General features: G+C 40.4%; 1 protein-coding gene and 2 pseudogenes across 10 annotated transcripts; 2 read left to right on the top strand and 1 right to left on the bottom strand.

The window, feature by feature from the left end:
* Positions 1-10,147: 10,147 nt before the first annotated feature.
* On the top strand, positions 10,148-103,920 carry PIKFYVE (phosphoinositide kinase, FYVE-type zinc finger containing; the record flags this gene model as incomplete). Of its 8 annotated transcripts, none has more annotated exons than XM_084778075.1 (44): positions 10,148-10,206; positions 13,752-13,932; positions 16,210-16,359; positions 16,598-16,633; positions 20,010-20,128; positions 20,925-21,096; positions 26,348-26,555; positions 29,265-29,354; positions 35,299-35,437; positions 40,647-40,804; positions 44,442-44,553; positions 45,577-45,724; positions 46,234-46,401; positions 55,046-55,105; positions 57,232-57,361; positions 57,721-57,901; positions 58,481-58,555; positions 62,403-62,510; positions 65,710-65,850; positions 66,835-66,961; positions 67,197-68,350; positions 71,385-71,485; positions 72,988-73,059; positions 73,811-73,982; positions 76,687-76,865; positions 78,566-78,679; positions 79,067-79,175; positions 79,280-79,434; positions 79,880-79,970; positions 82,955-83,015; positions 83,910-84,047; positions 85,150-85,270; positions 87,772-87,867; positions 89,480-89,563; positions 90,381-90,478; positions 92,946-93,110; positions 94,961-95,020; positions 95,643-95,819; positions 96,855-96,958; positions 97,528-97,656; positions 98,923-99,184; positions 99,712-99,786; positions 100,514-101,551; positions 101,721-103,920. In XM_084778075.1, exons 2-43 carry the CDS (start codon positions 13,761-13,763, stop codon positions 100,627-100,629), a joined length of 6,327 nt encoding a protein of 2,108 aa, XP_084634201.1. In that variant the 5' UTR covers positions 10,148-10,206; positions 13,752-13,760. The 8 variants fall into 8 exon arrangements, with proteins under 8 accessions (XP_084634201.1, XP_084634202.1, XP_084634200.1 ...); XM_084778076.1 differs by having other exon boundaries at positions 10,202-10,341; positions 16,601-16,633; XM_084778074.1 differs by having other exon boundaries at positions 10,202-10,341.
* On the bottom strand, positions 59,098-62,389 carry LOC311595426 (ubiquitin-conjugating enzyme E2 variant 2-like; annotated as a pseudogene). Its single transcript has one exon. The product of its transcript is annotated as a ubiquitin-conjugating enzyme E2 variant 2-like (transcript).
* On the top strand, positions 64,327-65,198 carry LOC311595424 (small ribosomal subunit protein uS5-like; annotated as a pseudogene). The gene is made up of 2 exons (XR_014783622.1): positions 64,327-64,880; positions 64,922-65,198. The product of XR_014783622.1 is annotated as a small ribosomal subunit protein uS5-like (transcript).
* Positions 103,921-127,430: the final 23,510 nt, after the last annotated feature.

Genomic DNA, 127,430 nt, shown 5'->3' with positions numbered 1-127,430 from the left:
TGCGAGGCATGGGCTGAACATGTCTCTAAGACACGGAGGAAATGTGGCACTTAGGGGCATGTCACATCTGAAACCATGTGTCTGAGGGCTGCAGTGCATGAATGGGCATGTCAGCGAAAGACAATATGTGTAGATGCTCCGAGCTGAATTATATTATAATATTACAAAATAAAACCGGGTGCAGCAGGGTATTTGTATTCCCTACACTCAGAGGGCAGAAGCATGAGAGGCGCCACAAGATCCAGGCTAGCCTCATCTACACCATGAGCTCCAGGTCGGTCAGGCCCCATTTCAAAATCAAGAACAAATAATACCCTATACACAAATAAATGTATGGGTAAATCCACACATACTCTCCTGCTAAAGTGCTTATAGAATCATAAAATAATAAACTTATAGACAAAATGACCAGAAAAAAAAATTACAGAACATTTTAAGGATCATTATTTGTGTCTAATATGTGAGTGTGGGAATGTGCGTGCCACAGCAGGCTGTGGAAGCCAGAGTTTTTAAGAGGTGTATGTTCTGGAGATCGAACAGGTCAGAAGGGTAACAAAGCAAGTGCTTCAACCCTACTGAGGCAGCCCTCCAGCCTCACAAACCAGTACATCACCATTATTAATAACAGATTTGGCAACTGATGTCCTGCTGAAATCACATTACCACTAAAACTGTGAATACGAAGGCCATTGCTCGTGTTCTATCAGCTCGCTGCATTTCCATTCTTGTGACTTGCTATCATTTGCTCTCATTTACTCAATAAAACAACCTAAGTGTTGGGCTGGAGAGATGGCTCAGAGGCTCAGAGCACTTGTTGCTCTTCCGGAGGTTGTGAGTTCAATTCCCAGCAACCATGTGATGGTCCACAACAACCATCTATAGTGAGATCTGGTGCCCTCTTCTGGCATGCAGGTGTAATGCAGGCAGAGCACTGTACACATAATAAATACATCTCAAAAAAAAAAAAAGACTCTAAATATTTTAATAAGGTCTGGTGCCACACACTGCAGTAATCACCAATGGAAACCTGGATCAGAAAATGCCTCTCAGCATCTGTTGGGCTATAGGACACTCATCTGAATGGTGGTATTCCCGTAAGATTCAAACGCTACTTACTGCATTTTCATTTTGGGAATCTGAAAAATAAAAACAGACAGACAAAAAGGAAAATGAGGTAGTGCGCTGGCAAGATGGTTCCGTAGGTCAATGAATCTTCCTCCAAAGTGGATATTCTGAGTTCAACCGCCAGTACCCACATAGTAGGAGAGAACTGACTCCTGGGAGTTGTCCTCTGACCTCCACACATGTGCTGTGGCATTCATATGTACATAGGTGCATGCATGCATACACACACAGACAAAAATAAGTACAAATAGTGCTCGGGAGGCAGAGGCAGGTGGATGGCTGTGATGGCCAGCCTGGTTGTACAAAGCAAGCCCAGGACAGCCAAGGCAACACACACACACACACACACACACACACACACACACACACACACACACACACACATACACACAAAGAAGAAGAAGAAGAAGAAGAAGAAGAAGAAGAAGAAGAAGAAGAAGAAGAAGAAGAAAAAGAAGAAGAAGAAGAAGGAGAAGGAGAAGAAGAAGGTACAAATCAACAAAATGAAGGGAAATAAAAGGACTTGATCATTACTTATCCATGAAGGTTATGGGAAAGAGAACCACCAAGATACTTGCTGCATTTGGGGGTCAAGGTGCCAGACACCATTTGACAAGGAAGAGTTATGGTTATGGGTTGGATGACCAAGATAATTAATTAATTGAGCTCCAGGATGGTTTAATGTGAATGCTTGTGAGACAGGACAGTGGGGATGTCCAGGAGGCAGCTAGCCAGGTGCAGACTGGGCAGGGGATACAGACACGGTTTCTTTACTGTGTGTTGATAGACTTGAAGACAGTGTATGAGCATATGCGGATGTAGTCAGAACAGCCTACCAGCAAGAACCTTGGGGCACATTTAAACCTGTAAGGTCAGGTGGGAGCTAAGAGCCTCCCACCCCCCAGATAGAATGAAGGCTAGGGTAGGAGGTTTGCAGAGTCTGATATGAGAAGCCAACAGCTCAGGAAAGTTTCTTTTGTTGTTGTTTTTTGTTTTGTTTCTTCAAGACAGGGTTTCTCTGTGTAGCCTTGGCTGTCTTGGATTAACTTTGTAGACCAGGCTGGCCTCGAACTCAGAACTCACAGAGATCCACCTGCCTCTGCCTCCTGAGTGCTGGGATGAAAGGCGTGCGCCACCGCCACCACCACCTGGCCAGAAAAGTTTTTAAAAAGGAAGAGGTACTACAGAAAGAAAAATACAAGGCATGGAAATAAGAATAAGAAGACCTCAGGGCTGCACTCTTAGTAGAATGCAAAATTGATTCTGCTACGAGCCGTGCTGCAAAACACCGAAGTGTGAGCGAGGGATATTGGAAGGGAGGCAAGAAAGCTGTGAGGAAAACACCTTTTTAATAAAGATTGTCTCATGTAGTCCAGGCTAACCTTGAACTTGCTATGTAATGGAGGCTGGTCTAGAACCTGCTGGTCTTCTTGCCGTCACATCGCAACTAGACATTAGGTTAGAGACATGAACTGCTAGACCTAACTAGAAAACATAATCTTGATGCCTCCACACTTTAGCCACCGTTTGGCATACTTGCTGGCCATTTGTCCGGAGTAGAGTTGGATCCGACTGTTACTTTGGAGTCAGTTGTTGTTGTTGTTGTTGTTGTTACTGTTTTACTTATTGTGTCAATAGCAATATAAACCACCTCTTATCTTGCTTGTTAAAACTTTTTATCAATTGTTTACGCCAGATTAATGGAATAGTGGAACTGGAAGTATTGGATCAGGAACATAAACATTTTAAAAGTGCTTGTTAGAACTACCCAATCATTTTGCTGAAATAATATACCCATTTATATGTTCGCATGAAGTGTGAAAGAGTGATAATTCCATTATTTTCTAGTGAGGAGTTTTACAAAAAAAGAAAGAGTCTTTTGTTGTTGTGGTTTTGGTTTTGGTTTTGGTTTTGGTTTTTTGAGCAGGGTTTCTCTGTGTTACAGCCCTGGCTGTCCTGGAACTCTCTTTGTAGACCAGGCTGGCCTCAAACTCACAGAGATCTGCCTGCCTCTGCATCCAGAGTGCTGGGATTAAATGCATGTGCCACCACTGCATGACCAAAACAGTCTTTTGCATTATATACCAAAGGAATCCAGAACTTTACAGACAATCAATTGATTATATGAACCAAATAGGTCATGTTGAAAATGAGTTCACTGGGCCAGAAAATAAATATGTTCCTTCAATATGTTAGGTCAAGAAGGAATGTACCCTATAGGTCAGTTGCTAACATCACAATTAATTATGAAAATAGAAAGCCTGTTGTGTATGATCAGGCGAAGAAGCCCACTCTTGCTGTTATACCCAGATCATGAGATCCCCAAAGACCACTCAGGAGCCACTTCTGATGCAAACATACAAAGGTCCTTATTACAAACTCTGAGCTAGGGCCCACACATGATGCAGCAGGTCTTCTATGTGAGGCCCTGAGCCCAGGGAGAAAGTGGTTTTTATAGATTGCAGCAAGCAAGTAAGGAGGTTTTCAGCCTGGCAAGCATCTCATTGGTTGACATTTATCGGGGAATATTGTCCTTTAAACTGATTGGTTAGAGTCTGGTGCAAAACCACAAACGACTAACTTTTTAGAAGATCTGAGGAAGCATCTGGACTTTTGGTCCTTTCCTGTTTTCCAGCTGATTGGTTATTCTACGTTTGTGCCCAGTGTGCATTCTGTGGGTTTTTTTTCCTGGATCCGGAGATCAGGACTAGGTCACCCTAGTACAGACTGTGTTAGGATTCTGCTTCAATCTGTCTTCCTGTGATGTCATTGCCTACCTGCCACAGGGGGCGCGGCCCTGCCCAGGGCTATATAAAGGACAGTCCTACCTTGCCTCTCCTTCTCTTCTCTTACTCTTCTTCTTCTTCCCCTCTTTCTCTCTTCCTCTGTCTCTCTGTCTCTCTCTCTGTCTCTCTGTCTCTCTGTCTCTGTCTCTGTCTCTCTCTCCCCCCACCCCGCCGCCTCCCCCCCCCAGGGCAACCCCTCCCCCTTTTCTTCTCTCCCCATGCTCACTTGATAAACCTCATATACTCTAATATCTGGTATATTCTTATCATTCTCGTATTATTAACCATAAAACTTCGGGCTGCCATTGCCACTTCTCAACACACTACATCACAACAATCAGGCAGGACAGAGCCATGATAAGGTATTCAGATTAGAGAAGAAGTTAAAATGCCCTGTGCATGGGTGCTACGGGCTTAGATCTGGAAAATCCCAAAGATGTGACCCCCAAACCTGTTAGAGGCAGTGAAATTAGTAGCATTTGTATTCACTAGCAACAGACTCCTCAAAAGAGATCAAGAAAAACTATCCTACTTGTAATACTACAAGATTAAAAATGCCTAGAAAGAAATTAAACTTTACAAAGGTGGCAAAGCAATGATTGGCCCAACTTGAGACCCAGCCCACGGGAGAGAGCCAGCTCCTGACACTATTAATAATACTCTGCTATGCTTGCAGAGAGGAGCCCACCGTAACTATCCTCTGAGAGGCTTCACCCAGAGCCTGATTGGAAACATGCAGAGATCCACAGCCAAACAATTAGGTGGAGCTCAGAGTTAGGGAAAGCTCAGGGAGTTAGGGGAAGAATGGGAGGAAGGATTGAAGGAGCGGGAGGGGTCGGGGAGAGCATAAGATGAGCTACAGAGCGAGCAGGGCCCGGGCGCATGATGCCTCACAGAGCCTGAACCACCAGCCAAAGAGCGTGCATGGGCTGGACCTAGGCCCCCTACACATGTGTAGCAGATGAGCAGCTTTGTCATCATGTAGGGTCCCCTAAAAATGGGAGTAGGGCCTGTCTCTGACTCTGTTGCCGGCCTCTGGACCCCTATCCCCTAGCTGGGCTGCCTTGTCTGGCCTCAGTGGGAGAGGATGTGTGTAGCCCTTCTGCAGCTTGGTGTGCCAGGGTGGGTTGGTACCCATGAGAGTTTCCCCTTCTCTGATAAGAGGGGGGAGGGCGGAAGCAGGGGCAGGGGTGGGAGGGTGGGACTGGGAGGAGACGAGGGAGGGGCTTCAATTAGGCTGTAAAGTGATTAAACAAACAAACAAATAAATGGGGACGGGGGTGGGGGTGGGTGGGGAGCAGGCAGGGAAGCATTTTGCTAGAATTCCAGTGTTGGGAGGCAGAAACACGGAGATCTTACAAGCTTGCTAAGCAGTCTAGCAAGCTTTGCTAGCTTAGCTGACTCAGTGAAAGACCCTGCCTCAGAATATAACCGTGAAGAATGTGATAGGTGTTTCTCAACTTGACACCAACCTGGACACACTTGGGAAGAGGAAGGTTGAGTGGGGGAATTGCTCTCACCTGCTTTAACCTGTGGGCGTGGCTGTGGGGAGTTTTCTTGATTGCTAATTGACGTGAGAGTGCCCAATCCACTTCGAGTGCTACCATAGTCCCCAGGCAGGTGCTCCTGGGTTGCATCCTAAAGCTAGCTGAGCCATTCATGAAGAGCGAGCCAGCATGCAGCGTTTCCTGTGGCTTCTGCTTCCATTCTTGCCTTGAGTGTTCATGATGGCAGACGGTTCCCTGTGAGCCAAACAAATCCTTTCCTCTCCAAGATGCTTTGGGTCAGGGTTTTATTATTATTAATTTTTTGCTTGCTGGTTTATTTGTTTTTCTGAGACAAGGTTCTCAGAACCTTGGTGGTGAGGCCAGCCTGATCTACAAAGCCAGTTCCAGGATAGCCAACACTACACAAAGTAATCTTGTCTTGAGAAACTAAAAATTGAGCTGAGTGCGGCATTTCAGTGCTACAAACCCAGCACTCAAGAGATGAGGCAGGGGAATCTTGAAGGTCACCTTCGGCTGCATAGGCACTGTCTCAACTTACCCAACCCCCTAATGCTTCTCACTTAAAAAAAAAAAGTTTTTTGAGACAAGGTTTCTCTGTCCTGGCTGTCCTAGACTTGATTTGTAGACCAGGATGGCCTTGAACTCACAGAGATCCACCTGCCTCTGCCTCCCAACTGTGTCACTTTTAAAAATCAGAAATCTTAAAAAAAAAAAAAAAGTTTACTAAAAAAATAGGCCTAAAAACAAAAGATCCAAAATAGTACAAAGCTATGATAATCAAAAAGCATGATTTTTGGCATAAAAACAGACTTATAGACCTTTAAAAGGTATATGGACCAGAACGAGAGCAGAAATAAATCCACTTATGATAAACTTATTATTCAGAAAAACCCCAGAGGAAAGAGTAGTCTGTTCAATGAATGTTACAGGAAAACTGAATAACCACTTATACAAGAATTAAATTAGATCCATGTCTCAATACTGTATTAAAATCAACTGAAAATGGATTAAATATCGTGTGTGTGTGTGTGTGTGTGTGTGTGTGTGTGTGTGTGTGTGTCTGTTTTGACACAGGGTTCCTCTGTGTAATCTTGGCTGTACTGGACTTACTTTGTAGACCAGGCTGGCCTCAAACTCACAGAGATCCACCTGCCTCTGCCTCCCTAGTCCTGGAATTACAGGTGTGTGCCATCACACCCTGCTTAGATGAAATATGTAAATGTAAGACCTGAAAATACAAATTATTGGAAGGAAACAATAGCAAAAACCGCCATGGCATTGGCCTGGGCAGTGCCTTTTATTTTTATTTTGCGTAATTCTAAAGCTTAGGTGAGAAAAGCAAAACAGGCGAATAGGATTGCATCAAAATATAATGCTCTGGAAAGCTAGAAAAACAACACTGCAGAGACAATTTACGGAGTGGCAGAGAATATTTTCAAACCATACATCTGATAAGGTGCCGTTATCCAATGTATACGAGGAACTCAGTAGTGCAAAACAATAGCCAAGTTGTAAAGTGGAAACACACACACACACACACACACACACACACACACACACAGACACACAGATGAGTGTTGACAAGGGAATAGAGAAAAGGGCCTAATGCATACTGTTGGTGGGAAAATACATTGCTGAATCCATTATGGAGAACAATATTCAAGGTGAGAGAGAGAGAGAGAGAGAGAGAGAGAGAGAGAGAGAGAGAGAGAGAGAAAAGAAAAGAAAAAAATTCCACATGTTTCACCGATTCTACTTTTAGTGCAAATATACAAAAGAAATGAGTGTGTTGAAAAGACCAATACATTCACTGTAGAATGACCCAGGACAGTCAAGATGTGCAATTAACCTGAGTACCCATCTCTGAAGGGATGGGTAAAGAAAAATGTGGTCTATCTGCATAGCAGAATACCATTCATCTTCAAAAAGAAAATAGCAGGTTGGAGTGACCGTCCAGCCCCCAGCCCCCTCTCTGGTTTTTGAGACAGGGTTTCTCTGTATAACCTTGGCTATCCTGGACTCTCTTTGTAGACTAGGCTGGCCCCCAAATCACAGAGATCTGCCTGCCTCAGCTTCCCCGAGTGCTGGGATTAATGGCCACTTCTGAAACTCTCTAGGCAGCTAGTATAGTCTATCTGGTGAGCTCCAGGCCAATGGGAGACCATGTCTCAAAAACAAGGCCTATGACAAATTGAGGAACAACATGGAAGGCTGACCTGTGGCGTTCATGAGTACTAGGACACATATGTGCGCCCTCCACACATGACTTTGAACATATAATAAATACAAATTAAAAAAAGAAGGAGCCAGGCAGCGGCGGCGCATGCCTTTAATCCCAGCACTCAGGAGGCAGAAGCAGGTGGATCTCATGAGTTTGAGGCCAGCCTGGTTTCCAGGACAGCCAGGATTACACAGAGAAACCCTGTCTCAAAAAACAAGAGGGGGGGAGGGAATGTTGTTTGAGGCAATGTGCTGAACCTGGAGGACACTATATTAAGAACACTATATTGAAACATGCTTGAAAGAAATCCTGCAAGGTCTCATGTGTTGAGTTTTTAAAAGGTTAATCTTAGAAAGAAAAAGAAAAAGAGAGCAGAGATAAGAGGAAAACAAAACAAAACAAAATGGAAACTGAATACTCAAAATTTCATGGAGGACTAGCAAACACACCCAGGAGTTTTGATGAGGGGCTCCCATTGGTCAAATTAGGGGCAATTTCATTAAACTGAATAGTGCTAATTAGGGCACTACTGTGAGAAAAAAAAGAAAAGTGGATATTGATAGTAACCAATATAAAGAGAGGGGAAGGCTATGGATTTTTAGCCAAGTACAGAAGCGTGTGGGTATAGTGCCATGTGACAGTCCAGCCCAACAAGAGTCATGTAAGTGCTTGGATGGAAGTTCTGGGAGAGACTAGTCACAGACATGCACAAAATGTCTCTGTAGGTAAAACCCACCTGGCATTATTATTTATTTTCAGAGACAGGGGTTCTCTGTTTCTCTGTGTTACAAAGCCCTGGCTGGTCTGGACTTGCTTTGTAGACCAGCTTGGCCTCGCCAGCACGCCCGACATGGAATTGATTTTTGATGTCTAGCATGAGGTAAGAACCCAAACTGTGCAGGCATGGTGGCATACGCCTGGGAGGCAGCACTCAGGAGTCAGAGGCAGGTGGATCTCTGTGAGTTCGAGGTCAGCCTGGTCTGCAAAGGGAGTCCAGGACAGCCAGGACTACACAGAGAAACCCTGTCTTGAAAAACAAAACAACAAACAAACAAAGTCCAAACTGCCTTCTTTCCCAAAAGAGAAATCAAATTTTCCACATAAATTAAACTGCATGCTAATGTAGATATGAAAGTCCAAATTTCTTGGGAACACGGACTGTGGTTGCAGCTTTATCCTTCGCAGAGTACCTACTCAACACATGAATTGGATTAGCTGTTGTGTTCTCTTGGATTATTTTATAATTTATTGTACATTTATGGAATACTGGTGTCTGTTGGACTAATTTAAGAAAGTTTATTTTATTTTATTTTTATTTTTATTTTTTACATTTTTTTTTGTTTTTGTTTTTTTGAGACGAGGTTTCTCTACGTTATCTTGGCAGTCCTAGACTCGCGTTGTAGTCCAGGCTGGCCTCGAACTCACAGCGATCCGCCTGCCTCGGCCTCCCAAGTGCTGGGATTAAAGGCATGCTCCACAACGCTCAGTTTTGTTTTGTTTTGAATTTTTAATTTTAAAAGGAAGATGCTTGTGCATGTTTATGGGCCAAGGAAGAAGTTATTGGGAAAGGTTTGGTTTAAGAGGCATGCAAGCCCTCAGCGGTATGAGTGAATGAAGCCGGCCCATGTGGTTTCAGGTAGATGTGTGGTGAAGGTGGTTAGATTAAGGATTGCACCCACGGTGTCCCGGCTGCTTTTTGACAAGGTACTGGGAGTGGAGGGAGGCACAGCAGTAATGAAGACCAAAGACGGCCAAAGGAGCTGAGGGTGAGGCCCAAAGGTCATTTAAGGATGGTGACCAGGAGTTGCAGCGTCCCCTCGCTTCGGGCTTGGGTGGTGCTTTCCAGGGTTGAAAGACCAAAGCTGGGTTGGAAAATGCCAAAATTCTTGAGGAAAAGGATCCATAGAATTGATGTCAAGTAACACCACCCTTCAGATTCTGTTCAGTGCTCCCCCGCAAAGCTCTACGGCTTCAGCGAGCAGGTTTTAGCTTGTTTCCCACTTTCAATTGCACAGGCCTTTTAGCAGGACAAAAATAACGGGCCGTGTTAATACCAAGCTGAGCAAATCGGGGCTTGATAAGTTTTAGCTACAACATAAAACTCGTCACATGGCCCGTTTTGGCGGAGTCCTGAAAATACCCTGAAAGCTATCCGCCTATTCGCTCTGGGTTACACAGGTGAACGCCGGTCCAAGAGAACTCCGAGGACAGCCTCATATTGTTGAGTGCTCACACTGTTGAACACTTACGGTAACGGCAGTCCGGCTGGTGTCCGGTGCCCAGCTCATCACCCAGTGACCCGGCCGCGTGATGCTCACGCGCACGGTGGATCCTCCACTCCCCCCGCCCCGTCACCCTCCGCCCCCTTCCTTCGGGAAGGCAGAGGCTGTCTTAGGACGATACTCTCTGGGTTGGATTCTTTTCGCCTGAACATCTGATCGGAAGGGCGGGAGGGCGGGGAGTAGTGGGCGGAGCCGTACCTAGGCTCCGCTTGATGATTGGTTGGGAGGGGGGATTGGGCGGAGCCTCGGCGTGGTGGGCGGAAGTGAGAAGCCGCAGCTACCGCGTAAGCTTGTCGGCGCAACCGCGGGCCGCCTGAGCTAGCCGGCGCTGCTGCGTTCGGTGTCGGCCTCTGGGCCGAGTCGGGGGAAGCGGAGGCCAGGGAAGCGGGAGGCCTGCGGGGCCGGGGCGGGAGGCGAAGGTAATGGAGGCGGCGTGGCGTGGGCAGGCGGGGCGCTCAGTGGGAGGAAGGCTGGCATGGGTCGCGGAGCGCGGCGGGAGGGATGGCGAGGGCCTGAGGCTTTGCGGGCGAGGCTTGGCCGAGGGAGCGGGGAAGACCTGCAGGGGAACCGGCTGGCTTTTGAGTTCCCCACGGTCCTGTGTGGCCGGACGGGACGGGAGCCGGCTGGGCCACCCCCTGCAGAGGCTTCCTCGACGCCCTGCAAGTTCTCTCGCCCCTCTGTTTTCCTAATGCCTAACTTGTTTCGGAAGTGGACCATGCCCTCTCTGAGGGGGTGGGCTCAGTCTTAGGTGCAGCCCTCGGTTGGAAAAGAAAGTTCCGACCCACAGAGACCATTCCAAGCTTGTGTGTGTCCATCCGCTTAAACGCTTGTTTCTGCCATTTGAGGCTTTTTCACATCAATTTAGTCTTTTTTTTTTTTTTTAATCCTGTGGAGGAGGCGGAGGAGGAGGAGACTTGATTTCCCCTTACCCAAGAAGTTCCCAAGAAAGGATGGAAACGAAACGTGATGGATGCATTTAGGAATTTAGGGTCTTCTTCCCCATTTAGGCTCTTAAGGCATTCAGGAAGGGTGCAGATTCCCTATAAAGCAGGTTATGGCTGTGTATATATCGTACGTGTGTGATGTGTTAAATGGTCAAGGGTCGGTTCATTCGGGGAATCTTGTGTTGGGAGTGGTGTTGACAGCTCTGAAGAGGTAGGCACCCAGCAGGTTGCACCATCTTGTTTCCCATATATTTGGATCTCTGTCTCTCTAGGACTCTTAACTCTGAGAGATATTGTTAGTTTCTTTTTCTTAGGTTCAGGCATGTAACAAAGGTCAGCCTTCTCTGAGAAGCAAGACTATTTTTATTTCCTGAGTCCACTGCTGCGCCCCCTCCCCCCCTTTCTGGAAAAGTTACAGGGATAATCACACAGTTCTCCTTTAGTGTTTCTGTTGTGCATGGGTTAAAAGACAAAACAAAGCAAAACAAAAAAACAAAACAAAACAAAAAAAACCCAAAACCCCTTTCTTGATGGAAGCTAACATTACTTGTATTCAGGTGCCCTGCATTAATAGATAAAAGTTCGCAAGTTGTATTTAAGAAAAAAACTGACCCTAGAAAATGACTAGGCTTACATTTGGATTTTCATCTGAATTTTTCATATGAGCTGATAAATCACGTTATTTTCTACATTTTAATATTGGATTCGTTTTCTGATTTGCTTCACCAAGATACTTATTGCAAGTCTGCATATACCATGCCATGCAGCCTTTGGATAAAAAGAGACAAACAGTTGGTGACACTAGAAGTCTTTGCATAAGCAGGTGGATATTTCTAATTATGTATGCAGAAAGAGCCATGCTTTACAGCATAAAGTTATTATGCTGCTGAAAATCAGAGTTGTAATTTTTTTTGCATGCTGGTGGCATGTAATTATTAAGTTTAATTCTATATAGTTATAGTTTGTTTTGGAGACTGCACTTGCTGTATGTTTTCATGGTAATTTTTTTTTTAACCTTCACATGTCCAAAGCTTAATGAATGTTCTGGATATAGAAGACCTTTAGAAGTAATTCTAAGATTCCTTAGGCAGCTTGATTGCTGTGCTTTTGTTGTCACTTGATGAGTCACTGTCTTAATCCTTTATGCTGGGGCATCAGTTTGGATAGTTGTATGCCAACTTGACACAAGCTAGAATCTTCAGAGAGGAGAGAGGCTCAACTGAGAAAATGCCTTCATAAGATGGCTATAAGCAAGCCTGGAGGGCATTTTCTTAATTAGTGATTGATGGGGAAGGCCCAGCCCATTGAGGGCGGTGCCATTCCTGGGCTGGTGGTCCTGGGTTCTATAAGAAAGCAGGCTGAGCAAGCCATGAGGAGCAAGCCAGTAAGCAGCACCCCTCCATGGCCTCTGCATCAGCTCCTGCCTCCAGATTCCTGTCCAGTTTAAGTTCTTGTCCTGACCATCTTTGATGATAAACAATGATTTGTAAGTGTAAACCAAATAAACCCTTTGTTCCTGAAGTTACTTTGGTTGTGGCGTTTCATCCCAGCAGTAGTGACCCTGAGACAGTACTTCATGTGGTCCTGGAGGCCCTCCTTCCCTGTCCTTCCTCTTTTCCCTTCATCTTTCCCCCTACTCCACTGCCTTTCTCTTCTCCTTCCTCATCCCTTCCAGTAAGCACTTGTTGCCAAAGTCCCACCCAAGGCAGTGGTTTCATTTCTGTTTCAATGTTCTCTTCAGTGACGTCACTAATCTGAGAATACAGTTGGCTAGAGTTGGAAGTCTGTGAAGAGCTAGCTTTTGTTTGTTGGTTTGTTTGTTTGTTTCTTTCTTTTTTCTTTTTTTTCCATAGAAGACTGTCAGAGAATTTTGGGGCAAGACTTGGAGAACACTCACAAAGTCTATTACTGTCTCTGTGATCCACCCAAGGAGTATTGTTTTAGGTTCAGTGTACCTTAGTTGACTAACCCCTAAACATAGTGATAAAGCTTACTTATGTGACTTCCAGGAGTATTGGGAAAGTAAACTGAATGGATAGGTGTGATTTTGAAGGAGAAAACCTTTATAGAAGATGTAATTCCTTTCTTTGTCAAGTATATATAGATTACAAGCCGTAGCAACAGAATGACCGACTCAGCTAAGGACACGTCTCTTTAAGCTTTCAGTATAAGGGGGAAGAGCCTCAGTACCTTTCTGTAGCTTTGATTGGGTGACTAGACTTATTGCTTTGACCAGTTATGCTTTCTTGGTTACTTGTAAACAAAAATACCTTTTAAGAAGGTCATTACCTTAATGTCTTATGAGTTTAGGCTTAAAGGGCGGTTGTGGAAATCCCAAATTCATATGCGTAAGAGGAAAGAGTGGACAGTTTATTGATTTGAATACTTGTCGCAGCATTACCAAAGCTACTTGCTCAGATTACATAGACATGCCATAAAATGTGACTGATTTTCTTTTCTTGAGATACATAAGTAAAATAAGGGTGAATAGTTTGTATTATATAAAGTCAGTTTCCTCTATAGCTTTAAAATGTTATAATTTTTTTCCAAAGAGACCTTGGGCACACATATAAATAATGGGAAAGTTTTTTTGTCTGTTCATGTTTATGCCTTACATGCAAGTTTTTAATTAACTATAATTGTAAGGGTAATAAGAACTGTAATATTTAAAATTAGCTTGGCCATGTAACCATGGATTTAAGTGTTGAGGCTCTTTTCATCTAGACAGCAGTGTTTTTTTTTTTAAGCCTGAATTAGATTATTTGAAGGTAGGTTTCCTTACTCTTTATTGATAAGGATTGTCACACAGTGTGGCTGTCAGGATATTTGTCTGTTTTTCAGATGTTTCCGGACCCTCTCTTATCCCAGTCCCCCTTTCCTTGCAGACTCATGAGATGGCCACAGATGATAAGAGCTCCCCGCCGCTGCACGCCGCTGACGGTCCTCCGCGCTCGCCTGCGAGCCCTTCTCATCTCACTCACTTTAAGCCACTGACTCCTGACCAGGATGAGCCCCCCTTCAAGTCAGCATATAGTTCTTTTGTAAACCTTTTTCGTTTTAACAAAGGTAAGATTTAGTTCTAAAAATCAGAAAGTGCAGTTTTGATTCTCTGTTCCTTTCTGTGGTGTCATGCTGTGTGATTGCAAGGAAGTGAAACATTAACAAGGTGCTAGCTTTAATCTTAGGTCACCAAGTCTTTCTGTCTAAGATGGAAAAGATAACATAGCATTTCACTATATTCTGATTAATTATTTGTGTGAATTGAATTTAAAGTAGTCAAGGAGGTCTTTTAAAAGAGAAAGCATACACTGAGTGTAGTGGCGCACACCTTTAATCCCAGCACTCAGGAGGCAGAGGCAGGCAGATCTCTGTGAGTTCAAGGTCAGCCTGGTCTACATAGTTGAGTCCAGGACAGCCAAGGTTACACAGAGAAACCCTGACTCAAAAAACCAGAGTTGGGGAGGGGGAAGGCATTTTTTTCCTCACATATTTTCTGTTAATGTGCTTCAAGTTAGTCAAGCTTACAGAATGAATTCATTTTGAGGAGGGTGTTAGTAACAAAAAGATTTTAATTAAAGCAATAAAGTAAACAGAACAATACCTGGTTTATATATTTCAAAACGTAGAAGGTTTCAGCAGGCATATTGAGGCTTACAATCATTAGATTGAGTTGTAAATGATATCAAATAAATGATCAGATAATTTAAAAATAAGTTATTGAATATTATGTTGTTTGTTTTTTTTTAAACCAGATTTTAAAAAGCCAGGATCCCTTAATTTGCTGCCCCCTCTGCCTTCCCCTCCCATCCCCCCACCCCCACTTTTCTTTTGAGACATGGCTCAAAAATACGGCTTATTTTTTAGCCTAGGCTGACTTGCAAAATACTGTGGTAGCCTTGGACATGAGGCCATCTTTATGCATTAGTCTCCCGAGAGCTAGGATTGCAGGAATGAGTTACCATGCCTCAATCATTTGTCTTTATTGTTTGAAATGTGTTAGAAGATATTCTTGTTTTTAGGACCTTGATGGGATTTGGCAGTTTCACTCAGTAGACCTTTCTTTCTTTCTTTTGAGACAGGGTTTCTCTGTGTAGCCTTGACTGTCCTAGACTCACTTTATAGACCAGGCTAGCCTTGAACTCACAGGGATCTGCCTGCCTCTGCCTCCCAAGTGCTGGGATTAAAGGTGTGCCTGGCTTTCTTTCTTTTTCTTTTTTCTTTTCTTTCTTTCTTTCTTTTCTTTTTTTGGAAATAGGGTCTTAACTGGAACTTCCTATGTAAACTTCCTATGTAAGCTGGCCTCAAACTCAAAAAGACCTGCCTGCCTCTACCTTTTAGTCCTGGGATTAATGGTATATGCCACCACATGTGGCCTTAAGTAGAAATTTTAATAGAACTAGCTCAATTTTACTAACAGTTTTGTTATCCAAGATAATATTTTACATTTAGTGTCATAATATAGTAAATAATCTTTATATACTTAGGAAGGCTTTTAGCACCTGCTGTGCTGGGCACTGTTTGAATAACAAAGAGAAAACTCTCCCATTAAACTGATTAAAAAGGTCAAGATTTTGTGTAAGGTTGGCAATTGTATTTCCTTTAGTGTGCTTAAAAAATTTCAAATGAAAAGTAAACCATAGGTTGAAGAGATGGCTCAGTGGTTAAGAGCACTCACTGCTCTTCCAAAGGTCCTGGGTTCAATTCTCAGCACCCACATGGCAGCTAGCACCTGTCTGATACTGTCTTCTCGTGTGCGTATGTACATGTAGACAGAATACCTATATACATAAAAAAGTATAAATAAATAAATATTAAAATAACTTAAAAAAAAAAAGAAAACCAAACAATATATGTATATCATTGGAATGTAATTTCATCTTGGTTTTTTACTTCTTCTTTTTTTTCTGAGACATGGTTTTACTGTGTAGCCTGGGCTGTCCTGGACTCACTTTATAGATCAGGCTGGCCTCGAACTCACAGCGATCCACCTGCCTCTGCCTTCCGAGTGCTGGGATTAAAGGCATGCGCCACCACGCCCAGCTACTTTTTCTTTAAAATATTTTAAAATTAAAAAGGGTTTCTTTTCACTTTCAGTTATGTGTATGCATATGTTTTATGTGTGAGCACCTGAGGAGGTGAGAAGAGGATCAGAGCTCCAGGTGGTTAGGAGCTGCCTGGCATGGGTGAACTAGGCTCCTTTGCAGGAGCAGTACATACTCAGTCATGAATATAATACATGAACATAGTGTCTGAAGTGTCTTATCTGTCACCTTCTCCTCATGGAACTCCAAGCCTTAGGTTTTCAAGTAATACCAAGTTTCCTTTGTGACACCCTTATGACAGAGAGAGGAGACGGAAGCCAAGGAGAGCAGCAGTCTCCGAGTGCAGGTTGGTCCAGCCCACAGCTCCCTTCAAGGACACAGTCTGTGAGGTCTCCCGTACCTTATAAAAAGCAGCTCAATGAGGAACTCCAGCGGCGCTCTTCAGTGTTAGGTAAAACAGCATTTATTCCTCTTTGTGTGTGAATTTTCATCATTATGTGTTCTAGGTTATATGCTGACTGTTCCTGTTACTTGGAGCAGTCAAGTACTCTGTAGAATAAATAAAACTTACTTAGGTGATAAAAGTATTTTTCAACACCTGGAACATTCTTCATCATGTCATTAAACTTCTATTATGTAAGCACTGATGCCTTGACTGAATTTTGATTAATTGCTTGCTTGGGTTTCAGCAGAGAACACTTTGCCACATCCCCAGGAGAGCACAGGTTAGTCCCAGCTTTACAGATGGGATTTTGCACCTATTCTTGGAATGCTAATGGAGGGTGATGTGCATGCCGCTGGCTGCAGGACACTGTCAGACTCCATTGCTCATTGCTCTTGGCCTCTGTCTTCGTTGGGGTGCACACTGTCCGTGTGGCTGGGTGCCCGGTTCCAGCTTGTTTTTCATCTTGTTCTACATGGTCACCTCATTCGTTTTCATGCTCTTCTGATGGCTGTAGCCTGGGGATCTGAGGGACCAGCTGGAGGCGGCTTGTTTTACTGCTGTTAGCCCGCTAAGCTCAGGGAAGTGGTTTGCTCAGCTCCAGGTGATGGAAGGGCCGTGGTAGTGATTCCATGGGGAAGAGAGGTTGTAGCGTTGGGACTCAAGCGTCCCTAAAGCCCATATCTGTCCTGCCTGTTCACTCCCTTCCGTGAGATACTTGAGTGGCCAGTAGTTGTGGTGGTTGGCAGAAGGAAATTCTATTGATTGTTGAGGCATTTCTTACTAGAAGGAGGTGGAAGAAGAATAAAAGAGGAGGTTTTGCTGAAGGCCCAGAACAGCTGGCTGTGTCACCCCCACATCTTAGCCACCTTAGCAGCCGCCTCAGCCCAGGTTGTATCATTTTGAAAGGAAGAGCTGGGAGATGGGGCAGAGAACTTTCTTCAGCCCAGATGATCCAAGTTCATCCTTAACCTTATTAAACTTCCCTTAGTTCTTAAACCTGACCCCTGGCTTAGGGGGATGAGGCAGGAGGATTGCAGGCTTAGTCAGCCAGGAAACATTAGCAGGTTCCAGACCAGTGCAGGCTACACAGTGAGACCCTATCTTAGAGAAAGTAGCAAAAACACATTAGAGCAGCGAAACCTGCCCCCATGGCAACACTGTTAATGTTTGAGGGTGATAATCTGACTAAATCCTATGCTGAATTAAAACGTTTTTATGTGGAAGCTTTTATTTATTTCCTTTCCCTTGTTGAACTCAGCAATTAGTTTTTCGCCTAATGCTAAGCTATCCTTTGCTGCAGAGGGTGGATGGAGAAATGGGTCAAAGAGCAGCCTGAATTTCCTCACTTGTAAAATTGAGGGCTTGGACTGGACTCCAGTCTGCCAGGGGTTGCAGAGATGTAGGTAGCCAAAGTTTGCTTTTGTTGTTATGATAAATTTGAACTACTTCTTCGTTCACTGTGATTCCTGCTTTCCTTTCTGTCTACCGGGCCCACTCCTTGGGTTTTACCTGGGAGGCCTTTGAACCTCAGAAGTTTGGGACTGTTTAGTCAGATACGTTTTTTTTTCCTCACTAAGCATCTAATTCTACAGTTTGGCAGTTCTCCTATCTTAGGGAAGTTGTTTGATTTCTAGCATCCATTTTGCATAAGCAGTAGCTAACGTTATATGTGTAGGGGCAGTCATCTCTTTCACCGAGGTCAAGCAGGGTCTCACTGCTCATACTTTCCCAATGGAGGAAGATATTAATACTCTTCTTTTCCAAGCAGCTGAGTACAAAAGACTTCACAGGTTTTTCGAGACAGGGTTTCTCTGTGTAGCCCTGGCTGTCCTGGACTTACTTTGTAAACCAGACTGGCCTCAAACTCACAGAGATCCAGCCTCCCAGAGTGCTGAGATTACCAGGCATGGACCACTCCCTACTGTGGAGTCTATTTTTTAATAATTTTTGAGACTCCCCCACAAAATTTAGTTGTTGTAATATGTGTTAGTAACAGTATATCTGAGGTATTTGCTGCAATTAAGATAATTGTAGTTTAGATGAGGCGTTATTTTAGTGGTTAAACTGCCTTAAGAACTTTTGAGCAGCCGGATGTGGTGGCACACGCCTTTAATCCCAGCACTGGGGAGGCAGAGGCAGGTGGATCTCTTGTGAGTTCGAGGCCAGCCTGGTCTACAAAGCAAGGCCAGGACTACAAGAGAAATCCTACCTTGAAAAACCAAAAAGAAAAAAAAAAAAAAAAAAAAAAAAAGAAAGAAAGAAAGAAAGAAAGAAATTTTGATGCATTTATCAATTGTTCATTCTTTGCAAGCCCTATTTTCTCCCCACCCAACCAAAACAAAGTACCTATTAGAAAACCAGCAAATAGTGAGAGAGATGCAAAGTGGGATATTTTCCATTTTATAGTAATTTACCTTCTCTATAGGACATATCTTCTAGATCTCCAAGTAGATGACTAATACGCTAGGCAGTTTCAAAGTGTACATTGAAACCTATAATAAAGTTTACTTTATAAATTATACCAAGAGATTAATAACAGCAATACTAAACTAGCCCAGTTGCAACAGTATAATTAAGTCATGTGAATGTAGTCTGCTTCCCTTGAGCTAAGACAGATGTTAATATTTTCAGACTAAGTGACTGAGGGTAACTGAAACCTTGGAATGTAAAAATGAGATGGAGAGGAATTATGTAAATTAGGGGGACCCCATAGGTTGTTAGTATAAATGGTTAATGTGCTTAAACTAATAAGGATGCTCATCCTTTTCTGTCAAGCCACCTTCATTTTCCCCAAAGATTTTTGAAACTGCTGTATCCAAGAATAACTAGATACTTCATTTGTGATTTTGGTCTTCAATAAGAAAAGAATAGGTGGTAACTATGGTAGTCCTACTCCATTCTGATTACAAAGCTAGAATTTGGGCTTGTTTTATTATTAGTGGATGTGGCTTATATTGTTACTGCAAATGTAAGTGATCTCTTCCAGTGTGCAATTGCAGGCTTGAGGAGGTGGTGAGTGTGGGTGTGGGTGCAAGGGAGAGTTAGAACTTTGATAGTTTAATCTGCTTGGATATTGGTCATTTTTTTTGCCATCCTGGATCTCCTGCAACGCTTGCTGGCATCTTTGGAGGGCTGGTTTATCCAGTGTCGTTCTGTAGACATGAACAGTTTGGTCCTATTGCTTACCTATTTGACTTTTGAATCCATCTTAAACTAACCCTCTGGGATTGCCTTTCTTCTGTTCAGTGTCTGTCAGGTGTCTATTATTTATTTGGCTGGAATAAAGTGTGCAAGAAATCATTAATGAATTCTGGGCATGCAAGTGATGCTTCCATTTCAACCCTCAAAACCACCAGCTATTTCAGAGAGTTTTTTTGTAGCACTTAAGTGCATGTAAAATAGTGGTTCATATGTAATAAGATGTTTTTCAACTTCTTACTCTTGATAAAGATCAGTTTTAATTCTCAATCAGAATTAATGGCTTGGAGAACATATGCATGCTGACAATAGGGATGATTTGTATTATATATAGCGCGCACACACACACGCACGCACATACACACACACACCTCACACCACACCACACAGAATGCTTGATTTGATATGGTTACTAGAAACTATTAAAATTCAGTTCTTTTTTTTTAAATCTGACTCAGACTCCAGAAGGAAAGCAGAACCAGCCTTTGGAGGTCATGACCCACGAACAGCTGTTCAGCTTCGGAGCCTCAGCACAGTATTGAAACGGCTCAAGGAAATCATGGAAGGGAAAAGCCAGGTACTGTTGAGGGCCTGTGGGAGATGTTTTATTAAGCACTCAAGGAAGTCATGCCATCCCCATTGACAATGGCATGTGTCACTTGAATGGAAGTTTACTACTTCCTCTGATTCTGGACAGAGTTTCACATACAAATTCTTAATTTTTTTTCCTTTCTATTCAGTGTTGGTTTATTAGGCCAAGGTTAGTACATATTCTCATCTGTCGTTGCTTCAACAAACTTTATTGTTTTTGTTCATAAGTAGGGCTCAGGTTTTGAGTTTTTTTTTTTTTTTTCAAGACAGGGTTTCTCTGTGTAGCCTTGGCTGTCCTGAACTTGTTTTGTAGATTGGGCTGACCTCAAACTCACAGCGTTCCACCTGCCTCTGCCTCCCCGAGTGTTTGGTTTGCAGGCGTGCAGCACTCCGCCCAGCCTCAGGCTTCCTTTTGTCCCCTAGATGTCAGGGTTGTATTATAACTCATCCTAAGTCCGTATAGTTTTGTGAGCATACACTATAGTCCCTGTAGAGTGTTGTGAGTGTGCCACTCTCTCTTACACCACAGTCCCATGTTCTGTGTGTCCTTGTACTTAATACTCTGTCTGAAGTTATTATAGGTTTAGCATAAGTGCTGTTATCAAGTGATTATAAGTCCAGTTTTTTTTCTTCAATATTATCTTGGTCATTTTAACCTGTTGCATTCCATCTGAGTTTTAGAACTAGCTGGCCATCTGCAAAAGACAGCATCTAAGATTTCATTTACCATTGCAACTTACTACTCATTTTTAAGACCCCATCACTTATTTTTGTTGTTGTAGGACAGTGACCTGAAGCAATATTGGATGCCAGATAGCCAATGTAAGGAGTGCTATGACTGCAGTGAAAAATTTACAACCTTTAGGCGCAGACACCACTGCAGGCTGTGTGGGCAGATTTTCTGCAGTCGTTGTTGTAATCAAGAAATCCCTGGAAAATTTATGGGTTATACAGGTAAATGCATTTCCTTGATAGCATATTTAAAAGTCAAATTATGAAATAGTTAAATAGAAGGCCATTAATTAATTAATTAAGCCATTTAAAAAAATTGGACTTTATTTCTAAGGTAGTGGGGTATAATAGCAAGAAAGAGTGAGACACAGCTCTGATTTTAAGAACTTCTGTTTGAATAGTAGAAGAGGTGAGAATATTCATAAATAACTAGAGTAAAAATCTAGATTTAAAAATCTATAGCAACATAGTTTTAAATTTATGCTTCCATAAAGTTTTTATTCCCAAAGTAAAGGTTGCCCTGACTTACATGATAGTTGGCAAATTGTGTTTTATTCATATTCTTTCAATGGGAATGTAGTGAAATTGTATTAATGGGGAAAGTTCAAGGATGTTGAACAATGGCAAGTGGATTTATGCAGTGATTTGGGAGTGGAAGGTAGGGACTGTTTTTGTTTTTCTTCAACTAGTCTTGACCTTATACTCTTCCTGTCTTAGTTGTACAAGTGCTGGTATCCAGAGATGCATCACCACCCTGGCAGCTTAAAATTTTATTTATGTATTTGTTTGTTTGTTTATGATACTGGGTATCAAACCCGGAACCTTTTGCATTTAGGCAATGTTACATCCTCAGCTCAAGAGAAGGTGCTTAACATGTTTCTCATGTTATTTTAATTACTATAAGATGATCTTTTTTTTTTTTTTTCCTTCTGTGGTAGCCTTGGCTGTTCTGGACTTGCTTTGTAGACCAGGCTGGCCTTCAACTCACAGCGATCCACCTGCCTCTGCCTCCTGAATGCTTGGGTTAAAGGTGTGCTATCACGCTTGGCTGTATTCTATTTTATGTGTTTTGCTTGCAAGTATGTCTGTGCACCAACTATGTGTTGAGTGTTCACAGAAGTCAGAAGACGGGATTGGATCCCCTGGGGCTGGAGTCATGGATGGTTCTGGGAATTGAACCCGTGTCCTGTTCAAGAGCAACAAGTGCTCTTAACCACTGAGACATCTCTCTAGCCCTTTCATTAATGTGTTTAAATGGAATCTAATTAGAGAACCAGTTTCAGAGCCAATTCAGGAAACTTATCCCTAAGATATTGTGTCTATAAAAGTGTTCTTGCCCTGGATCTGGATCTGTTCGGGGTCTCTGGAGGAATGGAACCAATGGGTGGGGCGACAGGTTTACCTGTAGTCAAGGAACCGACTCAAATGCTTGTGCAGCCGGGAAGTCTGAAGTTAGCAGGGCTGGTCAGCAGGGCAGAAACTAGGGTTTCCATCTGACAGTGCTGAGACAGAAGTTTTTTGATTTTGGAGACTAATCTTTGTGCTTGAATCCTCAGCTGATTGGCTGAGAGTCATACTGTGGATGGTAATCTGCTGTACTTAAAGTTAGCCATAAGTGCTAGTAACACTGGAAAAACAGGGAAGCCAAGTGAGCTTCAACCCTAGTGTTTGACCAAAACTTTGTTTAGGGCTTAACTTAAGAGTAGCCCTTGCAAGTGGAAAATATGTGTTTGACAGTTACACACTTATACCCTGAATACATATAAAATACCTGACTATTTATACATATGTGTGGTGGCACACTCCTTTAAGCCCAGACTCAAGAGGCAGAGATAGGTAGATCTCTCTGAGCTTGAGGCCACCGTGGTCTATGTAGTGAGACATAGTCTCAAAAAATAGAAAAGAAAAATCAATGAATTTTATGCAGAAAATTAAGCTGCTATTATTGGTGGTAATTGCAGTAATACTTGCATTTATCATATGGTTTTTACTTACATATGTGTCGGTTGCCTCCAGTGAACTATACATTCTGTGATGGTGAGGACATGTCTCACAATTCTAGCATGTGTTCATCAGTCCTTGGCCGGTGAATGAACATTCTTCATGTACTGAAAGCTTCTGTGGTGAGGCTGCCTCTGCTTTAGTTTTAACGGTTGACTGGTTAAAGGAATTTATTCTTTATAGTCTAGCTTAGCCTTTGCTGTGGTAAAATTGATGGTCTTTCTGCAGATAGAAGTTTCACTTCCTTACTGTAGTCCATTTTGGTCAGTGGTAGTGATTATCATAGTGCTTTTATTTAACCTAAACTGAAGTTCACTTTGTCTTGTTACTGTTTCCTGAGTTCTGATTGAAATGGGTGCATTTTTCTTTTTTCTTTTTGGTTTTTGCAGACAGTGTTTCTCTGTGTAGCCTTGGCTATCCGGGACTCACTCTGTAGACCAGGCTGGCCTCGAACTCACAGCGATCCACCTGCTTCTGCTTCCCAAATGCTGAGATTAAAGGCGTGTGCCACCACTGCCTAGCTGGATGTATTTTTCTTTATTGAGTTTGAATAGATGTCATCTACTAAGTTGTAATGTTAGGAATTAGTGATGTTTTACTTATATATATATGTATATACATATATATCTTGATAAAACAGACATATAATAATAATAACAATAGTTATTATTTTTTGGTTTTTTGAGACAGGGTTTCTCTGTGTATCCTTGACTGTCTTGGACTCACGTTGTAGACCAGGCTGGCCTGGAACTCACAGAGATTTGCTTGCTTCTGCCTCCCCAAGCACTGCAATTATAAAAGGAGGCAATAAAAGTTAGTTTAGTATACTTGTTAGTAATTTATGGCAAAATATAGTACATTGAACTTTTAGAAATATTTTGTATCACTTCAGATTTTTTAATATTAATGAGAAAGTATAATTGACATAGAATTAGTAAATAACAAGTTATTTAGTGATCAGTTAAAGTTATATATAATCTTGATACTTGGTTGGCTAAATTCTGAGAACTGCATCCCTAGGAACTTTTGTCCTTGTGTGAGTCATAGTGTATCCTTGGGAGTAACTAGGTAGTAAGTTGCTGCCAGTGAACTGTAAAATCTGTAATGGCAGGAAATGGTCTCCTCTTTAGCAAAACTGACATTATCAAGTCATGAAACAGCCGGCCTGACCACAAAGCTTTCATTCATTGAAGAACGTCCATCAGACACACCTTTTCCTCCTGGTACTTGAGCCCCAGTGTCATGCCTCCCAGCCGATTCCTGAAGGCCTCATCCTGTTGCCCCCACCTACCAGAAGGCCTTATTTTCCACCTCCATGTACCAGGTGTATGCTACCATGTGCAACTTGTCTCGTGTTTAAGATTGTGGTACTTACTCTGTTGCCCAGGCTGTGCTTCTGTAGTCTTCCAAGTACCAACATGGGCCCTCAAAACAGTAAGCTCTTTTTTTAGTAAGTAGAAAAAAATTGATTAAAAATATAGCATAGTAAAGATAGAAACTAGTGACATAGTTATTCATCATCAAGTGCTATTTATATTCATAAATCAATTTTTATGATTATGTGCCTTATGGTTTTGTGACTTACAGATCAGTAGATTTATTTAAATGAACCTCAGCAAAAATGGGAATAATATGCTACCTATAACATTATGATGGCTATTGCAGCAGGCAATAAGAAATTTTTAGGCCCACTATAATCTTACAAAACCACTGGTGTATAGTGTGGCCTGTTGTTAACTAAAATGTCAGGTGGCACATGGTGTATTTTGCCTTTTAGCACACCAAATTATTATGGAGTCACACAAAACTGTTTTATAAAAATGAGGTAGAAATGGAACTTATTTTGGGACAGGACTGTGTCCTAAAAAACAGGTTTAGAGTATTAAGGAACCCTGTTTGTCCTCCAAGGAACTATCTCTGTGGTGTTACAGGTTGAAGTCAGGGCTTCATGCACTCTAGGCAAGCACTCTGTCACTTAGCCACACTCTTTGTTAGAACATTTCATGTCCATTTCACTATGAATGTTTCTTTTAGTTTTATTCCTATATGTCATATTATATGTAAGTCCATTAGTTTTAAACTGTACACTAGTAGATGGAGTAAATCTTTTTTTTTTTGTTTGTTTGTTTTTGTTTTGTTTTTCGAAACAGGGTTTCTCTATGTTATCTTGGCTGTCCTAGACTCACTTTGGAGACCAGGCTGGCCTCGAACTCAGAGCGATCTGCCTGCCTCTGCCTCCGGAATCTTATATATATTCCCTATGCCTAGATGAAGAGCTGCATGGCGGCTGAGAGAGGGGGAATTAGTCTTCCTCAGGCCAGGCCAGGCCCCCTCATAGGTTATCTAATTGGTCAGTCCTGAACACATGCAAACAACACTGAATACATCAGGCTGGGTTTGTGTGTGTGTGTGTGTGTGTGTAAGAGTAATTAAAGAAGAGTCATTGTTCTGAGAGGGAGTTGAGGGACATGGGATGTGGGGAGGGAGGAGCGGAAATGATGAAAATACAGTACTCCTCTATGAGGTTCTCAAGGGTTTTTTAAATTTAAAAAATGTACACTATTCTGAGCTGGGCGGGGCAGCGCACGCCTGTAATCCCAGCACTTGGGAGGCAGAGGCAGGCAGATGTCTGTGAGTTTGAGGCCAGCCTGGTCTTCAAAGAGAGTCCAGGACAGCCAAGACTACACAGAGAAACCCTGCCTCGAAAAACCAACCAACCAAAACAAACAACAACACCCCCCCCCCCCAAAACCCCAAAACAGAAAACAGTGCGCTGTTGTGGAGACCATTCTCCAGGGCTTCACGAGGGAAGACCTTAGTGTCTTTCCCTCCCTACTTGTTGCCTCTGGAAAACAGGTTGTTTTTGGTGTGTTAGTTATTTACTATATTGAAATCTTTTTTTTCACTGAAAGAAGGAATGTTATAGAAACATCAGGTCTACCTTATTTTTCTACCTTATTTTTTATCTGCCTCTGTTAGATCCCTCTTTGCATGAATACATTTTTAAAAAAATGATTTTGTTTGTTTTTCGAGACAGGATTCTCTCTGTGTAGCTCTGACTGTCCAGGACTCGCCTTGTAGACCAGGCTGGCCTTGAACTCACAGCGATCCGCCTGCTAATGCCTCTTGAGGGCTAGGATTAAAGGCGTACGCCACCACTCCTGGCGGGGGGGGGGGGGGGGGGGAGAATATTCTTACAGCCATGATTTTCTGTTACTATTATTGGGTTAAATTTTCCTACCTGTTATAGATATTTGAAGTAATTGGGATGCTTGGATGAATTATTGTAGTAATAAATCTACCATGACAGCAGAGCCAGCCCTTGTCTCATTTATTTAAAAAGTCTTTTTGTAGATCTTCACTTGAAGGCACTTCTTTTCTATTAAAGTGTGCATTAACACAAAGATTTGAAATATTTTATTAAGTGATATTTCTTATTATTTCTTATAATTCTTATTATTTCTCCTTCTAGGAGACCTCCGAGCATGCACGTACTGTAGAAAAATAGCCTTAAGTTACGCTCATTCCACAGACAGTAATTCCATTGGCGAGGACCTGAATGCTCTTTCCGACTCAGCGTGCTCTGTGTCTATACTTGATCCAAGTGAACCTCGGACACCTGTTGGGAGTAGAAAAGCCAGTCGTAACATATTCTTAGAGGAGGATTTAGCCTGGCAAAGGTACTGTCACTTGAACATGATTTGATTTAAACTCGAGAAATGCTTAGTCCTGTGGCCTGTTTTTCATTTTCATTTCTTTTTAAAAAATATTTATTTACTTTATGTATGAGTGCCCAATCTTCATGTACACCTGCATGCCAGAAGAGGGCATCAGATCCCAGTATAGATGGTAGTGAGCCACCATGTCATTGCTGGGAATTGAACTCAGGACCTTTAGAAGAGTAGGCAGTGCTCTTAACTGCTGAGCCATCTCTCCAGCCCCTGTTTATTTCTTTTTGTTACCTGCAAATTTACTATCTTTTCCAGATAATGTACAGAAGGATAATAGATGTTTATGGATAGTGATTATATTAACATTCAAATATAAGTACACGAGGGGAGAGTTTTTATATCTTTCTTAAATTTGCTATTCTACTGGAACCGAGAACAAATATGTGGCACGTGCATGCAGTTGGTTGAATAGGCAACAGAAGCCATTGATGTTAGTAATTCCTAAGATCTGTATTTGTTTCCAAATACGTTCAGATTTTTTTTTCCTTCTAAAGGAGTATTTGATGTGTTTATGTCTGCATATGCTTTGCTGGCAGATTGTAGATATATACACTTCTTTGGAAGTTACCTAGAATTCTTTACATTGGAATCCTAGGTTCATCAGTTTCTGATATTTTCTTTAGTGGAATAATCTTTTTACACATAATCCCTATTTTTCCCATGTCAATGAACTTAGAGTTTTAACTAACTTTTCCTTTGTTGTTGTTGTTGTGTTTGTTTGTTTTGAGGCTGAGGCAGGGTGTCTGTGTGTAGTTATGGCTGTCCTGAAACTCACTATGTAGACCAACCTATCCTCTAACTCACAGAGATCCACCTGCTTCTGCCTCCCAAATGCTGGAATTAAAGACTTGTGCCACCACCACACTCAGTTTAACTAACATTTTCTGGTGAGTAATTTTCTTAGTTACTTCTTAACAAAGAGAAGAATTAGTATATTGTATATCTAAAAAGAAAGAAATGAATACAACTACATTCAGCATATGTTAACGCAGGCATAGAGTAAAAAAGAAAGTCACAAACCATATATGCACTAAGATTCTATTTATATAATGTTCAGAAATATATAAATGATGGCAAATGCCCAGGGATATAAATGCTGTGGTTATTAGTTATTTGTCTTGTTGCTCTAACAAAATGCCCAACAGAAGCAACTTACAGAAGAGAGGGCTCGTTTCAGTTTACAGTTGAGGGGTGCAGTCCCTCGTGGCAGGGAAGGTATGGGTGACAGCAAGAAGAGGAGGTGCTAGTCCACAGGCAAGAAACAAGAGAGCGCTGAGTGCTGTGCTCAGCTCCATTGCCCCCTTCATTGAGTGTGGGGCCCAGTGTATGAGGTGATACTACCCACATGGTCTTTCCACTTCAGTTACTCTAATCTAGATAATCCTGCACAGATGTGCCTGGAGATTGTGCCAGTGCTGATGGACAGCCAAGATTAATCATAATAGTGATTAGCTGGGTGCAGTGGTCCATGCCTGTGATCCTAGTTCTCAGGGAGGCAGAGGCAGGAGGATCTCTGTGAGTTCAAGGCCAGCCTGGTCTACAAAGTGAGTCCAGGACACCCAAGGCTACACAGAGAAACACTGTTTCAAAAAACAAATAAAACAAAAAAAGGTGATAAACATAAAATTTATAATACTGGTTACCTTTGGTTTAGGGAAACGCATGGTACTGGGTAGGAGAACACAGGCACTTCAAAGTAGTCATAGTTGAGTTTTTTCTTAAGTTGCTTGATGGGTCTTTTGATGTTTGTAGCGTCACAGTTATATTTTGCTTTATATTTTATGAACGTAATTGATTCTGTATTTACCAAAATATTATGGAGATTAGATTTTCACCTTTTTAATTATTTTAATTAGCAATGCCTTGTATTTGTGTATTGTCCAGCTCTGAATTGACAAGTGTGACTTAATAAAACAAATGAGAGACATAAGATGGACCTCAGAGATCGAGTACTAGTTCAGTTTTAGGCTCTATGTTAACAGTCTCATATTCCATTAAGTCATCACATCCTTTTGGTAGGAAATACTTTTTCTTTTTTGACAGATGTAAGTGCTAAAGTTCAGAAAGCTTAAGTAATGAACCCAGTAGTAAGGGATGTAGAGCTGTGCTTGGACCTCTGCTGTCTGATTATTTGGTGCTCTTCTTGCAGGTTGTGTGACTGAGAATTTTGGAGCTCAGTTTTTTTTTTTTTAAAATCCAAATCACTTCCATTTTGTATATGTGAAATGGAAATGAGTTTTTCAACCCACCTATTCAACTAAATTTGGTGTTTTATTGACATTTAGTACACTTAAAACATTATCATTTTTTGATATTTATACTAGAGATAAAACTGTACTTTCTTTTTTTTTTTTTTTTTTTTTTTTTTTTGAGACAAGGTTTCTCTGTGTAGCCTTAGCTGTCCTGGACTCACTTTGTAGACCAGGCTGGCCTTGAACTCACAGAGATCCACCTGCCTCTGCCTTTCAAGTGCTAGGATTTAAGGTGTGCTCCACCACTGCCCAGTGAAACTGCACTTTTTGCCTCAAATAAAGTAAGGAATGAAATGAATTGTATATAATCTTATTGTTGTAGGGAAAGATACTTAATTTGATTTTAAATGTTAAAGCATTTATTGTAGCCCCAAATGATCCCAGTATTTTAATTTCCTTTATATAGTTTGATTCATCCGGACTCCTCAAATAGTGCTCTTTCAACAAGACTTGTGTCTGTTCAAGAGGATGCTGGGAAGTCTCCTGCTCGAAACAGGTAAACTGCCATTAAAAACAAAACAAAACAAAACAAAACTACTCTGTTTGACTTTTAATTATGTCCGTAGTAATGAGAACAGGCAGACAAATAGTGAGATTGCTTCAAAGCTCTGTTAGGCTACTTTTTCTTCTTTTTTTTTGGTAGTTCTTTCATTCTTCGGTAGCTCTTTCAGATATTCTCTGATGATGTCAGATGTTGGAACCTAACTTCTGTCTTCTAGTTTAGTATAATGGCCTGAGGGATGTGAGAAAGTAAGCCATGTAGGCAGTCTGTGAAAACGTGTACCAAGAAACAGAGCAGCAGGTTCTTGGAGCACACCTGGCTAGGAATATAAGAAGTCCTATGTGCTGCAGTAGAGTGTCTCAGAGTGAGTGAGTGGTCTTAATTTTGTTTTGTTTTTTGAGACAGGGTCTCTGTGTAGCCTTGGCTGTCCTGGACTCACTTTAGACCAAGCTGGCCTCGAACTCACAGTGATCCACCTGCCTCTGCCTCCCAAATGCTGGGATTAAAGGCATATGCCACCACACCTGGCATGGTCAGGATGTTTTAATCTAGTCTAAGATGAGGAGCTTTTGTAATAAAAGAGTGTTTCAATTGATTTATAAAACTTGAAAATTGTAAAAACCAAAAATTTAAAAATAGGGAAATAAGTGCCAATATATTTTCCATTAAGACATACTTACTTACATTTTGCCTTTTTATTTTGACACATTTTATATAATAACATATTTAACAAACTATCCAAAAGTAATGCCATCATTTTCTTACTTTTTTCGGTTAATAGATGAAACTCACTCTGCAGTCCAGGCTGGCTTCTAATTCATATTCCTCCTGTGTCCACTTCCCACGTGCTGGGGCTGTAGGCATGAGCTACTGTACCTGGCTGAGGATTCCTGTTTGTTATTATTTTTTTAATAGCAGTTTTGGCTTCAGAGTATAATTGAGCAGAAACTTGTAATCATATAACTTGTATGTAGAAACAGTCGATTTCTTTCAGTTAGTAAAATGTGCTTCTGTATTCATAGTGTCTGTTCATAGCTTACTACTTATATCTCTTTTTTGCTCTGGCATATTCCATTTTCTAGATGTGCCATAGTTTATATGACTTCACCTCCTGAAAGACATCTTGGTTGATTTCCATGTTTTGGCAATTATATAGAATGTTGCGAACATCTGTGTGCATTTTTTTTGTTTCTATTTTTCTGAGGGGACAGAGTCTCACTGTGTTGCTCTGTCTGCCCTGGAGCTCATAGAGATCTGCCTGTTCCAGCCTCCTGAGTGCTAAGATTAGGTTCAGGTCCCTGTACTCAGCTCTCTGTAATTATGTTGTATATGGATGTAGTTTTAAGTTCACTTGCATAAGGACCAAGAAGCATGATTGCAGGATCATCTTTAAAGAGCGCGTTTAATTTTGTAAGGGATTACCAAATGTCTTCCAAACTGGCAATGGCGTATTACGTTTCCACAGGCTGTGGAGTTCCTTTGTTTTCCCATCATTGCCAGCATTGGTGCTACCAGGGTTTTGTAATAGGCGTGTAGTGGTGTTTCATCATTGTTCAATGCTGCCATTTCCTGATATGAATTGAACTTTTCGTTTGCTTACTTACCATATATCTTCTTTGCTTTGCCCGTTGTCTGATCATGTTGTTCATTTTCTTCATTGTTGAGTTGTAAGAGTTTGTTTTGTTTTTTGTCTTTGTTTTTTGAGACTGGTGTTTCTCTATGTAGCCCTGGCTCTCCTGGACTCGCTTTGTAGACTAGGCTGGCCTGGAATGCAGTAATCTTCCTGCCCCTGCCTCTTCCCAGTGCTGGGATTAAAGGCCTGCTGACTAGAACTTTTTTCTCCCCTTTAATGTATTTTGAATAAGAATTCTTTATCAAATGTATCATTTGCAAATATTGTTTTGTGGTGGCTTGTCTTTTCATTTTTTTTACATTGTTGTTTGCAGAACTTAAGTACTTAATTTTACTTGGATTGTGCCTTTGGTGTTCTGTCTAAAGAGATCGCACTATATCCAAGGCTGACTAGGTTTTCTCCTGTGTTAATCTTCTTGGTGTTTTTCAGTCTTGTGTTTTACATTTTGTTTTTTGGCTCATTTTAAGTATGTGTCCATCCATTTGGTCTAGTATCATTTATTGAACAAATCATCCTTGCTCGTCTTTTGCCCTTGTTCCTTTGTCAGCGATCATGTGACTGTCTTTTAAGGTCTGTTCTTGAACTCTGTTGTGGTTTATTGGCATGTCTGTCTGTTCTTTCACCAGCGCTTTATGATCTTGATGAATGCAGTTTGATAGTAAGTCTTGATCTTAGGTAGTGCCAATTCCTTAACTTTTTTTTCTTCTTTAATAGGACAGTGTGTTCACTGTTTTTTTTTCTATCCTAATAATCTTTAGAATCAACGTCTGTAATATAACTTGTTTTGATTTTGATTAAGATTGCACTGAAAATGTTTTACAGATGGAGATGTTTTAAACAACTCTTTAAAGAGATTTAATTAATTTTTATTTTATGTGTATAATATTTTCCCTTAAATGTCCATGGAGACCGGAAGAGGGTGTCAGATCCTCTGGAACTGGAGTTACAAATGGTTGTTAGCTATCATATAAGTGGGAGTTGGCTGCCAGAAACATCTTAGATTCATTATATGTTTGATTTTAAATTAAATTTTGGTTGTTGTACATTCATAAATCTATCATCTTTGCCAGATTTTCCAGGACCTCAGCATTAAGTTATGTGATCCTGTGTGAGATCATGACATAACTAAAGAAGACGGGAGCTAGTTTAGGTTCATTCATTACAGTTAATTGTCGTGCCTTTTTGTCTGCTTTGCTATGGAATAATTCCTTTATTTTCCTAATAGTAGATTTGTAAAGAGATAGTCAATTATTTAGTAGAATGTCCATTGGCCTGTGCTTGTCAAATGCTTCAGGATACAACCTTCCTTCCTTCCTTTCTTCCTTCCTTTCTTCCTTTCTTCCTTCCTTCCTTCCTTCCTTCCTTCCTTCCTTCCTTCCCTCCCTCCTTCCTGGTATGAATACGTTTTGTGTACTTTTTATTCTTCCCTACTAGAATAGGTATGCTTTCATTTATCTCATTGGTCATAACTTATCTTTTTGCTAACGTTATGTCTAGTTTTTTTAAACTATGAAGTTAAGTCACCAGTTTCCCCTTTGACATTTGTAAGAGATATGTGACGGTTACTTAAGAGGTTGCATTGTTTCAGTCAGCTTAAGCCTTTTCTGACTATTCTGGGGTTTTAAAATGGTCATGTGTTTTCCTATTCAGGCAGTCCTTATATAACTGCTAGGTGACATTCTAGTCTGTAAATTAGGCAAGAGAATTTGGAGGGTGAAATGCTCTGTTTATTACTTTTTAAAAGAGTCTGACCTCTCTGTAAATCCTGTCTGAGAAGCATTTGACAAGCACAGGCCAGAGGACACTCTACTAAATAATTGACCATCTCTTTACAAATTGAAGGACATAAGAGTAGGAGCTGGTACAGCAGTCAGCAGTCCATGCTGGAGGACAGACCTACATTAGCACTGAAGTAGGATGAGGGCACGTGGACACAGGAGAAAAGAGATGGGGAGCCGAGGCAGGGTTAAAAGGTGAGGTGCATCACAGTAGTCTCATCAGCATGTGCACAGTTACATCACATCAGCTTTGCTAGTTTGTGTGTCTCCCTGTGATTTGAGTTGGTGTGAGGGTTGATGAAGGTCTTCAGGACATAAAATTGAGTCAGAAAATGCTATCTTAGTAAAGTTTAGTCAGCATCCTTGCCATAGCATATTTATTAGAGCTGTTGACAGCAAAGTTAACTAATTTTCTCTTATTCTCGAATACCGCTTTATTAGAGTGTATTCGGGAATTATTGTAATGTTAGAGAATCAGGCGGCATGGAAGAATGCACTTACTGTGGAGTAGACTTAAATTAGCTGAATAAGATACAGTGACGGGCTTTGACTGAAAGAAAAATGTCTAATAGTGAGTAACTGAATACTAAACCTTTGAATGATTTTTTAAATTTTAAAATGTTTTTTCTTTGTATTCCATAAAGGTTGAACTTTCATTTGAGACCTACGGTTTTGAATGGTACTCCTCCTACTATTAGTGGACTGGTTTTAGATACGTTTTCTTTTTCTTTTGAGATGGTTTCTGTGTGCAGCCCTGGCTATCCTGGACTCTTGTAGACCAGGCTAGCCTCCAACTCACAGAGAGATCCACCTGCCTCTGCCTCCAGAGTGCTTGGATTAAAGGTGTGTGCCACCATCACACCCAGTTTAGATATATTTCTTTATCCCTTCTGTTTTGTTTAGCCTGAGCTTTCTAAAACTAGCTCTGTAGCCAGGCTGGACTTGAACTCATAGAGTTCACCTGTCTCCGATGCCCCTCTCCCCTTGCTCCCGCCCTGACACCCAGTGATGGGCTTAAAATTTGTGTGCCACCCTGTCCACCTTTATCCCTGATTCTTCTTTACTTTTTTTTTTTCCCCGAGACAGGGTTTCTCTGTTACACAGAGCCCTCGTTGCCCTGGACTGTCTTAGTAGACCAGGCTGGCCTTGAACTCACAGAGATCCACCTGCCTCTGCTTCCCAAGTGCTGGGAATAAAGACATGCGCTACCATGCCTGGCTTCCTGATTCTTGACTTAAAAATTGTTTTACATCTAGTTGGATGGTGGTAGCACACACCCAAGCACCCAGGAAGCAGAGGCTGGCAGATCTTTGAGTCTGAAGCCAGCCTGGTCTACAAAGTGAGTCCATGACAGCCAAGGCTACACAGGGAAACCCTGTCTCAAAAAAAAAAAAAAAAAAAAAAAAAGGAAACAAAGGCACCTCTTTGACCTCTGGCTTCCACATGCACAAATACCCATACATACACACACCACATGCACATACAAACCAAAACAAAACCAATAAACCTAAACCAAAACCAAAACCAGAAGTTTTACATTTATATATTTACCTTTATATTTTATTTATGTGTGTATATACACGTGCCATAGCACACATGGAGATGAGGGGATATCTCTCATTCTGTCACGCAGGTTCCAAGGTTTGATTTTGGGTCACCAGGTTTGATGGTAAATACCCCTACCCACTGAGCCTCCCTGCTGGGTTTTCCCCAGGATTAAGTGAAAAAATGTATAGATTATTCTAGAAATGACTTCTATAGTGTTCTGTGACGTTTCTTTTTATCCTTTCTATTGAAGCTGAATTTTGATTTCATTTTTGTTTTTGTTGTAGATGCTAACTGAATTTCCAATTAACTTAAGAATAAATAAATCTTGTTAATGATATTCTACTTATAAGTCATTTGATACCTTTGCAAGGAGGCATAGTTAATGATACATGTGAATACTTACATGATGAGAGGAAATATATTCCCTATAACTTTTTTTACTGATGAAATAATATTTAAACATAATATATTCAATACAAGTCTGCTAATGAGAAGGCAAAAGATTCTTTTTTGTGGCATACCATTCTGCTTAGTTGGGGTTCGCAGCTAGTGTTCCTATCATCAGAATAATTGCAGGTTGTTCCTGGGCAGGCTAGATTTACCATTCACAACATACTTCTTTTAGCCCAGATATGTAAGGTTATTTTTGCTTATAGTTGTCATTCCTTATTTTTCTCACCTAGAAAACTGAATATCCAAGATTTTTTTACAAGCAGAGTTTCTGTGTGTTTCCTTTGCAATACTACTAATATGTAAACTGTATAATTGTTTTTCTGTATTATTTAAAACTGCTCAAATGTTTTTTAGTCAAATTGTTTCTCCTGTCCTTCCCTATGTTTCTCCAGTGATAGTCTGTATAGCTGTCGTAACTGCTTTTAAAGTTTCTTTAGCAGTGGCACCTAAACATGTATGTATGAATCTTCACTTTGTTTGCAGATGAACTTAAAATTGTGATTTGATATTTTGTTTATATTTCTAGATCAGCCAGCGTTACTAATCTATCACTGGATCGTTCTGGTTCTCCCATGGTTCCTTCGTATGAGACATCTGTCAGTCCCCAGGCCAACCGAACCTATGTTAGGACGGAGACCACTGAGGATGAACGCAAAATTCTTCTGGTACCAGTCCAGCTTTTAACCTGTTGTTAGTTTTGAGCATAAAGAGTGCTGACTCTTTATTCCCTTAAAGAAACACATATATAAGAGAGTCAGCGAGGCTTGGCAGGCATGCCTGTAAGATATATTGGGACACCTGAGGCAGGAGGATTTGTGTTTGAGGCTAACTTGAGCTAAGTGAGATGTTTTCCTAATATATATATATATGTTGAACAGGGAAACAATTAGCTTAACTTTTTATTTACTAGCATCACTTGAAAATTTATGTAAATATTCTTTGCATACTAACTGTATTACTATTTTCTTTTGCTCTTTCATTTGGCAAATCAGAATTTATCTAACACAAGAATTGAATTTGAAGTTAGATTGTAGCTTGCTTAAATTTTCAAAGCATGATTTTTGTTTTTGTTTTTTTGAGACATGGTTTCTCTGTGTAGCCTTGGCTGTCTTGGATTCCCTTTGTAGACCAGGCTGGTTTTGAACTCACAGAGATCCATCCCCCTGTCTTTACCTCCTGAGTGCTGGGATTACAGGTGTGTGCCACAACACCCGGCATCAATACATGATTCTTATATACATGGAAAACTCTCAGAAAAAAATTCTAACTTTGTTATATGACATAATAATTGGCTTTTTCCTCAGTGTATGTATATGGAAAACACTTGCCTAATCCTAAGAGCAAGGAAATGAAAAAAATAGTCTTTTGTTCTAAAGGTTATAACTGAAAAGGCAGAAATAATATCAATGGGAAATCCTTACTAGTGAAAGAATTAATATTTTATTTTATAATTTTATTTTGTTGTTTTTGAGACATGACCTCTCTACCTAGCCCTGGCTCTCTCTATGTAGATCAGGCTGGCCTTGAACTCACAGAGATCCACTTGCCTCTCCCTCCCAAATACTGGGATTAAAAGGCATGTATTGCTATGCCTGGCTTTGAAATATTTTTAGTAATAAAAATGTGTCAAATGTATACCATAGCTATTGTTACAGAGAAATAAAGTAGGAAGATTGATAACAATGAAGGAGTCAGGAAATTCCAAAGTGCTTGAATTGGATTTCAATCGCTGAGATTGGTTTCGTTTAGGCAGAATGTGACTCTTATTTAAAGATATGACAAAGGTACAGATTTAGGATCAAAGCACTTTCTATAGTCAGATGTAGAATTTATTAGTTGAGACAGTTTAAATTGCAATCTATGGTCAGAGGTAGCGGGACCTGGTAGAATGCAGCCAATAAGTGACCATGTTCTGACATCTCCCCCTTTTTATTTTTCAGTGGTAGGATATCCAGAGTGGTTTTGATTTGAGATGTTGTAGATACATCTAGTTGTCATTAAGCATTGTGTGTAATACTCTGCCACCAAGAACAGGGATCCAAAACTGTTCATTACTATTGGTTGTATTATATTGATAAGAAAAATCTAGAGAATAGCTTGAAAAGAGACCCATATTATTTGTAATTTTGGTCTCTTGTAGAACATAAGTCTATATTATTTGCCCTTCACTAGGAACACAAATGTTACGATGTCCTAAGCAAATAGGAAGTGATTTAAATTCCAAGGAAAAATTAAATGCAGTCCTATTTTCAGATGAATGACGGAGTCTCTTATAGCCCCAAGGTCCAAGCATAAACACAGTAAAGATAGCAAGAAGCAGCTGGGCTTGGTGTCATAGGCCTTTAATCCCAGTACTTGGAGGGCCGAGGCAGGCAGATGGCTGTGAGTTCGAAGCTAGCCTGGTCTACAAAGCAAGTCCAGGACAGCCAGGGCTACATAGAAACCCTATCTTGAAAAAACCAGAAAAGAAAAGATAAGAAGGAGCTGGATCCATCCAATCTATTAGTTGAAGCCAAGGAGGTTGAGAAACATATTTTGAGGCACTCGCTGCTGATGCACAGGTCAAAGAAGATAGCATCGTCAAAAAGAGACTCTCAGATGACACAGGGCCTTACTGCTTGTAGGTGGGCAGAATTGACTTATGATGATCCAGCCAATATCTCCTTTTGCCCTTTAGCTAGAAGTTTGCTTTCTGGTGACTTCTATTGCCCCTCTGCCTTCTAGCCTAGGGCTAGGAGGAATTGTAGAGAAATCCATAATGCTTCAGTGGATCCATCTGCAGTGACAGATGCATACTCCTTCCTAATATTCTTCTGGAGAAGTAAAAACAGGGCAGGCTAATGCATCTGCTTGCTTATTTCCTTCTGTAATAAGACCAGGGAGGTTAGAGTATGCATGCATGTGAGTAATAAGCAAAGGGTGCATATATGGATTTTAAGCTGATGTTGTAGTTCTTGTAGTGAAGACAAAATTAAAGCAGTTTTTATTGCTGGAAATCATCCTATAACATAAGCAGACTCTGAAACAATATTTAAAGGTCTATAAATTAACTGAAATAGATGAACCAAAGCAGTCAGTTCTACCTGTTGGGCTGAAGAAAAAGAAGTAGCAATAGATTGATGAGTGTCTAGACCACGAATCTCTCCTATACCTTTAGATGAGCCATCAACAGAGTCTGCTCGTGGAATGGGAGAAGGTTGGACAGTTTTTATAACTACAAATTCAGTCTGTATGAGAAAAGTCTCATGGTTTACCAGTTGGATAATGATTTCCTACCCTTCCATAGTAATCTGCAAATGAAATTTGAAAATCCAGAGAGCTCTGTAACACTCTTAAAAACCGATTGTTAGTTAAGGGTAATATAATACAACAGAGGTTCAAGTCCATATAACTGTTGACATTGGGCCCTCCCTTGATTTACTTATTGATCAAGAGGAGTAAGGTTAAAAGTTAGTGTTTTAAGGGCTGGAGAGACGGCTCAGAAGTTAAGAGCACTGGCTGCTCTTCCAGAGGTCCTGAGTTCAATTCCCAGTAACTGCATGGTGGTTCAGCAACCATCTATAATGTGATCTGGTGCTCTCTTGTGGTGTGCAAGCATACATGTGGACAGAACACTGCATACCCAATAAATAAATAAACAAACAAACAAATAAATAAATTTACACCCCCCCCCCAAAAAAAAAGGAAAGAAAAAAGTTAATGTTTTATGGCTCATATGGTATAAATAAACCTATTCCAAATGTTTATCCTCTTGTGCTGTAAAACCTGTAGGAGACAGTTTAGTGGGGAACATAAGTTTAAAGGCTGTGAAGGATTCACATGATACACAAATGCCTCTTTTAGTTGGGATTCAAACAGCTATAGTTCCTTTCTTGGCTCTCGAGATAAAACGCAAGGACTGTCCAATGCCATCTTTCTTTCTAGAGTTTTAAATATATTGGTAAGTACATATCAACCTTTTGATTTTGTTGAAATTACAGTGGAAATACCAAATGCAGTCCATGAGGCTGGGAAGAATTGAGAAGCTGATTTCTTTTCACTGACATGCCTAGCTTGCTTAGGTTGTAAAGTTAGCATTTTCTTAGGCTTTCCTAAATCTTTACCATGAAATGAGGGAAATATAAGATGGATTATCAAATTTCTCACCTCATGGAGGATATGTATCTAAAGGAGGCTTGTCATCAGCATAGTGATACATGGTGCTGTTTTTACTTTCAGTTTTGCTTGAACTGGGGTTGGGGTTGGGGTGTCTTCTTTTTTGCCTGTTTTACCAATTTGAAGGTTTGAATCCTCCTGTTTATATTCATTCAAGGAGTTAGCCATCTCTTTTTCATGATTAATATTTCTCCTTATCTTCACCATTTTCACAACAGTCTTAATTATCTTTCCCTTTGTTTGTATGCTGTCAGTGTTCTTTTGGACTCTGTCCCATATTTTTTCATCTAAAGTTACTTCTGGAAACTAGGGACTCTAGTCATAATTTGCTAGCAGTCTAATAGTTGGGATTTTAGGCAGTAGTGGTGCACATCTTTAATTCCAGTACTCAGGAGGCAGAGACAGGTGTATCACTGTGAGTTCAAGGCCAGCCTGGTCTACAGATATAGTCCAGGACAGCCAAGGCTACACAGAGAAACGCTGTCTCGAAAAACAAAACATGAAAGACAGAGCTTTTCCTGGTTTCTGTCTGTTCTTACTCACTCCCTTCTGTGAGGGTCCCTACTCTCTTACTTGGTAGCTGACTTCAGGTTCCTGTAGTAGGTGCCATGTCTGTACCACTCCAGCTGGCAGTGGGACCTGGGGTAATGGAGCTGGTAAATGAGGCGAACTCAAGGCTCATGCCATAGCTAACTGTATTCAGAGCATCAGACAGTTTATACTCTGAGGGTTAAGAGGAGTCACATGAATAAAATGTAGTCACAAGGGCAAACCACACATTGACAACAAGCCATGTGTGGCAAAATCATGTTTTTCTATAGAGAAATATAAATAAATAACAATAGCCAGTTGTAATGAGTAATCAGAAGTAAGCTTACTCCTCTCCGCTACACCTGGGAGGACATAAAAACATTTTCCAAGAACAATTTCGTGTTTTGAGGAAGCTGCTGTCACAAGACTTGTGTCTTGTTTTCTTGGAGTTTTCTCACAAGCACTCAGAATTCTTACATGAGTCCTTTTTGTACTGGGTTCCAACCTTTATACTTACAAGTTTGGTTTAGTTTATTATTATTATTTTTTGTTGTTTGTTTTTCGAGACAGGATTTCTCTGTGTAGATTTGGCTGTCCTGGACTCCCTTTGTAGACCAGGCTGGCCTTGAACTCACAGAGATCCGCCTGCTCTGCCTCCCGAGTGCTGGGATTAAAGGCGTGCGTCACCACGCCCGACCTACAAGTTCAGTTTAAATTCATAACTGAGGAACAGTGTTGAGAGTTTTCTGGAGTAGGACGTTACTCAACAAAGACTTTCCTTTAGAAACGTTTGCTGGGCACTTAAGAATAGTGGAGGGTGCCTAGAATCTGTGGCCCCTAGGCTACTATAGGTTAGGTAACATAATTGATTATTATCTTTGTCTGCCTTGACTTGTCTTCAAGGAAGATAGCACTTAACTAAGAGACAAGTAATATGTGCCATTGGCAAAAACAAACAAAGAAAGGAACACTTGGGATATTTGGTTTTGAAGAGAAAAAACTATGCTTGGAATTAATGAGTAAAATTCAAGCTGTTCCATGTATGTGCCATTTATATTTAATTTATCACAGTTAGCTACTGTGAAGAGATCCAAACTGAGATTCTTTTAAGATCTCAGAACCATAGGAAATCATCTAAGCAGTACACAGCATCCCTCTGGGGGTAACTAGTTGTTTTTGTGATTGCAGGATAGTGTTCAGTTAAAGGATCTGTGGAAGAAAATATGCCATCACACCAGTGGGATGGAATTTCAGGATCACCGGTACTGGTTGAGAACGCATCCCAACTGCATTGTAGGAAAGGAATTAGTCAACTGGCTAATCAGAAATGGACACATTGCTACAAGGTATTTTGGTTTTAAAATGTTTGGAATTATTCATTAGTTTATATTTATTGATGAGTAGGATGTATATTTAAAGATGTAAGGATAGCATCTTTTGTGAGTTGGGTGCCCAGGAACCACACAGCTCTAGGGTGGGACAGTGTCCCAATGGAAGGGTATCCTGGGACTTGGAAGCCCAGGGCCACACAGCTCTGAGAGGGGATCTCCTTCAGCAGGGAGACTGTAGCTCCCAAGGGAGGGCACCCCAGCTGAGCTCAGAGGCTCAGGAGCCTCAGCCTCACTCCACTTTCTTGCTTCTTTTCCTCTTCATTGCTTCTTGACTTCTTCTGATGACAGAGTCACACCAGGCAGCAAATTTGTAAAAAAGACTTATTGGAGGAACGAATCCGGGAGTGGCTGCCTCTGCTCCCAGGAGAAGACAGCAGGGAACTGAGCAGACTTATCCTTTAGATACGATTTCATAGGGGGCTGAGCTTTCTAGGGCAGAGATTTTCAAAGTGAGGATTGGTGGGGTTTCAAGTCTTGAGTTTGGGGAGTGAGGATTGGTAAATTTTCCTGTTTAGGCTGGATTTGTTCCTCCTCTTCGTGGATTCTTCCCTCTAATAAATCTTTTTAAAGAGATTTGCTGCCTGGTGTGACTCTCTCATTGGAAGAAGACAAGGAACAGTGAAGAGAAGAAGCAAAAAGGTAGACTGAGGCTGAGGCTCCTGAGCTCCTCAGCTCAGTTGGGATACGGCAGCTCCCAGGGGCAGCGCCTCTGCTGAGGAGGTTACTTCTCAGAACTGTGTTGTTCCTGGGCTCCTGTGTCTAAGGATGCCTTTTATTTGGGATGCCTTGTTCTCTGAGCTGCGTGGTTCCTGGGATTCTGACTCCCTGGCTACCCTTCCCTCTGAGCAGGAAGGATAACACCATGGATAGCTCCCGCTGAGCCGGTGTTATCACTCTGACAAGAGCTGCCATTTTGACTGCTCCTGTGGTGCAGGCTGGGGTCAGGGAAAAGGGGGCTCGGACAGCTCTGGGTGTGCCTCTTAAAGCTTTTGCTCAGGGCCTACAACCTCTGTATTCCATCTACTCCTTCTGCCATGTGAGCACCCATGTGCACACAAACACAATAACCAAACATGCTGAAACATGCAGTAATTCCTGAAATGGATTCCTAGAGAAGCCGGATGGGAGAATGTAGCTAGAGTCTAAGGTCAAAAAGATTTTCTTGCCACTATTCTGTATCTAGACATTGCAACCTGTACTGAGAATTGAGCTCATAACCTGTGTCTGGAGAGACCTAGTCCATCTCACAGATCACATATGTATAAAACAAATCAGAGACCGAATCTGTTGATTATTGTGCTAGCGACTTTTCTGTTGCTGTGATAATGATACCATGTCCAAGGCAACTTATAGGAGAAAGAATTCGTTTTGGCATAAGCTTACAGAGGGCTAGAGTACATGTGATCGCTATCTTATTTAGGGTTTCTATTGCTACGATAAAACACCGTACATATATATTACAGCAATTAATTAGAAAAAAAAGAGGCCATGAATTTGAAAGAGAACAAGGAAGGATAGTTATATGGGAGGGCTTAGAGGAGGAAAGAGAAGGGAGAAATGATGTAAGTATATTATAATCTCAAGAAAATGAGCAGGGTTGTAGTGACACACGCTTTCAATCCCAGCACTCGGGAGGCAGAGGCAGGTGGATCGCTGTAAGTTCGAGGACAGCCTGGTGTACAAAGCGAGTTCAGGACAGCCAAGGCTAACACAGAGAAACCCTGTTTTGAAACCCCCACCCCCCCCAATAAATAAATTAAAAAAAAAACAAACCAAACAAACAGACCATGACCAAAATCAACTAGGGGAAGAAAGAGTTTCTTGGCTTACAACTCTCAGGTCACACTCCATCTGAGGAAAAGTCTGTTTAGGAACTCAAGCGAGAATGTGGAGGCAGCCAGGCATGGTGGTTTACACCCTTAATCCCAGCCCTTGGGAGGCAGAGGCAGGGATAGCCAGGGCTATACAGAGAAACCTTGTCTTGAGAAACAGAGCAAAACAAAAAGGTGAGGAATGCTAAATCCCCTAAGACTTTCTCAGCCAGCTTTATTGCACACCTACTACCACTGGGGTAGGGGTAGGACCACCTGCAGTGTTCTGGGCCTTCCCTTCCTCAACTAATAATCAAGAAAATGACTAGCCAATGGACAGGACATTCTCCACTGTTGAGTAGAGAAGGAGATCTGACTTTCACACAAACTCTGGTGCCCCATATTTGAACATGTCCCTTGGATGGAGATGCCTGGTGGCACTCAGAGGAAGGACAGTAGGTCACCAAGGAGAGGCTTGATACCCTATGAGCATATACAGGGGGAGGAAGTCCCCCTCAGTCACAGACATCGGGTAGGGGAGTAGGGGGGAAGTGGGAGGAAGGGAGGAATGGGAGGATACAAGGGATGGGCTAACAACTGAGATGTAATATGAATTAAAAAAAAAAATGCTCTAGAGGCTTGCCCACAGGCTACTCCAGTGGGAGCCTTTTCTCAATTACGGTTCTCTCTTCTCAAATGTCTGGCTTGTGTCATGTTGACAAAACAACAGACTAAATGGGGCTGCAGTAATAGCATAACAACAGGTAGCAGGCGTGGTGACACAAACTGGATTCTCAGAACCACATCTTGTTTTCTTTTTCTGTATGTATTCTTGACTGTCCTGGACTCAGTTTATAGACCAGGCTAGCCTCAAACTCACATTGATCTGCCTCCCTGAGTGCTCCTGAGTGCTAGGATTAAAGGTGTGTGCCACCACGCCCGGCCATACAATTTTTATTATTTATTTTATAAATATATAAATATATAAAATTTATTTTATAAATAAATAAAATAAGTATCTGTAAACAGGGAACCTCTGGGTCCTAATTTGGCTGTATCTCTTTTTAGTTTTGTTTCTTTGAGGCTTGAACTCTTTATTTCCAATGTAGGGGAACAATTTAGTATTGTACAATTAAAATAGTTTAGCTGTGGATATTGAACAAAGCAATGTTGGCTAAGTGCTTTATTAATTTGTGAAATGTCAAATACTCTAATGTCTTTCATTTATATATTTTTTATCCCTATTATATTTGTGTTGTCATTTTTTTTTTTTGTTTCTTGAGACAGGGTTTTTCTGTGTATCCTTGGCTGTCCTAGACTCACTTTGTAGACCAGGCTGGCCTTGAACTCACAGCAATCTGCCTGCCTCTGCCTCCTGAATGCTAGGATTGAAGGTGTGTGTTACCACACGCGGCTTTGTGTTGTCTTTTTATTGATAATTTAATCTGTTTGAGTATAGGAACCATGTCTTTTTACTTTGTTAAGAATGGTGTGAATGCATTGTGTACTCAGTGCATGCTTACTGAAATTACAATTAGCTTGGTTAAAAACAAAAGCTACCTAAAGGGCTGCCTTACCAGTAGATTTTCCTTTGCTCGGGTACTTAGAAGAGTTTAATTTGTTTCAAGGATTTCTTTTTCTTTTTATCCCTTACCTAAAGACCATTTGACAGTTCCTCTGATTAGAAATGGAAAAAAAAATTGAAGAGGTGTTTTATCATATGCCCACACAATTACTCTGCATGATCTTTTAAAATTTAAAATTTCCTGGTCTTGATTTAGGGCACAAGCCATAGCAATTGGACAAGCAATGGTTGATGGACGTTGGCTGGATTGTGTCAGTCATCATGACCAGCTTTTCAGGGATGAGTATGCACTGTATAGACCACTGCAGGTAATCTTGGAGTGATGCTGTTGATGAGAACTGTAGTAGCTAATTTTGAAGTTGTGTGGGAATGAAAAGTAGTTGAATCATCTAAAGATGCTGTTTCTAAATACTTCCAGATTCAATGCTAGGGAAGTCCCCTGCCACCGAGTTACCAACTTTTAGGCTCTAATAATGTTACTAGATGTGGCTTTTCTTAGACTTAGCTTTCTGATACTTAGCTATTTGTCATTTAATGTTAATGTTTTTCAGTTTTACTCTCTGTATTTTTAGAACTAAGAGGGAATGAATTATAATAAAATGATTGGAAAATTTGACATTAGTTATTGAGATAAATTTTGACTCTTGATATACACACTATACACTAATGACCAAATGCTTAAATTTCTTTTTTTGTCATTTTATGAGAATGAAAGTTATTTATAGGTAAATTTAAAAAATACATAATTCCTTAATTTTTTGTTTTTATAAAAAATACATATATACACATATGAACACACACACATACACACACACACGCCTATATGATGAGCCTCTAAGAAGCTGTGGGTTAAGAGTTGTACACAGAAACTAGAAGCTGCATAGTTAGAAATGAGAAAGAACCCCACGACGTGGTGTGGTGTAGTTAGAAATGAGAAAGAACCCCATGGCGTGGTGCGGTGTAGTTAGAAATGAGAAAGAACCCCATGGCGTGGTGCGGTGTAGTTTGTTAAGGTTGGGTTATTTTCTAGGTGGTTCTAGAGTTGCCAGGGTTAGGCTGTGTTTTATGCTTTCTCACTCAGAACTGAAAGACAAAGTGAAGTCCTACTAAACACAGAGAAATACTCACTGGTAAAATGCCACATAAGCTTTGTAGTTAGTGAAAAGTGGTTATCAACATGGTACTGCTCTGCACTTCTGTTTTGTTATTTGGCTGTTTCCATGTACATTTATTGAGTTGTTAAAGTTACAGAAACATAGACCACAACCTCTTTATTGTGTGCTAGTGATGTCACCGAGAGCCAGTTGCATGTTTTGTTTTGGTCCTTTCAGAGTACGGAATTTTCTGAGACACCTTCTCCAGACAGCGACTCGGTCAACTCTGTGGAAGGACACTCTGAGCCGTCTTGGTTTAAGGACATAAAATTTGATGACAGTGACACAGAACAGATTGCTGAAGAAGGTGACGATAATTTGGCTAGTAAGTTTGGCTGTCTAATGTTTTTAGTTATGGCATATTGCTGTGTTGCTGTGATAAAATGCTTGTTTTGTTTAGGATTTATGCCTCCTACCTGATGTAAACATCTGATAGTAGTGACCCTTGTCTTAGATACAGTATTTTCTTAAGAAGCCGGCTTGTTAGTCAGCTGACATTTCTAGATGTAGTATTAGTCTCTAGTTTTCAGCAGCTTAAAAATAACTCTTGAGCTAATATCTTGGCAGGCAGCTTTCTTATCTCTTCACTGTGGTATCAGACTTCCTCTGTGCAGAACCTCCAATATATTTCTTCATTTAAAACTTCATTTTAAATTTAACCTGCTTAAATTTTATTAAGTCTACCCAGAAAGAAGTACATGAAAATACTGTATCCATTTTGGTATTGCACATTGGGCTTGTGTATTAAATTTTTTTTCCTTTCCTCCAATGCCCTGATAAAACCCACTTTTACTCCCCTCTCCCTATATTTCTTTCCCCTTCCCAAACTAAAAGATTCTGCCAGTCCTAGCAAGCGCACCTCAGTCAGCAGTTTCCAGTCCACAGTGGACAGTGACTCAGCCGCTTCTATCAGCCTGAACGTGGAGCTGGACAACGTGAACTTCCATATCAAGAAGCCCTCCAAGTACCCACATGTGCCCCCTCACCCTGCTGACCAAAAAGGTAGGAGGTAGTCACCACCTGGACTTCAAACAGGCTGAAGAGCTGGGCCCTAGTGTCCCATTAAAGCCTGGCTTCTGGCTTCCTCTGTCCCATAAGGCTGAGGGATTTTGAGTAGGTTTTTTTTCCCACCCTTTCTCAACCCGCCCCCAGTCTCCTCTCCACACCTTTTTTGGTTGATTCTTTTTATTTCTTATTTTCTCCCTTTGCACTGCCATGCCCAGTTTAAAGTATATAGTCTTTAAAAGGAACTTTATCTGACTGCTCTTCCCATAATGTGCAACTTCCAAGGTGGCAATTCTTCGCATATGTAACATGGACGTTCTGCTCTATTCTTCTGTCATTTTTTCATTTAACATCACAAAGCCTCTTTGCCTGTGCTATTCTGCAGCAATAGTTTCTTAAGGCTGTCCAGATGCTTTAACTTAGATTGGGGGAAATTTCATTCATGTCCATTACTTTTTTTAAAAAAAAAATTCTTTTCTAGTGAAAAATGAATTCCTTTGTAATTTTAGTTGCTTTATTTAATGCCTTGAGTTAGTTTGCTAACTTGAAAGTACTAATGACCACATTGAAAAAAACTTCCCAAAAAATAATGTAAAAGGAAAGATAGAGCAAACTATTTCTAATAGGTAATATGGCAGCATGCATGTGTTGCTCCTTTTTACAAGTGGAGGATGAAGCTGGGCATGGTGGCACACGCCTTTAATCCCAGCACTCGGGAGGCAGAGGCAGATGGATCTCTGTGAGTTCAAGGCCAGCCTGGTCTACAAAGTGAGTTCAGGACAGCCAAGACTACACAGAGAAACCTTATCTTGAAAAACAAAAAGTAAAGTAAAGTAAAGGAGGATGAGCTGTATAACTAGGTGCAATTAGAAACTAATTTAAAGTATAACCCCAATGTACCATTCTTTTAAGGAAAATAAATAATTAGTTATGGGAGTTCATTATAATAATAACTGAAACATTTATTATAGATAAAGTTCTTAATTTCATGGTTTTTTACGTAGAGTTTGCTTTTAATACTCTAAAACTGAATGGCTTCTGAAGTGCTTGCCTAATTCTTTGCTACTCTTTACTTTAAACCTAAAAATAATATAAAGAATATTTAGAGTTTAAAGGTTTATTTTATAACTTGAAAACATTTGTGTTCCCTCAATAAATTTCTCGTAATTGTCAATAGAAATTATTATCAAGATGTGATAAAATGTCAATCAAGGTAATCATGATAATAAAAAGTGCTTCTTATTTAAAAAATAAGGCATTGAGAGAAAGTGAGAGAAAGGAGATTTGACCATAATGAATATAAAATCCACATGGTGATGGGGATCCTAAGTGTAGAAGTTTGAAACATGATGGAGGCCATCTGGGTGAGTGTGGCGGGCAGTGAGGCAGGTGTGGGAGAACTGCTGTAACTGCAGTTACATGAGGAGATTCGGCTCTGAATAGAGATACAGTCAGCAGTAGCGTGTGTAATGACAGGACTGCTGTCCTCCCAGTATGAATGGCAGCAGTTCCATTGTGCTGAACGCAGAGTATGAAGTACGCTTGCTCTTAGCTGATGAGTTTGCATCTTGGGATGGTAAGGATGTTGTAAAAATTTTGAAAAAGGTAACATCTCATCGTAGACTTCATACTCCTAAAGGAGGGACTGCTGAGCTGGCCACATTTAGTGTAGGAAACCTAATTCAGAATTGAAGATAAGAACTGAAGTTTTCAAATGTGACATTTTTTACAGCCAACCTGAGTGTAACTCCCTGGAAAATAAAAGGAGAAGCACTTGCAGTTGAAAAGCCTATCATTTGTCATGGAAACTCTTGTTTGTTTGTTTATTTATTTAAGATTTATTTATTTACTTTTTATGTATATGAGTGCGCTATTTGCAGGTACACCTGCAGGCCAGAAGAGGGCACCATATCTCCTTATAGATGGTTGTGAGCCACCATGTAGTTGCTGGGAATTGAACTCAGGACCCCTGGAAGAGCAGACAGTGCTTTTAACCACTGAGCCATCTCTCCGAGCCAACTCTCTCATTCTAAATCTTTAAAAAAAAGCTGTAAAGGTGTGAGCATCAACTGTCATGGGGTGTGCCTTTCAGAAGAAGGGCTCATGCTTGACAGGACCATAGCCATCTACATGGTGCTGAAGGTTGGAGGAGAGGTCAGGGATATCTGAAACTAGAGTCCAGTTGTCATAGGAAGAAAAAATCAGCCAAGTTATTAGAGAAGCAGATGTATTTCTCTGTCAAAATTAATCTTATCAGGAAAGATACATAGATAAGGAGAGATAAAGTATAGAAGAATAAAGAAACAGAGTTCATGGTTAATCTAAATAACTAGGCAAATATGGGCAGACTGCATGTCAGCTTGTTAAAGTATCTGTGATCATGAAGCAAGAATCTACTGTCTTTAAAAAGTCCTGCAGTCTATAAATTACTGTATTGCTACATGGTATGACATTTTTTCTTTTCTTTATTTATTATATGCATTGCTGTTTTGCCTGAATGTCTGTTTATGTGTGTAGGGGTGTCAGAGCCCCTGGAACTTGAGCTATATAGACAGCTATGAGCTGCCATATGGATGCTGGGCAATGAATTATGGGTCCTTTGGAAGAGCAGCCCGAGTTCTTAACCCTTGAGCTGTCTCTCCACCTCCACCCCCCAACCCCCACTCTCCACCCCCCACCCCCCAACCTCCACCCCCCACCCCCACACATACTTTTTTGAATCAGGGTTTCTCGGTTTAGCCTTGCCTGTTCTGGGACTCAGTCTCTAGAGCAGGCTGGCCTCGAACTCACAGAGATCCGCCAGCCTTTGCCTCCTAAGTGCTGAGATTAAAGGCATTAAACCACCACCCTGAGACATTTTTTAAAAAATGGCTTCTTGATAGGCTTTGGAAGGTAACAAAATTGTAAGAAATTTGGTGAGTAAAGTATACTATGAAATTTAGCAAAGGCTTTGTGGTGGCTGGGTATCGTGCTGGTTAGCTAAAGTAAGTCATTTTGAAATGAACCTATCTCCACTTCAATGGTGAGAAGAAGTTGGTAGGTTAGTGTTACATGTTGTCTTTGTTGTTAATAAAGCATTTGATTATCCTCAGTAACTTTGTTCATACAACAATGAAATGTGTGCAAGATGTAGTTGAAGTCAGTGGTTATATGTATTTATTAAAAGCATAGGCTGTGCTGTGCTGGCCTGGGACATGGCTCAGCAAGGTAAAGGTGCCTGTTACCAAGCCTGAGGACCTGAGTTCTGTCCCTGGGTCCCACATGGTAGGAAACAGGAACCAACTCATGAAAGTGGCCTTCTGACTTCCACATGTTTGCTATGGCTTAGGCATGCCCCTCCCCACATAAGTAAGTAAGTAAATAAATCAATGTAGAAAAACTTAAGACAGCTCAGGCTATGGAGTCTAGATTAGCTTTACTCTTTTAGTAATTTTGAAATATTTGCTAGACTTTATTAATTGCAGTTGGTTATCATGCTGTAAAGTACATCTCAGTTCCCTTTCCTGACAGAAACTTCCTAACCTAGACTAATAAATAGTTCCCTATTCTCTCAGCTCCCCATGGCCTCAGACACGCACTGTGCTACTCACTGTGAGCACGCACAGTGTAGGAGTTCAGCAGTGCTGTTATGGATGTGGACGTACGGTTGTGTATTTGCTTGAATGACTGTGTACAATATTGACATGAAACTGGCTGGAAGAGGATGCTTTTAGGTTACAGGGCTTGTTATGTCTGTGTCAGTTTATTCAGCACTTGGTAGGGTTGTGGGACATACAGTATGTGAGGTCGTGTGTGTGTGTGTGTGTGTGTGTGTGTGTAGATGCATGTATACATGCACTTACGGAGGTGGACAAAGGTCAACACTGGATGTTTTCCTATTGTTCATCACTTATTTTTAAGTGAACCTGTAGCTTACTTAACTTGCTTAGACCTGTGTGCTGTGGTAATAGGCATGTGCTGCTGAACTCAGCCTTTCACATGAGTATAGGCTTTGATGTTTTTAAAACCTATTTATTTTGGTTCCTTATATACCTTTCTCTCTTCTCCACCCCAGTTCCTTCCAACACCCCAACACCAAGTAGAGAAAGACGTTAGTGGGGGGAAGGGGCATAGTTCTCTTCGGCTATTTCCTGCTGTCTAGGGTCATTGGGTTCTTTGGGGCAATACCTATCTCCACCATCAGGTCATCCAGCCAGCAACCGCAAACGCAGCAGCAGCCTTCTCTTCCTCCTTCTTCCATTTCCCCTACACGTTCTTCTCATAGCCCTCCTTCCTCTCTCTGGGCTTTCATATTTATTTCAGCTGGCAAAGACCATGCCCCTGCATGAGACAGTTCCCAGCTGACAAAGATTATGTGCCCTCTCACGAGGCAGTTATCAGCTGTGGACAAACTGGACCAGCCTCCATATCCCACACTTGGGATTAAAACAAAAGCACGTTCACATAACATAACTGAGTTTTCAAAGCAACAAAACTTCCAAAACACAAACGTGCTTGGCATCTGGACTCAGGTTCTTAGGCTTTTGTGGCAAGGACTTGTGGGCTAAGTTTTCTCGAACAGAACAAACTTCTGCTCAGTACTCTATAAACATTGTTTATGTATGTTGGTGTTCTGCCAGCATGTATTTATGTGCACCATGTGTATGCCTGGTGCCTGAGGAGGCCAGAAGAGGCCACTAGTCCTCTGGAACGAGAATTAGAGGTGGTTGTGAGCCACCTTATGGGTGCTGAGGATTTGAAGCCAGGTTCTTTGGAAGAGCAGCCAGTGCTCTTAACTGCTGAGCCAACTCTTCAGCCCCTGTCCAGTATGTTTTATAAATGGGCAGTCTATAGCTGCACTATAACAGTCTACAATAATGAGTTTCATTGTGATATTTTCATATATGCATATAACACACTTTGATTATAGTTCTAAAAGTAGTTCTAAGAAAGTATTGGTCATGGACCAGTGAGCTATCTCAATGCTGCCAAGCCTGAGAACCCAAGTTCAATTCCTGGGCCCCACATAGTGGAAGGGCATAATCAGTTTCCTCAAACTGTCCTCTGATATCTAGATATGCACTGTGGCAAGTGCGCGCGCGAGCTCTCTCTCTCTCTCTCTCTCTCTCTCTCTCTCTCTCTCTCTCTCTCTCTCTCTCTCTCTCTCTCTCTCGCGCTCTCTCTCGCGCTCTCTCTCGCTCTCTCTCTCTCTCTCTCTCTCTGTAACTTTTATTCTCCTGGCTCTATTGCTGTCTAGGAGGCTTAGTGACTCATTCTGCTAACCAAGGCTTAATCCTGGATGCTTCTAGCGTCTGTACTATCTAACCTAGGCCTAGAATGTTTTCAGCCTCTAAGACTTCCTGCTTAACAACCCTTACTTGTTCTTCCTGAGCTCTGGGCTGGCTGGTTCAACTCAGCTGTTGTGGCTCAAACTCTTCTCCCAGCTGACTTATTCTGCTTCTCTCTAGGCCTGAAATTGGTCTGCTTAGTCTCAGACTAACTCAGCAATCTTCTCTCATCTTCTGGCTTCTCATTTTCTGGCTCGTTCCGTCTTTACCTGAGTTCTCTCTCTGCAACCCATCTCCCGAACTGTCCTGGTGAAATTGCCTCTTAAGTAGTTTCCCTTTCTTCTTTCTTTTGGTGAGAGTTGGGTGTATCTATCCTCTTCGGTCAGATCTTCTCAATTTGTCACCTTTTTTGCCATTCCATTATGTGTACAAGATGTAGTTGAAGTCAGTGGTTATATGTATTTGTTAAAAGCATAGGCTGTGCTGTGCTGGCCTGGGACATGGCTCAGCAAGGTAAAGGTGCCTGTTACCAAGCCTGAGGACCTGAGTTCTGTCCCTGGGTCCCACATGGTAGAAAACAGGAACCGACTCATGAAAGTGGCCTTCTGACTTCCACATGTTTGCTATGGCTTAGGCATGCCCCTCCCCACATAAGTAAGTAAGTAAATAAATCAATGTAGAAAAACTTAAGACAGCTCAGGCTATAGAGTCTAGATTAGCTTTACTCTTTTAGTAATTTTGAAGTATTTGCTAGACTTTATTAATTGCAGTTGGTCATCATGCTGTAAAGTACAACCTTGGCAGTCTTAGTTTGTAGAGTAAGTACTAGATGAGTCTGATTGGTTGGTGCAACCTTGGGAGTCTTAGTTTGTAGCTTGAGGACTTAAGAGCCTCCAATACCTGTACTTCTCCTCACAGGTTCCTCTTCATAGCCTTTAGCACTGCTGAGAAGTAGTTTGTCTTATGAAGTTACAATATGATGAAATATTTGGCTGACTGCTAATAAGTAAAGATTGTCAGAATAACTCAGTTATGTGAAAGAGTACAATTCTTCTGCCTGTGTAAACAGGAATGTCTGGCTTTATCGTTCCATTGAGATGAAGGCCAGTCCTTATTAGTTTTTTTTATTGTGCCCTTTGTTATAGCTGAAGAAATCTGGATTCTGCACCCCTCTTATCCCCCCATCCCCTGCGCCCTGAGACAGGGTTTCTCTGCGTAGCCTTGGCTCTTCTGCACTTGATTTGTAGACCAGGCTGGCCTTGACCCACCTGCCCCTGCCTCCCTGAATGCTGGGGTTAAAGGCGTGTGCTAACACACATACCTCAGAAATTTGGATTTTAAAAACTGTTGAAATATCTATGTTTAAGAAAAATTGTTACTGCTTTTTATATTATGCAGCGAAGTTTCAAAGCTTATAAAACTTCACTATGCTTTCTGGTTTAGTAATTTTTCACTTTTTTGAAGGTTTGTATTATTGGACTTTATTTTGTGTTGTGAGCAGGAGTCTGAACCATTTGTGGAAAGTTACTAGACTTGGACCTAGGTGGAAGGCATGCTCTTTGATTGGATCCCCCATTCTTAGAAAACATGGGATTGAGGAGCAAGCTAAATACCCCATGAGGAAACACTGGATCAGTCCTGGGGTGAGGGACATTGCATAGGACATTTGCCTGGTTATTGCAAAATCCATTATCATGAAAAGAAAGTAGGAGATCTGTTCTAGGTGAAAAGAGATTGAGGAGGCATGGCAAGGAAATTCCATGTATGACTTGGTGGGATTCAATTTTCAGGAATATGTCTATAAAAGATAGTGTGCAAATAAATAAATTTGAATATAGATCAGTTCTATGATTGTTATAGTTTGTCTGTTTTCATAATTCTGTAAATGATAGGACGCTATAGAGAAGAGTGCTCTTGTTTTAAAGTGATGCCTACTGATGTGCTACTTGCAAAGTGTTGTATGTAACTTGAAATAATTGGGATAGCTTACATTTAAATTTTATTTATTTACATGTATGTGTGTATGTTTGTGAGTATAGGCATCTAATTACAGACAGTTGTGAGCCATCATGTGAGTGTTGGGATCGAACCCAGGTCCTGTGGAAGAGCAGTAGATGGTCTTAACCCCTGAGCCACTGCTTTGGCCCCAGGGTAACTTTAAAACATGTGCAGATATATAGAGAAAACTGATATGACAAGTTTTCAACAATGCTGAATCTATGTGGACAGTGTTTAGGACCTTTTGTGGATTTGAATTTTTTCATAATGTGAAGGGGAAACCTTCTTTTCTGGAATTTGATGTTTAAGTTTTACTATGAGAATTAGGGCTTCTAAAGAACAGTGCATTAGTTGAATTAACAGGATTTGGCTTTGCTTATTTCTGTCAGAATTAAAGTATAGAAACAAGTTGTATCTTTTTTGCCTACACACCTGGGTGTATTGTTTTTTAAATAAAATATTTTCTCTGCTTCCTGGCTAGAAGGGAAAATGTACTGACTTGGAAGTAAACTTGGTAGAAGTCTTGTGAGAATATTCACACTAAAGTAGTTAATGCACTGTGATCTAGTTTGCATAGTAGAAAGAACCCTCTGAGCTCTGTGTAGAAGAAAGTTCACTTGCAGAGTTTCAGTTTTAGAAAAGTATTTAGATTTTAAATGTCTTGAAAGTATCCAGAGTGTATTCATCAGTTATCTTACTGCAAAGATTTGGTAATAAGCTAGAAGCTTTAAAAAACCAAAAACTTGTTAAAATTCCTTGAATTATACCTTTAAAGTCTGCCATACGAATTTATTTTATTGCATATATTCTGAAGCTTAAAATTTTGTACTGTTTTCTTAGGTGGTTTCTATAAAGTACTCTGTATAGCACTTTATACTATCTATAGTCATTATTTGTTAAATAATATAGGAATACAAGAGGAAAGTGGTGTAGTACTTTAAGGCTTATGCTAATCACTAAAGACTTTTTTTTTTGTTTTTGTTTTTTGTTTCTGAATAAGAGAGAGTTTAAGATGTAGGTTCTCCCAGTTTCCGTGTTTCAGCGTGTAAGCAGTTTCATAAATTAGTTCTGGTTTTGGTTAACTAAATGTCATTTGGAAAAATATCTGTTAAAATGTGTGACATTTGAACCAAGGTAAAATTGTTTAATGGTTCTGTTGTCATTTAAGTCTTCTGAAAATAGTTTAGTATGAAATTTACAGAACATGTGTAAAGAGGCATTTTAGTGAAAATGTTTCTTAAGTTTGCTCGACGGTGTGATAATATTTTGTAGGGGTAACACACCCTTGTGTGTGGGTGTTTTGCTGCATAATTGCTACACTGGCTCATTGAAGTCACATATCTTCCTTCCTCTTCTCTTCTCTTCCTGGTTTGCAGAGTATTTGGTTTCTGACACTGGCGGACAGCAGCTCTCAATAAGTGATGCCTTCATCAAAGGTAATCTTAAAACAACCATACTTAAAGTGATGTCTACCTCTTGCTGGTGTGCTTGAGGTCTTAACACATTGATGGACAGGTAGTGCTGACTGTATTTGGCTATTTTGGTACCATAGGAACATGATTTTAAATGTGTAGAATGACTTTGGAGTATGTTGGAAGTCAAGAATATAAATTTGGTCCTGGTTTGAGAGTAGACTTAATGTAAGAGTAATTGTTTAATTTTTTTCAATGGGCTTTGCATTTTATTCTTTTGAAGGCATTATGTAATAGTAAATATTGATATCCATCTTGTTAAGGATTGCCTCTTTTTCAGAGAGCTTCTAAGTGAGCTAGCTCATCACTTGAACTTGCTGTTTGCCCTATAGAGTTGGGAAAAGAAGTAGGCAAAAGAGAATAAAGCACTAACTCCTCTGATTAGTTCTTTTGGGACTGAAGAAGAATAGATGAGCAAAAACCTCTCCTCTCTTTAGCTTAAACTACTGTGGGGAAAAGACAAAGGGGGAAAAGGAGGCTTTTCTGGTCTTCTTACTCCCTGGGGTTTCAGAAGAAGCGAGGAGGCAAGTTGGAACAAGGGAGGCCAGTGGCAGCGGGGCTGGCTCAGCAGGCTGTCTTAAGTTCACTGCTGACATCTGGTCCAGCTAGAAGTTTATAGACTGGCTGCTCATACAATTGGAAAGTACCAGTCTGTGCCTCATGCACCATGACACATGCTTTACAGAAGTTCGTTTGCTTTAAAAGAGAAAGCGTTAGAATTTCCCATCTCTTTGTTTCCATTTTGTTCAGTCCTATTATTCAATGATTTATTTAATGAACACATGTTTTGTAAAACATTGTTACTTAGCTTTTTGTAATCCATTTTACCCCTTTAAAAATTACTATTTGTAATTTTTAAGTCGTGTGTGTGTGTGTGTGTGTGTGTGTGTGTGTGTGTGTATGTGTTTGTGTGCTGTGAGTGAAGACACCTGCAGAGACCAAAGGTGTTGGAACCCTTGGGTCTGGAGTTACAGATGATTGTAAGCTGCCTGATGTGGGGCCTGGGAACTGGACTCCAGTCTTCTGGAAGAACAGCTAATGCTCTTGACTTAGGAACTCCCAACCCTCAAAGTAATGTAGATCAGGCAGGCCTCAGATTCATAGAGATACACTGCTGCCTTTGCCTTCTGGGTTCTGGGATTGACCACACTCAATCATTTTACCCTTTTTAAAAATTTAAAGACTTGAAAAAATCTTATGTAAATTGTTTATATGATGCTTTATTTAGTATAGTTTCTTTATGACTTATTTTTAGTCTATTTTATTAACATTTTATTTTAAAGCCTATATTGTAAAATACAATGGAGGATTGTATGAGACCTTATTTTGTCACCTGGGGCTGGAGTTGTCTCTGAGAGTTTCTCTCTTTAGAGTTCAGGGCCCATGTGACTATATTACTGCCACCATTCAGATTTCAGTTGAATGTGGTTTTTAGTTTAGGATTTTATGTGGAAAATCTGCATTCTTAGTAACTCTAAAACAGTGGCTCTTAACTTGTGGGTCATAACCCCTTTGGGAGTCAAATGACCCTTTCATAGGGGTCACCTAAGACCATTGGAAACAGACATTTACATTAGTATTCATAATAGTAACAAAATTACAGTTATGAAGTAGTAACAATAATTTTATGATTGGAGGTCACCACAACATGAGCTGTCACAGTATTAGGAAAGTTGAGAACTGCTGCTCTAAAACAAACAGGATGCAGCTTTACCATTCTGTTTGTGTTTCAGGATTCACGTTGATACTCTTGGCGCAAGAGTCTTTGTTACTCAGGTTGGGTTGCTTTTCTCAGCTGTGCTCATATTTTGCGTGGTGCCAGCTGTTTCTGGGCTTCCCCACCATGCTAGGTCTTGCACATGCTAGAGAAGTGCTGTACCGCAAGCCCCGCCTCTGCATTTTAGTGTGCTGATGTGTGTATATATGTATGATTGCATATTGTATATTTTAATTGTATGTTGATTACAGATCTTTGCCATTTTTATAGCAATAATTTATACTGACCAGCTGCAGACATTTTTATTTGCTAAGTGTATGAGCTGATGATGTAAAACATGAGATGTAGCACTGACTTCTGATTTTATGTTTAGAGTCCTTATTTAATCGACGAGTAGAGGAAAAATCCAAAGAGCTGCCTTTCACCCCTTTGGGCTGGCATCATAACAACCTGGAGCTCCTGCGGGAAGAGAATGAGGAGAAGCAAGCCATGGAAAGGCTGCTGTAAGGCACTAGATCTTTATTTTTCACTTACAGATTTTGAAATTTTCAGTGACTTGGCATATGCATGATTCCTCTTCCATATAAAGTGAAAAATGTTAATTTAAAGTATATTCTGATTTCTGATGAAATATCTTAAAAAACAGAGTCCCAAGCTAATTGTCTCTACTTTAATTTATGTGTTAAAATTTTAATTTAGCAGTTTGAAAGTTATTCGTTTGAAGCTAATCACAGATTTCACAAAGAGTAAAGTTGACATGGAAGATCGTATCTGTGAGCCATAATTGGAATGGGTATTTCTTGTAGAGTGCCTCTTGTGTTTTTAGTACTGACTGTACACTCGTTTTTGTAACATTTTGTAGTTCAGCTAATCATAACCACATGATGGCACTGCTCCAGCAGTTGCTTCAGAATGAGTCATTGTCATCATCTTGGAGGGACATCATTGTATCACTCGTCTGCCAGGTTGTTCAGACAGTCCGACCCGATGTCAAGCACCAGGATGATGACATGGATATCCGTCAGTTTGTCCACATCAAGAAGGTGAGCTTTGCTGCTGTTTGCTGATGCTAGGAGCTGATGGGGCAGGCCTAACAGTCATTGCCACGATGTTGTCTGCTCATCAGCGATACAAACAGAGTTCTTGGTAACTCTCATAGGAAGTGAGAGGTTCATGGAAAGAATGAGTTGGGTGTGTGGTGAGGACCAAAATAAATATAGTTTCTTCCTTTCTTAACGCTTCTTTCATGACATGTCATTTATGAGGAAGTCTGTTCTCACAGTTACTGTCACTGTCATGAGGAAAAGCAGTGGGAAACTGCTTTAGTTAGAGAATACTAACTTGTTTGAATATATATTTTACCTGTAATAATGTTAAAAATAGTGCCATAGACACCAGCTTATTTAGTCAATGAGTATTTAGAGAAGCATATATGACCCTAGAGAGTAGAGGGTAGTAAAACAATCATGATGAAGTAATCTGAGATGAAGTGAACTATATTCTGGATCTTTCTGCCCTTTCTTAACTATGTTATAGTTCAAAGATGTAAAAACATAACTAACAGCCATCTGATGAAGTCTGGGAGAACATCACTGGTTTTTATTGTTTTCTTGTTTTATTAGATCCCAGGTGGAAAGAAATTTGATTCCGTGGTTGTTAATGGCTTTGTTTGTACCAAGAACATTGCACATAAAAAGGTAATGAGTTTCAGTTCCTCAGTGAAATCCAGTAGACCATGGCTGTGTCTTAGGCTCACAAATTGGGGCTTCTTAATTATGAAAGAAAAGGAAATGTTGAATGGTACCTAGCCATGTGTCTCACAGAAGTTTGGGGGTTACAGGAAGATGTCCCAAAGCTGATGATGGGCAGGAATATGCATAATGTGAGTTCCTAAGACAGAAGAAGGAAGGTGGAAGTTGTTTCTAGAGGACAAGGATACAGGTATCCTGTCTCCTGAGACCTTGCCTCCAGGCAGCATTTTTCTGAAAGACTGTGTTCCTTCAAATGTTTAGGCTTCCTGCAGAACTGTCATCATCCCTCCCTCCCTTCCTGCCTTCCTTTAAGACAGGGTTTCTCTGTGTAGGTCTGGCTGTCCTGAAACTAGCTCTGTAGACCAGGCTGGCATTGAACTCACAGAGACCTTCCTGCCTCTGCCTCACAGAGTGCTAGTATTACAGGTGTGTGCCACCACTCCCGGCTCATTATTATTTTCTTTCTTTCTTTTTTTTTTTTCCTGAAAACACATTTCATATTTTATTTATATTTTAAGACTAACTTTAATCTCAAAATCACATATCCATACACCTATTTCCTTTTTGTTAACTTAACTTAAACCTTGTAAGCATGTCTTATTAAACAAAGACTGTAAACAAATTATCATGTTTGTTACATGTAACAAACGGGAACAGCTTTTAACAGAAATGTATCAATACCCCCCCCAAACATCTTTTTATTATAAATACAGGATTGTTTAATCTGTAACCTATTTTTGATACTAATAGTAGTCAGCACCTACACTGCTTCAAGAATTAACACAATTTGTGACTGTTCATTATATCTGCTACTCTAAACAGTTCAATTGCAGCTCTAAGTACAATGGATAAAGCGTGCCATTTCTGTTCTTCCTTCTTGAGACTTCACTTTTCAGAAGTACAAAGGTTTCCGTGACCGTCTGACACTCCTTTGCCATGCTTCTGTCTTGAAAACCTGAATTCAGTTTTGAATACTTCAGGTTCATGTTTAAATGACAGTGCTTTAAGTAGAGAAAGAAAAAAATATGCTGCACTTCTCTTATTATCTGAAAATGTAATAGGTGTACATATATTAAATATATTCTTACAACTGTCTGGGTCACGTTTGCCAGCTGGAATTCTTTTACTTAATGTGTGGGTATTGTGCATGGTGGTATTTAAGTTAGACATTAACATGAGTAGAAGGTTGTTGACTTAAGACAACTGTTAGTTATTATGTCTGTCCTTCTGGTGGCTGTAGGGGCTTCATATTTTCTTTGGACTTCATCAGGCGTCTTAAACTCTTGAAGTACAACTTTACTACTATAGGAATTTTGACGTTTTGCCAATACTGGTATGCTCTGTGCATCCACCATTCCACTGGAATTACTGATTTCATTCATTAATATGTTACAAATCTGACTGGTGGAGGAGTTTCTGGGTATTTAGATCCACATTCTACTTTCAGGCTATATATTCTGTTTTCATAGTTTGTCCTTAGTGGCCCAATAGTCATGCCTGTTCGCCTCATAAGTGTCATGCCTTCATCATCTTCAGGGCCCCAGCCAACTGTACCATCACCTACTCCTTTGTGTCCTTCTTCAAGTTTTTCCAATAAGCAAAAATTACAAGGAACTTTAACTCCTGTGGAGAGCGCCATCTTCTCCTGCTACCCTACCCTCATTATTATTTTCTTATGCTTCTCACCCATTCCGCCTCTACCCTCAGCTCCAGGACCTCTTTTGAGAGGAGCACAAAGACAGGAAGTTAGGTTAGATATTGAATGTTAGGGAATCTTAGCTATGAAGTTGTAAAATGTTGGAATGTCAGATGACACTGAAGGAAGTAGCCATGGTCTCTGTGTCCCACCCAGGGTTTGAACTTCTGAGGGCTTTTGATTCACAAAGTATGGTTTATACCAGCATTTTCCAGGTGCCTTCTTAAGTATGTGGCTCCCTAAATGTCTTAGACCATCTCATTCAGTAGGCTTAAGGGAGTAGGAAAAATGAGGGAAGGATCATACTGCATTTAAAGTGGGCACTATGGATATTCCAATGTTACCTGTTGGTAATCACATTAAAACAAATTTTTATTGATTTATTTTCTGTGGGTGTTTTACCCGCATGTGTGTCTGTGTACCATGTGTGTGCCAGATGCCGTGAAGGTCAGAAGAGGGCAGTAGAGCCCCTGAAACTAGAGTTACAGATGGTTGTGAGCTGCCGTGGGTGCTGGGAGCTGTACCCCAAGTGCTCTTAATTGCTGAGCCATCTTTTCAGTGCCCTGATCTTCACATTTTGAGAAACTATAACAGCATTCTCAGATCTTGCTCTACTTCACAATCATCAAGGAAATGTCATAAAACTAGGAATACCTTTGTCTCATCACAGGAGACATTAGTTTTCTTGCTGGGAAAGTTGAGACAATCGTTTTAGTCTGATAAAGTAGATGCTTGAATAGTAGTTTTGTTTTTACTATTTTTTCTTTCTTTTAAAAAAGATTTATTTATTTATTATGTATGCAGTACTCTGCCTGTGTGACAGAAGAAGGCATTAGATCACATTATAGATGGTTGTGAGCCTCTATGTGATTGCTGAGAATTGAACTCAGGACCTCTGGAAGAGCAGTTAGTGCTCTTATCCTGTGAGCCATCTCTCCAGCCCTGATTTTACTATTTTCTAAATACAGACTTTTAGTTGTTTCTGAGTTATTGTGGGTTATTGTTCGAGGGTCTCAAGGGAATGCTGAGATCAGGCAAACTCAAGCTCAAGTGTTTGTCTGTAATCTACTGAATACGTTCCTGTGTAGACTTTAAGCCATCTCTAGATGACTGGTTACTATAATATAAACGTACAGTTTTTATGCTGTATTGATTAGGCCTTAATGAATTACACAAAAATAATTTGTGCATGATTAGGACACACAGCTTCTTCCCCCATTTTGCAGATATTTTCTATCTGTATTAGATCAAATTCAAGATGTAGAAATCATGGGTATGGAGGACTGACTAGACATTTAGCCTTAGAAATTGTTAATGATCACTTATAAATAATATGCTGGTACTCAATACTATTTCTTAGACATGGTCCAAAATCACTGGGTGTTTACATATACAATCTTGTAAATCAGGATATTGCCCTTTTAAGGTACAATGTCAAACCAAAATAAGTGATGTTTATTGAATTAAGAGTAAGCATGTTAAGCCAGGTGGTGGTGGCACACACCTTTAATCCCAGCACACAGGCAGAGCCAGGTGGATCGCTGAGAGTTCAAGGCCAAAGTGAGTTCCAGGAAAGCTAAGGCTACACAAAGAAACTCTATCCAAAAAAAAAAAAAAAAAAGGCAGGGTGGTGGTGGTGACAGCTAAATATGTTATGTCTTTTCAGGAGTTGAAGAAAATCATGTGTAGGAGAGGTAGAAATATTGGTTTGCTTTGCTGGTCATATTTAGACATAGTCTTTAATTTAATTTTGTTTTGTTTTTTCCAGACAGGGTTTCTCTGTGTAGCCTTGGCTGTCCTGGACCCGCTAGAGTGTGAATAGCCGGAATATAATACTCACTGCTACCTAGAGCGTGTCTTTTGTCCTTATAGCATGAGAAATTAAAAAACAAAACTGTAATGAATAGTATAGGAGAGTAGAAAAGAAAAAGTTGTTTTTAAAGAACTTGCTTAAAAAAACAAAACCAAAGAGAATAACCCATAAGTAGTAAATTAGGGTTTGATAGTACTAATTAGTAGGAATTATGAGCACTATGAATTTAAAATTATTACTAAAAGCCGATACAGTGTAAATCTTTAACAAACTTTTTTTTTTAGATGAATTCTTGTATTAAAAACCCCAAAATCCTTCTGTTGAAGTGTTCCATTGAGTATCTCTATAGAGAAGAAACTAAGTTTACTTGCATTGATCCTATTGTGCTTCAGGTAAGAATTTGTGGAGGAAATCATTTGATGGGATGAATGAATGCTTACCTTCTGTGCTGCTTGCCACCTCTTAATTAAAAAAAAACAACAAAACAAAACTTGTTACCTTTCAAAAATTAATTATACACAGTACATTTGTGTTACATTTTATTCTTTTTGTATGTTTTAAATTTAAATAGAATTAAGTAGATCACATTCCCCTTTCCCTTTCCTCCCTGCAGCCCCTCTCAGCTACCCTCCTGAACCCTTCCCATGCCCCACCTACTCTCCAGTTGATAGTCTTTTTTTGATTCTTATTATTATGTATGTACAGTGTTACACACACACACACACACACACACACACACACACACACACACACACACACATACACCTTGTTGAGTCTGTTCTTTTTGTTGGTGTATATATGATTTCAAGGCTGACCACTCTGCACTGGACAACAAATAGTGGGACTCATCTCTGGAAAATAGGAATTCTCCTTCTCCTAATAGTCATTGGTGGCCTGTAGTTCTTTGTCTGCCTTTGCGTTAGCGTGCCCGTTGATACTGCCATTATCTGGCCCTGTGCATGCCACCAGTTTCAGGAGAGACCACTCACACCCTGATCCACATCCTTTCCAGCGGGAACCGCCACTTGTGCTGGTGATCTTGACCATTCTGACAGGTATATGATGGGCTCTCCAAGTCAGGATTTACATTTCCTTAATGGTTAAGGATGTTGAACATTTAAGTGTTTCTCAGCCGTTTGAGATTCCTTTATTGAGAAGTCTCTGTAAGATATGTTACCACCACTACCACCTGGCCTTTTTTTAAAGACAGGGTTTCTTTGTGTAGCCCTGGATGTTCTAGAACTCAGTTTGTAGACCAGGATGGCCTGGAACTCAGATCTGCCTTCCCAGTGCTGAGATTAAAGGCGTGTGCCACCATTGCCGAACTATATTCTTCTTCTTTTTTCTTTTTTAGTTTTTTGAGACAGGGTTTCTCTGTGTTATCTTGGCTGTCCTGGACTTGCTTTGTAGATCAGGCTGGCCTTGAATTCACAGGAGTCTACCTGCCTCTGACTGCGAGTACTGGGATTAAAGGCGTGTGCCACAATGCCTGGTTTCTGGCTTATATTCTTAATTAAAAAGTTATACTTAACTTACTTCACAATTATTGCATTCTTTGAATCTGATTAACAAACTTTTTTTTTCACTTGAATTATGTTTTAGGCACAGCTGTAGCTAACAGAATTTAATCCTTATAATATGAGGCATCTTGTTCAGGAGCGTTTCAAACATTTTTTAAAAAAAACTTTTAATGTCATTTCTATTAAACTATTAGTTTGGAAAGAAAATATCAACTAATTTGGTATATTTTTTCCCTCTCCTTTTCCTGTTTGTCTCTTCTGTCCTTCTTACCACCCCCAAGTGTAAAAATAATGAGGGAAGACACAAATGTAGTCAAAAAAAGGATGAGAAGCAAGGGTCGGGATATAATTAGGCTGTGATGTCATTTACACTCTCTGTACTAGGTTTGTTGGTCTGTAGTCTTCCAAGCAGTGCTTGGGGCACACCTCCTGAAAGCCTTTCTAGATGAGCAAGGACCAGACCTGCATTTTAGCTTGGAGCTTTATGTAAGCTTTATTAGTGAAATAGGGTTGTATCTCAGAGGAAATTTATTTGCCAACAGTGTACCAGAGGCAGACCATGTGTAGGTGTGTGCGTGCGTGCGTGGTGTAGGCCTAGGTTAGTTGATTCTGTTGGCCCTCTTTGGGCCCCTTTATCCCTCCCCCAACTCTTCCACAAGATTCCAAGATATCGCTTCTTCCTCGGGAAAACACCAAATGGCGGATGACGCCTAGAGGACCCGGAGGACCCGGGGGCCCAGGATTAGGAGGGCGAGGCGGCTTCCCTGGAGGATTCGGCAGCGGCCTTAGGGGCCGCGGTCGAGGCTGCGGAGCTCGTGGAGGGAAAACCGAAGACAAGGAGGGGATCCCCGTCACCAAGCTGGGCCACCTGGTTAAGGATATGAAGATAAAGTCCTTGGAGGAGATTTATCTGTTCTCCCTGCCCATTAAGGAGTCCGGGATTAGTGACTTTTTCCTGGGCGCATCCCTAAACGATGAGGTTCTCAAGATCATGCCAGTGTAGAAGCAGACACGGGCTGGCCAGCGGACCAGGTTCAAGGCTTTTGTCGCTATTGGGGACTACAATGGGCACGTTGGTCTTGGTGTTAAGTGCTCCAAGGAGGTAGCCACTGCTATCCGAGGGGCCATCATCTTGGCCAAGCTTTCCATCGTCCCTGTGCGGAGAGGCTACTGGGGGAACAAGATTGGCAAGCCACACACTGTTCCATGCAAGGTGACAGGCCGCTGTGGCTCGGTTTTGGTGTGTCTCATCCCTGCCCCCAGAGGCACTGGCATTGTCTCAGCCCTGTGCCCAAGAAGCTACTGATGATGGCCGGTATTGATGACTGCTTCACATCAGCCAGGGGCTGCACTGCCACCCTGGGCAACTTTGCCAAGGCCACTTTTGATGCCATCTCCAAGACCTACAGCTACCTGACACCCGACCTCTGGAAAGAGACTGTGTTCACCAAGTCTCCTCACCAGGAATTCACTGACCATCTTGTGAAAACCCACACCAGAGTGTCTGTTCAGAGGACCCAGGCTTCAGCTGTGGCTACCACATAAGGGTTTTTACAAGAAAAATAAAGTGGATTAATTTTGTTAAAAAAAAAAAAAAATTCCAAGATCTCCATCTAATGTTTGGCTGTGGGTCTCAGCATCTGTTTTGATCTGCCATAGGCCAGTTCTGCAAGCATAGCAGACTATCGTTAATAGTGATGGGTTGGTTCTCTCCCGTGGGGTGGGTCTCAGCTTGGGCCATTTCTTCAAACTCAGCTACGTAATTGGGTTCTTAATGCTTATTAGTCACACATGTGTACATACATGGTTCTTTTTGTTTTTTCACGTGTTGCTAGGGTTGAACCATAGGACCTTGAGTGTGTTTGGCATGTACTGTCTCACTGAGCTACATTTTAAATTACAGATTATTAGGACTAAAATTTTTTGTTACATTTGAATTTGTTACAGACTTATTTGTGAATGAAAAATTACAGGCTTAAAATTGATATTAACAGTCAAGCTGTCATGATATTTTAGTATGTTTGAATCTTGAATTGTACCACGTTTTGCATTTCTGATCTATCTTTCTTAGGAAAGGGAATTCTTGAAGAATTATGTTCAACGAATAGTTGATGTCCGGCCCACATTGGTTCTAGTTGAGAAAACAGTGTCTCGGATCGCTCAGGACATGCTACTGGAACATGGCATTACTCTGGTCATTAATGTAAAGTCAGTGAGTGTTTTTATTTTTCTATATTTATTCACTTAAAAAAATCATGGCTTTTAAATTAATATGAATATATGGTAGGTATGCAGCAATGTTTTTATTTGATGCACCACTTTTTTTTGAAAGTGGGACTCAGGTGTGGGAGCTACTTGATTATTAAGATTATAGATTTGGACAGAAAGGCATTATGACTATGTAACTATTCTTTTGGGTTTTATGAGACAAAGGTGGAATGGACATTAACCCATCAGCAGGTACTTATTGGTGATTGACTAGTCCCTCTGCAAAGTAGAGGCCACTTTGATTTTTTATTATTATTTTTAAAAAGAATTTTTATAGGTTTTATTTATTTTATGTATGAGCACTCTATCTGCATGTACACCTGCAGGCCAGAAGAGGGCACCATATCTCATTATACTGTGAGCCAGGTCTTTTCTGGGAATTTAACTCAGGACCCCTGGTGGAGCAGACAGTGCTCTTATCTCTACAACCAGGAATCTGATTTGTTGTTGTTGTTGTTTGTTTTCTCACAGTATCTTGTGCTGAGACTTGCTATGCAAATGCTCTTAAAAAGAAGATAATAACAAAGTAAAGTAAGAATAAAAAAGACACGGTCTCACGTTATACCTCAGGCAGGTCTGAAACTCAATCAGACCAGACCGACCTTAAACTTGTACTGATCCTTGTGCTTCTGCCTCTCATGTACTGGGATTATATAAGTATACCACCATAGCACGCCCATCTTTTGATAATATTACCATGAGTGTGTTTTGTGTTTTTTTCTTTTCTTTTTTGAGGCCACATATTGATTATTTAGCAAGTAAATTTGGCCAAATGTAGAATAAAAAAAATGTCATGTAATTATTAAAATTAAGGAAATTGATTGTGAACGTTATTTTGTTTTAAGACTTCATGTACTTTTCCAGGTTAAATTTATTAAGATTTTTACTTGTAGCTAATTCTGTAATATAATGTTTTTCTGTGTTGTAGCAAGTTTTAGAACGAATCAGTCGAATGACCCAAGGTGATTTAGTGGTGTCCATGGACCAGCTGCTTACTAAACCACACCTGGGCACCTGCCACAAATTTTATATGCAGATATTTCAGTTGCCTAATGGTGAGTCATCTTAAGCATACATTCACTTAGTTGGGAATCTCAAGGAATGAAACAACTCCTAGTTAAATATAGCATTGTTTACTCAGGAAGTGTTAGTATCTGTTAGCTCTGGTTAAGAGACAGTAGTCCAGTGTAGTTTTATTCCTGTAAAGGTTTCTTTTTTGTGGGTAGTGAATTCTGTTTGGTCCTCTGGATTGTCATCTGAGTCTTTTAATTTTGTTTTGTTTGTTTGTAGAACAAACCAAAACACTGATGTTTTTTGAAGGCTGTCCACAGCATCTAGGCTGCACAATCAAGCTTAGAGGAGGTTCTGAGTATGAGCTGGCTCGAGTGAAGGAGATCCTCATATTTATGATCTGTGTAGCTTATCATTCTCAGCTAGAAATTTCTTTTCTCATGGATGAGTTTGCGATGCCTCCGACATTAATGCAAAGCCCTTCATTCCACTCTCTGACTGAGGTGCGAGGGGAAGAGGGAGCTCCTCAAGAGCAGGTCAGCGGCAGCTCCCTTCCTCAGGATCCAGAGTGCCCTCCTGATTCCCTGTCTTCTGATGATAGCACTTTGCTGGAATCAAGGATTGCACTTGAGAAGGGTGAGCAGGACAGTAAAAGTGCTCCCCAGGCTGTTTCCCTGAAGCACCAAGACTATACTGCACCCACTTGCCCAGCAGGCATCCCCTGTGCGCTCTTTGCCTTGGTACCTGAGTCGTTGTTGCCTCTCCATATGGATCAACAGGATGCTATAGAAAATGAACAGCCAGAGGCATCGCAGCAAACAGATGATCAGCAGGATCCCAAAAGCCAGGTGAGAGCCTTCAGGGACCCGCTACAGGACGACACTGGAATGTACGTTACTGAGGAGGTCACCTCCTCGGAAGATCAACGGAAGACTTACTCCTTGACATTTAAACAGGAACTGAAAGATGTGATCCTCTGCATCTCTCCAGTTATTACATTCCGGGAACCTTTCCTTCTAACTGAGAAGGGCATGAGGTGCTCAACTCGGGATTATTTTCCAGAGCAGATTTACTGGTCTCCTCTTCTCAACAAGGAGGTGAAGGAAATGGAGAGCAGGAGGAAGAAACAGCTGCTCAGGGATCTCTCTGGACTTCAGGGCATGAATGGCAGTGTTCAGGCCAAGTCTATCCAAGTCTTACCCTCACATGAGCTGGTGAGCACCAGGATTGCTGAGCATCTGGGTGATAGCCGGAGCTTGGGTAGAATGCTGGCTGATTACCGAGCTAGGGGAGGAAGAATTCAGTCAAAGCATTCGGACCCTTTCGTCTATTCAAAAGATGCATCGTGTACGTCAAGTGTCAAATCGGGGAACAGGACTGAGAGTGATGAAGAGAGGGGGCTGATTCCAAGTGATGTCTTATGGTCAGCAAAGGTAAGCATCACTCTGGAGTGTTGTGTAAGTTTAGAGTGTTCAATGTGTTGAAAAATACTGAGACAAGATTAGAAACGTCAGTATGACAGATTGCATGCAAGTTTATTAAATATTTATTCTTCTGGTTTTTTTCTTCTTGAGACTGGTGCCTTATATGCATGAAGTAGAAAAGTAGATTCATAAGATAACAAAATTGGGATTTTCAATTTTAATATGTACTTGTAGTAACGTAGGAAGGGCCTGAATTAAGGGAAAGTGTTCAGTTGCTTCAAGTTTCTGTCTCTGTTGCTTATAGTATTTTTCAGATCATAAGACACACTTTTTCTCCCCAAAAGTGGGGGGTGGAGGGAGAATTAGGGTGTGCCTAATGGTCTGATTGCTGCTTTTTCTGTTTTTCTTGTTTTACTGCTCTAAAAACTGGGTGTGTCTTATAGTCAAGTACATCATATAGTCTAAAAAATGCAGTATGTGATATGATGTCTCTCTTGACTTTTCCAGTGTTTAAGATAGGTCTTGTTTTAGTTTTATTTTGTTGTTGTTGAGATGAAATACCCTGACAAAAAGGCAACTTATAGAAGACTTTATTTAGCTTGTAATTCTAGGTTACAGCCCATCAATAAGGGAAAGTAAAGGCAGCAGGAACTTAAAGAAAGTTATTTATGATACCACAACCGCAGTTAAGAGCAAAAAGGAAAAAAATGCATATATGCTGTTTGCTTGCTTGTGCTCAGTTCTATTTCTTCATTCTTATTCAGGGCCTTTTGTTAGGGGATGGTGCCACCCACGGTAGACTGGGTCTTCCCACATTTTAACTTAAGGTTCATTGAAATTCTTTTCCCGGTTGATGTCTAAGTTGTGTACCACCACAGCTTGCTTTACTGTTTTGACAGTAGTCCTTGTAAGAGATGGAAATTTAATATTGGAAATGGACCTGGTATAAGAAAGTATGTAAAGCAGGGTGTAATAGCACACACCTTTAGTCACAGCACTTGGGAGGCAGAGGTAGGCGGATCTCTGAGTTTGAGGTCATCCTGGTCTACAGAGTGAGTTCCAGAACAGCCAAGGCTACACAGAGAAACCCTGTCTCAAAAAAAAAAAAAAAAGTGTATGTGTGTATATGTACACATACGTATTCATATACATGTATGCATATATACACGCATACATATTTATCTGTATTTAACAGTAAAAATTTTTATATTGTCATTTAACTACTTCTGTTTAGATAGAAATTAAAGATATTTAAAGAAGATTTACTTGTGGATGGATACATTTCTAATAATGAACCTAATGAAATCTTTCATTAGGTGTAATGCAGTCCTGTAATTAAAAAAAATATAATTTCACTGCTAGTCAAGGAAGTTTTAAAATGGTAATGCTAAGTAATTGTTTTTGAGACTCATAAAGAGAACCATGGTTAGTGAGAGTTAAGAAATTTTGAATGCCTTTTGTATAAATTTATAGAAAGTGATGAAGTTTCCTATTTTACGTGCACATTTATACACCTTTGACTCAGGATTTTAAAGTTTCTGTTCCTGTAGAATGAATTAAATATGTCTGTATATTGTCCTACAAAGTGAGTCCAGGACGGCCAAGGCTATGCAGACAAACCCTGTCTCAAAAAAACATATATATGTAAATATATATGTATGAGTATGTTTGCTTATTGTAAATGTGCAATGGTGTTTGTTGAAGCATTATATTTTTTTATAGTTATATTATGTTTTACAGATGCGATGAATACCTGACATTAAACAATTTAAGGGAGAGAGTATTTTAGCTCATGATTCCTAGGTTTCAGTCCACACTCCTTGACTCACGGCAGAGTTATTCACTTCACAGCAGACAGGAAGCAGAGAGAAGTGGAAGGGCCTGGGATAAGGTACAGCCTTCAGGAAGACACCTCCAGGGACCTACTTCTTCCGTGTGGACTCCACCTTCTAGTTTCTAGAATGTCTATTGTAGTGCCCTATCTGGGAACAAACCTGAAGTCCAGGATTCTTGGGCATGGGCATGATTCATATTCAGCCCATGTCAAAGGATAAGGTGGTCCCATATATGATCTATAGAAAACCCATCATAACTTCTTAACTACTAGAAAGCGTGTCATAGAATTAATTCCATGATTGAACACTTTAAAAAAATACAACTTTAAAGTTTTGCTATATTAGAATAAAACACTATCGATGTATTTTAATATGTCTTTAAAGAAAGAAAGTCATGTTAGTATATTTTTGTAGCATATCTTATTTTAGTGAAAACAAAATCACTTTTGTGTATGTACGTGTGTATGTACAGTGTGATTGTGCATGTAGGTATATATGAACAATGACTAAACAGAAAGAGTGGTTTTTCTTTCGTGTTTGAAATAGGGTTTTGCGTAGCCTGGGCTAGCATCAAACTCAGTATCTAGTTGAGGAAGACATTGAACTTATCCTCTAGACTCTATCTCCCAAGTGCTAGGGTTACATGCACGTGCCACCGTACTGGCCACAGTGGCTAGTTAGCTGTATACACTAGCTAGCTTTATAGGCAGCATGGAGCCTGACTTATGTTCCTCTGCTACTTGAACTTTAACAGGGAGCAGGTAGGTGCTCAAAAACAGGAAAAAGCATGGGTGAAAAATACCTTAGTATTTAGATTTCTAGGCACCATAGATTGATGCAATATCCATCTGTCAGGTCATACTGTTTCATAGGAATATATTTTACTTAGTTTGTTCTTCCAAAATTTAACACAAATTTGAAAGAATGGAATGTTTATGTTAACAATCTTCTTAGTCCTCTTCCCTGTTCAAACCTGGGTGTGTGGTGCGACCAGGGCCCCACTTACGCTACAGGCCAGGCTAGTTACTTTATACTTAGGTTTACCTTAGAGTTCTGAAAACCCAGCTGCTCTCAGTTAGCCTTTCGTAAGTGTTCACAAGCACCCGCAGTGATGACAGGAGGCTGTATTAGGAGTGGAATGTGCTCTAGTTCGTGCGTTGGTAGGTGCTGTTTTCAACGCAGGTGCTCTTCTGTCCCTTGTCCTGCAGGTGGACTGCCTGAACCCTGCTAACCACCAGAGGCTCTGTGTGCTCTTCAGCAGCTCATCTGCCCAGTCCAGCAACGCTCCCAGTGCCTGTGTCAGTCCTTGGTAGGATGCTTCTCCCGCACTACTGCACCTAGGACCGGAATTCCAACAACACAAACTACTGCCTGCTTTTAGTTACGACACATAGATAGTCACATATGAACTGATAGACTATTTAAACTTATGAAGTAACTGAAATTTTTTGTTCATGGATAAATAATAGTACCTTAAGTAAGAGTGAAAAAACTCTGAGAGAGAAGAGAAATTTTTACTTTATAGAAGTTACAAAGTTGACCCACAAAAGCTGCTTTACAAAAAACAAAAGTTACATCTTGATTATAGCATGTGCAATTTAGGCAAGTTTTCCTCTTGCATAATTTTCATAAAAGCAGTCAGTGTTTTATCTTACTGTTTGTGGATCTGTCATTGAAATATACTACCCGACAAGCCTTTTGTCTCATTAGTATGTTCTTCTTGCAAACATCTAAGTAAATTTATAGAGACAGATTTTGTAATGTGCTGTTTCTAGTGATAGTCACAAAAACTTACATACCTGTTCTAGTTTTGTTGTTGTTATGTTAAAAAATTCCCTATCAAAAGCAACTTTAAGGAGAAAGGGTTCATTTATCTCATAGTTCAAAGATATAGGCCATCATGGCGGGAAGTCACAGACACTGGAGCCTGAAATAACTGACCATAGGAAGTCAGCATTCAGGAGACGGCAGCATAGAATGTGTGGGTGCCAGTGCTCAGCTTCACTTCCCTTCTCACATAGGCAGGGAATGGTGCCTCCCGCAGCGGAGGGTCTTCCCAAAGCAATTAACACAGCCAAGGCAGTTCCTCTTAGGCATGTCCAGAAGCACTTCTGGGTGCCTGCACGCCTCCATTTGTGTGCACATACACAGCTGGCTTGTTGTTGTTTTTGTTTTGTTTTGGGTAGCACTGCTTCCATGATAAAACATTTATTTCCAACAGAAAGATTTTTCTAGAAACTTGTGTAGTTCCAGAACAACTTGAAGCCTATAAGTCTTTTGGTTTTGTTTTTTGTTTTTTTTTTCTTTTTCCTCAGAATTTAATGGCCTACTTAGGTAATCCTTGACTAGGATAGAGGTTTCAGGACACAAACATACACACATGCAAAGTCTCTTAATTGTGGACAGCTGTGAGTTAGGTAAAGTTTGCAGTTGGCTCCTTATCAAGAGTGAGAGCTGTTCTCCATACTCAGTGAAGACAGGGACTAGAGGGCAGAAGGTACAGTCTTTTATCAAACCCCAGTGGTGATGGGGATTGAAACAGAGATGGTTTTACCTTTTTCTAATGTAAATCAGTTTTATTCAATTTATGAATTCTCATTAAGTGATTTTTTAAAAGATACTAATGGATTGAAAGTGGAAAAAATACTATAGTGTGGCCAGTCTTCACTTGTTTGACAGGATGAAGTAAAACCTGTTTCATAGCAACAACAGATATGTTTTTATTATTTCATTGTAAGCATATTTAATAATTAGAATAAAGTCTTGGTAGTAAAGTTGACATATTTCTAAGAAATGCTCTCTTTTTTTAAGGATTGTAACAATGGAATTTTATGGAAAAAATGATCTTACACTGGGAATATTTTTAGAAAGATACTGTTTCAGGTAAAAACTGATTTCTTCTTACTATTTATTACGCTTTGCTTTATTTTTGATTTTTGATTTTTGAGACAATGTCTCTCTCTAAAGCCCTGGCTGGCCTGGAACTAGTCCTGTAATATCAGGCTGGCCTGAAACTCACAGAGATCTGCTTCCTGAGTACTGGAATTAATTATTACGCACTTTTGAAGTCCAGAATTTCAAGCTAAACATGTCTGAGTTGAACATCAAGTATTGTTTATGGTTCTCATTTTTATACCATTTGTCAGAATATATCTTACAATGACATAATCTGTTTCATACTTATTTCTTGTATCTTTGCCTGTCCCGATATTCTGCCATACCAAGACTTTTTAAGTATATCTATTTTATAGGAATTCAAGGGAGAAACAGGGAAGTCTTGAGATTAGCTGAACATCAGTTTAAATTTCATTGCTATTACCAGTTAGGTTGCACAGCATGACACAAGTGATTTAATGTCACTAGCCTCTTTCATGGAGACTGTAGTTCTTAGAAAAGTCTGTTTTATTGTTGTTTGAAATTGAACACTAGAAGGCATTTGACAAATGGGAACTGTCACCATGCTTCAGTTAAAGACAGCTGAGAGCAGCGTGTGTCCTGTTCAGATTGTCCACTGCTTGTCATTATTCTAGAGATAGTGCTACACTTCCTTGGTCGTGGCTGTGATTATTCAGAATTGCTGTGGTGGTCCTCTGTTTCATGCTAAATGTGAGAAAGATTCTCATGTTTATCTCAGGTCTTCTTACCAATGTCCCAGCATGTTCTGTGATACTCCCATGGTGCATCATATTCGACGCTTTGTTCATGGCCAAGGCTGTGTGCAGATAATCCTGAAGGAATTGGATTCTCCAGTGCCTGGATATCAGCATACAATTCTCACGTATTCCTGGTGCAGAATCTGCAAACAAGTATGTGCTACTACTGAAATAGTTCACGTGGCATTCCTTTCTATTTGTATAGTTCTTTGGGGGATATATAGTCAATAGTATTTTAAACTTTGTATTTGTCATTGTGATCTTATTTATATACCTTTTTGTGCTATGTTTTTAACTTCATTTTGTCTTTTAAAAAATGTGTTTATTCCCTTTATATCCTGGTCGTAGCCCCCTCTCTCCTCTCCTCTGAGTCCCACTCTCCCTCCCTCTTCTCCCTCCCCGCTCCCCTATTCCTCAGAAAAGGGGAGCCCTCCTTCCACCAGCTCATCAAGTTTCATCAGGACAGAGCGAGTCCTCTTCCCCTATGGCCTTAAGAAATTTGAGACTATATCAACAATTCTTGAGAAAAAATGTAGATGAGGCTTTGTTAAATGGTCTGTATTTTTTTTTTTATATCTTGAGAAATGACATGGTCTTGTATTTAATTCCTTTGGACTATCTCTTCTAACTCTGAGAGAATTATTCAATGTCTGTGTTGTTAATTTTTTATTTGCTTGTTTTTCATTAAATGGGTTCAGTCCATCTTTGGAGACGTGGCATAGGTTCAGGTTTATGATTATTTATTTAATTTTATGTATATATGTGTGTGGGTAACTGTATGCATGTGTACTATGTGTGCAAGTATCTGAGGAGGCTGGGTGAGGGCTTCAGACCCCTGGAACTGAAGTGGCAGGTGATTGTTAGCCACCTGATGTTGGAATTGAACCTGGGTTCCTCTGCAAGAGCTGCAAGTTTCTTAACTGCTAAGCTGTTTCTTCAGCCCCAGTATGTTTTTTTCCCCTTTGTGTGTATGTGTTTAAATTTACTTTTATTTTTATATACATGCATGTTTGCCTACATGCATGTTTGGTGCCATATATATGCTTTGTGCCCAAGAAGGTCACAAAAGGGTGTTGAATCCTCTAACACTGTAGTTACAAATGATTGTGAGTCACCATGTGGATGCTGGGATCAAACTCTGGGCCTCTGTAATAACAGCCACCATTCTAATTGTTGAGCCATCTCTTCAGTCCCTATAATATTTGAAATTTATACTATTTGTTTAGGTTGAAGCAAATATGTATCAAAAATTGCTTCATTATTATCTTGATGTGTTTTGGAATGTGCTTGGAAAGCATTTATGAGAATTGTGGATCAAATAGTAGTGTGTTTGTTAGTATAGCACTTGAGAACGGCGACATTAGTTTTCTTTATGAGGTGGGAACATAGTGGACTGCAGTGATCTTATTAATGACCAAACCTTCCGTACTTTCTTGTGTGTGCCAGTGGAGATCAGGCTGCACATGCTAGGCAAGTGCTTTATCATTATGCTAAGTCTCAGCCTTATTTTCATATCCATGGGCCTTTTCGTCCTGATCCCACTTAGACAGCTGGTAGCATTTTGTTGTCAACTCTGTAGAGCAGTGGTTCTCAACCTTCCTAATGTTATGGCCCTTTAATACAGTTCCACAGTCCTCAAGCATACGGTTATTGCTACTTCATTCATAACAGCAACAGTTTGCTACTGTTCATAAATTGTAATGTAAATATCTGTATTCTCATGGTCTTAGGCAACCTTCATGAAAGGGTTGTGACCCACAGATTGAGAACCACTGCTATAAATATACTGTTGAATTTAGTGAATAGCTAAATTTTGGTCTGTTTTCCATGCCTTGGCCTATGCATTTAAGATTTTAAAAATAATTATGGGGTTATGCTAGAAAAGAAAAGAGTTTTGTTAACACACACAGAAAAGCTTCTAGTGTAGGAGGAAATGTAGTGTTGAATTATATAAGCCACAGTAGTAGAAAAAGTGGGCAAAGAGCACAGCAAAGCAGCTTAATATAATTGGCCAATAAAGATACAGATAATTTATTAACATAGTTGAAGCATGAACGAGGTCAAATATAAATAAATAAATAAAATGCCTTAGTTAAAAAAATAACATTTCAAAAGCAAGGAATAACTTGTAGGATTGGTAGGAAAGTGAGAGAATTGGTATTTTCAGCTTCTGTTGTTGAAAATGTGTGAATGGATGGACCTGATTTGGAAGGAAGCATGGCAAAAAGACCATTGCCCTTTATCTGTCATTGTCCATCTGTGCTGATTTATTCTAAGGGAATAATTATGTCTTTTTCTGAGTGTGTCAATAAGGATGTTCACCAGAACATCACGTAAATAAGGAAAGCTTATCTATCTAAAATGCTCATCAGTGGGAACCAGGCAACTATAAGACCATTCCCTGTGGCCATTTAACAAGTTGTAGAAACCTATACAGGCAAATGGATGGTGCTTGGGGGATTATTACAGGCCAGATCCGTTTTGATTATTTTATTCAATTGAATATTTGTTTGCTTCCTTCCTTCTTTTTTCTTTTCTTTTTTCGTTCCTTTCCCTTTCTTTCTCCCCCCCTCTGCCCCCTTCCTCTTTCACTTTTTGAAACAGTTTCTCTCTGTGACAGCCCTGGCTGTTCTGAACTCACTTTGTAGACCAGGCTAATCTTGAACTCACAGAGATCTGCCTGCCTCTGCCTCCTGAGTGCTGGGATTATAGGCGTGTGTTACCACTGTACCTGCTCCCAGTTTCTTTTTCCTTCAGTCAGAATATGTTCCTTGGAAAATAGAAAATACATCCTTCAAAGGTGAGAATCTCAGTATGTAATTTATTTTATTTTTATTATTTTTTTTTCTGAACTCAGGTGACACCAGTTGTTGCTCTTTCAAATGAATCCTGGTCTATGTCATTTGCAAAGTACCTTGAACTTCGGTTTTATGGGCACCAGTACACGCGCAGGGCCAATGCCGAGCCGTGCGGCCACTCTATCCACCATGATTACCACCAGTACTTCTCTTACAACCAGATGGTGGCATCGTTCAGGTAAGGAAGTGAAGGGATTGGCATTGCTGCAGTCCTTACAGAGGGAACACTTCTACTCTTGGATTGAGTTTGGGCATGTGTCCACCCTTACCTCTCACCTTGCAAGTGCAAAGGACTGTACTCTAAGAGCTTTTACTGTTGGTCACCCTTTATCCAAAGAACTAGGTAGTAGTGTAGTGTTGCTAGCATTGTTAGCAAGGACAATAATCTTGTCTGTTTCACCCATAGAGCTGCCACATGATGGGAATCATGGTTTAAATACTGGTTGGTTTTCTGCTTCCTGACTCACTCTTGACCATTGTTTTGACATTTGAAAGTCTGAGAATTTTGCTGAAATTTTATTTACCATGAACCTCCGAAGATACCTCTGACAAAGCTAAAATTCCAAGTTCAAGGAATAAAGAGCCATAGTTTCAGTATCAAATGTGAGAATGCCTTTAGGCTCTGCCCTCAGAACCTACGAATATCAAAGGTCGCTGCCCTAAACACTGCCACGGTGGCCAAGCCTCTTATTTTAGCAGCAGGTTCCTGCAGTAGCTCCAGGCGACTCCATAGCCTTGCTCCTGTAGCTGCTGTAGCAGTCAGAGTGACCCTGGTAAAGGGAAGTCAGCTCTTCTCTACTCTACTCCACACATTCCATAACGTATCTGGTTTACCAAGTAGAGGCCGGAAGCCATGTGTGGGCTGTAAGCCCTTACATACTCTGCTTGCCCAGGCCTGGGTTTCCACCTCACACTGCTCACTCTGCTGAGCTGTCCTTGGCTCTGGCCTGCCTTCTGCTGTGCCAGGTCGGTGCCTGCCTGGGAGCTTTGTACTTGTCCATCCTCTCAGCTGCTGTTGCAGACACCTACCTGTTGTTTGCTTACGTACAATAGCTCTCTATTTAGATTTTACCTGCCAGGTACTCCCTGCTTCATTCTTGGTTTATTTTTCTTCCTAGTGCTCTGATAAAAACACCTTAAATATTTACATTTTGCTTATTACCCACATCTCATGAGGACAGACGTTTTGGTGCTATATTCTTGGCACTTAAAACAGTATCTCACATACAATATATTCATGGAATATTTATTAATTAGAATTTTTGGATTTTTGAGATAGGGTTTCTCTGTGTATCTTTGGCTGTCTTGACTTTGTAGACCAGTCTGGCTTCAAACTCACAGAGATCTGTTTGCCTCTGCTTCCTGAGTACTGGGATTAAAGACATGAACCACTATTCGTGGCTAATTTATTTTCCTTTTAAAGCAAGAGGTTTTAGCCATAAATGTAGGATGTGGGTTGAGTGTAGTATTTACTAGTCAATACCTCAGGTAGAAAAGAAGTAAAGAAGCATGAAGAACCCCCAAGAGGTGGAGGGTAATAAATCCCTTTATTTAAGTCTCTATAGATCCATAGAAAGTTTGCATTAAATTCATTGGTGTTTTTATAGCAGATGGCTCTCAGGGGGATAAACAGTGGCATCACAGTGCAAGTGTAAAACAAAATCTTGTCAGTATTGGGAACAATATTTATAGTGGTTGAAAGGTTTTGTTTTGTTTTTTTTAGTTTTTTTTTGTCTTTATAAAACTTAATTTTATAGAAGATTTTATTTTCTCTATGTTCATTAGAAGTTAATTGATCATTTGTATATCTATGTATATGCTCTAAGTAAATTATTAAGATAGTTTTCTTTTTCTCCTGTCACTTTTTTTTCCCCTTAGTTATTCTCCTATTCGGCTTCTTGAAGTGTGTGTTCCACTACCAAAAATATTCATTAAACGTCAGGCCCCACTGAAGGTGTCTCTTCTTCAGGATCTCAAGGACTTTTTTCAGAAGTAGGTTTTAGTTTCTTTGGTCATCCATTTTTGCTTGCTTGTGTTTGTAGTCCATGGTAATTCATAAAAGGTTTACTCATTTTAACTCTTCTTTCAAAATACGAGTAACTTTGCCTTTCTAGTTATAATTAGTGTGTGTTCAGTGTGAAAAAGTAAGCTCAAATAACATAGGAAAACACCTGTAAGTTATAACTGACAACTTAACATTTTGAAGTAAACTTTGAGGCCATGTTTTTTGTTTTTTTGTTTTTGAGGCCATGTTTTGTTTTGCAAAATTCCACGTAATTTTTGATGAGATAACTTATTTTAGCTATAGTTTTATATAAAATGCCTTCCCCCCTAATTTATAGGAGGTAGTTTGATTTCAGCTCTTCTCACCACTTTTAGAGTTTCACAGGTATACCTAGCTGTTGATGAAAGACTTGCATCCTTGAAAACAGATACATTTAGCAAAACAAGAGAGGAAAAAATGGAAGATATCTTTGCACAAAAAGAGGTAATTTGTTTCTTTCATAGAAAATTCCAAAATTTCTGATTCATAGAAAGCCTTCTGTCTGTGCGGTATCTCAGCTTATTGAGCTTGCATCTGTTGCTTTCCAGATGGAAGAGGGCGAGTTCAAAAACTGGACAGAGAAGATGCAAGCAAGGCTCATGTCATCCTCTGTGGACACCCCTCAGCAGCTACAGTCCATCTTTGAGTCACTCATCGCCAAGAAGCAAAGCCTCTGTGAGGTGCTGCAAGCATGGAACAGCAGGTACACTTTGTTAGGTTTTTGTTGATACTATTGTTAAATTTGTTTTCTGTTCTGGGGACTAAACCCAAGGCCTGCATTTGCTAGGCAGTACTCTACTACTTAGCTAAATCCCCAGCCCCAGTATTTTAAATTTAAAGATATTTATTAATTATAGATGTTCCATTTTCTTAGTTATAAAGTTTTTTTATTTTTATTTTTGACCTTTGTTCTCTTCATCCTTTAAAACATTGCAGCCTTTACACGGTTTGCTAGGATAATAGCAAGTAGCCTTCTTGGCTGTTTAAAATGTGTCTGCTGCTGAGTGAGACTGAAGTGAATCATCACTGGCTATCTGTAAGAATTCAGTAGTGGCTACATACAACTTTAAAGCCTATTACAAGAAAAAATTATAAGTATAATTTAAGGTACTGGAAATAAAATCATGTCCTTTTGCCTGTGGCTATAGGTTGCAGGACCTTTTCCAGCAGGAAAAAGGTAGAAAGAGGCCTTCGGTTCCTCCCAGTCCTGGGAGACTGAGACAAGGTGAAGAAAGCAAGGTAATAAAGTGTGGCATTGTCTTTGCTGTCTCATTGATAGAAGTATGGTTAGTTCCATTTCTAACATGTAGGAGTGGTAGTCTGTCATGGTGTGAGTTTTCAGGAGATATGATCTGGACTACTTTAATATTCTAACCTCAATTAAGATAATGTGTTCATTTATTTGAAATATTTATCAAAAGGCTATTCTACTTGAGACACTTGAGGATATTACAGAGGAAAAGTTGTGGGTTCTCAGTGTATAATGGAGTTCTCAGTTTCATGTTTCTTAAAAAAATATATTTGTTTGTTTATCTATCTGTCTATTGGTTTTTGGAGACGGGGTTTCTCTGTGTAGCCTTGGCTATCTTAGACTTGCTTTGTAGATCAGGCTGGCCTCAAACTTATAGAATTCTGTCTGCCTCTGCCTCCCGAGTGCTGGCCTTACAGGTAGGCACCATTGTACCTGGCTTACTTACTTATTTATGAGCATGGTGTTTTGCCTACACTTACCTATGTGTACCTTGTGTGTGCCTAGAGCCCACAGAGCAAGAGGAGCACGTCAGATGGTTGTGAGCTGCCCTGTGGGCACTGGAACCAAACCTAGATCTTGTTGAAGAGCAGCAGGTGCCCTTAACTTCAGACCCTACCCTCAAGCCCTCATTTTTCTTACTGTGCAGTTTTGGGTGTTTTGTCTCTGTGCTTTATTGAGAAGCTTTTCTTAAGGTGTCTGCACTGGATAGCTCCTTTTCTAACTGGATTGCTTTCTTTTGCTGGTAGCAAAGTACCACACAGTTAGGGTTAAAAAATGTGGATTTATTATTTTATAGTGTCATAGATGACTGGGTTACTTACTCAGAATTCCACAGAGCTAAAATCAAGGCTTGGCCAGGGTTTCTCAGGATAAGCATTTCCTTCCTGGCTCATTCAGGTTGTTGTCAGGGCTCGTTTCCTATAGTGACAGGTCTTGTGCTGGTGGCTGTTGATGCTTGCCTTCCCTGCCCTGTAGTCCACTCCACGTCAGGGCTCTCAGTGCTGCTCAGTCCTTCTTGTGCTTCAGATCATCTCCTTTATCTCTGACTCGCATAGATTTAAGAGTTATGTACTAATGTCCTTATATCTGGATTTCTCTACATTTTGTGGTCAGCTGACTTGACACTGTTATATTCCTCAAATTCCTTCACAGCAATACTTAGATTTATGCTTGGTGAAATAATTGGAATAAGGATGTATATACTAGCAGCTGCATATTTTTGAACCGTTAGGATTCTGTCTCTCAGGTCACCCAAATTTCGCACAAATTGATGCTAGTATTATGACCTTATATTCCTATATCACAAGGGCTGTGAGTATTTTCTTTTTATATCATGTAGACTATTACAGAGGACTGTTTCCATGGAATGAATAGATCCAGGTGCTTTAAGTAACTTTAGGAAAAATAATAATTCCTTTTTGTCTGTTAAACACCCATTTAGGAATTGTATTTCCTATGTTTTCTCTTAATGTTTAGATAAAAATAAGGTTATTGAAGACGATTTGCATGTTAGTATTTACCCCCTAGCACAGACTCCTGATGACTTCTGCTTCTCTGCTGAAGATGTTGCTAACTTGTGAGTGCACAGCCTTTTGAGTATCGATATGTCTGTAGACATGAACTTGAAATATACCATCACCCAGTAGGTGATGTGCTGTTGGAAAGTTGAAAATTGACGTGAAATTCTGTTGTACTGCCTTTTCATAGGTTGTTTTGAGTTTGGTTTAGGCATTTTTCTAGCTTACATGGCATGCAATTGTGAACAAAGGCCATAGTTACTGTCTCATGAGACATTTGCTAAGAAGAGACTGATTGAAAACACATGGACTCATAAGGATTTAGTGACTATATAAAGATTGTAGAAAACTCTAAGGAAAATAGAATTTATGTGATAGAGTGGGTAATAGTGGCGGGTTGTTTAATACAATGTACCCAGAAGGATCTCTCTAATATGATAATCTTTACTGACATAAGAAATGACTCCCAACTAAATCCTCTGGGAGCTTGTGGTCCTCCTGATATATGTTGGCCATGGGTAGTAGAACATAAGGCAGTGCAGTGGATCGATGATAGGAGATGAGTGAGCTTACTAGACAACCCAAGTGTCCAGGCCAGGGTGTAAGTACTACTCACAGCAGGCTCTCAAAGTGTGCTTCCCTGTCTGCAGGGCTCTCTGTCAACCACACCCTGACCGTGTAAACCAGGCCTGGTGCTGTAACAGTACATCTCAGGAGAGTAAATACAGAACCCAGACAGCTAAGATAGCTCTGATGTAAAACAGTGATACTCTTTACAAGTGGGTTTATTTTTATTTTTATTTTTAATTTTAGAAAATAGCTTTATTCTTTAGGTAGTTTTTATATTTATATAATAGGATTATTTTTAAGTGAACCAGTAAGTGCCATTTAAGAAAGCACTCAGGGGCTGGAGAGATGCCTCAGGGGATAAAAGCACTGGCTGTTTTTCCAAAGGTCCTGAGTTCAATTCCCAGAAAGCACAAGATGGCTCATAGCCATCTATTATGAGATCTGATGCCCTTATCTGGCCTGCAGGTATACATGCAGGCAGAACACTGTATATATAAAATAAATAAATCTTTAAATAAAAAAAATAAAGAATGTACTCAGGTTTAGCTGGGCATGGTGGCACACACCTTTAATCCTTGCACTTGGAAGGCAGAGGCACGTCAATCTCTGTCAGTTCAAGGCCAGCCTAGCCTACAAAGCAAATTAATTCCAGGACAGCCAGGGCTGTTACACAGAGAATCCCTGTCTCAAAAAACATTTAAAAATAATAATGTAATCAGGTTTAGTTAATTAAAGTGACAAGAGCTACTTTAAATTATCAAGAGGTAATAATCTAATGGAAACAGGTTCTGAGTTCAAAATTTCCAAGATTCACTGGGTTAGGCTACTTTTAAGATATTATTTTTCAATGCATCCTTAAGAATAGCATATTGATTTCTCTATAGATAAGTGCAATGGACACATCTCCAAGGAATATTTCTCCAGGACTTCACAATGGAGAAAAAGGTTGGTCTTCAGTCTGGTAAAGAGGTTTTTGCTCTGTAAGTTGTTTTTAACTGCTAATGTGAGCACTGTTTTCTAATGCATTTGTCCATAGTCATTTCCCTCCTTATAGAGCATTTATAATTCTTATTGGTCTGCGACTGTCACATAGTATGTTATAAGAACATAAAATAGGATGTGAAATGCATACAGTGATTGAAGTTTGCCAGTAGGAAAAGAACAAAATAGGGCATTGAGTCTCTCTTTTGCTTATGATGGCCAGCCTCCCTATTCTATTACAAGGATTTTTCTTAGCATGGCCAATTTATACTTTACTTCATTAACTTGTTCTCCAGAGTTAAGATTTCTTTCTTCAGTAACTTGATATCATCTTGGAAACTGGGAAATTTGCATAGACTGTTGCATAGAACTTATCATTTTTTAATAATTATAACTTATTTTCTCTCTCTCAGCGTGAGCATGTTAAGTTTTCCCACAGCATTCTCATTCATTCTCTGTTAAGCCGAGTAATATTTAGGTAGCGGTGTAGCATTGTTGGGTAGAAGTCAGAATTGGTTGATATAGTTTTGTCACCAAGATTTGATTGTAGTTAAATCCTATAATCTTTCTGGATTTTTGTGTCAGTTTCTATGACATGAGTTATATGATCTAGATACATTTTGAAAAGGTGATATTCTTCTTTAAGAAGTAGAAATATAGTCTGAGGCCAGCCTGGTCTACAAAGCGAATCCAGGACAGCCAAGCTAAACAGAGAAACCCTGTTTCGAAAAACCAAAGGGGAAAATAAAAGAAGTAGAAATATGATTTGGTATTTAAAAAGTACTATTAGGTGAGTATTAGGTGAAATGGACTTTTGTTTTAAATGACTCATTTAAGATCGATTGTGTGTTTCTCTAGAGGATCGCTTCTTGACAACCCTGTCCAGTCAGAGCTCCACGAGCTCTACCCATCTCCAGTTGCCCACCCCTCCTGAGGCCCTGGCCGAGCAGACAGTGGGAGGGCCCTCTGACCTAGATACAGCCAGTGGCTCTGAAGGTGAGCTTTGGGCCACGTTGTACCTGACTTCGTTTTACCTAAGACTGAGATGATTCCTTGCCTTATATTTATGTTCCTTGCTTTATATGTGTCTCTGATAAGAAAATACATGGCGAATTCTTTGACATAATGCTTTCTTATCCTTTAGAATTGTTTTATGTTTGTTTAAAAAAATTTTTTAAGGGGCTGAAGAGATAGCACAGTGGTTCAGAGCATCTGCTGCTCTTCAGAGGACTGGGTTTGATTTGCAGCACCCACATGGCAGCTCACAACTGTCTGTAATTCCATTTCCAGGGAATTTTACTCTCTCCTCCAATAAGTCTCTTTGGATACCAGTCAAACATGTGGTGCACTTATACACATGCAGGCAAAACACTCATGTATATAAAAAAATAAATTATTTTAAAAAGTACTTTTTTAAATAAAGCCTTTCATTTTGCTTCCCCCTTCCGTTAGTTGCACTACTTGACATGCATCACTTTGTGTATGTAAATGTCATAGAAAAACAGTATTATTCAGTGTTATCTATATTTTTGGGGGCATCTTTCTTAAGGTGTGTAAAGTGTATTATTATTGCTTTGTAAGGCGAAAGAAATTTCTGCTGCCGTTTTTCCACAAAGATTTACATTATAAAAACCCATGCCTTGCTTCTCTTTTTCCTTTTTTTTTTTTTTTTTTTTTTGCTAAGTAATAATTATGTAATTCTAAACTTTGGCTTTCTTTACCATTGTTACTAAACTCAGGCATAATAGCTAGAGTGTACATTCCTGAGTTGGAGTGACAATATTGTCACAGCTCACGAATGCCAAACAATAATTCCCTGATGGATCCTGTGGTGGTAAGAGACCACGGATGCAGGATGATCTCAGTTTCAAATGTAAGGAGTTAGGCATGCCTCTTAGAATCAATGCTGAGTACATTTCACTGTTGCCATTTCATTTCCTAAGAGCCACTGTCTTAGACCAGAAAATGTAAACCATAGTTTATATCTGTGATGCTCAGTATGTCTGTCTATATTCTCAAGAGAAGAAGAAATAAAACAGACACTTCTACTCTGTTTTTCCTGAATGCTAATGTATAAGTAGAATGTTTTTCATCCTAGATGTATTTGATGGTCATTTGCTGGGATCCACAGACAGCCAAGTGAAGGAAAAGTCAACCATGAAAGCCATCTTTGCTAATTTGCTTCCAGGAAACAGCTATAATCCCATTCCATTTCCTTTGTAAGTATTTCAAAACCAAGTGGCTCTCTTGCTACTTACTCCCTATGTATTTAGATCAGTTTATCTGCAAATGTTTCTTAGTTCTAAATTTATATAATTCTAGTAAATGAGATGGCTTTTGGCATATAATTTTTTTTTCTTGAGACTTGTATTTCTCTGTGTATTCTTGGCTGTCCTGGACTTGCTTTGTAAACTTGGCTGGCCTTGAACTCACAGTGATTCACCTGCCTCTGCTTCCTGAGTGCTGGGATTAAAGGCTTGACCACCATGCCCACTAATTTTTAGAATGTTTTATCATTATATAGTAGAGAAGGGATGATGAAAACATTAAATGTTGTTAAGTGCGTAAACAAACTAGTTATGAAAAAAATACACAGCATATATTCATCTATATAAAGATAACTGCTATATCCATTGATCTTTTAAAAAACACTTTAAGATTTTGCACGTGTGTGTGCGTGTGTATGTGTGTGTGTGTGTACGTAAGTACCCATGACAGAGGCCAGCAAAAGACATTAGGTGGCCTATCATATTACTGTCCACCTTATTCCTTTGAGACAAGGTCTTTTACTGAGTCTAGAGCTAGGATGATGGCCAGCAAACCCTGGTGATCCTGTTGTCTCTGTCTCCTTTAGTATTGGGCTCACAGGCATGTGTGGTCGTATCTGGCTTTGGAAATGGGTGCTAGCAATTTGAGTCATCTCCTCAGCTCAAATTAATTTATCTTTAAAGACATTTTGCTGGTTGTATATGAGTGCAGTGATTGTAACAGAATACTGAAAGGAGCAGAATGGCCCATTCATATTTTCATGCTTTTTATGCTGTACTCCGTCAGACTGGGAAGGAATGCATGATGGCCACCAAATGCTGCCTTTGTTATGTTATGGTGGTACAAGTGTATCCAAAACATGAACATTGGTTAGAAGACTTCTGTTTTTATTCCATAGTGATTAAAGTTTTATTTAGTGCTTGTTCTCTTGCTGCTCGATGGAGAGCATTGCTCTTAGGAGTTGATGGCCTCCGGGGAGGAGACAAGTAGAGACTCAGTTAGTTTAGGATACCTTACATGATATTCATGTCAAAATGAATTTTCTCAACTTCAGTTCCGGATGTTGTTTTTTTCTATGTCATTTGTTCCTTCCTATTTTAGGGCCTTTGTGTTTTCACCATCTTTCTCAATTTGGAAGTCGTTTTCTTTTCTGAGGCAAACTTTACTAGATGGTCCTTCTATGTCCCAGTATTAACCAAATTAGGCTTCTATGCGTTGTCAGGATTCTTGTCCTAGTTTAGGCTGCTAGAATGACTTTTCGTATCTTGGTATTGCTTATAAACAATAAAGACATATTTGTCCCAGTTCTGGAGATGGAGGATCAGGCTTGTGTCAGCAGAGTAGATTCCGAGGGTCCTTGTCCGGGCTGTCCTCATATTGTGGAAAGACAGCTCACTTGTCCCTCTTGCCAGGGACATCAATCCTGAAAATGATGTCTTCACTCTCTTGATCTCACTTCCTCCTAATGCCATTGCTCTGGGCTAGGATTTCAACTTGGGGTTTGGGGCACAGGAGCTAAATACTCATCCATAACAGTTCTCTTACTGCATTTATCACAGAGAGCGAATGTAGTCATTTGTGTAATTGCGTCTTTACCCCACAACTACAAAGCTGCATGCTGGTTTTGTTCTCACCAGTGTACTGGTAACCGTGCACGCACATGGGAAATACATTAGGAGATTTTCTCAGTATTGTTTTCCTACCACATAGTCAGTACGTGGCATCTCATAAAGTCAGTGACTCTACCTAATGGTTCCCAGTGGAGTTGGAGCAGAAGTCAGGGGAACAAACTTCGGTTGAAGTAGAGTCAACACTTGGTTTCCATGTGATGATGGCAGAGTGGCTTTTATGCTATTTGTTGTGGGTGGAGAAGCATGGGAGGCATTTCTGAGGGCTAGGCTAGAACAGTGTATGTTAGACTATTTATTGCATACTCTTTTTTTTTTTTTTTTAAAGACTAGTATGGCCAAGGTTTTGGTAGTATGTAAAGCTTTGGAATAAGTAGTCTGGAACCTTCTGACATGAAACTTATTTTTTAATTTTTATTTTATCTATTTGGGTGTTTTGACTGCATGTATGTCTGTGTACTAGGTATGTGGAGAGACCAGAAGCGGGCGTGGGATTCCCCCTGGACAGGATTAACAGACAGTTGCAAGCTGCCACATGGGTGCTAGAAATCAGGCTCTGGTCCTAGTGCTCTTAACTGCTGAGCCATCACTTCAACTCCCAAACCTATTTCTGACAATTTTCCAATTAATTTATAAACTTTTCTTTGTATTTTTATTGTTTATTTCATTTAATTTCTCAGCATTTGCATGCATTTTGGCTTTCTTAATTATGGTCATATTGCTCAGTATTTAGTTATTGTAAATTGTCCTGATATTTGATTGTACGGTGCTAATCAGCTTTGTATTTCATTTACTTCTAAGTCTGTTCTTACTTTATTGAGCAGTGATCCAGATAAACACTATTTAATGTATGAACACGAGCGGGTGCCCATTGCCGTCTGTGAGAAAGAACCCAGCTCCATTATCGCTTTTGCACTCAGGTATTGTGAGCCTTTCCTGTAGTTCCATCTGTGTGTTGTAAGTCTGTCTGTTAGTTACCCTGTTTGGGGGCTCTTTAGATAGAAGCAAAAAATGTGTGTTTGTTAGACATGACAGTCTTTTTGTTTTTGAAAACCTTTACTCAAGTAATGGGATATGGCATGGCTTTTAAGCAAGCACTTAGTAACTACTGTGACCTGGCATGGTGTCTACTAACCCTTGAATATGCTGACCACTCTGTCCAGTTTATACCTCATAACTCTTGCTGTGGTTTACTTCTTAAGGTAACAGTGAAACATACCCATTTTGCAATATTTTTATATCACTTTCTTCCTACATTGCACACATACTGGCTAAAATTTCCTACCTAGAGAATGCTGTTCCTGCATCTTGTTCCAACGACAAGTTAGGATGTTTGACTTAGGTAGTTACCATGCTCTCAAAGAAGCGTTATACCTTTAAGATACTTATATCTGGGCTGGAGAGATGGCTCAGAGGTTAAGAGCATTGGCTGTTCTTTCAAAGGTCCTGACTTCAATTCCCAGCAACCACATAGTGGCTCACAACCACTTATAATGAGATCTGGCACCGTCTTTTGACATGTAGGCACAGCACTGTATACATAATAAATAAATAAATCTTTAAAAAATAAAATAAACTGCTTTGCATAAGTCCTGTTGAGCCATATTTTTTTAAAAAAAGATATTTATATCTAATGTCTATAATCCTCTGCATCTCATTTATAAAACTATCTTGGCAGTGGGTGAATTTAGTTTAAATTAGCATCTGAGGTATTTATCTAAAATTTTCCATTGTAAAATATAAAACTAAAAAATTCTTTTTATGTATTGATTACAAAGTATCCCATTTATTGAAAAATATTTGATTATAAACAAAATGTGGTGTGTAGATATTGCATGTAGCAGAGTATACAGTATAGTTATGTATGCCTCTAACTTCATGGAGTTTAGAGTGTTCTTTAGATATGATTTTTTTTTTTTAACTTTACAAGAGACTATATAGTGATTCTTTTCTTTTTGCCTTAGGATACCGAAAATAATACTTGCTTCTTCCCTTATTGATTAGTCACAGACCTTCAGTAGATACTAAAGGCACAAAACTGTAACCATTCTTTATAGTGTTAGGAAGCAAGTGTTATACCCAAGTGCATCTCTCAATGTTTTAGAAAAGTAATGTATAAGAGTAGTTTAGGCTGCTAATCCAAGAATCACATTTTTAAACTTTTGTAATGCTATTTTAAAAAATAAAGTTTAGTCCCTTTAAATAGAAAGTCACTTTCAAATTCCTTTCTTAAGGGGAGTTGTGTAGGGTGGCTGGTGGCCATTACCCAGGGCCTCTAGGGCTCGGCAGGCGCTGTCCCGCTGAGCTGCATCACACAGTGTTCTTGGACCATTGTTAAGATTATTGGATATTGTTGATGAGTTGGTGAGTTTTAATTCTTTGTTCATAAAGCTTGATCACTTTTGTCAGTTCCCAGTGTATTTGTTTAATTATAGACACATAATGATTATGCTTCTCTAATGCAAAACTTAAGATTTATTGTTAAAGGAGAGCCTAATGTTTAACATTTTTTCAACCTATTTTTGCCCTAAGTTGTAAAGAATACCGAAATGCCTTAGAGGAATTGTCCAAAGCAACTCTGTGGAACAGTGCTGAAGAAGGGCCTCCAACTAATAGGTGACTCACGACTGAATAAAACCTTCTTACATTAAGCTGTGTCATTGTTTTCTATAGCCTTGTATTTTAGTTCTATGATTGCATACATTAGCACAGAATCTCCTAGGATTCATCTTGTTCATTTCAGCTAACTGTTGGAGCAACAGAATTCCTCACACAGCCCTTAGGATATAGTTTCTGACATTGCTGTGATGCGCCACTGTGCACCGCAGATTCAAATTTGCATTTTTTTTAATGATAAAAAGAAGCAGCTGTTTTGTTTAAAAATTAGTAACCTGTAAAGTTAGTTGTGCTATTGCTTGGCTTTATAATTTTAAGTGTTTGTAAATTTTCCATAGTACTAAAGATCCTAATACTTGGAAGTGCTCAAGTCAGTCTACTTAGCATGCTCTGTGTTTTAGACAGAAATGGCATAGGCTTATCTTTACTAAAATAAATTTTTCTGTATTACTGACCTGATAAGATTCAGTCTGAATTAGCCATGTGACTAAAGTAAGAAAAATGAAATTGCTGTATTTCTGTAATTGACCTATAGTTCTGAGACAGTTTGAGAAAATTTTATTAAAGTCTATTTTTTTCTTACATTTTTATATGCTTTTCTAGCTCTAGTATAAAATACTAATTTTGGTATTTCATTTTCTTAAACTTAGTAGCTATTTCAAGATTTTTTTGTAATTTGTGTTTTTCAAAATTATGAATCAGATTTCTGGTATTGAGGGTGGTATTAGGTAAGGAATACATTGGTGTAGTAATTAGGATACTTCCTTCCTTTTATCTGAATATCTTCTTTTTTTTCTTTCTTTGTTTTTCATGGTAGTGCTTTAGATAACAGGCCAAAGAGTAGCAGCCCTATTAGATTACCTGAAATCAGTGGAGGACAGACAACCCGCACAGCAGAAGCAGAACCGCAGCCAAGTAAGACTTACAGCTTTTACTGCGTTCACTGTGTGTGTGTGTATGAGAGAGAAAGAGACAGAGAGAGACTGTGGAAGCCAGAGGACAACTTTTAGGAGTTAGTTCTCTCCTTCTACCAGGTGAGTCTCAGTGATGTTACTCAGGTCCTCAGGGCTGAAGGCGAGTGCCCAATGCTGCTGAGTCATCTCACTGGCCCACACATGCAAACATTTCTATATCTGTTGTATTTATGGTTTGCTGAAGAAAACAGAATCAATAAAAAGTGCCAATCAGTAAGAATTGGTCTTTGAAAAATAAACATTTTTAATAAAGTATTTTTATTTTATTTTCATTCATATTTTGCCTGCTTTTGGAGCTGGAGTTACAGACAGATGTGAGCTGCCATGTGGGTGCTGGGAATTGAACTTAGGACCTCTGGAAGAGCAGCCAGTACTCTTAATTGCTGAGCCATCTCTCCAGCCCTGAAAAATAAACATTTTTAATATCTTCTTTTATAGATATTTGCTTCTTTCAGTCTTACTTGAACTGTAGATTCAATTTACAGAATCTCAAACTTGTAGAAGCTCTTTGTGAAGAAAGGGGATCTGTCTTTCTTAAGCTTTCAGCTTGAAATGTACAACCTAAGAAACAGCAGCAGTATACATTTTTACATTTTATGTTCTTTTTTGTTTTGGTTTGTTTTTTTGTCTTTTGTTTTTTCGAGACAGGGTTTTTCTGTATATGCGTGGCTGTTCTGGACTTGCTTTATAGACCAGGCTGGCTTGAACTCACAATCATCAGCCTGCCTCTGGCTCTCTGAGTGCTGGGATTAAAGGCTAAACTTTATGTTCTTATTGGCATAATGAAAACTGTTTTGGTAATGTCTCCTTTAGGCGTTACCATACCCATAGAACAATTATCTGGTGTATCTGTATTTTTAGGAAGGAAGCTGAGGTTTAGACTAATTTACTTGCTGAAGGCTAGACAGAAGTAGATCTGGGACCTGAAGGTGACTCTTACTAACTGTCTGGTGATACTTCGGGTAGTCCCAGAAGTTCAGCTGACTGCAAACCTTAACAAATGACAGTTTATTTTTCTAAGGTAACATTTGTAGAAGCAGGCACTTCCTGGTATTGAGCTGCTCAGGATTTTTTTTTTTCCTTTGATTCTTCTCATTTTCTTTAAAGACCTGACATTCCAGCTTCCTGTTGAAGCAGAGACGAGTGGTGTAAGGTGTATCTGCTCTCTTTGGTTACAAGTCTTTCTGTGTCCTTCAGAGATTACATGAATCACCATTTATTTTTTTTGGTCTCCACATGGCTATCCCCACAAAACTTGGTGTTCTATTAGCAAAGACTTGTACACCAGTGTATATTAAGCACTTTTATGATCGATACTCTATGGATTTTGTAAATGATAAATTATTAGAACAATACATATTAATATGACAAATGAAACTCAAAACTATAAACAGCAAGAGTGTAAATTCTTTCCATCCTAGGGTACTTTTAAAAGATTTATTTTTAGTTTTATTCATGTATATGTCTATGTATCTGTATGCCGTGTGTGTTTCCTTGGAGAACGAAAGAGGCTGTCAGATCCCCTGGAGCTGGAGTCACCCCTAGCCTGGCACGTGTCTACTGGGAGAGCAGTCTGTCCTTGGAAGTGCTGAGTTGTATCTAGGCCTGTTTATTTTTAATGCATGTGTGTCTGGGCAGGGGCATGTGCACTTGAGTCCAGGTGCCCATAGAGTCAGAATAAGGCAGTAGATCCTTTACAGCTTGAGTTCCAGGCAGTGGGTGCTGGGGACAGCACTCAGTCCCCTGCAAGAGCAGTCCAGTGCTCTTAGCAGCTGTGCTGTCTTTCCAGGCCTCTGTGATACAGGATACAGGGACTGGAGGGCTGGTTCAGGGGCTAAGAGTGATGGGTACTCTTCTAGAGAACCTAGGTTTGATTTCTAATAACCACATGATGGTTATCAATCTTCTGTAACTCCAGTTCCAGAGGATTCTGGCTTCTGCAGGACTTCATGCACATGGTGTACTTATATGCAGGCCAAATAACAGATTCAAAAGACACAAAGATGTTCCCTTTAACTCTGAATTCTTTTTGCTTATGGAATTGTTTTATGTTAGTATTTTAACTCTACTGTTATAAAAACTCAGTAGTTTATTCTACTGCTTAAAATATGACTGCTTTTAAAAGAGTTTTGAATGGCTTTCTGGAGAATTTCTTACATTTTGGCCTTCAACTAGCAGAACATTGGTCTTGTTTCTGATGAGGGCACGTACTGACCTACAGACAGCAGCAGCAGCAGCAGCAGCAGCAGCAGCAGCAGCAGCAGGAATTGTGGTCTGTAAACGAGAATGTGTGCATGCTGCAGACTCATTAGCATCTGTGCTTACTGCCAGCAAAGGGCTGAGAACGGTATTTTCCAAGTTAGGGACCTGGACCTGTACCTAAATGAATGTTACCTTTTATTTTTAAGCCAAAAAAGCTTCAGGAATGTTGTCCTTCTTCAGAGGAACAGCAGGGAAGAGCCCCGATCTCTCTTCTCAGAAGAGAGAGACCCTACGTGGAGCAGACAGTGCTTACTACCAGGTTGGGCAGACCGGCAAGGAAGGGACGGAGAGTCAAGGCCCTGAGCCTCAGGGTATGTTAAGTTGGCCGTATGTGCTTGTTGTCAGCTTTAACTTATCTTCTTTAGCTTTGTGCATTTTCTTACAGGTTTAAGGAAGTCATTCTTTGCTGAAGCAAGGGCATCCCCTCCATTATAACTCTTTGTAATAGACCAGAATCAGCATGGTGCTTAGAGTCTCTCTGGCTTCAGATATCTGCAGTATTATTTCTTATGTGTCCATATCTATGAAGAAGCAAAATTAATGTCTTCTAAGTGCTAAATAGTATTATACATGTAAACATAAATCACAAAATGTACTTAACTTTTCAGTATCCTATTATCCCTCCAGATTTGTTTTCTTTCTTTCTTTCTTTCTTTCTTTCTTTCTTTCTTTCTGTCTGTCTGTCTTTCTTTCCCAGTCCCTCTTAGATTGTGGCTATTTATATGCACCTTCATTATGATATTTAAAAACTTTGTTTATCTAGTTATGTTTGGATTTGGCAAAGTTGACTAACTCTGCTACCTTTTTAAAAATAAAGTTTTATCAGAATAGGGGCACGTGCGTTCATTTCCTGTTGTCTGATTGCTTCACATTAAATTGGCCAGTTGAGTGGTTGTTGCTTAGTGTGAAGTACTGCTGTTTGGCTCTTTAGAGAAATTGGTGACTTGTAAGTTAGATCATGGGATATTAGTTTAAAGAATAGCAACTACACTTCTTTCTTCATGCAGGGATTTTGTCTGATTTGAAAAGCCCTAGTGCTAAGCAAGAAGTGGTTAGCAATTGATTCCTGCTGGGAAGGGAAAGTCGGTGTCTAGTGAGATGCCGTTGGGCTTTCCACCCAGTCCCAGGGCAGGCCTCGGGCCCAGCAGCCACTGGCCAACACAAAACACAGTCTGTGGTTTTAAATTTTTTTGTGGGTTTTTTTTTTGTATGTGTGTGTGTTCTGTTTTAGTATTTTTTGTCTTACTGGATTATTGTTTTGTCTTTTATCTTTTGTTTGTGTGGGTGTGGTTTTTGTTTTGTTTTCTAGAAAGAGGGAGAGAACATGTGACCATGAAGCTGGGTGGGTAGGGAGGTGGAGAGGATCTTGCAGAAACTGAAGGGGGTAAAGGAATATGACCCACATGTAGTATATTAAAAAAAAGGAGGGAGGGGACCCTGCAGGTCGGCATGTGGGCTCACAGGCTAGTTCTCAGGAGGCTGCAGCAGGAGGGTTCTGAGTTCATGACTGTTTTAGGTCATATGGCAACGATCTGCTTGAAAACAGAACAAAACACACACGCACACACATGCGCGCACACACACACACACACACACACACACACACACACACACACAAACAAAAAAAAACCTAGCAACTGAAAATTTTGTACTAGTAATTAAAATATCTGTTTAATATTCTCTGTTACCCTTGGACTACAGGTTCTATGATGTGTCCCTTGGAGGAATATGAAGCGATAGGAAGCCTAACGTGGTTTTGAAGTGTGAAACTTAGGGGATGGCTTGTTCCTCTAGATATTAGGATGTCTGCTAAAACTTCACTATATCAAAGACGCACTTTTTTACATATGTACCTGGAAAAGAGTATCATAAATATGGGGAGAGAAGCCATGGGAATTCTTGTGTAAATGCTGGGTTAGCTGTATCGCTGTCACAGAAGTCACTTATATATAAGAAGAATGGTCCAGCCTGAAGTATTGCAATCACAGGAAAAGGCATACATTTTTATTTTAGAAATTTGCACAGTCTGCGTAATGTATGCTTTATAGTGATTTGATTAGGATATTTTTATTACTGGTTTGCTAACTTTTGTTGCTAGATTGGGGGAAAAATGAACTTTTAACTAATGCTGTGCTTTTACTAATGATATTAAACCCTTTAGATGAGGTAGACGGAGGAGATACACAGAAGAAACAACTCACAAATCCTCACGTTGAACTTCGTAAGTATACAATAGCATTTTCTCTAAGGACAGGGATGATAACTAAAATATGAAAGGTCATTCTTGATACATCTACCGATAGATTTTTAAAAAGGAAGGTTAGGTGTTGCTTAAGTTTTTATTCTATAATTCAATTTATAAAAATCTGTATTTTCACAATTTAAATCATAATTTATTTTACAAAGTATAATATTTGATATTTTAACTATGTAATTAAGATACACACAACTTGACAAGCAGCGTTAGAGTGTTTATTTAGGGCTGGGATGATGTGTTTGTCCAGCATGTTTTGGCCCTGGGCTCAGTCTTTGGTACTGTGTGCTCATAAAGACAGTGCTTAAGAATTGCTTTAAAAGTGCAGTGAAGAAAAATAGTAGCCAGTAGAGGAGTAGAGCAAGTCTTCTACTGAGTTCTTTGAAGATAAGTAAGAGCGGTCAGGTGACATCCCTGACACTTGTAAGACTCACATAGCACAGGTACCATAGACCAAGGCTTTTACTTCATTATCAAAGACATTCTCACAGAAAAACCGAATGGCTGCATTTGGTGCTTGGAGAGGGAAGAAGAAATTTTCTGCTTTATGTACCTTTTTTGTTTGCCTGCTTTTGTTATATCTTTGTAGAATTTTCTGATGCTAATGCCAAGTTTTACTGCCGGCTGTACTATGCGGGAGAGTTCCATAAGATGCGAGAAGTGATTCTGGGTAGCAGTGAGGAAGATTTCATTCGCTCCCTTTCTCACTCGTCACCCTGGCAGGCCAGGGGGGGCAAGTCAGGAGCTGCTTTCTATGCCACGGAAGGTAATTCTTACTCACTGGTGCAGAGCCTGCCACCTTTGCTTTGAGGCATTTCATGAAGCTCTTGAAGTGGGCATTATTTATCAGCTGTTGGTAAACAAAGTTCTCTAATTTCTTTCTGTTCTTGAGCAGAGCAATAAAACCTTAAAAGACTATATAGGCTCAGACATTGGTTGGATACTTTAAGTCTTCTTAGTTACGAGTTTTCCTAGTGCGTGTAGAAACTCTCTTAGTTACTTTCGTATCTGTGATCAGAATCTCTGGCCGAAGCAGCTTAGGCGAAGCTAGATCTATTTTGGCTCATGTTCTGACCCTGAGAGGTTGTTGTGGGCACATGTGGTGGCAGGTAGCCACTGGCATCATGACAGACAGGAAGCACAGAGTGTGGCTGGGGGGTGGGCAGGTAATCCTTCTCTGCTCAACAACTGTCACCTACTTCCTAAGTGTTTCACGCCATGATGGCATCTCCAGGCTGAGCAAGCTTGGAAACAGGAGCCCATGGGGGACATTTCAGATTCAAACCATGGCAGGCAGCTTGGAGGAGACTGAGCTGGACAGCACAGAACTGAGCAATGGCAGCAGTGGAAAGGTGGCCGGAAGGTAGAAGACCACTTCCATGTACGGCTCACCTGAGAACACAGTGTTTAGCTTTGCTCACCCACTGGATAGGAAATTACTGAAGAAAGTGTGCACTTCTCACTTTATAGCAACTTCAGGACTCTCAAGAGTTAGCGACGCCACAGTGGACTGGTAGCATTTTCTTTGAGTGTTTTGAAAACTGAATGAGTCTGTGATAGGAATTTAGATTTCAGGATAGACTTGAGAAGTAGGTGATCTTGTCCATGTAATCCTCAGGGCTCCTAGCATTTTAATCACTTGAGAATTGCTTTCTGATAAAATTTTCACTATGTGATTAAAAAGAATGCCTTCAAACAGAAAATGAAGAGATGACTTGGGTTCTCTGGAATGCCTTCACTTTGATTTTAATAGCAGACAATATGTATTGTGATGAGTAAATGTGGAATTTCTCCCTTGTAGATGATAGGTTCATTCTGAAGCAGATGCCTCGTCTGGAAGTCCAGTCTTTCCTTGACTTTGCACCACATTACTTCAATTATATCACAAATGCTGTTCAACAAAAGGTAGCAGTCCTAAATCCTGGGTTCTGATCACAGTGCACTGGGCTTATTAGATATTTTCCTACCTCTGCCATGAGGAACCATTACCTCAAGCAATTAGCTTTTGATTGGTGTATACATACATATATAAGTTAATGTAAAATATCGAGACCAGACAAAATTAGGTGCCAATTTAATAATATTTTTTATTGAGACAAAAATATGAAGCACATGTTTAGCAATGGGGAAATGCTTTCTGAGCTAGAAAGGAAACCAACAAGGGGCTCATGTGTGCCCACTTGTCATTGGACAGTGACTTTGCCCCATGAGTATAGTTTTTTAAGTTGTTGCCAGGTATTAATTTATTGCAGATTCTTTGGGGAAATAATGTCCATGTGATGATAAGGTTTTTAAATTTGAACAGCTATGAAGGACTGTCATGCTGTACAATGTAAGGATCTACCATTGTTACAGGCCTCTTCCTGGTGTATCAGTAGAAAAGCATTCTAGATGGTACATGGATAAACCAGGTAGTATATACATAGAGAGAATCGTCTTTTGGTAATAGTTTACTTTGATCTTTTCTTGATTAGAGGCCCACCGCTTTGGCTAAAATTCTTGGCGTTTACAGAATTGGATATAAGAACTCTCAGAACAACACTGAGAAGAAGTTAGATCTCCTTGTCATGGAAAATCTTTTCTATGGGAGAAAGATGGCACAGGTGAGGACACTGAACTGTGTGAGGCATTCAGCGTGAGGACCTTTTGAACTTCGGTTCTTGAATGTAGCACAGCTGAGTAGCATGTTAGTGGTGCACGCTTAACTTTTTGGAAGAAAGAAAAGTTGGTATGTAACTCATTCTAAAATTTATTATATCCAATATTCTAGAATCAGGTAGTTGGTAGACTAAGAAGACAAGTGCTCTTCTATCATCTTAACTATATTTTATTAAATGTATATTTTATTTATTATAATTTATTCACATTACATCCTGATTATTTCCCCCTCCCTCTTACCTTCCCGTTCCCACCCTCCCTCTTCTGCCTACTCCCCTCTCATAGACCTCTGATGGGGGGGGTCCCTCCTACCCCAACTGTCTGGCGACAGCCTATTAAGTCTCATCAGGATAGTCTGCATCCCCTTCCTCTGCCATCTTAACTTTAAAAATCGAATTAGCTGAGACCTAGAGAGATTAAGCTTCTGTCAACCACTTAGCTGTGTTTAGACTCCATGTTGATCTAGATGTTGTGAGAATGTTGTTGCTACCTGCTGCAGCTAACAAGGTACCTAGTACAGACTTTCAGCAGTGCTTTTTGATGTGCTGCTCCTTAAACTGTTTATAGTGTGAAGACATGAGCCTTGTGTTTACATCTAACTCAGCTTAGTAGTTTGTCACTGAGAGTATCCGGCTGTGTTACACTGTGTACTCAGTGCCTTTGCATTCTGCTGTAACATCTTGAGCAGGACTAGCTGCCCAGCACTAGTCTGTAGAACACACTCCAGGGCGGACTGGTCCTAATCATCACATTTTTGGCGTTTCCTACATTCTAGATAGTCTGAAATTTATGCTCTCATTTGTCTCTTGCCATAAGTGATTGTATAGAGCTTTAATATTTTATATTTCCTAAGACTTCTTGTGCCTTTCCTCATACTGTCGGGCAGTCTAATAATAAACATGTTAATGTATATTAAATTGGTTATATTTATAGATTATTTCTAAAATGTTTTAATAACTGAGAATCTGTACTATTTCATATGAAACTATTGTATCACTATGAATGTAATGTATCATATACTTATTACTTTATGTATTATATAGTTATATCACTGTATATTTATGATTTAAATTAGAAAGTTAAATTTTGAAATAAAAATTTAAAACTATATATTATGGTTGTAACTACAAGGAATCTTTTTGCCCTTTAATTACATCAGTTAAACATTGTGGCAAGTTTGTACAAACAGTAAAGAATTTTTGTTTTGCTAGGTTTTTGACTTGAAGGGTTCACTTAGAAACCGAAATGTAAAAACTGACACTGGGAAAGAGAGTTGTGATGTGGTTCTGCTGGATGAAAACCTGCTAAAGATGGTTCGAGACAACCCTCTGTATATTCGTTCCCATTCCAAATCTGTGCTGAGAACCTCTATCCATAGTGACGCCCATTTCCTTTCGAGTCACCTCATTATAGACTATTCTTTGCTGGTTGGTCGAGATGACACTAGCAATGAGCTTGTGGTTGGAATCATAGGTAAGTCAATAACTGTACCTGTGTTTAGCTCATGATTAAAGCTAGAGTAGAATTTCAAAAAATTTCTTGAGTTGGTTTAATATCATGATGGAAGCCTTCATTTATAATTTCAAGTTAACAAGTTTTCATTCTAGCCTGTTCTATTCATTTTCTTCATTTCCAAAAATATGTAGGTTAAAAGGTAAAATGATAGTCACTTTAAAAGGAGGTACTGAGCCAGGATTAGAGGCACACGCCTTTAATCCCAGTACTCAGGAGGGAGAGGCAGGTGGATCTCTGAGTTTAAGTTCAGCCTGGTCTGCATAGTGAGTTCCATAACACACAGGGCTACACAGAGAGACCTTGTCTCGCAAAACTGGGGGGAAAGGAGGTACCGTGTCACAGTTGGGAACATCCATCAGAGCAATGTGGGGACAGCCCTTGGAGCAGCACTAGTAAAGGTGCCACAGAGACTAATAGGCTTGCTGCTGTTCTAACTTAGGCTTACAACAGCCTTTCTGTTCTTGTTTCCCGCTTTCCATCCCCAGATTATATTCGAACGTTTACATGGGACAAAAAGCTTGAGATGGTTGTGAAGTCAACAGGAATTTTAGGAGGACAAGGTGAGAAAATGTTGGTTTATTTACTTTTTTTGTTTGTTTTTTGAGACAGGGTTTCTTTGTGTAGCCTTGGCTGTCCTGGACTTGACTTGTAGACCAGATTGGCCTTGAACTCAGAGATCCATCTGCCTCTGCTTCCCAGAGTGCTGGGGTTTGTTTACTTTTAAAACTGTCCTCATATATTCCTTGAATATTTAAGATTCTAAAGTGTGGTAGCCAGGCATGGTGGTGTATTGTAAATCCAGTGCTGAGGAGTCTGAGGTAGGAGTATCATGAGTTCAAGGCTAGCATTGGGTACCTAAGACCCCCTTTCTACACACATAGAACAAAACAAACCAAAACCCAATGTGGTTGTCTCTGATTTTGCCATTTCTAAAATGACTTTAATGTGAAGAAGTATGTAAGTGGTGAAATACTGGATTTAAATGCCAGAGTTTGTTCAGGTGAGAAGTTTTTTTTTTAAAGCTACAAATTCTGAATAAGATTGTCTTTAATTAACACTTGCTGTCTTCTCGATTTCATTTCTGAGTTTAGATATCCCTTACCTCAAGAGAAGAACTCATCTTCAGAAAGACTGCCCATGGCAGATATCATAGCAGATCCTTTGCCTCCTCTCTTAGAGTGCTTTGGGGCATGGCGGTGGATGGTTGGTTAAGTCAGTTGCCCAATTGATTTTTTTATATGCATGTGTACTTACTTTATTCCTCCCTTTTGCCTTTCATTGTCTTAGGTAAAATGCCAACTGTGGTCTCTCCAGAGTTGTATAGGACTAGATTTTGTGAAGCAATGGACAAGTATTTCCTGATGGTGCCAGACCACTGGACAGGGCTGGATTTGAATTGCTGAGCTCATGCAGATGATTGAAATAGACTGAGAAGGAAACTGGATTTGAGGAAGAGATTCAAACTATATGACATGTTCTATTTCTTTGTCACATACACCACTGAACACAAAGACCTTTCAGTTCTGTGACTGTCTGTAGACTTCCCTTAGACTGGCCATAACTGCAGGGTAAAAGCTCCGTGGATTGAACTTTGCTTCTGATACTTGGGATTATCTGCCTGAAAAATGGGAAACTGTACAAAGTTAAATACAGGTTCTTTTTCAAAGGGTTGTGATTAGAGATAAGTATGTAGGTAGGATAAGAAATTGAGTTGTCATGTTTACTAACTCAGTTGCTTGAAGAAGAAAGAACTGTCTGATGGACACTGTCTGATGAGACATTGACTGACAGATACTGACTGTCTGGCAGACTGTGACTATCGGATAGACTGTGACTGACTGGCATTACATTTGATACTTTTTCCCTCAGAAGACACTCGCAGACCTTCTTGGTTGTATGTTTCCTATGTAATAGCTTTATGTTTGTTCTTATAATTTCTGAAACATTTAAGAAAATTCTGATTTATTCCATTAATGGCCAGTTAAGCAGATTGGTGCTTGCCTTATTAGGAATTTGACATAGATTGGGAATCTGGTCATACTCTGTATTCTCCAGCGCACCTTGTTTTTAACTCTTTGATGCTTTTATATTCTGGCTTCTCTGCAGGTGACAAGAGCCTGCGGCCCTTAACTTTGAAGCCTGTCGTAGAGCATTTTAAGGAGCTGTTTAAAACTTTGTGTTCTGTGCCAAACAGCACTTAGCCTGCATGTGTGGTCATAGTCTAGATTTTCTCTCATGGTGGGGAAACAAATTGAGCAGTAAATGAATCTGTAGTCACTAAATCTCTAATGGGCAGAATTAATAATGCATTTTTTTTTTTTTTTGGTTTTTTGAGACAGGGTTTCTCTGTGTAGCCTTGGCTGTCCTGGACCCGGCTTTGTAGACCAGGCTGGCCTCGAACTCACAGCGATCCACCTGCCTCTGCCTCCCAAGTGCTGGGATTAAAGGCGCATGCCACCACGCCCGGCTAATAATGCATTTTTATCAGTAAAAGATAGACCCAATCCAAAAAACTGAGCGAGAAGTAAACAATTGTGGCTTTGCTTGTTTGTTTTATTTTTGCACATAGAGTAGTAAAGTATCTCCCAACACCACTAGCAGTTTAGTGGGATTTGTACAATTAAAAAGGTGTCCAGCGTGGATATTCTCACGCTTTAAGTTCCACCACATTGCCCACCGCTACTGAGGAGTGCTGCACAGTAGAGCTATTGCTACTGAAGGGCCCTGTGTGCTCAGCAGCGGTCTCATCTAGAGAGGGACCAGACGTCCAGGCTATGAGCAGATACTTCTGCCACATAGAATGCGAGCAGTTCTCTTGGCTTTTCTGTGACAAGGGCATTGGACATTTATAAGGTTGTAAGGAGTCCATTTTTTTCAGACTGCTCTAATAGCACATTAATATTCACAAAGGGCTGGGTGTGTTCTGCTGCAGAGGTGATCTGGACGGGAACCAGGCACCGTCTGGCAGGTTTGCTGTAGAGAATGAAGCGGGAGCTAGCTGTTTCTTGCTTGTTGAGAGCATGGCTAATTTTGAACTCATAGCAAGTTGAACAACGCCTTATGTCTGCCTGATGCTAAGCCTTAGCCTCTTCAGTAATGCGTCTGTGCCTTGGGAAGGCGGACCAAACACTGAAGCGTCCATTTGTAATGTTAGAGGAGTAAAGACTTGAAGATTGTGTGGAACACTTACTTTCTATGCATCCAGGAACAAAGGCTTTTGAGTCTGGTTTGAAAAGCCAGCTCTGTTTTGTCTCTGTTCATTTTTTCTGTCTGACTGGTTAGGCTATAGGACCCCCTCATGTCCTGTAAACTAGGAAGATGCCTTTTCCTGGCTGTGATTGCATTGTTTCTGTGTGTGTGTGGGGGGTTTGTTTTTGTTTTTGTTTTTTTGGTTTTTTTTGTTTTTTTGTTTCAGTACAGCACACGTAGCTGAGCTGAGCTCCAGGGGAGTAGCTCCAGCTGGTAACATGGCATGCCCATCTTCTCTTGCCCCTGACTTGGAAAGCAGTTTTGCTTTTTAAAGTATTGTTTCTGGTATTTTGGTGACTAACCTTTCTTAAGCAAGAGCTACTGTTTTGAAAGCTTGATTTGTTCTTTTAAAATTAATGTCTGGCCAGTACTAATGAAGGGTAAGCGCACAATTGAACTGTTTGTGTGGTATAAATGTGATTCCTGGCTGCTGCAGTTAGCCACTACCATGTGTGTGTACCCGTATATAGTGTCTTGAGTGCTGTGGATCAAATGGCTCTTGCCCTATTGAACTCCCTTTCATGGCCTAGAGAAAATTAATGCAGAAAGTCGTGAATAGGGAAGAAATCTCATGCTCAAAATGTAATATGAATTTCAAAGTAACTGATAATAACATGAGAAAATTATGTCAACATGTTTTGTATAAAAATATTATTTATAAATATGAAGTTTTTGATGACATAAAAATTTGTTTAAAAAATAGAAGGGATTTAATTTTTTCCTATCTACCGAGGGAAGAAATCAGAAATAAGCTGTTGTAAGCCCTTTTATAGTCGACTGAGTACTTTATAGATTCTCAAGATTTCCTATGGAATGTCTGAGCAGTGATTTTTTTTTTAAAGCTTTCGCATATGTGTAAATAATGTCATTCATACCAATGTTGGCTTTATGGCCCGTGGTTTTTGGTACATTAGCCATTAGCAGTGGGCTTCTGTGGAAGTGCCAAGGAAGATTACCTGCTTGTGGAAAGCTAGCCGAGTTTCGAGTGTAAAAATTGTTGCGAGTGAGCCTGGTGGTGAATCTGACCAGGACATTCATTCTCCCAAAGTGAAAGTGACTTATACAGTATTCAAACTATCCTGTGCAATGCCTTTTTTTAAAAAGTTGTTTTTATAATGTGTGCAGTTTATTATAGGAAAAAAAAGGAAATTACAATCATGAGCAGTTTTGTTAATAATGCTTTGTCAGTTTTGTAAAAGAAAATGTACATAATGTCTTTCACAGGTTTTAAACTAGAGGAAATAACATTGTAAATCACAGTAGCATCCTAATTTAATATTAAAAGCTCAATATTCAAAACATTAATGTATTATATGTATATATTTCTCTAACTTTGTTTCCAGCTGTTTTATATGATTGCTATGTTATTTAAAGATAACTACCCTGGTCTTTTAGAGACTTGTACTGTAAATAAAGAGGACCTGCAATAAACTGGAATTTACATACTCTTCTGAGTTTTGGGTCTGTTTGAGGCAACTAACAACGTTACTGCTGCCCCAACGTTAGTGGGGAAGTGCTGCCCAAACTGTCCTCACTTGCCTTTGTTTCCAATGGGAGGATTTCAGTCTCTCCCTCCCTCCCTCTCTCTCTCTCTCTCTCTCTCTCTCTCTCTCTCTCTCTCTCTCTCTCTCTGTGTGTGTGTGTGTGTGTGTGTGTGTGTAAGTAACAGCCTTGGCTATCCTGGAACTCACTCTGTAGACCAGGCTGGCCTCTGCCTTCTGAGTGCTGGGATTAAAGGCGGGCCACCACCCTTGCCATCAGTCTCCCATTTTGACCGGCAGTGGCTATGCCTGTATGGGCCTTCCATTCTTCCCGTTTGCACTTTTCTTGGTAGAGCATTCAAGGAAGTGAAGCCCTTTTCTGTACTGGATCTGAAAAGTCTGTGGGTGGGGCTACATCATTCATTACTTCACCGTGAACTTGAAGGCAAATAAATGTAGTGGCTGAACTGAACCCATCTTTGCCTTACTCATAGTTGTGGTCCCGAGGCCATGAGGCCCACTTTCCCATGAGGGCAAAGCTGAGGGTAGAGCTGGGTAGGAAGGTTTGCACTGAGTGTGCCCAGGAGACGGCTATGGCTAAGCTGTGTGGGGAAAGCACAGACCTCAAGTGAGGGCACCTCAGGCCATGACTGCTTCGCTCTTGCGGCATGGGAGCCGTGAATGGTAGGAAGAGACACGGGGGGTGGGGGGGGGTGGTGGGTTCTCAGGTCTTTAGTAACCCAATGTCTTTTTTGCTAGGATTTATAAGATTCCTGGGTTAATGCTTAAGGATATCAAGGAGTTTTTAGTTTTATCTTAGCAGTTGTATATTATAGTGAGATATATAGAACAGAATTTACCATCTAAAACAACTTTAAATTAAAATTCAGTGGTGTGAAGCACACTCCCCCTAAGCCCCCACATCTCAGGTTTGTAGGAATGTGGTTACTCAAGTTACCGCATCTGAGTTATTTTGAGACTATCCTGTTTGACAAGTGATGTTTGCTTCATATCAACCACATGGTACCCACAGTTCTAGCACAACCCAAATTCCTGCTGTTCCAACATTCCAAACCCTAGCCATCTTAATTAAGGTGATGCTGAACCTGACCTACTGTTAATTCTCTTGCTACAAATATCTAGTAGACTTCTGCTTTACTTAGGGTTCCTATTGCTGTGAAGAGACACCGTGACCATCGCATCTCATGAAGGAAAGTGTTTAGCCAGGCAGTGGTGGTACACGCCTTTAATCCCAGCCCTGAGGAGGCAGAGGCAGGTATATCGCTGAGTTCAAGGCCAGCCTGGTGTACAGAGAGAGTTCCAAGACAGCCAAGACTATGTAGAGAATTCTGTCTCAAAAAACCAAGGGGGGGGGGGAAGGCACCATTTAATTGGGGATGGCTTACAGTCCATTGTTGTCATGGTGAGACACTTGGCAGCATGCAGACAGACATGGTATTGGGGAAGCTCAGAGTTCTGCATATGAATCTGAAGGCAGCAGGAAGAGAGAGTGACACTGGGCCTGCCTTGAGCATGTGAAACCTCAAAGCCCACCCGCAGTAACACACCTCCTCCAACTGGCCTGGGCCACTTCCTGCCAGCCTATGTAGGCCATTTTCATTCAAACCCTTTCTTAGAATGGGTTTATGAAAGTGTACAGTATTCATAAAGAGACAAAGCCACTCTGTGTTTTCCTGTGGTAGATTAATTTTATGCCAGGAAATGTCCTGGTATAAAAGTTCAAGGCCGGCCCTCCTCCTGGGTAAGTAAAGTAGGTTATGGGGCAGGTGATCTGTTCTGTGCCACCTGTTGGCTTGCCTGGTGCCGTGACTGTAGATGGATGGGCACACTGACTAGCGTGACGTGGTCATGAAATAATGACATGCCTGGATAGTTACTAAGACCAAACCGAAGGTTCTGTCTGCCAGGCGTTTTGTGGCTTGCTTTGCTCCTCCAGCCTCAGGAGCATTGGAAGTGAAGATGTGCCACCGTGGCTAATGCCATTAGACCATGTAACCTGACACATCCCAGGTTCCACATTCCCTGGTCTATAAACAACATTGGTCTCATTTTTATTTGATGCAAAGTATATAGAGGAGTTTCACATAACGGTCAGGGTGACATGGCTACTGTGTGGTGTGCCTCACCAGGCATCTCCAGGCTCACTAGTTATAACCTGGACAGGTTCCTTCATGCAAAAGGCAATGTTGCATAAAGATGCTTCTGGAAGGACATAGGCACCTTCATGCAGTGTGGCTCCTTCGCTAAGCCTATAAGGAGTGGCTCCCTGAAGAGCCAGGGAGGTTACGGCCAAGCTAAGGCCTGAGAGGGCAAGAAGAGACATTTCTGACCAGGCTCATTTTCAAATTCTGTTGAATCTTAACAGTTTTCAACAGTCAACTTCCTTGTCTGCAAATCCCTGAGGGGTTTGTGATTGCACCCAGTGTTTTCAGGTTAAGGTAATTTCATGACTTTCTGGTAGGTGGTTGGTGCTTTCATTTCCTCTATTTAAAATAATCGCATGAAGCTCTTCACAAAGCTGGGGTGCTTGCTATGGAGAGAAGACTTGAGCTGGAGGTTCAGAGGGAAGAAATCAGCACAAGTTAAAGAGAAAAGCATCAATGTGATGCCTTGAGCAAGTCCTCGAGGCCTAGAGCCGGGACAGTACATGGCTGCGTCTCATTTTGTCTGAAGTACGGTAGGAACTGGACACCGTCTGCCCTACATGGTTTACACAGAAGGCGCCCACGCCCCTCCTTAGTGAGTCTTAGCGAGTGGTCAGCACACCTCGACACAATTCTCAAGTACAACAGAGGGTAGCCTAACTTGTGACTGCCATGCTTCCAAGGCCTGTCTGGCCAAATGGAACGTGTACACCTTTACTGTGGAAATGTCTTAGGATTTGCTTTTTCTAAACAGTAAGTTACAGGCTTAGGGATGCAGTAGATTAATGAGGTGTCTGGGGATGCCTTTTAGCATGCCAGGTTGGGTTTGCCTTTTCCATACCCCCTCTCACCATGTGGCGTCCTGTGCCACCTCAGAACCCTGCAGAGTTCTAAACAGCGTGAAGACCGTCACCAGAGGCCCCTTGACTTCAAACCTCCTTCCCTTGGAATGTGAGGCGAGTAAACTTTTTTTTTTAAATAAATTGTTCAGTCTGTATTATTCTAGTTATAGCAATGGAAATTGGGCTATGATGTCAACTAATGTATTGCTTAAAAACAAAAAACAAAACAAAAAACCCGAAAAAACCAAAATGCAAACAAAAACAAAAAACAAACAAAAAACCCAAAACCACAAATAGGAAGGGATGATTATATCTGCTATCACCCAAAAAAACCATACTGTGAAACTCAGGGAGAACTGACACTTTAGTCAAAAATTACTGGTTTTGGCAAGTACGGCCATTATACATTCATAAAAGAAAGGCTTAGACACAAGGCTTATACCCAAAAGCAAACGTTCTTTTGTCATATGTCCTGATGCCTTAGGTTAAAATGGAAGCTGCAGGACGAGATGCAGACAGGAGAAGGGAACTGACAAGCCACAGACAGAAGCATGTTAACAGTTACTTTCCTATTCTCAAAGCCTTCGCCTATTGGAAGACTCCCCAGCTTTCCCCATGTAAATCAGTATTCTTGATTTGCTAATCTGTAAATAAAAACATGACAGTACTATGACTGTGGTATCCTGCTTTCTTGATTGCCATTTGCTGCTTATTATGTTGGAAAATTCTAGTTTTGCCAGGAAAAGTTCAATTTGATAGCATTGTCTGCTCTCCTGTGACACACAGTGAGTTGCTATACATAAAAGCTGTCACTGCGCAGAGGGTTGGAGTGCACAAGGATTTGGTTGCATGGCTGTACAGTGGCCACTAGAGGGCACTAGAGCACTTGCTTCCAGGACTTGCACATTGGAGCCTCAGGCAAAGAAAATCCTAGTAGGCCAGAGGAGCCTGCCTACAAAATCCACTCAATTCCAGTCCTTATTCTTTAAGATTTTGTTCTCACGAATTTTCATTTTCATGTTGGTGTGTAAGCCCCAGATGCTAGTTTAACTATAATGCTTGACGTATAAGATAGGCAGAGAGTTCAAGGCCAATCTAGGCTATATATTAAAATCCTAGCACAAAAAGTCAAACATTAAATAAGCAAATGAAGTAAAACTGTCAGACTAAATGTATCTCCTAGAATAGTTGTTTTTCTGCCTGCCCACCGTAAATGTAGCTACTTCTAAGAAAGGTACCCTGCAGATTTTTTAAAAAAAAAACTCTCAAGTACCATGTGATTTATAGATTTGCTGTCTCTATAACATTGAAATAGTAGATCCAAGGCTGTGTGTGAAAATGAGTGGACTGTATTGTAATGAGAAGAGACCCACCTTTAAGGTGATGGTTTTGAGAGTTAGTGGGCAGCAGGATCATTTATTACCCTTCATTGTTACCATACTAAAATGTTCTCCCGGCTGGTAGGAGGCTCTGGTAAGACTAGAGTTTATGTCAGAAGTAGTCCCTACTCTCCATATTGTGGGCCCTTCAAGGAGACTGGGCTGCTTAACAACTACCTCTGAGCAGAGGGCCCAGGGCCACATCACACATGGTCCTTGGTTGGTGCATCAGTCTCTGTATTGTAGTGTGGTTTATCCTGTATTATGTGGCTGATATCCTCTTAGGGGTGAGTATATACCATGCGTGTCTGTCTGGGTCTGGGTTGATAGGCTGAGGTCAGATGTTAGGTGAGGAGGGCTCGCCTTTCTGAGGACCAGGGAAGGGAAGGGGAGGGTGTGAGGGAGGCAGGGTGGGATCAGGAGGAACCAGGGAGGGAGGCTACAGTGGGGATGTAAGTGAACAAATTAAAAATAAAAAAATTAAAAAGGAAAGAAAGCTTTATAGAAATAAAATTACTTTTTAGTCAAAAACTGTTTTTTAAAAAAGACTAGCTTTAGCTGGGCATGGTGGCACACGCCTTTAATCCCAGCACTTGGGAAGCAGAGGCAGGTGGGTCACTGTGAGTTCGAGGCCAGCCTGGTCTACACAGTGAGTCTAGGACAGCCCAGGCCACCCAGAGAAACCTTGTCTCGAAAAACAAAACAAAAACAAACAAACAAAAAGCCTGTCTTTATGGGAATTTAAGGAGCATCTGCAGTTGCCCCTTGGTGAGGTTGTTTCCAAGACCCCCCTACCTCAACAGCAGCAGACTCTATAGGGCCATAATTCCTAATGGCAGTGTTCACAGGGCAAGGATTTATGACCTGAGGCCAAGAGACTGCTGTGTAAAGTTGTTTCCTTGTAATAAACAGTGTGAGGGTGGGGGCAGGGTAGGGGTGGGGTCCTATATGTATTTAGTGCAAACACAATATGTGTGATCTGTGGTGGGTCGAATTCTCGGATGTGGAATCTATAGACACAAAGCACCTGCTGTCCTTTCAGATTTAAAAAAAAAAAATCTGGTTTTTGACTAGTTTCTTCACTCCTGCGACTTAGTAGGATTGTCCCCACGATTCCTGTTCTGAAGGGCAGGTCCCTTCCTGGTGGCACAATTTTGGAAGGTAGTGGAAACTTTGGAGGTGGGGGGTGCTGGCTGGAGGAAGGAATTTACGGGGGCATGCCTTTGAAGGGTCTCTTGTCCCTGGGCCCTTCCTCTGTTGTTATCCTGCTTCCTGGCCACTATGAGGCGAGAAGCATGTGCCACACTATCTTGCAGCCATGATGTTTCTGCCTCACGTCAGGCAGAAAGCAAGGGAGGCGGCTAATCCTGCGAAACTGTGGCCTCAAATAAACGGTTCCTCCTCTGGATAGGCTGGGGCTGTGATTCAGTGGTAGAATGCTTGCCTGCCATATGCAAGGCTTGGGTTTTTGGGTTTGGTCCCCAGCACTGAAAGGGTGGTGGGGGTAGAGGGGTAGGGGAGTAGGGTGCGGTGGAGGAGGGGGGTGGGGTGAGGTTGGGTGGAGTGGGCCGAGGTGGGGGTGTCCATTTGTAAAGAGAGTCTAGAGAATGAGGAAATATTTGCAAATCTCAACTGCATAAAATATTTATATAAAACCTTACCTCTTGAGATTGTTTTCTCAGGTAATTGTCACCGCAATATAAAGCTAGACACCTCTTAAATGGCCAGTTCCCAGCAGACCTCTGGCCATCTCTGCAGGGCCTCTCTCCTGTGAACTTGAGTTGCCGGATCTCTCAGCTCAGTCTCTGTGCCCAGGAAGCAGCAAATTTGTCTGTAATTTCTCTCCTCTGTGAAGTGTAGCTGGGGACTGCTGTTTTGAGGTGAAAGGGTCAGTCTGGTTCCTGTTACTCTGTCTTGACCAGACGCAAATGACCACTGGGAATGGGATTTTGTAACGCTTATATCTAAATGTGTTGAATATTTAACGCTTTTCTCTGGCAAAGTGATAGTTCTTTTTAAAATCGATTAAAAAAAAAATCCAGTTTCTTCTAATTGAAGTGCCGTTTTGGGCAACAAATCAGAATCGACCATAACATAATTAGATGAAACGTGCTATTGAATTTGCGCTTCCAAGAATGTCCACACAGAGTCAGGTGGTCTTTCGCCGACTGGCAGCAAGGCTTGGCAGGTATATTTAGAGATTTTTTTTTCCCACTTAGAACTTGATCAGTTTCTCTGCTGCGAACATACTACTTCATCTCAGAGAAACCACCTGGACCGGTCCAGGCCCACAGACTCTAAGTGCTATTAGCACCCTCAGGGATACCATGTAGACGGGATGCAAAAGGAAAAGCCCGTACCATGCCCGCAAAGTGCTGCTTCTGCTAGCATCTCTTCTGCTGGGTCACATTAATGTTTAGGGGCTCAGATGTGCCTTTTCCTTGCTCCACTGCAAGCGCCATATGTGGGAACTTCAAGCCTTTTTCAAAGCTCTATTGAGTAAAAGTCTGTTGATTTTCTCTCTCTCTCTCTCTCTCTCTCTCTCTCTCTCTCTCTCTCTCTCTCTCTCTCTCTCTCTCTCTCTGTGTGTGTGTGTGTGTGTGTGTGATGTGTGCATGTAGGAGTAGAGGGGTCCAGAGGCTCACATCAGGGGTCTTCCTCAATTAGTCTCCATCTTATATCTTGAGAGAGGCTCTTTCAGTGAACCAGGAGCTCACCAATTCAATGAGATTCCCTGGCCCACATAGCCACAGGCATCCTCCTGTCTCTGCCTCCCCAGCGCTGCGATTACATCCATGCCCTTCTGTCTGTATGTGTGCTCCTTACATAGGGGCTAGGGATCTGAACTCGGGTCCTCATTCCTGCAGAGCAAATGCTTGATCAACAGAAGCATCTCCCCATCTTAGAGATCCTGCCCTTGCTTGGGTGTGGTGGTGCAGGCCTGTAATCCCAGTACTCGAGGAGGCAGAGACAGGGGCAGGGGTGGGGGTGGGGGCGGGGGTAGGGGCAGGGGCAGGGGCAGGGGCAGGCAGATCTCTGAGTTCGAGGCCACCCTTACTGACAGAGTTAGTTGCAGATCAGCAAGGGTTACACAGAGAAACCATGTCTGGAAAAACAAAAACAGAACAAAAGAAATACTGTCCTTTGGGGGGGGGGGGGAATGTCATCTTACCACATGAATTGATTGATCAACAGAAATTCATTTAAAAGACCTAAGTTGATTTCCGAGGGAATGCAGAGTTTTTGCTGTTATTTTTAAACTTGTTCCCAAACCCACATAGGCAATTAAGATATAAAAGAAGAAAGAAAAGCCCCGTATGAATTGTCTGTTTAAACTAGCTTCCCCTCAACAATACATCATTTTATTTCTTGACCTCACAACAGCCAGCATATATTTCAGTCATCTTCCTCTATGGCGATGGCTCTCAACCTGTGGTTGTGACTCACTTGGGGGAGGGGGGGTCAAATGGTCCCTTCACAGGGGTCTAAGGCCTTTGGAAAACACAGCTATTTGCCTTATGATTCATAACAGTAGCAAAATTACACTTACAAAGTAGCAAAGACAATAATTTTATGGTTGGTGCCACCACAACATGAGGAACTGTGTACCAAAGGGTGGCAGAGTTCGGAGGGTTGAGAGCCACTGCTCTGTAGGCTCTGTTTGTGTGGTGGTCGGAATAGGTGTGGCCCCATAGACTCATGTGTTTGAAGGGCTGGCCCAAAGCGAGTGGCACTATCAGGAGGTGTGGCCTTGTTGAAGGAAATGTGTCACTGGGGGTGGCCTTTGAGGTCTCAGATGCTCAAGCCAGGCCCAGTGTGGCATTCATTTCTGTTGCCTATGAATCAAGAAGAGGAACTCTCAAGTCACACTAACATGCCTGGCTTGTGTATATGTGTGTGCACATGTGCGTTTGATATATGTGTAAGTACGTAAATGTTAGTGTATGCGAGTGCAGTTGCATGTGTGCTGAAGGAGGTCAGAGGCCAGCTTGTAATGTCGGCCTTCTCCTTGCACCTTGTTTGAGACAAGGGCCTTTTGCTATTTCGTCATGTGCTACACTAGCTGGCCTGGGAGCTACTCGGCATTCTTCTGTCTCCACTTTCCAGCTTGCTGTAGGAACGCTGAGATTCAATCGCATGCTACCATGGCAGGCTTTATGTGTGTTCTGAGGATGCAAACTTAGGTCCTTTCTCATTCTTACCCAGCTTTGCCCACTGTCCTAAGGCCACACTTGGCTTTCTACCACGTGGTTCTGGAGACTGAACTCAGATCCTCTTGCTTGTATGGCAGGTGCTTTCTCAGCTGAGCTACCTCCTCAGTCCAGAGGCCACAGCTTTATAGCTTAGACTCTGGACTTAGTGGAGTATTTAATGACTTGTTCATCCTTTGTTCTTGTGTAGGTAATAAGTATAGTTTTACAAACACAATTTCTTTCTGCTCATTAGAAAGCTATCTACTATGCTGAATATTGTCTAAGGAGTGGATCAATGAAGTTGGATGTTACATTTTAGTAATTAAAGTAGCCCTTAAATTTCACCCACAGAGACCCATGGTAAGGAGTATTCTATACAAAAGCCAACTAGAGCCACGGTTTGCAACACTGGAAAAATTTAACCCAATCCAATTTCCTGGCACCACTGTAAATATCTGCTTCTGCCTCTACTGCTGTGTGAGCATGTGCATATGACCAGAGAATCTCTCATTCTTTTTTAAAAAAGATTTATTTATTTATTATGATTTTGCAGTGTTCTGCTTGCATGCACACCTGCACACCAGAAGAGGGCACCGGACCTCACTATAGATGGTTGTGAACCACCATGTGGTTGTTGGGAATTGAACTCACGACCTTTGGAAGGGCAGACAGTGCTCTTGAACTCTGAGCCATCTCTCCAGCCTTAATCTCTCATTCCTAATTTACAGGATAGCCATGTGGGCCCAGTGAGCCCATGTGTAGAGTTTGCTGGCATAGAATAATTTCCAGGTGAATGTCATTTTCCATAACAAGTTCTCATTTAGCATGTGAATATATGGTTTGAAGGAGGCCCCAGGGAGGTGCATAGCAGAGGATGTGGTCCACAATGATGTAAGCCTTCCTCCATTCATAAGATGCTTGTATGCCAACGAAGGTGATGCTATTTAATGTTTAGGCATGCCATTTTCTTTGACTTTATAAAATCTCTCTCAGTAAGTCAGGTAATGAGCTTTTCTCATGATTGAGAGGGTAGTACTTCAAAGGTCACTGGAAATATGCTCAACAGATTCTCCAGACATCATACATACATGCTCTTATCTGAATGATCTTTGCTTTTTTTACTTGAACAATGCATAACTTACCCTATATAGCCCCAGTCTTCTGCTCCTATGTTCTTGACCCTTCTGTTATCCAGTAACTGAAATGAGTTACTGAATTTGAGTTTATTAAATGGTGGGACTCTTGTGATGAAAGCACACTCATTTGTTGTCTTCTGTTCTTTTTTTAACTGGCACTGACATCGTCTCTAGAATGAGCTTTCTTGTATGTACCCGACCCAGTGCCCAACCCCATCTAGTAGGCGCCATTGGCTGATGTACCTCAGCTCCCCTCTCAAGGACTGGCCATGAATCACTTCATCTGCTGTACATGTCTTTCTTTGCCCCACATTTTGTGGAGTAAAGCAAGGATGTTCCTTGTGTTCTTGAGCTGCAACATAATTTAGGAAATCAAGGTACTGAGGAGGTCACTTAGGAAACTGACTCTTCAGACACAGCCTTATGTCCTCTGTGGCATATTAAATAATGTATTTACCCTGCTTTCCAGTCACATCTGCTAGTATAACACTTTTGTTACTACATATCAGCTCTGTGATGTCAGGGCTCCTCATCTGTACTGTACAGTTAATAGTGTCTAACACCCAGGCTTACTGTGAGGATTAATGAAGTCTATTTGAGCCTCACAGTTATTGCTACATGTTCATTATCTCCTATTTTAGGCATTTACTAGAAACTGACATCTCTTTTTATAATTGGTAGCAATAAAATATATACTTTTATTGATTTAAAATTTTTTATAATAAAAACATTCTGCACGGCTACCAAGAAGAGACTTGATACCCTATGAGCATATACAGGGGGAGGAGGTCCCCCTCAGTCACAGTCATAGGGGAGGGGAGTAAGGGGAAAATGGGAGGGAGGGAGGAATGGGAGGATACAAGGGAAGGGATAACCACTGAGATGTAATATGAATAAATTAATAAAATATAAAAAAATAAAAAAATATTCCGCACTTAAATTTTAAATAAATCACACTCATGGATCAATATATTACCATGCCTGGAAGCACAGTATAAGGATGGAAGCCTTTATTAAGAATTGCTAGTGTAGAGACTGGACCACAAATGCTATTCCTAGCTTGTTTAACCCATTTTCCCCAATTTTATTTGGGCCCCTACAAAGGTATTATTTGTCCCAAATCAGCCAGAAGAAACCTTAAGAGAATGACACCCCATTTCCTTTAAGGGAGGGTCAGGTAGGTTTTTGGTTGCTTTCTATAGATGATTATTTTCAATGGGAATTGGTTATAAGTTATTATTGGTCTTATTTAGAGAGAAAACAAGGTTGGATTCAGGGATGTCTCTCTTTTCATTTATTGTCCATTCTTAGGTTTGGAAATAGGTGTTGAAAAGAAAGAAGGGGGGAATTTAGAGATATATAGGGAAGCTAGAACAAAAAGTAGATTAGTGAATCTACTTCTCAACTTAATGCCTCAATTGTCACCCACAAGGTTGTTATTAATTTATTGGTATATAATTTTGTGTATAGATGCAATATAAATTTAATTTAGGTACAGTGGTATAGAATTCAAATGTAAGATTAGTCTTCACACATATATGTATTTCTACTCTGATACGAGGCATTGTACCCATATAACTCAATTATAATACCAGATTTACTTCCAATACTTTGAATGTCCTATTGTAGGCTGTTTAGGATAAATAAGTTATATAAGTTAATTGTTAGTTGATCAAATCATGGTCATATCAATTACTAGTCTATTTTTATCACAAGAATATACATCTCAGATGCAACAGATGGATATGATTCTATAGAAAGATAAAGTAAAATAGTTAGATTAGATCTTCAAAAACCTCAGAGACATACAGAATATGGCTTTTAAAAATGTTTTTATGTGCCAAGGGTGGTGGTGCATGTCTTTAATCCCAGCACTCAGGAGGCAGAGGCAGGTGGCTTGCTGTGAGTTCGAGGCCAGCCTGGTCTACAAAGAGAGTCCAGGACAGCCAAGAATACACAGAAAAACTGTGTCTTGAAAAACAAAACAAACAAACAAACAAAACAACAACAAAAACAATAACCCCCTTCCAAAAAAAAAAAAAGAAAAAGAAAAAAGAAAAGAAAAGAAAAGAAAGAAAGAAAGAAAAAGAAAGAAAAATGTTTTTATTATTTTAAAGATTCACTGACAATGAGTCAGGTTAACTCTTGGCAACACCCAGCCTAACTCAAAGAGGATGAGGAGCATCAAAGAACCTCGTTAGGAGATGGCTCCAAACACGGCAAACAAGGCACTGGGGGAAAATGTCCTCCTTTCTACCACAGACAGAATTCTGCCTAAAAATGGGCAAGCTTGGATGCAGTCAAAGTTGACTACCAAACTCTGCCAAGGCAGAGAAAGTCCTCAATAGTTCCTGCTTTACAAATATGTCTGTCAGATATATTGGGCTGAGGATGATGCTCCAATGTTATAGAGAGTTTTGGGTGACTGCTCAAGCAGCAAACTGTCTCTGTCTCATTTGGGAAGCTGCTAACCTGCACCCCCTGTCTACTCAGGTAATTAATGTTATTCCTTCTCAAGTCCCTGATGGGGATGAAAACCAGATAGTTTAGTTTTACAATTAATCTTAGTTTAGGGGCTAAGATGTTTTTAGGTCTAGATAGATGTTTTAATTTGATAATGATGAGATTTGATAGATACAGACTTACATTCAGAATTTTAGACGCACCAAGATAGGAAAGATGTTTTCTTCAAGGCTGCCAAATACAAATAGCCAAAACACTAAGAATGTAACACTTATATACTTCCTGATTGTGTCATGGTTCTTCTTGCTATAGGTAGTTTATTGCTTATATGTGCAATAATATAAATGTATATGTAAAAAAATATTTAATAAAAAAAAAGTGGTTAGTGAAGGTAGAATTCTAAGATGACTCCCAAAGGCTTATATCCCTTTTCAGCCAATGCCCTCCCCTTGAGTGATTTGTTCTAACCAGTTGACACTGAGGTAATCAAAGGAGAATCATCCTGGTTAGAAATAATTAAATTTTTTTTTGAGTGATGGTGTATGCCTTTAAGTCCAACTCTTAGGAAGCAGAGACAGATTTCTGAGTCTGAGGTTACCTTGGTCTACAGAGTAAGTTCCAGGACAGCCTGAGGTACACAGAGAAACCAAGTCTTGGAAACAAAGCAAAACAAAACCCACCCCTACGCCAAAGAAACAAACAACTCTCAGAACAACTAACTGAATCTTACTAGAACCAGGACTCTTACAACCAGAATGTGGTGGTAATGGAGTCTTATCTGTAGAACATGTGTAAGCTGATTCTTGGATCTTGGGTAGGAATTTGCTAAAGAGCACAAATGTGAAACAAAGGTGTACCCAGAGTCTCTGTCCCATTACGAAAACAGATTCAGTAGAGAGGTACAGACAGCCAAGGAGGTAGGGTCTCATTATATAGTCCAGGGTGGCTTTGAACTTGCAATCCTCCTGCTTCAGTCTCCCTAATGCTTTGGTTACAGGACTGAACCACCAACCCCTGCAGGTTTGATCTTTTTCTAGTTTTGTTTTTTTTGTTGTTGTTGTTTGGTTTTTTTTTTCAAGACAGGGTTTCTCTGTGTAGCCTTGTCTGTCCTTTACTCGCTTTGTAGACCAGGCTGAACTCACAAAGATCCTCCTGCCTCTGCCTTCCCATATGCTGGGATTACAGGCGTGTGCCACCTCCCCAGCTGCTCTTTTTCTAATTAGCATAATGCTCTGCTTGCGTTTATGCGTCTGTTTTGCTTTTTGTTGCACTGTCTTGCCGGAATTCACCCAGTGTGCTTGTTCACATGTACTCACAGACATGTAGTTATTCCTATGTTTCGTTGTTCAGATTAAACTTTCTGTACAACGTTCATGTGCATCTCTGTGCAGACACCGACGTTCATTTCTCCTGGGGAGGAAGTGCATAGGAGTGGAGCATGCCCGCTGGAGCGTACAGGGAAGTCTAGCTGCAACGCAATAGAAGCTGCCAATTTTGTTTTCCAAAATGAGCGTTTCAGATCAGCATTTTTAACAAAAAAAGGAAATGTGTTAACTCTTTTGACACTAGAATCTAACAACAGTTCCTCAGAATGTCCGTGTGGGGATTGGTGGGTGACACACGGAAGGTGTGGACAAGGTAGGTCCACTGGAAACCTCCGCTTTACTTTCTCCATCCCACCGTGCTTCAGGGTTTAGTCTTCTGTTTTACTCAGAACTAGACTGATAGCCCGTGTCTCTGCTGGTCCCTCTTCTTAATTAGTGATGGATCTATCAGGACAGGGAGCATTTAAACGACGCCAGGATTTTTGAGTATTACTCAATGCCCAGGGACAGCAGTGTGTGTCACTCCAGCTGCCAACTCAATTTGGGGTTTATCAGCCTAGCACTGAGCAGCACGCTGCACTGTTTCCCAGGGTTCCCTTCGCGCCATTACTGTGCCCCACTTCATAAAGCCAGGCCTTCTGCACTGATTTGACTCTCAATCCCCTGCTTGGTCTCCCCACTGAACCCTAAGGGTTAAGGATTTTCATAATTAATCTCTTCTGATAATGGCACGTGTGCACTGGCAAGTTCACTTTTCCTTTATTACCCCCGTGGGCAGTTCTCCGTCCCTCTCATTGTCTCAGTTTCCTTTTATTTTTTTTTTAAAGAAAAAATAAACATGAAATAATGGGTTTCCTTATGATGTGGATACTACGGACTTTGTTCCTCTTCACCCTCTTTCTCTTTTTCCTGCCTTCCTCTTCTTCCCTCAGTAGCCTCCCGTGTGTGTGTGTGTGTGTGTGTGTGTGTGTGTGTGTGTGTGTGTGTGTGTTTGTGTGTGTGTCTGTGTGTGTTTGTGTGTGTGTCTCTGTGTGTGTTTGTGTGTGTGTGTCTGTGTCTGTGTGTTTGTCTGAGTTTGGAGGTCAGAAGGCAACTTTGTGCAGTCCTCTCCTTCCATCTTTACCCTGGTTCTGGGGCTAAAACGCAGGCCTCTGCAGTAAGTACCTTCCTCCACTTGAGCCATCTCACTCACCATCCACAAGATATATTTTTAAAGACGACTATGCATGTGAGAGGATATGCAATGTTTTTTTTTTTGAGTCTGACTTAACGTGTTTAACACAATGATGTCCAGTTCCAACTATCTTTCTGAAAAAAAAAAAAAACCATGCAATTTCACTTCTATGTGGCCAGATAAAACTCTATTGTGCCTATTATATGACATTTTCAGTATGTTTATCTATAGGTGAATGGCTAGGCCTGTTCCATATCATGGGTAAGGTTCCTTTGGGTATATATCCAGAAGTGCTGATGGCTCAACTTTTATAGGGAGCTGTGTATTGATAAAATAGATACATTTTCAGGCTTCGGATATTTCATTAGAATCATAAACTACTATCCAACTGCATGTGTTTTAGCATTATGATGAGTCCTGGGTCACCTTCAGACCATTCAATGTCTCTGCACCTGTGCTCTGGCAATGGCGAGACCTCTCTCTTTGCCAACTGTTTTCTCTCATATGCTAATTTTTAGCCTTTGTACGAAGCCTTGTGGACTGCAGTCTCCACTCTCTGCTCCTGACTCAGAATGAGTCCCTCAATATCAGTTTAGTCCAACAATATTAATTCACTGCTGTCATTATGTGCTGGCTTCTTTAAATACACACAATTTATTTGGGGGATTTTTCTTTTTGAAACAAATTTATCTGTGTCTCCCTCCCTCCACCCTCTCTCTTTCTCTCCTCCCCCCCCCTCTCTCTCTCTGTGTGTGTGTGTGTGTGTGTGTGTGTGTGTGTGTGTGTGTGATGTATAAATGAGCATGTGGAGGCCACAAAAGGTGTTTTCCTCTTGCCCTCCAACTTATTTGTTGTGACATGGCTCACGGTTTCAGTTGGTTGACCCTCCAGACAGCTGCAGAATCTACGGGCCTCTGTCCCACCGTGTTGGGGTTACATGCACTGTGCCTTACTCTTCCATGGGTAATGGGGATTCCTACCTGGGCTTTCTTGCTTACATAGCAGGTGCTCTTACCTACTGAGGCAATTCCCAGCCCTAGAAACTTTCCTTAGCTGAACTGTTAAGTATTTTAGAAAGCATATAGTCCCATAAAAATGAAACATAATATAGGAACTCCTCAAAGAGAGATGCTTGTCAGGTATATATAGCACACTGGATCTGTCTCCAATGCTTAAAAATGAAATAAAAATTCACAAGCAAAAATAGTACAAACATTTGAGAAGCATCTTGCTTCCACTATACCCAGCTTTGAACAGACAAAATTTTATGCTTTAAATAATGACAGAATATTATTTATACTTGTTGGTAATAAAATTACCAACCGAGACACATATGAAGAAAGGTCTCTCTTCTGTCCTGCCTCAGACACAGACATTTGAGCATTGGTCTTCCCCACATTATTTGGGCGAATTAAAAAATACTTTTACCTATCTATCTATCTATCTATCTATCTATCTATCTATCTATCTAATGTATGTTTGTGTGTCCATGCACCCACAGCATGTTGCATTTGCAACTGTGCCAGTCAGAGGACAGCTTATGAGAGTCAGTTCTCTCCTTTCATCATGTGGTGCTGGGGATGGAACTCAGGTCCTCAGGCTCAGCAGCAAGTACCTTTACTCACTGAGCCATCTCCTTAGCCCTTGGGAAGTAATTGTAAGCTCATATGTTACTACTCTTTGCTCTTGATTTTCTGTTTTTCTATAGGCATTAAAAACTCCAGAAGACTGGCCAGGTGGTGGTGGTGCACGCCTTTAATCTCAGCACTCAGGAGGCAGAGACAGGCAGATCGCTGTGAGTTCGAGGCCAGCCTGGTCTGCAAAGCAAGTCCAGGACAGGCAAGGCTACACAGAGAAACCCTGTCTCTAGAAACCAAAAAACCAAAACCAAACAAACCAAAAAACCAACCAACCAAACAAACAGAAACCTCCAGAAGATATTCAAATCATCAAAATTTTAATTAGCTCCATGTATCTGCTTAAGAAACTATTCTAATGTCCTTTTTCTGAAGAATGTCAGATTTTGATCAGCTTGTCACTGTACTTGTGTTGTTGATGCCGTGTTAAGTCCTGAGATATGCTCACATAACTTGCATTGTTTCCTTTTTTCCTCTTTAAAAAGAGCAGGAAACTCTTGAGTTAAGTATATTATTCAGAACCACAGATGATCCGGGCTCTACAGCTCCTTAGTTTGGGTACAGCACCCTACCACCCACCCCCCTGTTCTTGATCCCCACACTTAGTGTACCTTACCCTTAAGAGTAGTTTGTTTCCCCAATGAGACTCCCTTGAAGAAACTAATTTTTTTTCATTTGCAAATAGTTATCAATTGGCAATTGCTTCTGGGTTAGAAATTGGGTGTGTGTCCATTTCTTCCCTTAGCTCTGGGAGCCCATCTGGAGCAGACCCAAGCAGACTCTGTGCGTGCTGCCTCAGCCTCTTCACAGGCAGTTTTAACTAGCACCTATACCAGGAGAGAGAATACTCACCCAGTGTCTGATGTTCATTAAGAACCCAGTAGTGTAAGCAATAGATGGCACATAGGCTCCTTGGACCACATGTATAAGAAGATTATTTAAACTTTTCATGAATATGTTGACTTGAGAGATTCTGATGACTAATAATTTGGGTGTTTCTGCTGTGAGAACACCTTTATTATACCTGAGTTTGAGCATTAGAGTATTTATTGAGCTAGTAGAAAAGACTAAGTTTCTCACAGCTTGTTTTCTGTTGCTCAGAGCATTAGAAGTATAACTAATAATATATATAATATAATATATATTCTAGATGGTTTAACTTATAGAATGAGGTACATTGCACACACATACACACATGGATGCATGCACACACACACACACACACACACACACACACACACACACACACACACGGATGCATGCACACACACATTGTCTATTTGGGGAATGTCTCCAGATTACACATACCTCTTGATACAGCTCCCTGGTGTTACACACCATTTCATTAAATTTCTCCCTTCTCATTATTTTTAGCTCTTGACAATTGTTACGCTTAATTAACTCGATCAATTGTGGATTACTGCCAGTTACATTTGCAGGAACGTAGCACTTTATTAATCTTCAGAAATGCCAAAAGATAATAGAAGTGCTGGAGGACTGATAATTAAATGCATCTTTTAATTTCTAGCCTATAAATTGAATTTAGAGTATGTTAGTTGGAAGGTTTTCATCAATGTACACACTCCAGGCTAGTGCATTTCCCCCGCTGAGTCCATGTGTGGCATGCCAGGGAAAGCAGTAAGTCATGGCTAACAGCTACATGGGGTACCAAGTGTGAGATGCTTTATCACAAGCCACTAATAAACCAAATTTTAAGAGCCTTGAAGATTTTTCAACTGCCTAAAAAAAATTGTGTGTGTGTGTGTGTGTGTGTGTGTGTGTGTGTGTGTGTGTATGTGTATGTGTGTGATCTTCCATGATCATTCTTCACCTTATTTTTTGAAACAAAGTCCCTCACTGAACCTGGAGCTCCTGGCCTTGTCTTTGCTAGCTGTCCATCAGTAGCTCCAGGGATTGGGCTGTCACTTACCTCTCTCATTACCCAGTGCTAGGATTAAAGATGAATACTGTCACCAGCTTTTAAAATGGTTGGTAGGGATCTGAACTTAGGTCCTTAAGCTTGTATGGCTTTATTCAGATGTACTGAATGAACAGCTTCTAATATATATATATATATATATATATATATATATATATATATTTCTTTATTTATTATGTATACAGTGTTCTGCCTGCATGCACACCTGCACAGAAGAGGGCACCAGATCTCATTATAGGTGGTTGTGAGCCACCATATGGTTGCTGGGAAACTGAACTCAGGATGGTTGGAAGAGTAGCTGGTGCTGTTAACCTCTGAGCCATCGCTCTAGCCTGCAGCCTCTAAATGTTTTCTTCACTAGTGTTTTGTTACATCCTAGCCAAGTATTGGTCACAAGAGGTATTTGTTGGAAAAATGAATAATTTGCTTTTAATAGTACCTATGACAGAGAATCCACATTTTCCTGGATTTCCAGATATCACATCTCAGAGGATACTTATGTAAAACGAAGAGGAATGATTCTAGATTTCATGTGTTCCTAGAGAGCAGTTTCTTCTTCCAGTCTAAAAAACATCCGCTCATGGAAGTTAATTGGGTCTTTGATTCTTAGTGTACTTTAAGCTACACAAGTCATGCAAAGGCTAAGTTCACCATCTTAGGTATCCCATTAAAAATGTGAGTTTTAGATAGATGTGGCAACACCTGACTTTAATCACAGCACTCAGGAGGATCTTTGCAAACTCAAGGCCAGTTGGTCTGCATACTGAATTTCTGAAAGCTAGAGCTACGGAGTGAGACCCTCTTTCAAACAAAAACAAAACAAAACAAAACAAAACAAAACAAAAAAAAAACAAGCCAAAACCAAACCAACCAACCAACCAAACTTAAAGTTAGCTTCTTTTTCTCCTTGAGTACAAAAGGCACAGAGCCAGATATGTCCCCCATTATATTTAGTAAATGGCAATATTTTGTTGTGTTAGAACAAAATCCCAAACATCGGATTTTACAAATAAAGACTCAGGAGACAGATGCTGGTCTGAAAACCTGCCAGCTCAGCAAGGCAGAGAAAGTACCCAGCTGACCTTCCTACTCCACCAGAGTTCCAGAAGAAAGAAGCCTCTTCTCCTCCATGCTGTCTGAAAAACCCTTTAAACCAAATGTCTATTCTTTCTACTTCCTGTGTGCCTCTCTATCCATTCTTTGGACTTCCTCTCATTCTCTATTTTTTCCCCCATGTTCACTTCCTGTCAACTGGTTGCTTTCTTGGCCTCTTGACCTCAAGTTAACTTTATTTAATCCTGTTTACAGAAAGCCCTTAATTATTTTTTTCGGTTATTTATTTATTTATTTATTTTATTACTTAATTTTTTCTCTCCTTTATTAATTTATTCTTGTTACATCTCAATGGTTATCTCATCCCTTGTATCCTCCCATTCTTCCCTCCATCCCATTTTCCCCTTATTCCCCTCCCCTATGACTGTTCCTGAGGGGGATTACCTCCCCCTGTATATGTTCATAGGGTATCAAGTCTTTTCTTGGTAACCTGGAAAGCCCTTAATTAAAGGTGTGTCCTAGGGCTGAGCCAAACCAGAACTACTTGTTTCCAATAGACAGGTTTTTTCCAGTTCACAATCTTGGAGTTCACGGTGGAATCAAATATCCTACAACAATATTTATTTAAGTTTTAAGAGTATTGATTGAGTCCCTGTCAATTAATGTCCCTTACAACTCTCTCCAAAGATATGATAGAGCCCTGAATGTAGAAGTTAAATATACCTCATATCAGGAAAGCAGGCACACACTCTTAGGGGCTCAGGGTCATTGGTCACAAGTGTTCTGATTGTGAGTTTTGACTTCTATAGTAGCCGCTGTCAGTGGTCCAAGTCATTTCCAGTAGAGATGGTGAATTAGTGAATGAATTAGTTGAGTTTTCAGGCTTAAAGAATCAAGACAGTGGAATAAAAAAAACGATAACATGCTTATCATTAAGGCTTTACTCTGTGTCTTAGACATATTTATGACGTTACTTATGAAGACAAATTACAACCTATATAGAGGAGCCTTTTGGAAATATAATTAGATTGTTCTGGTAAAACTATTTGAATATAGTTCTTGCTTTCCAAAATTTGCCCAGTAGCATGAGCAAGGCCCTTGGCTTGCTCCTGGAATTGAGTGTTGAGTCTTTGGGACACTGAATCCTGGGACGTGTTTGACCAGATGGTTTAGCTGACAATGTGGTCCATGGTAAACGTGTGTTCTTGTTTGGGGTGAGGTGGAAATGGGATTGGACTTTGGTGGGTGAAAAGAAATCTCTAGACACCAAGGCTCTAGACAGGAGCTTTCTCAGTTGGCAAGGGTTTGTATAAGTTGTCTGCCATCACTATCTTGAGAATGAAAGACCGAGGACATTTGCAACAGCATGTGGTGTGGAATAGCATGCTGCGTTTGGCACGTAAGGATCTGCCCCGGAAACCTAAGCAACGCCACCAGGAGAAGATGCAGTTAAGCCTGGTTCTTCCTGCTCTTCATCCCAGGAGATTTCCCCCATGTTACATTTACTCTACACCTTTCAGTGGGATGAACCACAGCAGTGTAGTGAGCACAACAGCTCCTGGCTCCTGAGTTCTCGCTGATCATCCGCCCTGAACGTGGCAATCCTGGGCCTTCCTAGTGCTTAGCATTCATGGAGAGATTCTCTTGACATCATCTCTTCTCATGCCCATAGAGAGGAGAATTACAAATGTTTATGCTAATGGCCCCCAGCTCCTCATATTTGTTTTAGCCTCTCTCCTGCCTTAAACCTACTTTAATTGTCCTGAAAAAATACAGATTTTCAGTAGGTTTTCAATTTTTTCACCTGAAAAAAAAATCATCCTAAAACCCAAACATGTTGATTGACCTGGGGTTTTGCAGATCATGCTGAAATATAGATTAATTAGAAAACACTGTTATCATGGTTAATACACCATGAGACTAGCCATGCACTTGTGTGTTTGAAAACAGAATGAAATATGAGTTCTAAACAGTGATGTCTCCATTCCTCAAATGTCACCTGTAGGTTGACTGTCACAGACATTTCTTTTTGTAATATGTTGCCAGAATGTCCTGAGAAATGCTGGAGTATTGCAGAGTTATTACGTTAGTCATCTGTACCTCTCTCTGGGACAGAGCACAGTGACAGCGTGTGTCAGCTTACTCTTCAGTGCTGTGTGGTTATAGTTGTGGGCATAGCAAGAGCTATTTGCATTGCTCTTTAGCATGTTTGTTTAGATGGTCTATCTTGACCAGGAAAAAATTTCTATCTTGACTAGTAAAATCTGTGCTACTCATACCACTATGGGATGGGTTAAAGCAAATTATATTTGTGGTAATTTTGGTATATATTTTTTAATATTGCCTATGACTTTTTTATTATTTATTTATTTATTTTTGAGATAGGGTTTCTCTGTGCAGCCTTGGACTTACTTTGTAGAATAGGCTGGCCTTGAACTCACAGCGATCCACCTGCCCACCCTCTCACCCCCCAGTGCTGGGTTAAAAGGTGTGTGCCACCTAGGCGCCTGCCTAGGACTCTTTTTTTTCTTTTTTTAAATTAATTTATTCTTGTTACATCTCAATAGTTATCCCATCCCTTGTATTCTCCCATTCTTCCCTCTCTCCCATTTTCCCCTTACTCTCCTCCCCTACGACTGTGCCTGAGGGGGACTTCCTCCCCCTGTATATGTTCATAGGGTATCAAGTCTCTTCTTGGTAGCCTGCTATCCTTCCTCTGAGTGCCACCAGGTCTCCCCCTCCAGGGGACATGGTCAAATATGAGGCACCAGAGTACATGTGAAAGTCATACCCCACTCTCCACTCAACTGTGGAGAATGTCCTGTCCATTGGCTAGATCTGGGTAGGGGTTTAGGTTGTTTCCATGTTCTGGCTATTATGAATAAGGCTGCTATGAACATGGTTGAGCAAATTTTCTTGTTGTGTGCTGGAGCATCTTCTGGGTATATTCCAAGGAGTGGAATAGCTGGGTCTTGAGGAAGCCCTATTCCCATTTTTCTGAGATAGCACCAGATAGATTTCCAAAGTGGCTGTACTAGTTTGCATTCCCACCAGCAATGAAGGAGTGTTCCTCTCTCTCCACATCCTCGCCAGCATGTGGTGTTGCTTGAATTTTTGATCTTAGCCATTCTGATGGGTGTAAGATGGAATCTCAGAGTTGTTTTGATTTGCATTTCCCTGATGACTAATGACATTGAGCATTTCTTTAAGTGTTTCTCAGCCCTTTGATATTCCTCTGTTGAGAATTCGCTGTATAGTTGCAAGACCCATTTCCTAATTGGGTTATTTGGTTTGGTGGTGTTTACTTTCTTGAGTTCTTTATATATTTTGGATATTAGACCTTTGTCAGATGTAGGGTTGGTGAAGATCTTTTCCAAGTCTGTAGGCTGTCGCTTTGTTCTCTTGACTGTGTCTCCAGCCTTACAGAAGCTTCTCAGCCTCATGAGGTCCCATTTATTAATTGTTGACATTAAAGCCTGGGCTGTTGGTGTTCTGTTCAGGAAGTTGTCTCCTGTGCCAATATGTTCCAGGCTCTTCCCCACTTTTTCTTCTAAGTGACTTAGCGTCTCTGGTTTTATGTTGAGGTCTTTAATCCACTTGGATTTGAGTTTTGTGCAAGGTGACAAATAGGGTCCAGTTGCATTTTTTTTACACATAGACATCCAGTTAGACCAGCACCATTTGTTGAAGATGCTATCCTTTTTCCATTGAATGGATTTGGCTTCTTTGTCAAAAATCAAGTGACCATATGTGCTGCCTAGGACTCTTAAAGCAGCTTCCATTGCTTTATTTTAACCCAGAGAAATGTACATTAGAAATGGAAAGAATCAATCAAAAGTGTATTTATTTTGCTTTTTTTTTTAAATTTTATTTTTATTTATTTATTTATTTTTTAAACAAGGTCTTGCCATAGAGGTTAAACTGCCCCAGAGGGCACTATATAGTGAAGGTTAGTCTGGAACTCATTTTGTTTTTCTTCAGCCTTTCAGGGAGACTGCTCCTATCCATGACTGAAAATCACTAATTTTAATCTAAATATTTTATAGTTAGGTCAGTAAGAATTTAATATATAATTTCTAGGCATCATTTCTTTTATTTCTAAAGCATGTTTATATTTTCCTGGAGATATGATTTATGTACATTACTGTCAACTAATCAAGAAACCATT

Source organism: Acomys minous (assembly GCF_964271855.1).
Source record: "Acomys minous genome assembly, chromosome: 4".
In the NCBI taxonomy this organism is placed as follows: Eukaryota; Metazoa; Chordata; class Mammalia; order Rodentia; family Muridae; genus Acomys; species Acomys minous.
Note: the sequence above shows the minus strand (reverse complement) of the source record. Positions and strands in the feature narration are given on the sequence as shown.